The sequence below is a fragment of the Lithobates pipiens genome, unplaced genomic scaffold (assembly GCF_037356315.1).
Source record: "Lithobates pipiens isolate NorthernLeopardFrog02 unplaced genomic scaffold, aLitPip1_a1.2 Scaffold_1, whole genome shotgun sequence".
NCBI lineage: Eukaryota > Metazoa > Chordata > Amphibia > Anura > Ranidae > Lithobates > Lithobates pipiens.
In genome coordinates this window covers 188120589-188227787 of record NW_027507685.1, presented here as the reverse complement: position 1 = coordinate 188227787, position 107199 = coordinate 188120589, and the positions used below count along the sequence as shown (strand labels likewise).

At 43.8% G+C, this 107199-nt stretch overlaps 2 protein-coding genes across 3 annotated transcripts; both read left to right on the top strand.

The window, feature by feature from the left end:
* The first annotated feature begins 31288 nt into the window (after positions 1–31288).
* LOC143980756 (5'-nucleotidase domain-containing protein 2-like) lies at positions 31289–93301 on the top strand. Its single transcript, XM_077479027.1, has 14 exons — positions 31289–31568; positions 44625–44809; positions 45787–45861; positions 48981–49036; positions 49925–50018; positions 51753–51881; positions 68402–68462; positions 71396–71498; positions 72713–72814; positions 77491–77572; positions 82682–82768; positions 82859–82999; positions 86703–86767; positions 89608–93301. Exons 1-14 carry the CDS (start codon positions 31301–31303, stop codon positions 89867–89869), a joined length of 1710 nt encoding a protein of 569 aa, XP_077335153.1. The 5' UTR covers positions 31289–31300; the 3' UTR covers positions 89870–93301.
* Positions 62718–67605, top strand: LOC143980678 (uncharacterized). Of its 2 annotated transcripts, none has more exons than XM_077479020.1 (2): positions 62718–62976; positions 63083–67605. In XM_077479020.1, the coding sequence occupies exon 2, from the start codon at positions 65164–65166 to the stop codon at positions 67360–67362; it is 2199 nt and encodes a 732-aa protein (XP_077335146.1). In that variant the 5' UTR covers positions 62718–62976; positions 63083–65163; the 3' UTR covers positions 67363–67605. The 2 variants fall into 2 exon arrangements, with proteins under 2 accessions (XP_077335146.1, XP_077335147.1); XM_077479021.1 differs by having other exon boundaries at positions 63083–65309.
* Positions 93302–107199: the final 13898 nt, after the last annotated feature.

Below are 107199 nucleotides of genomic sequence, written 5' to 3'. Positions count from 1 at the left end.
ACTGTGAATGGTTGTGGTAAGTGATTGTGTTGGTTACTGTGAATGGTTGTGGTAAGTGCTTGCGTTGGTTACTGTGAATGGTTGTGGTAAGTGATTGTGTTGGTTACTGTGAATGGTTGTGGTAAGTGATTGCTTTGGTTACTGTGAATGGTTGTGGTAAGTGATTGTGTTGGTTACTGTGAATGGTTGTGGTAAGTGATTGTGTTGGTTACTGTGAATGGTTGTGGTAAGTGATTGCGTTGGTTACTGTGAATGGTTGTGGTAGGTGATTGTGTTGGTTACTGTGAATGGTTGTGGTAAGTGATTGTGTTGGTTACTGTGAATGGTTGTGGTAATTGATTGCGTTGGTTACTGTGAATGGTTGTGGTAAGTGATTGTGTTGGTTACTGTGAATGGTTGTGGTAATTGATTGCGTTGGTTACTGTGAATGGTTGTGGTAAGTGATTGCGTTGGTTACTGTGAATGGTTGAGTTAACTCATTTTTATGACAGTATAGGAAACTAAAGACATGCTGAAGGAGGAAAGTAAAGGCAGAGCACACAACTCTCAGTTCCAGTGTGCGGCTTCTTTCTTTCTTCTATACTAATACTAATTACTAGTAATAATGCTAGTTACTAATAATTGGTATCTAATGTCTGAAGGGATGCTGAAATTCTCAGTTGCATTCTTTTCCAGATACCTTCCAGGAGTGCACAGCCAAAATCTTGTCTCTGTGGACATTCAAACAAATCTTCATAGTTTAATAAGGACTGACACTTAAAGGGGTCTCTGTCCTACCCCCCCAACCCCCCCCCCCACCAAAAAAGTGCTGCTGCTGACTTTTAATATTGAGACACTTACCTGTCCAGGGATCCTGCGGGGTCGGTTCTCGGCTGCTGGCGCCACCACTGTTTGTAAGGGAAACCTTGCGGCTTCACAGACAGTTCCCTACTGCGCTGCACTTTGTGAATGGGCCAGCGGTGGGGAAAGGAGAAGGAGGGCCGGAAAAACAGGTACCCGCTCCCCCCCAAAAGATGCCACATGTGGCTGCTGGGGGGGGGGGATGGGAAGCAAACAAGCAGAGCTTCCCCTTTTCAGTGGAGGTTTGCTTTAATTTTAGAGAAGTAACTGGCTGCAGGTCCCAGTAGTGAAGCGTACCTAAACTTACTACCTACAAATGATCAGAGTTGGACACAGACTGTTTCCAAGGCTGATTATTCGCAGGTAATCGATCCATGCGTAAGTACATGCGGGCGGCTGTAGTTGGCTGCATTAGCTGTCAACCCAGCCCCCTCCCCCCAAGGCAAGAAAATGTTTAGGCTTTAGAACCACTTTAAATGGAAAACTTGGGGCAGCAGTCATGGCACCAGCCGCCTTCTTCTTTAACCACTTCAATACCGGGCACTTACACACCTTCCTGCCCAAGCCAATTTTCAGCATTCAGCGCTGTTGCAATTGAATGAAAATTGCGCGGTCATGCTACACTGTAACCAATTTTTTTTTATCATTTTGTTCCCACAAAAGAGCTTTCTTTTGGTGGTATTTGATCACCTCTGCGATTTTTATTTTTTGCGCAACAAATAAAAAAAAGACTGAAAATTTTGAAAAAAAAAGTTTTTCTTTGCTTCTGTAAAAAAAAAAAAAATCCTTCAATGATGGGTACTGATATGGCTGCACTGATGAGGTGGCTCTAATGGGCACTCATAGGCAGCACTGATGTGTACTGATGGGCATGGATGGGCGCTGAGAGGTGGCATTCCTGGACATCACTTGTCTGATCTGCATAATGTTGCCAGTCAGTGCCCTTTTGTTGACACTGGTATATATTTGGCATGTTTTTGTATATGTGGATGGCCATGGGATACGTATTTGGCTATCCACGTGTTGGGGGCTTCCCTGGTAGTCCAGTGTGGGAATCCAGGGGGGGGGGGGGGTAAACAATTAGCGCAGACCCCCCGTCCCTGTCAGGAGTGCCGCCGAACAAGTGAGGAAAAGCCGATCAACGTCTCTTCCTGTTTACATAGTTATCAGCTGCGACTGGACACAGCTGATCACATGGTAAAGAGCCTTTACCAAGATCGGTGTACCGGTGTGTCACTGTCACACCACACCACCGATCACTGCGATGCGTGCCCTCACGTTGGCTGTTATCCTGCCGGACGTCATATGACGCCCAGTCAGGATAACTGAACCACCGCCTATCTGTCATTCTGCTATAGGTCGTGCGGGAAGTGGTTAAAGCAGAATTCCACCCAAAAGCGGAACTTCCGCTTTAAGGTATCCTGACCCCCTGGCATGTCATTTTTATAGGGGGGGGGGGCGGGTACCTCGTTTTGACAGGTACCCAGCTCCCACTTCCGCTTGGGCCGCTTAAGCAGCCCCTCCCTTCCTGCAATCTTCTGGGACATGTCACAGGTTCCAGAAGATTGCCCGGCCATGCAGGACGCGCAGCGCGACTCGCGCATGCACAGTGCACACCTGGCTGTGAAGCTGCAAACTGTCACAGCCAGGTGCCCACACTAGTAAAGCTGGTGCCCCAGGGAGGAGAGAGAAACAAGGCTTTGGGCAGTCGCATTGCTGGACCGACAGGTGTGTGTGTGTGTGTGTGTGTGTATTAAGTCAGCAGCTACACTTTTTGTAGCTGCTGACTTTTAATAAACACAGAAATGTCTGGAACTCTGCTTTAACTGACTCCAGACCATCTACTGATAGAACAGAGCATCAGGGGTAAGGCTGCACATGCTCAGTTTGGTATGTATTGCTAGAGAGTTTTTTTTTTTTTTTTGATCAGCATAGGGCCAATCAGCTCTGTCCAGACAAAGGGTCAGGAGAAAATGAAAACTCCTCCTACAAGCTTTATTCAGACACTGATAGAAGTCACATAACTGATATATACTGTTGATAGGAAAAGGTATTTAGCAATTTATATTTTCTAAAATGGTTGCATGTCCGTGTTCTGTGTACTGTGGGAGACCAGATATAGTGAATGCAGGATCCTGGGTTTAGTAACACTTTAAGATCACTTAAAAAAAAAAAAAAAAAGAGAGAGAGAGAAACTGAGCTGACACCAGATGCCATTCGCACGCTGTGCACTGATCAGCAGGAGATCCGTGAGCTGATCCCCTGGTGATCAGAATGGAATCCGCCATATGTGAAAGGGGTCTTACTTGGAAACAAGTTGTTTGCCCGGCATTGGACTGAGTCGTTTTGTAATAATCACAGTTCTATATTTTCTCTACACAGAAAAAAACATTCCATCCACTGGATCTCGGCCCATCTGAACAGTTACAGTCACATTCCTTGCTGTGGAGATATTTTGAAGATAGAATTCATCCTGCCTTAACATACAACTGCATACTTTTCTAAAACATGCTAAATATATATATCACTGCCATGACATCAGAGGATCTGTCATAATTGCAAATGTTCTTCCTTTTGATCTTTTATTGGAGGGGCCCAAGTCTTACCACTGCTCTGCAAATAATAGTTTAACCTCTGATCTGTCATATGGATGCTCAGTATTTTCTTCCAACAATTCCAATGCAATGGGGGTTGTTTGCAAAAGGGAAATCCACTTTGCACTATAAGTGCACTATAAGTGCACTGCTAGTGCACTTGGAAGTGCAGTCGCTGTAAATCTAAGGGGTAGATCTGAAATGAGGGGAAGTTCTGATTTTATCATCCAATCATGTGCAGGCTAAAATGCTGTTTTTAACTTTCCTTGCATGTCCCCCTCGGATCTACAGCAACTGCACTTTCAAGTGCACTTTCAGTGCAAAGTGGGTTTGCTTTTAGTAAGTAACCCCCAATGACTCTCATGAGTAACCAATTGTATCTTATAGTTGTTGTTGTTTGTTTTATTTGTATGTTTTATTTCTAGACCTTACCAGATGCAGGCATTCATCGGTAATTGTAGCCCCTACCTGTAAATAAAAAAAAAAGTAGCTGTAGGACTAGTGGGTTTTTGATATTATTACTCAGAGAAGTCACAAGCCAGTAGGGGATTTTTATCGTTGCTAAAAATCCCCATAAAATCAAACCTGTGGCCAGCCAAAGGCTACCTCCATTATAGCGCAGGAACCACCCGGCTGGTTCAATAAAGCCCCGGGAATCGGGATTATTATTAAAGGGTGACTAAAGGTTTGTTGTGTTTTTTTGTTTTTTATAACACATCATACTTACCTCCAATGTGCAGTTGGTTAAGCACAGAGTGGCCCTGATCCTCCTCTTCTGGGGTTCCTCAGCTGCGCTGGTAGCTCCTCCTCTTCTTGAGTACCCCGTCGGAGAAGCGATCTCCTTCGGGACACTTGTGCGGGCACACTTCCAAGTCCTGCTTCTGCGCCTATTGACACAGAAAGCAGGACTCGGCCCTGCCCCCCTGGCACCCGCGTCATTGGATTTGATTGACAGCAGCGGTAGCCATTGGCTGCACTGCTATCAGTCCATCCAATTAGGACATGAGACGCCAGCTAGAGCTGGTGTGCTCGTTTCCGGGGAGAAAGACCAGGTTCGGGTAAGTAAAACGGGCACTGGGGGGCTGCAGCATGAGAGAAGGTTTTTCACCCTAATGCATAGAATCCATGAGGGTTTACAACCTCTTTAAAGAGGAAATAAACTGCTTGTGTTTTTTAAAACCTTTTTCTTACCTGCAAAGTTAGGCATCGCATACTAGCACGTTATGTGAAACATACCTTCAAACAAAGTCCATCTTCACCCTTTCGGTTCTGAAGACTCTGGCTGTGTGACTGGGCGGTGTCATATGACGTCACTCCTGCGCGCATGCACGTGGGAATCGCCAGTAATAGGTGCATATTCAGTCATATGACGTCATCGCCTGCATATACAGTAAATATCTCCTAAACAGCGCACGTTTAGGAGATCTTTACAGTACCTATAGGTAAGCCTTATTATAGGCTTACCTAAAGGTACAAACAATCCATGGAAGTTTACTTCCAATTTAAAACTAGATGCTGCATTACACCAAAAGCTACCAGATCTTCCGTTCTCCTCCTTTCTACCGGCTACAGTCTACTGCAGCCTCTCTCAACCTTTTAAACGCAGAACAAACTTGATATTACTTTCCAGTCTCCGAGAGCCCCTGCTAAAAATGACTATTTCTACAACTCATTATACATTAGTGTGATGGTCAGTGGGAAGAATTGCCCCCCTTACAGATAGCTAAAAAGATGAGTGGTGTCAGTAGGAACTTATCTGAGATATGGAAATTGCTCTTTGCTCAAGGAACCCCTAGCAGGGTTTATCAACCAGGGTTCCTCCAATGGTTGCTAGAGGTTCCTTTAGCTATGACTGATTTTTGCTTCTGAGATAAGTTCCCAGTGACACCAATGATCTTTTTAGCAATTTGAATTTATCATGAGTTCTAGATATATCCATTTTTAACAGGGGTTCCCTGAGACCAAAAAGTTATTTCAAGGGTTCCTCCATGTTGAAAAGGTTGAATCTGCTCTGTAGAACCCCGATTGGGAAATCCCTGGTCTACTGTGCCAAGTAGGGAGAAAAGGAGTGAAGGAGAATGTGCTTTACACAGCAACCAGGAAAAAAAACCTGTCCCTTTTCCATGTTCTGCAGCACCCAATTTCCAAAAATGATCTAGAACTGCATGCGTGGGGTAGCAGGGGGGTCCCTGCATTATTTCTGGATCAGCACTTTGCTGTAGCTGGAACAAACGTAATTGCAATTTATCCTTTGTCCCCTGTCATGTATTAAAGCCCAACATCGGAGAATAGAAAAAAAATCTGCTCTTGCACTTTAAATGCCCACAATGAAAGGGATTGGTGTTCATGATGTCTAGGGATACAGAAACGGGCAGGATTACTAACTATCCCTTTCTCTGGCTTACTCCAGCGCTGCCACCTTCACCCCAGCACTCTGCTCCGTAGGTGGTCCCTAGGCTTCATCACATATAATACAGGGCTATTACCTCTGTATTGGTCAGGGTGGGAGCGAGCATGCAACTGTATCTTGGAATGCCTTAGAGAGGAGGCTGCAGGGGACCAACACCCCTAGATTGGGGGGGCCCCACTGCACAGGTATATATATATATATATTTTTTTTAACCAATCCTGGGAGTTGAGCTTTACCATTTAATGTTCTACTGTACATTTGTATTACAAAAAGTTGTTTTTAACTTGAAACCCTTTTAGTTAAACTTGATGAAAAAGGAGTATAAATCTATATACTTCAAAAGTGCCTTAAATAGTTAACTAAATTATTTTAAATGATTGTCATCCATGTTATAGTCCTAATCATGTTTTGTCTCCAGGCTGAAGATGTTACTCTGTCACTTACCTTTTATGTGTTATGAAGATGTTGTATATATTCATAGACAAGTGTTTGTATGTTGATTGTTATGTGTTCTCCCTTGTAGTGTTCTATATGTACAATATGTTAAAGTGAAACTATGGGCAAAGTAAAAAGTGACATTTTATACAGTCTGTCAGTAGCATTAACACAGCAGTATTTTGTTTTCAAGCCCCACTCTGTAACATACAGTAGTTCCATTACCATTTGATTCTGTCAGTAAACTCATTTACAGTCCAGCAAAAGTGACCGTAATGACTTGTGATGAACAAACCAAATTGCATTGCAAGGGGTACTTACAATGGCCAACTTTTAGTCATATGGCTTAAACCTTTTTTCCAAAATAAAAATGGTTTCTGTAACTGCTTAAAGAGGAACTGCAGTCTGCAGTCATTCTGAAGCTTCCCTCCAACCACTTTGCATATTATTTCATATATACTATTATTCTGTACTTGCCAAATATGCTGCAGAAATCTCCCTCCACTGAGTCTGGGTGCAACCATTTTAACTATGGGCAGCTGAAGCTGCTACCTTTTCACTGCCTGGATTTACACAGAGGCACTCCTCCATCTCTACAGCTTTCATTGGCCCTCTTATGACTCATCCCCTCTCACTGGCAAAGTCTCATGAGAGTGAGAGCTGTGCATGATGTCATGTAGGCTAATGAGCAGGAAGTGGGCTGTATAAGGTATTTACTGGCAGACATTTTTTTTTATACTATCCAAAGGTAAAACAACAAGGCCAGAAGATTTACTAGATGGAAAGTTGAAAAAATCACTGAAGGGATATGCTTTCACTCATGGCGATATACGTCTGCAGAAGGGCTCGCACAGGCAGAATTGCGTGTTCTTTAAGAAGCCGCCAGCAAGCGCGCACACACAGCAAGCTCCACGAGTCGGGTCACGGGTCCCGTGGACTCAATGTCCACGGGGGTACCCACGATCACATCACAGGGAGGAAGAACAGGGAGATGCTGATGTAAACAAGCATCTCCCCGTTCTGACTGTGTCACTAATCTCTGTTGCCTGTGATCGAAAGCAGAAATCAGTGATGTGTCACACACAGCCACGCCCCCCCACAGTTAGAAACACGCCCCAGAGGCTATGACGGCACCATATTCATTGGCAGCAATTCTTCACTCCAAAATACAGGCTTTACCGTCTCATCTGAAATCTAACCTGCTGATTAGGGATACTGTTGTTGCCTGGAGGGAGATCCGCAAACTACTGGGATTGCCAACATCCGTGTCAAGTTATCTTCCTATTCAGGGGAATCCCATGTTTTTACCGTCCACGCTACATGTTATCTTTGAGCAGTGGAGAATAAAGGGTCTTACATCTACCAAAGCTGTCTTTAACACTGGTTCTCGCAAGTTTAAATCATTTGCAGTCCTATCTCGGGAATTTTCGCTTCCACCGACCCATCTTTTTTACTATTATCAGCTGATTGACTACTTGGGCTCCCTTTGCGGTCCGCAAACGGACCCCTTTCAGAAGTCTTTCATCGATACGGCGGTGGCCTCTGGAGACTACTCGATCACCAATCTTTACTCTCACCTCATTCAACATCAGGCTGACAAATATCATCTCACTCCATTCCGGCAGTGGGCGACCCTTCTGCAAGACGAAGATATTCCAGATAAATTATTGGAGGGATACAGACGGGTACGGAAACTTACCCTTTCTGAAACATGGCGTGAGACGCAATTTAAGCTGCTTCACAGAGCGTACTATCCTGTATACATAGATAAGGATAATGGCAATTTGAAAATTTGTCCTTGGTGTTCTGAGCCTCACCCAACGTTGTTGCATCGTCTTTGGGTCTGTCCTACCATTGATACCTACTGGACTGATGTTACTGACTATATTAGCTCTGTCTCTCACCAACGGATTCCGAGAGAGATTACACTATGCCTATTCGGTTATATTCCTCAAACTGCTCCGCCGGGGGATCAGAGTTGGACCCCAGTTTCAAAATGGGCCCAACTGAGCCTCCTTGTTGCCCGCAGAACCATAATGCAAACATGGATCTCCAAGACACCACCTTCACTATCAATGGTTCAAAAGGCCATTGAATCGCTTTTCTACATGGAGAGACTGGACACCATTACCAGAAATCCTAAACCCACCCGCCACTTTTTTGCGAGGTGGCGCAATTACATGGAAACCACGCTGTCCCACTCAGATCTTCAGGGGGCCATGCAACCGTTTCGCTACACGGAATGGTACCTCCGACACGACCTAACAGATTCTTTGGGTAGACTTAAATTACTTTCAAGCGGAGACCCGGCTATCTTCAAGCCTCCTTGAGGACTTCAACTTTCTACTGTGCTGATATTTGTTTTATTTTGACTATTTTCTATCATCTGTCTCACTTTCTATAACTGTATGTCTTCCAAGGGTTACTCTGTTAACATGCTGAACTGGTGTACGGGTATTGTCAGCTGCTTTATTGTGTAGATTTTTTTTTGTTTCTGTCAAACAATCTGGTTATTTAATGTGATCTTTGTTTGTTTGTAAAACCGAATAAACATTTTTCAAAAAAAAAAAAGAAACACGCCCCAAGACACACTTAACCTCTACACTGTCACCTAGTGGTTAACCCCTTCACTGTCCGTGTCATTTTCTCAGGAATTAGTCATTTGTATAGTACTGATTGCCGTATAAATGACTGATCCCAAAAATGTCCGATGCCTCCGCCATAATGTCAGTCACGATAAAAATCGCTGATCACCGCCATTTAAAAAAAAAGAAATTATTAATAAAAATGCCATAAAACTGTCCCAAACCAATCAATAATCGCTGATTGCGTTATATTTTTTTACTAAAAATATTCAGAAGAATACGTATCGGCCTAAACTGAGGGAAAAACAAATTTTTTTTGTATATTTTTGTGGGATATTTATTATAGCAAAAAGTAAAAAATGCGTTTTGTTTCAAAAAATTGACGCTCTTTTCTTTTTTTTTTTTTTTTTTGTTTATAGCGCAAAAAATAAAATCGCACAGGTGATCAAATACCACCTAAAGAAAGCTCTATTTGTGGGGGGTAAAAAGTATGTAAATTTTGTTTGGGAGCCACGTTGCACGACCGCACAATTGTCAGTGAAATCGACGCAGTGCTGAATTGCAAAAAGTGCTCTGGTCAGGAAGGGGGTAAATTCTTCCGGGGCTGAAGTGGTAAAGACGTGTTTGATGGAGTTAGGCCTGTTTGTCTCTTACTAAGGCAAGCCATGCGATATGCAATTTTTTTTTTTTCAACCACGGTTGTAAAAAGTGAAGGTTGAGCCTTAAGTTGCATATGCTGAGACTGGGAAGATCCCCATTCATTGCGTTCGGTGGGCTGAAGTGAATGGGACATTATCCCCTCCATAACAGCTCAAGTAAATGGGGCCATGCCACAACTGCTTCGCAAATACATGCAGTTCAGGCACAGCAGTGGGGCCTCTTAGGAGGTAAAACAGGCAATGAGGAGGTGATATACCATCTCCTCACCACCTGCCAAATGCCCTTTCTCTGTGCCACTCGACCGAATGTTGGCTACCATTGCATGAGAAATAAGGTATGTATTAATGCCTGTTCATCTACCTCTGGACTAAACAAGCATGTAATCCGTATAGGGCACCCATTGCACTACCGGAATAAAAGCTTGTTTGGTCTAGGGCAGGGGTCTCAAACTGGCGGCTCTCCAGCTGTTGCAAAACTAGAAGTCCCATGAGACATTGCAAGGCTGACAATTACAAGCAAGACTCCCACAAGCGAAGCCATGATGGGACATGTAGTTTTGCAACAGCTGGAAGGCTGCCAGTTTGAGACCCCTGGTCTAGGGGTTGCTGAACTGTCAGACCGGCTCCACCATAGATACTGTATGTGGCTGACTTCAACTCTCCATAGATTTGTGCTGAGCAAAAAATTTGCCCAGAGGTCCTAGGGCTGTTGGCCATGTGCTGGAGGATACCGGTGGTCTCTTCCCCAGCTTTGGCTGTTCATTGATTTTAGCATGCCTAATGTCTCACAAAGCTGTAGGGGATGATAGAGTAAGCTCCAATTATGCAGTATGAGACTTTGCAGCTCTGGAGCAAGGAATGAACATTTAATTTGGTTCAAACAATGGCACCAGCCACTCCATTATGTAATTCTGAGCAAGTGAATGTCAGCTTTTATATAGGTTTACAGCACCAATTTGTGTCTCTTTTTCCTGGAGCCCTGCGTTTATAACTACATATCTATCTATCCATCCATTCCACTTCCTTGTCCACAGCATGACAACACTACTGTGCAAGTGCACTGTAGAACGAACTGTGTTGTCATCCTATTACAGTTAAAGGGTAATAAAAACTTTTGTGGGGAAAAAAAATGGCAAATAAAGAAGAAAAAAATAATATAGCGCATATAATTGCGACACTAATCATAGTAGTTGAATGTTATTAAAAATGACCTTTCCTTTTCAATCTGCAGCTCTGTAATTTTCCGAGAATACATTGCAATATGGCTACCTGGGGTTGTTCTGTACACAGAATGTATACTGACCACTCCCTGGAAAAATCATTTCCTGCTTGTGTGATTGGCTCACCAGTTTTCCCAGAAGTCTACCTTAGATACCATTTAGATTTCGGGCATCCCCTGCAACAAAAATTTCACTTTTTGAGAGTTACTTTCTAAAGGAACACATCTAAAGGGATGCAGGCCCAGCTGGTTTCCTCATTGGTGCCCTGCAGCTGCACACCTTACAATTATGAAACCATTCCCATTAGACCCACTCAGTAAAGAGGCACAGACAAACACTTGGATTTCTTCAGAATAACAAAAGGTAGGAATCTGCAGCAAAGTTTGCCATGTACATAAATTACCCAGAGGAGAATGTTTCTTTCTCAACAAAAGTGGAGTCATGCTTTAATGATCATAAGGTAATAAAGCTTGGTTATAGGGAAGACAAAAAAAGTGCTGTATCAATGCTACCGACAGATGGTATCACGCCATTTTTTTTTATTTTGTCCTCTGTTTTTCTTAAGGATCAAAGTTATTGATGCTTGAGATAGGACAAGTGGCACCCCCTCTTTTCTACCTTGCATTACAGCATGTCAAAATGTTAGTAACATTCTCAGGCTCTTTGGATTATCAGAGTAGTGCTCTGCAGAATGTTAATGAGGATAAAGTGGTGGTGACTCCAGCACCATTCTCAGTTGGAGAAGATTCCTAAAGTGTTTTAAATAAAAGTATAATGTCTTAATGTGTATTACATATTATAAACGCAAATCACAAAGCTTTACATGAGCCTAAGGCACTCTGTTATCAACCACATGACTGTAAAATTCAAATCTAAGGCCTTATGCACACTCGTTTATTGTAAACAGAAGCAAATTGACATTAAAAATGCACCTAAGGCGTGTTTTTTCTAATGTGTTTAGATGCGTTTAGACATCTTTAGGCGTTTATTTCATTGGCCAGTATAATAAATTATTCTGGCCAGTGAAATAAAGGCACGTTTGGCGGTTTTTTTATGCCCAAGAGCTCCTCGTCTGAATGCAATTCCTCTGCTTTCAGGAAATGAGCTTTGACTGCTTCTGAACTCCCAAACTTCTCCAAAAGCCTATGTGTGAACAGACCAAGTGTGCATAAGGCCTTATTGGACTGAATAACTGTCATTTATCTGAAAATAAGTATACTTCTCAAAGGGTGTTTGCTTTGTGAATTCACCCTTTTGTATTATTCTTGCCAGAAGGTTCAAATGTATCATCAGAAATTATTATAACATTTGTTTCATATCAGGTCTTAGTCTTAAAAAAAAAAAAAAAAAAAAAAATCTAAGTTTTGTATTAAACATTTTTTAGGTTTTTTTTATTTCTTTTAATAGAGTTTGTTAAAAAATAATTCACGGTAATGGCACTTTACCAGTTGGTAAATGCTGTGATTAATTTTTTTGTTTTTTTTTGTAACCGCTTCATAATTTATAACGGTTTTATTCTAGCACAGTGTTCTCACCAATTGTACATAAACACCAATGGGTACTCCTGCTAATGGGAACCTTACATAATGTGGTTACGTTTTTGTAAAACTGTATATTCAGCTGTGCAAAATTTGTATTAAAAATGTGTCTGCTGTATTCGGGACCAGAGAGCCTGGTTCCCCCATATATACAGTGCCTTGCAAAAGTATTCACCCCCTTGGCTTTTTACCTATTTTGTTACATTACAGCCTTTAGGTCAATGTGTTTTTACACAATAGTCTAAGTTGGTGAAGTAAAATTATAAAAAATATATACATAAAAGTATTTTTCAGAAAAAAAAAAAAAAAAAAACTGATAATTGGCATGTACGTATGTATTCACCTCCTTTGTTATGAAGCCCATAAAAAGCTCTGGTGCAACTAATTACCTACAGAATTCACATGATTAATGAAATGATGTCCACCTGTGTACAATCTAATTGTCACATGATCTGCCATTACATATGCACACCTTTTTGAAAGTCCTCAGAGGCTGCAACACCTAAGCAATAGGCACCACTAACCAAACACTGCCATGAAGACCAAGGAACTCTCCAAACAAGTAAGGGACAATTTTGTTGAGAAGTACAAGTCAGAGTTGGGGATCAACAAACATATTTTTTTTTTTATAATCTAGGAGCACCATCAAATCTATCGTAACCAAATGTAAAGAACATGGCACAACAGCAAATCTGCCAAGAGGCGGCCACACGCCAAAACTCACGGAGCGGGCAAGGAGGGCATTAATCAGAGAGGCAGCACAGAGACCTAAGGTAACCCTGGAGGAGCTTCAGAGTTCCACACCAGAGACTGGAGTATCTGTATATAGGACGACAATAGGCCGTACGCTCCATAGAGTTGGGCTTTATGGCAGAGTGGCCAGAAGAAAGCCATCACTTTCAGCAAAAAACAAAATGGCATGTTTTGAGTTTGCGAAAAGGCATGTGGGAGAGATGTATGGAGGAAGGTGCTCTGGTCTGATGAAACAAAAATTTTACTTTTTGGCCATCAAACAAAACACCATGTCTGGTGCAAACCCAACACATCACATCACCCAAAGAACACCATCCCCACAGTGGAACATGGCGGTGGCAGCATCATGCTGTGGGAGTGCTTTTCAGCAGTCAGGACTGGTAAACTGTTCAGATTGGAAGGAAAGATGGATGGTGCTAAATACAGGGATATTCTTGCGCAAAATCTGTACCACTGTGTGTGATTTGAGGCTAGGACAGAGGTTCACCTTCCAGCAGGACAATGACTCCAAACACACTGCTAAAGCAACACTTGAGTTGTTTAAGGGGAAACGTGTAAATATGTTGGAATGGCCTAGTGAAAGCCCACACCTCAATCCAATAGAAAATCTGTGGTCAGACCTAAAGATTGGTGTTCACAAGTGCAAACCATTCAACTTGAAGGAGCTGGAGCAGTTTTGCAACGAGGAACAGGCAAATATCCCAGTGCTAATATGTGGCAAACTCATAGAGACTTATCCAAAGCGACTTGGAGCTGTGATAGCCACAAAAGGTGGCTCTACAAAGTATTGATTTTAGGGGGGTGAATAGTTATGCACATTGACTTTTTCTGTTATTTTGTCCTATTTGTTGTTTGCTGCACAATAAAAAATCTTCAAAGTTGTGGGCATGTTCTGTAAATTAAATGATGCAAATCCTCAAACAATCCATGTTAATTCCAGGTTGTGAGGCAACAAAACACGAAAAATGCCAAGGGGGGTGAATACTTTTGCAAGGCACTGTAGGTGGCAGAATTCAGCTTAGCATGGTCATCATATATTGGGAGTCTCTCTGTCTGTCTCTCCCCCCCAATGTTTGCTATGCATTGATCTCCACATGCCTAAACCCTTACAAGGGTCTAGCGTTTTTTTTTAATATATAGGCTTTTTTTTTTATAGACAAGTTACAAAATGGTTATTGTGTCAAATACAACATTGTCTTTGCCCTGATATATGCAAATGACAACAAATACTAGTAAACAGTATTAAAGCAGAATAGCAATATCACTTTGATAAGGAAACCCTTAAAGGTGTAGGTCTGCCTTCTTTAACAGCTGGGCCTTTAATGGAAAGAGGTGTATAATAACCCTATGAGAATGTAAATTCACACCAATAAAATCACCACTGGCAAAAAGGGCTTCCTTTGTTCCTTTAAAGGAGACTTTATTTTTTATTTTTTCATCCATTATACTTACCTAGGGGGATGCAGCATCGGTTCGATGTTGCATCTTTCTCCCGGCGCCTCTACACTGGGAACACAGCGATCAAACATTGCTAATGGCTCAGCTCTCACGGCTCCCCGAGCAGAGAGCTGCTGACTGTCAATCAGCAGTTCACCGCTCTGCTCCTCCTCACTCACGGGAGTGCTGAGCTGTGGAGCGGCTGTCTCAGGCTCTCAGCAGCTCACTGAGATGGGAGTCAGTCTAGGCACTTGGCGGATCCCGACTTCCATTATCGGGATGACGCGGTGCCTGGACTGATATCCGTGACGTCTGCAGAGAGCGAACGAATTGCACTCCTGTGACCCAGAGGAGAAGTCTAGACTTCTCCTTTAATGGTGGACATGAGATCCTCCATTCGTTTAAGAGCTTGGCTCTGGAAAACCATTGTGACAAGGTTGGGGAGTCTGCCTGTGTGATTAAATAAATAAGCATTGAGAGTTAAGTCTTCCCGAGGATCATGTTGTGATGGAGAAGGAAGAAAGTTGAGTCAGGAACTGGTAAGGCTGAAATTTCTGAAGAATGGATCCAAATAAGTACCAAAAATGTTGGCTTTGGGACATCCCCAGAAGATATGGTGGATGGTGCACTCAGCAACAGTTATTGGTCACTAAGGGAAACATGTGGTGCAAGCTGGAGGGGACCCTGCATCATCTTGTTTACAAATTGCTTCCTGGCTGAAATGCTTATTTAGGATTTGTGAGTAAAGTAAATCAGCTTTTCAACTTGGTCAGGAGAAAAACTGATCTCCAGGTTCCTCTCCCATTTCTGGAAGAAGCACTGGAAAAAAAAATCTGGTCCTGGGGTCATGAGTAACTGGTATAGTACAGAAAGCGAGTGTCTCATTGGGCCCAATTCTGGGTAGAGGGTTTTGAAGATCTTTAGGGGTCGAGCACATTAGGCGGGGGGAATGGTAGGAAATTAGAACAGTGCAGTTGAAGTCTCTTCTAGAGTTTATAGAATTTTTCCTACTGACCTCTGATGAACAGTTTTATTTTTTTTTTTTTATTTTTTTAAAGCAAGGGTTCCCTAAGCCCACGTACACACGGTCGGAGATTTCCACAACCAAATCCGTCGGATTTTGTCCGTCAGATTTAGTCTGACGGATTGTGTCCAAAACTGTTGCATACACACGGTCGGACTAAGTTGTCGAAAAATCAGATCTTTCAGAACGTGATGACGTAATTTCATTACGATGGGACTACATTCAGGCTAGTAGCCAATAGCTTTGATGTAGGAATTTGATCTGAGCATGCGTGGCACTTGGTCCGATAAAAATTCTCTACACATGATCGGATTACGTCCGACCGGCCCAGTTGGTCGGGAAATATTTCCAACATGTTGGAAAATTGGGTCCGATGGAGATTCGGACTGAATCAGTCCGATGCATACCACACACAGTCGGATTATCTGACGACACGGTTCGATAAGACGCATTCTGACGGATTCTCCGACCGTGTGTACGCGGCATAAGACCTGAAAATTATTGCAGGGGTTCCACAGTGAACAAAAGGTTGAGAAAAGCTTATTTAGACTCTATAAACTAGCGGTTCCTAAACTGTGGCTGGTCTTTGCACTCCATTGTCACTGGTCATTGCTCCAGCACCTGGCAGTTTGTCGCGCTCTATTGGGGCGAGTTATTTTTTTGCCTGATGGCACACCTGTATTGTCTTGTCTATGACATCATCATGAGGAGTGGTACGAGTCGTGGAGCCCGAACACAGGAAGGTCCCACTGAACACCAATAATGAAAAAAGGTTCCGTCCCACGTAACATCAGTGATGGAGCACCACAGTATTCAAAATTCAAGGATTACTTTATACTACTGTGTCCATCTACAGAACACAAGGGAGAGTTCAGTGTTTCACTTTAAATGGCTGGTGTCTTCATAAATGGAATTACCTGTGTATACTGTGTGTGATGCCACAACTAAAGTTTTAAAGCAATCTAAAAGAGCAAACAAATGTAAGGCTGGCCATAGAAAGACAATTTATTTTCTCCAGATCCTGCTTGCTGTTCCACTACTTTGATCCCTGACTTTTGGCTTGGCTGACTGTCCGTTCCAGTTACTTACCGTTGGCTGATTTGACTACGTTTGTTCTTTTTAATTTTATTATTAAACAAGTGTGATTTAACTGTACTTCTTATATGGTTTCTGACAGGTACATGCAGCCTGCCCCTATATGGTTCCAATCTTGGCCGGTTCCTGCTGAACTGACCGAGATTCGAACTGTCTATGGCTGGCATAAAAAAAAAAAAATATATATATATATATATATAACAGGGAAGAGTGGACAGTCCTAGATGCGAGCTGTCTACACACAGGGGCACATGCAACACCTGTCACTGCCTCCCGGTTGCATAATACTTCTTGCTGTAGGCTGACAATCCTAAACGGTCTCAAATTTGGCAGCAGCTTGCCATTGGGCAGCCTCTCTGATAGACAGTTTAACACTAAACTGAAGAAGCTTGCACAGAAATCTGACAATGTGGCTGCCAGCTGCTGCTACGTTCGGTGTGCAGTGCTGCTGCCAAGCATGTTTTATTCAACTAAATAGAACCTCACGGTGCAAACACTTAGCTCATGCAACACTTGCATAGAAAATCCTTGTTTGGCAGTAAAAAACAAAACAAAAAAATAGCATTCAGGAGGAGACAGTATACCTGGCAGCCCTTTCTCTACTGCCCTCTCAAAAGTGAACACCACGGAACAATTTTCAGAGGGGAGGTAGGGAATAGAATGCTGCAGATTTGAATGGGGGATAATGAGCTTAACTGGTGTATGCCTAACTTTTATTTTATCTATAGGGATGGGGGTGTGAGAGATATCATTTTAGGTGGTTTAGGTTTACACTCAGTGGAGGCTGGTGTTATATTTTTTAGGGGGGAGCCTATGGCTCTGGCTCTAATCGCGTGCTTCCAAAAAAAAAAAAACCCCCATTGGAATCCATGCGTCTGGCGCACCGCATGTAGATTAGGGGGCCGGATGCATGGATTGAGGGGGCAGCGCCCCCTGCGCCTTACATGGTGTTGGAATCCTCCTATCCCCTCAAAGCACTTTTCAGGTTCTTCATCCACCCCCCTCTCTGTCCCTCTCTTCATTTGAAGCTCACTGTATTCGCCTATTTTCTCCGGTTTCATTGAAAATTGCTGTGATCTATCGGCCCCCTGGACCGGTATCAAACTTCCTTGACGACTTCTCTGCCTGGCTACCCTACTTTCTCTCCTCTGAAACTCCAACACTCATTCTTGGTGACTTCAACATCCCTGTTAATCTTAACACTCTTCTGATCACCACCTTATTAGTTTCAATCTTTCCTTGTCTGCCTCCTCACCCTCCAACTACCAAACTATTACCCGTAGAAATCTTTGCCATCTTAACCCTTCTCTTCTTTTCTCTACGACAAAATCTCCTCCTTGTCCTGCCCCAACTTGGCTACTTCTGTCTACAACAGTTCGCTGTCATCCACCTTGGATACCTTGGCCCCCCTTACTACGCACATAATCAGGCCCCGGCCGCTGCAACCCTGGCAGACAGACAATACCAGAAGCCTCAAAAAACATAGCCGTGCTCTTGAGCGTCTGTGGCGTAAAACTAAGTCACAGCAAGACTTCAGCCAATATAAATCTGCCCTCCAAAAATACCATTCCTGCCTGCACGCTGCCAAACAGACCTACTTTATCACTCTCATTAACACCCTCTCACACAGTCCCCGTCAACTCTTTTCTACCTTTACCACTCTACTTCGTCCTCCATTACCCCCACCCACTAACTTACTCACTGCCCAGGAGATTGCTTATCACTTCAAAAATAAGATTGAGACGATTCGTCTCGAGATCTCCGCCCTACAGACATCTCCCTCACCTTACACTCCCTGTCCTCCTGCACAATCAATGCTTTCCTCTTTTGACCCAGCTACTATAGAAGAAGTCACTAAACTTTTTTCTAATGCCCACCTAACCTCCTGCCCCCTGGACCCTGTTCCTTCTCAAATACTACGGTCACCATCTGACTCAATCCTACACTCCTTAACTCATATCTTCAACCTCTCACTCTCTACTGGCATCTTCCCCAACCCTCTAAAACATGCACTAATCACTCCCATACCAAAAAAGGCCAATCTCTTTATTCCCTTTTGCCTCCAAACTCCTTGAACGTTTAGTCTACAACCGACTGAGCAACCACCTCATTGAAAATAACCTTCTCGATCCTTTTCAGTCTGGATTTCGCCCACAGCACTCCACAGAAACTGCCCTTCTAAAACTCACTAACGACTTACTAACAGCCAAAACCAACGGTCATTATTCCATAATCTTACTCTTGGACCTTTCTGCTGCCTTTGATACAGTTGACCACCCCCTCCTCCTCAAAAAACTCAATTTGCTTGGTCTCCATGACTGCACTCTCCGTTGGTTTGAATCTTACCTATCTCATCGCACCTTCAGTGTCACTTACAACTCCACTTCCTCTTCTCCAACTCCTCTTGCTGTTGGGGTCCCCCAAGGTTCTGTCCTTGGACCTCTACTATTCTCGATCTACACGTCCTCCTTGGGTCAGCTGATAGCCTCCCATGGCTTTCACTACCATTTATATGCTGATGACACCCAAATCTATCTCTCTACCCCTCAGCTCACCCCATCAATCTCCTCACGCATCACTGATCTACTAACAGACGTATCAGCCTGGATGTCACACCACTTCCTCAAACTTAATCTATCTAAAACCGAGCTCTTAATATTTCCTCCCCCACGTACCCCTTCGCCTGACTTCTCTGTCAAGATCAATGGCACATCTATCAGTCCATCCCCACATGCCAGGGTGCTAGGGGTAACCTTAGACTCCGAACTGTGCTTTCAGGCCCACATACAAGCCCTGTCCAAATCATGCCGCCTTAGCCTCCGCAACATTTCCAGAATACGCCCCCTTTTAACTAATGACACCACCAAGCTCCTAATTCACTCCCTGGTCATCTCTCGCCTCGACTACTGCAACTCCCTCCTCGTTGGATTACCTTTACACAGACTATGCCCCCTCCAGTCCATAATGAATGCCGCTGCCAGACTCATCCACCTTACCAGCCATTCAGTGTCCTCCACCCCTCTCTGCCAATCCCTGCACTGGCTTCCACTCACCCAACAAATAAAATTCAAAGTACTAACAATAATTTACAAAGCCATCCATAACTCTGCCCCCAGCTACATCACTGACCTAGTCCCAAAATACCAACCAAACCGCCCTCTACGGTCATCCCAAGACCTCCTGCTCTCTAGCTCCCTTGTCACCTCCTCCCATGCTTGCCTCCAGGATTTCTCCAGAGCTTCTCCCATCCTTTGGAACTCCCTACCCCAATCTGTCCGACTGTCCCCTAATCTATCCATCTTTAGACGATCCCTAAAAACCTTTCTCTTCAAAGAAGCCTATTCTGCTTCTAACTAACACTGTATTACTTCCTCCATCAGCTCATCCCCCACAGCTATTACCTCTTGTATCAATTGCCCCTTCCTTTTTAGATTGTAAGCTCTAACGAGCAGGGCCCTCTTATTCCTCTTGTGCCAAATTGTAATGTAAATGTAATGTCTGCCCTCATGTTGTAAAGCGCTGAGCGAACTGTTGGCGCTAGATAAAACCTGTATAATAATAATAATAATTACGGGCTGCCACTGTTCACACTGTTCTTGCACTTATTTTTTATTTTTCCTCCCAATGATGTAGCAACCAAAAGGCAGATCCAAAGACAGATGGTCAGTAACAAGTAAATGCTCCACTTTCCGTAGCTGAAACTTAGAACAGAAAGCCTTATCAACATAAAAAAGCAACAACAAAGAAATAGAAATAAACCCCCCAAAATTCTAACGCTAAAAAGAACATCTCCACTTTTTTTTTTTTTTTTAAATGGAAGCCTTGCATTAAAATCAAAAGCTGTTTTACATTGTTACATGGTTAAAAAAAAGACACAAGTCTATCTAGTTCAACCAACAAACCAGTTTAACCAGTTCAACCAGTTTAACCTAAAATAAAGGCCCTATCAATGTGAGTAGAAAAAGACAATATATCCCCAAAATGCAATCCCTTGGAAACAAAAGCCCAATTTTTTTTTTAAAGTGATGCTTTCCAACCATAAAAAGTTTACTATGAATGGGACAGCAGCCACTGCTGACCTCAAACTACAATCTGGTAATAGAATCTATCATCTGTTTAAATGCTACTGTACCTGGGCCAGGAGCTGCTGTGCTTGATTTATGATTGATCAGAGGTCATACAAACAGCTTGTACAGGCATGTCAAGTCCCTCAGGTGATTGCATTTGGAAGGGCTATCAAGCTAATGTAAAATAACTTGCAACTTTAGCTTTCATTGTGTTTTTAACCATCAAGCCAAGTCCAGCTTGGACAAAAAATTGCAACTCCAATTCCAAAAAAGTTGGGATGCTGTGTAAAATCTACATAAACATAGAATGCAATAATTTGCAAATCTCATCAAACCATATATATTTAAAAAATAAAAGCATCCCTAGCATCTGAAAAATATTAAACATAGCTCCAGCTGCAATACTCACTCTTTCTACAGAGCTGTCCCCTGCACATTTACCTGCTTGTTGAATGACACCCGGCATTACCCTACCCACTTCTTGTGTGCTCAGGAAGCCAAACTTCCACCACCATCTCCCACACTGGGCTCACAGGAAAATTCCTGCTAGAGCTGCACCAATTAATTACGTGGTCTCCACTCTCTGCAGCATTTAGAATCGGCCCACCACCAGAGTGAAGAAAACGTAAAGTCCCAGCTGGATCGAGGTAACTTCTGAATGTCACAAAAGTAAGTACACCCCTCACATTTTTATATATTTTATCATATCTTTTCATGCGACAACACTGAAGAAATTACACTTTGCTACAATGTAAAGTAGGGCAGTATTCCAAACAGACCTCCAAGATGACCACTGCCTTGCTAAAGAAGCTGAGGGTAAAGGTGATAGACCGAGCATGTCTCCAGACCTAAACCCTATTGAGCATCTGTGGAGCATCCTCAAACGGAAAGTGGAGGAACACAACATCCACCAGCTCTGTGATGTCGTCATTGAGGAGTGGAAGAGAACTCCAGTGACGCTCTGGTGAACTCCATGCCCAAGAGGGTTAAAGCGGAGGTCCACCCTAAAGTGGACCTCCGCTCATCGGAACCCTCCCCCCCTCTGGCACCACAATTGGCACCTTTCAGGGGGGAGGGGGGTGCAGATACCTGTACAGTACAGGTATTCTGCACCCACTTCCGGGATAGCTCTCTGCGGAAAGGGGCGTAGATTACGCCCCTTTCCGCAAGTGCCCCGCTGCCTGCTGGGAAACACACAGATCCCAGAGGCAGCGGGGACCGTCCTTATTGCGCAGCGCGATTCGCGCATGCGCAGTAGGGAACCGGGAAATGAAGCCGAAAGGCTCCATTTCATGATTCCCATACCCAAGATGGCGGCGGCAGCACCCGACATGTGATCTAGAGATCGGCTTCGGGTGCCGACATCGCGGGCGCGCTGGACAGGTAAGTGTCACTATTTTAAAAGTCAGCAGCTGCAGTATTTGTAGCTGCTGGCTTTTAAAAAAAAAAAAAAAACGCGGAGTCCCGGCGGACTCCCGCTTTAAGGCAGTGCTGGAAAATAATGGTGGCCACACAAAATATTGACACTTTGGCCCAATTTGGACATTTTCACTCAGCGGTTTAGACATTAATGGCTGTGTGTTGAGTTATTTTGAGGGGACGGCAAATTTACACTGTTATAAAAGCTGTACACTCACTACTTTATATTATAGCAAAGTGTAATTTCTTCAGTGTTGTCACATGAAAAAATATAAGATATAATAAAATATTTACAAAAATGTGAGGGGTGTACTTACTTTTGGGAGATACCGTATGTGTAACATGTCAATGCCTTGAATTATTCTTTAACAGTAGACCTCCACTGGTTACGGGTTGGGGGGAAAATCAATTTTTGGGTTATTCATTTATGAGGTATGGAAAGCAATCAAATAATGGATTTGTGAAGCTGATTCAACTCTACATTGTTGCATAAAATCCATATTATGGAGTGTATTGCTAAATTCAATGTGAAATTGTTGTCAATAAATTGAAATATTGATTCTCTGTATCTAAAAAGCTTTGGGCATATCCACGTCATGAATTCAATGATTTTTTATTTTTTTTTGGTTGAACTAGATGGACTTGTGTCTTTCTTCAACCTGACTAACTATATAACTATGTACAGTGCCTTGCAAAAGTATTCACCCCCCCCCCCCCTTTGGCATTTATTTTGTGTGTTGTTGCCCAGAGGTGTACCTAGGGTCTCCAGCACCCTTGGCGAGAATCTGTATTGGTGCCCCCCCTACAGTACAGACCCCCCTTCAATGCAAACCCCCTCTACAGTGCGACCCCCCCTACAGTTCAAACCCCTCCCCTACAATACAGACCCTACTCCTACAGTACAGACCCCCTACAGTGCAGACCTCCCTCCTACAGCACAGACCCCCCCTACAGTGCAGACCCCCCTTCAGACCCATAATGTACCTTGGCTCAGATGATCAGCGTGGGACATGTACAGTCAGCACATGTAGACATAACAGAGGAGGGGGAGGCAGCTTCACTCTGCTCGGCTGTGTAAGACAGTTGAGACTTATAATAGCCACGGTGCAGCCACGAGAGAAGGTGATCGTTGCGGCCGGGTCCCGGGTGTGTGGACGGGCAGCCCCCCCCCCCCCCTGCAAAACCAAGCTCTCCATGTGTGTGTTAGCTGCCGCTGCCTGTCACCGGTCCCGCGCTCCATGCCACTGCTCAAACCGGCCTGCTGTCTCCGCTTCAGTCGTGGAGGGGGGTGCCGGCCTGGCACACCCCTAGTGTGTGGCACCCGGGGCAGCCGGCCCTGCACTTAGTATGCCACTGGGCCAGCCCACTAGCCCAGCACCAAGCAGCAGTACTCGGTGCCGCCAGCCCATCGCTACTGTGCCTGTACTGAAGTGAAGAACACTGCCACTTGCCCCCCCCCCCCCCCCGCCTCAGCCTACTCCCCTGGTGGGTGCCGGTCTCTCCACCCACTTGGTACGGCCCTGTTGTTGCCTCACAACCTAGCATTAACATGGATTGTTTGAGGATTACCCTCCTAAAGTCAATACTTTGTAGAGCCACCTTTTGCGGCTATCACAGCTCCAAGTCACTTTGGATAAGTCGCTATGATCTTGCCACATCTTACCACTGGGATTTTTGGCCATTCCTCCTTGCAAAACTGCTCCAGCTTCCAGCTGCTTCAAGTTGGATGGTTTGCGCTTGTGAACAGCAATCTTTAAGTCTGACCACAGATTTTCTATTGGATTGAGGTCTGGGCTTTGACTAGGCCAGTGATGGGGAACCTTGGCACCCCAGATGTTTTGGAACTACATTTCCCATGATGCTAAGCTACACTGCAGTGCGAAGTCACGTGATTGACGTAACGCGTAGGGAGTGGCCGTGACGCGATACCGGAAGTAAAGTAAGACTGGCGGAAGACGGCGGTACACCATCTTACTTTATGCTCTGTCTTGTTTTTTTAATATCCCCTGGTGGCTAAGAACGGAATGGAAGCTGTCTAATATACCTGATGTGCCTGTTTTCAATATCTTTGAGGTGAGAGTTCTGGGAGCATAGAGTTTCCTGTGTTTAGATGAACATCTTTTTTTACATCATTCCTTGAACGCATCTGATGCTATCAAACCAAGAATTTGGGACTGATTTTTGGGACTTTTCTTTGTGCCTATTTTTTATGCATTTTTATGCATTTATATATTTCTCTATGCACGTATATTAATATTAATTTTGGTTTTAAGCACTTAGCACTTTTTTGTAACTTTTAGGTTGCGCAGGACAATTCCATATCTATAACTTAGACTATTGTGTTCTGATCCATCACATTCAGATAAAAAAAACAAAAACATTGAACTAAAGGCTGTAATGTAACAAAATAGGTAAAAAGCCAAGGGGGTGAATACTTTTGCAAGGCACTGTAACTATGCTGCAGACAGTAAAATGTCTCTGATTAGAAAAACTTGGATATTCCTTAGAGGTGCAGAAGCCAAAGCTAGGTCTGCTGATGCCTTGATTGGCAAGACGCCTTCTGGAAATATCTATTGTACCATTATATTCCAATGGGATAACAAATATGGTTTAAATGTTCAGTGTTTACCATGGACCACCCAGCAACATTGTCAGATGCTCCGTATCAGCCACCAAAGTAAAGAAAAAAAATGGCTTTGTCAAGCTCTACTCTCACCTCCTCACAGTGTTTATTAAAGGCCAACGCTTTCTATACTATACATAGGGCTATCTTCACACAGTCCAACCACTTTCAGACAGCTTTATATTGCAAAAATGGCCTAACACCTACCAGACACCCATGGATGTAATTATTTAATTGTTTGGAGTAAAACAGTTGGTTGCAGGTTGCATTGATCTGTTCAGCTGTCTTTGTGATCAAAATCTGGGTAAAATTGTTTGAAAACCTAATCTGGGTCATAAGTGACATTTCCAGGCCTGTCCTTTGTTTAGCTCTCTGTCGGTACAGAATTAGCAGTTCTTGGTGAGCATGCAGAGCACGTCTTTATGCTGAACAGACAGGCTGAGCAAGTGTCATTATAATGACAGAGAGCAGCCGCTGTTATAAAAATAAATAAAGGAAAGGAAAGAAGCAACGCCTGCTATTGTTGTCCAATACAATAATGAGTACAGATTGCAATGTTGGATTAGTATGTATTTTAAATGTACTCAGATACAGACCCAATGACCCAAGAATTAAAAAAAAAGAAATCTGAGTGTCCTTCCGAGCCTGCGTTGTTTTGTTTTTTTTTCGTTTTTTTTGTCACTCACACAGCTTTTCTCAGTAGCCTGAGCTTTACGAAATGGTAGACTGCATCCCCTAACCTCCCTCTCATCAATCCTGGATCATTGGCTTTAATACTTTAACTACCAGGAATTAATCAATGCCTCCAAACTCATGAAGCCATCACTCAAGACAAAACCTTGCTTGAGTATCTTTGCACACAGGAAAAAGGACCTGCCTTATATCACAGCCCTGTACCATTCAATTTCATTACACATGGTTTACTATACCTTACTATATAACAGTTTGGGAAGGGGAAACAAACTTTACCAAAAAAAAAAAAAAAAAAACGGGGAACACTAACTAAGGCCCAAGAAAGAAACTTCAAGATTTTGGTGCAATGGTATAGCTGCCCATATGAGCTACATTAAATATTCCACTCAGATTTTAAACAATGTTGGAGATATAGGAACAACCTCTTATCTAATGGGCCTGTCCCCAGATTTTAGAGATATAGAAACAACTGCATATCCGGCGGACCTGTCTCCTTATTTTGCAGATGTGGAAACAACTTCATATCTGGTGGGCCTGTCCCCAAAATTTAACACTCTGGAACAGAGTCTACAATTAAATTAACTGCTTGCCGACCAGCCACCGCACCAAATCGCCATTATGTAATAATGTCGCTCCCTTTGGTGGTCACCTATAGGCGTACGCCCGCAGTTTGACCCTGGAGCCGATGCGAGTGCCCAGCGGTCTCGATGACCGGCGGTCTCCTGCAATCATTCCTAACACGCCGAGAACCGGGATCTCGGTGTGTAAACACAGAGATCCTGGTTCTCTGAGGGGAGAAGTGACAGATCGTCTGTTCATACAGAGTATGAACAGCAATCTGTCATCTCCCCTAGTCAGTCCCCTCCCCCATTCAGTTAGAACACACACTAGGAAACACAATTAACCCCTTGATCGCCCCCTAGTGTTAACCCCCTTCACTGCCAGTGACATTTTTTACAGTAATCAATGCATTTTTATAGCACTGATTGCTGTATTAATGCCAATGATCCCAAAATTGTCAGATGTGTCCGCCATAATGTCGCAGTCACAATAAAATTTCCAGATCGCCGCCATTAATAGTAAAAAAAAAAAAAAATGCTATAAATCTATCACCTATTTTGTAGACGCTATAAATTTTGTGCAAACCAATAGAAGAATATATATTGGCCTAAACTGAGGAGAAAAAAAAAATTTTGATATATTTTTGGGGATATTTATTATAGCAAAAAGAAAAAATAATGCACTTTTTTCAAAATGATTGCTCTTGTTTTGTTTATAGCGCAAAAAAAAAAAGGACGTCAATTTTGTTTGGGTGCAATGTCGCACGACCACGCAATTGTCAGTTAAAGCGATGTAGTGCCGTATCACAAAAAGTGCTCTGGTCAGGAAGGGGGTTAATTCTTCCAGAGCTGAAGTGATTAAACAGACGAGATGCTCACATAAATCCACGACTCCTGAAATTGCACTTCTCTCATTGATGCAAGGAAATATTTTCAGGGCTGAGAAAGGAATAATATGATTTTTTTTTTTTTTTATTAGGAGCTCAAACAGTGATTCCAAGACATTGCAAATCTACTCATACTCCGACCATATTGGAATGGGTTTATGAACTTGTATGTGTTTGGTGCATGGAGGAATTGTCAGAAACCATGAAATCAGACCGAGACAGAAGTACAGTTAAATCACACATGTTTTAAAATAAAAGTAAAAAGAACAAACATAGTCAAAGGGAGTTTGTATGTTCTCCCTGTGTCTGTGTGGGTTTCTTCCAGTTACTACGGTTTCCTTCCACACTCCAAAGGCTGGTCGGTTAATTGGCTCCCATCTAAATTTGCCCTGGTTAGGGACCTTAGATTGCAAGCTCCTTAAGGGAGGGACTTATTTTAATGTACAAAATATATGTAAAATGTTCCGTGCATTGTCGACACTATATAAGCACATGTAATAAATAAATTCCTACAGAAATTGCAGCTATGTTGCATTCTGGAAAATGAGCACTAGATGGCAGCAGTTAACATTTATAAACCTGACAACTAAAGGATAATCTAATGGTAAAGCAAGATATTGTTGAACTTACTAAATACAATTTAAGCAGTATTAAACCCAAACCTAGTGATCCAGCCAGTAAATCTGTTGTGTTTAAAAAAACAACAAGCTATCCAGCAGATGTAACAGTTAGAGGGTTGAGACAAACCATTTACCACTCACAGGGGTGCCTACATTGATCAGTTTTTATGTTTTCTGTAACTGATTATAAAGTATTAGCTGGAGTTTGGCTTTAGATTGTATCTAAATCTGTTAGAGCAGAGGTCTCCAAACATTCTAAACAAAGGATGGAAAAGAGGAAAGATCCCTTGTGCCGCACATCCACGGAGTTCTATGGTGGTATGAGGGAGAAAACTTTAGCCTGGGCTCCCACCAGGCCACAGCAACAATGCATTTTGCTACACCCCCCGGAGCTTAGTCATGGGGAGCTCTAAACACAGGGCTGGTTTACTGTCCTTCAGACATTAGGGGGGCCAGCGTGGCCAGTGGAAGTAGGAAACGCCCCAGTGTCAGTGGGAGTAAACAAATTACATAGTGCCTGTAGTCAGTAGGGGGGGGGGGGGGGGGTAATGCCCCATCATTGGTGTCAGTGGGAGCAATAGTGTCCCATCCCTGGTGTCAGTGGGACAAAAAATGCCCCATTGTTGGTGTCAGTGTAAAGCATGGTTCCCCACTGTTGGTGTCAGTGGAAGGAATGGTTCCCCACTGTTGGTGTCGGTGGAAGGAATGGTTACCCACTGTTGGTGTCAGTGTAAGAAATGGTTTCCCACTGTTGGTGTCAGTGTAAGAAATGGTTTCCCACTGTTGGTGTCAGTGCAAGGAATGGTTCCCCACTGTTGGTGTCAGTGGAAGGATTGGTTCCTCACTGTTGGTGTCAGTGGGAAGAATGGTTCCTCACTGTTGGTGTTGGTGGAAGAAATGGTTCCCCAATGTTGGTGTCAGTGGGAAGAATGGTTCCCCACTGTTGGCGTCAGTGGGAAGAATGGTTCCCCACTAATGGTGTCAGTGGGAAGAATGGTTCCCCACTGTTGGTGTTGGTGGAAAGAATGGTTCCCCACTGTTGGTGTCAGTGGAAGGAATGGTTCCCCACTGCTGGTGTCAGTGGAAAGAATGGTTCCCCATGTTTATTGTTATTTTATTTTTATTATTATTATTATTATTATTATTATTATTAATAATAAAAATAAAATAAAAATAAACACACAGACTCGAACAAAAAAATACATTATTATTAATAATAATAATAATAATAATAATAATAATAATAATAATAATAATTTATGTTGTGTTAGGGTTAGGAAGTTTGCTTATTTATTATTATTTTAATAATAATAAAATAACAATAAACACCCAGACTTGAACAAAAAAATACACGAGAGTGCGCAATTTTGAAGCATGACATGCTGGGTATCAATTTACTCGGCATAACCTTATCTTTCACAATATAGAAAAAAAATTGGGCTAATTTTACTGTGTATTTTTTCCCAAAAATTGCATTTGTAAGACCAGTCCACTGCACAAATACACTTTTTTAAAATTATTATTACTTATATGACATAGAGCATTGCAACGTCATGGTGTGGTGAACCGCGCTCCCTATGTGTTAATACCTTGTTATCAAGTGCAAATAAAACTGTATGACTGACAGAAACCATGAAATCAGACCGAGACAGAAGTGCAGTTAAATCACACTTGTTTAATCACTTCAATACAGAGCACTTTCGCCCTTCCTGCCCAGGGCAATTTTTAGCTTTCAGTGTGGTTACACTTTGAATGATAATTGTGCGGTCATGTAACACTGTACCCAAACAACATTTTTATAATTTTCTTCCCACAAATAGAGCTTTCTTTTGGTGGTATTTGATCGCCTCTGGGGTTTTTATTTTTTGATAAACAAACTAAAAAATACCCAAATTTTTAGGAAAAAAACATATTTCTCAGTTTTTGTCATAAAATTTTGTTTTCCCCTTCACTGATGGGCACTGATGCGTTGCCACTGATATGTAGAATTGATGGACACTGAGAGTAGGCACTGATATGCAGCACTGATGGGCACAGACTGGCGGCTGTGATGGGCACTGACAGGCAGCACTGATTGGCACTGATAGGTGGTACTGATTGGCACTGACAGGTGGCACTGATGAGCAGCACTGATGATGAGGTACTGATGTGTTACTGCTGGGCACTGATTGGCACTGTGGTGGGTACTGATTGGCACAGTGGTGGGAACTTGAAGACTTTTTTTTATTGGGGGAATGTTGGGCACTGATTGATAGCTTATGTGCATATCTGAGGGGGCTGTGCTGATAATCAATGTTCTGATTATCAGCACAGAACCCCCCCCCCCCCCCCCCGACAGGGAGAGCCGCAGATAGGCTCTCCCCTTTAGCGTGAACTGAGGAATGCCGTTTACCGGCACTTCCCGGTTCATGCTGTGATTGGTCACATCTGATTACGTGGTAAGAAGCCTCTGACAGAGGCTTCTGGGGTGTCAGACACAGGCGAGCAGCGGTATGTTATCCTGCTGGACATCATATGCAGCACCGTCAACTTGTGATGTTGCTGTCACAACAGGCAGGGGTCATCGGAAGTGCCCGCACCTGTTGTGATGGCAACTGACGTCCTTGCGTCAATTTCGGTTTCGGAAAATCGCGATCACATGCGGCTGCTATCCACACTGACTCCTGGGAATTACGACACAAAAATCCCAGGAGACAGCGTGCCGCCAGATATGACGGGCATATCCTACGGGTGGCAGAAGCCGGAAACCAGATGGAAAACAGCAGTATCTGGGTAAGGAGACAAAAAAAAATAATTAAAAAAATGTTCAATGCTTTATCTATATGATATAATAATTATTTAGAGAAAAAGTTCTAAAAGTAGGTGGAAGTCTGCTTTAAGTGGGTAAAACATGACATGTTGGGTATCTATTTACTCGGTGTAACATCATCTTTCACATCATACAAACAAATCGGACTAACCTTGGTGTCTTGTTTTCTTTTTAATTCATGAAACTGTTTTTTTCCCCAAAGAAAAACGTGTTTGAAAAATGACAGCGCAAATAAAGTGTGACATAAAAACTTGCAGCGACCACCATTTTATTCCCTAGGGTCTCTGCTAAAAAAAAAATAATAATAAAAAAATATATGTATATATATATATATATAGATTTTTACATGTGGGAGAGAAGTGAATTGAATTGAAGAGGTTCACGTGCATTTCTAGCCATCCTATTGGTCAGCTGGAGGATTGGCACTCTGGTTGGTAGAATTGCACCATCTCTGTAGAGGGGATGATGATCTGGGTGACCCCCATACTGGGAGATGACACACATGGGACTCACCACTTTACGTAGCTCATGCCACTGGGCGTACCAACCAGACAACAAAGCATAGTCCTGAACACGCCCCCCTGGCGTTCTGCTTTTTATTTTTATTGGTCCATTCTCTGAAGTCTAGGTCTGGACACGCCTCCCTTTGCTTTGTGCTTTTTTCTTATTGGACCTTAGTCTCGCGCTCCGCTCATTTTCGGAACTCTGGGCGTGACAAGCAGTCAAGCAATAAACAAAACACCGTCTGGACACGCCTTTCCTTGGCTTTCTACTTTCTTTTATTTCACCCTCCGCCCAAGTCACCGTCTAGTGACGCCCCCTTTAATTTTCTTTTTTTCTATTGGACCCTCAGGCCAAGTCACCGTCTAGAGACACCCCCTTTAATTTTTCTTTTATTTTTCCTATTGGACCCTCCCACCTGTTCCTCCGCCCATTGCCAGAACTCCGAACCAGCCGCTGTGCGGTGTAGGCGTGGCCTCGGTGGGCTTGTTGTGGCGCTGAGCTCAGCGTGTGTCAGTGTGCGGTTCGGACATGTCGGTGATGGTGTGCCGTGTACTGCGCTCCTCCGTCTGGAGAGGGGCCGCTTCTGCTGCTTATAGTACGGCCGGGGAGAGCGGATCTCCTCCGCCTGGTGTCCAGGTACCCCCTGTGCCGGCATCTCCATCCACCTCCTCCGCTCCCCCTTCCCCACCTCATCCCCCCAACCTGGGCCGCCGCTTCTCCTCCTCCATCGCCCCCAAAATCGACAACAAGACTTTCCTGTGGTCCCGCTATGGGGAGATGAAGAAGCTGGTTCAAGGTGAGAGATCTTGGGGGTCCACGTATATACACCTCTATATATATATATATATATATACACACACCCCTCTGTCCATGGGCGGGGGGTCATGTATACTTCTCTATACTCTGTCCATTGGGGGGGTCCATGTATAAGCCTCTGTCCATTTGGGGGGGGGGGCTAATATTTGCATAATGTTACCTCATACATGCAACAAGTTAGAATTGATCAGCCCTGTGACCATACACCATACAATCTGATCGTACAGCTCTCTCTTGTAATAGAGTAATACAAATAATTACAGTAGTATAGTTTTTATAATTTGTTTTGCATCAGTAGTATTTATGAAATTTAGTGGTGGGGATTTTTTTTTTTTTTTTCTACAAATGACAGTATCTCTCAAAAGTACACCCATCCACATTTTTGTAAATATTTTATCTTTTTCCCATGACACTTTGCTACAATGTAAAGTAGTGAGTGTACAGCTTGTATAACAGTGTAAATTTGCTTTCCCCTCAAAATAACTCAACACACAGCCATTAATGTCTAAACTGCTGGCAACAAAAATGAGTACACCCCTAAGTGAAATGTTCAAATTGGCCCAATTAGCCATTTTCCCTCCCTGGTGTCATGTGACTCGTTAGTGTTGCAAGGTCTCAGGTGTGAATGGGTAGCAGGTGTGTTAAATTTGGTGTTATCGCTCTCACTCTCTCATACTGTCACTAGAAGTTCAATCTGGCACCTCCATGGCAAAGAACTCTGAGGAGCTATAAAAAGAATTTTTGCTCTACGTAAAGATGGCCTAGGCTATGAGAAGATTGCCAGGACAGGTTCCACTTAGAACAGGCCTAGCCATGGTTGAGCACTTGGTGTCATATCCAGAGGTTGTCTATGGCAAACAGATGTATGAGTGCTGCCAGCATTGCTGCAGAGGTTGAAGGGGTGGGGGGTCAGCCTGTCAGTGCTCAGACCATACGCCGCGCACTGCATCAAATTGGTTTGCGTTGCTGTTGTCGCAGAAGGAAGCCTCTTCCAAAGATGATGCACAAGAGAGCCTGCAAACAGTTTGCTGAAGACAAGCAGACTAAGGGCATGGATTACTGGAACCATGTCCTGTGGTCTGATGAGATCAAGATAAACATATTTGGTTCAGATGGTGTCAAGCATGTGTGGTGAGGAGTACAAAGACAAGTGTGTCTTGACTACAGTCAAGCATGATGATGATGGGGGGGGGGGGGGGGAGAGAGGGAGAGAATGTCATGGTCTGGGACTGCATTATTGCTGTCGGCACTGGGGAGCTACAGTTCATTGAGGGAACCATGAATGCCAACATGTACTGTGACATACTGAAGCAGAGCATGATCCCCCTCTTTTCAGAGACTGGGCAGCAGGGCAATATTCCAGCATAACAACCCTAAATGCCCCTCCAAGACTACCACTGCCTTGCTAAAGAAAGAAGCTGAGGTTCAAGTTGATGGAATGGCCAAGCATGGCTCCAGACCTAAACCCTATTCAGGATCTGTGGGGCATCTTCAAACAGAAGGTGGAGGAGCGCAAGGTCTCTAACATCCACCAGCTCCGTGATGTCCTCATGGAAGAGGACTCCAGTGGCAACCTGTGAAGCTCTGGTGAACTCCATGCCCAAGAGGGTTAAGGCAGTGCGGCAAAATATTGACACTTTGGGCCCAATTTGGACTTTCACTTAGGGGTGTACTCACTTTTGTTGCCAATTGTTTAGAAATGATTGTCTGTGTTATTTTAAGGGGGCAGCAAATTTACTGTTATGCAAGCTGTACACTTACTACTTTGTAGCAAAGTGTCACTTCTTCAGTGTTGTCACTTAGGAGCTGGTGGGGAGACCACCTGTTGCGCCCCCCCCCCCCCCCCCCCCATCACATCCTGGTGTATTTTAATGCACCCAGGAGGCACAGGTGCTTACCTGTTGTCACTCTATGGCTGGCTGAGATGTGCTGGGCCTAGAAGCTGTACTGAGGGTTGTCCTTACTTGCCGCTTGGGACAGATTGACCCTGGTTGTAATGATGCTCTGGCTATAATTGCGCTATTGGTGCCACTTTTTATTTTTACACTGATGGGTTCTAACACCCCCCCCCCCCCCCCTTCTCCACTCTATCCAAGATTGAAAAGGGACAGAGGAAGCAATAAGACAAATCCATCAAGTTCAGCCGATAGGAAAAAGTGTGATCCAATTTGCTCTAAATATGATAATTATATTTAGACAAATGTAAATATTAAATTTTTCTCCTGCTTTTTAAAAAAAAAAAAATGTTGCCTCGCAATCTCTCCCACAATGTGTTGCCTGACACACGGCACATGAAGTCATCTCTTCTGGAGTTTTATTGAATGAGAATATTTGTCATTTCTGGTGTTGATTTGGTTTACGATGCGCTAGTGTCCTGTAGTCTGCTTTGTGAACTGCTGCTCATTGGATGGTTTTTATTGGCAAACAAATTAACTAGAGGCTGGTGAAAACAAATGACTTCATTGCCTTATTTGCTGTGTAAATATTCTGATCTGTGAGTTGTACTTTAGGTCATCATTGCATAAAACCTGTAGACGGTAATGTGTTGGGTGTTTTTATTTAAAAAATAAATAAATAAATGAAGGACTTTTTTTTTTATTCTTGTGACATGGCGGGTTTCCTTTGCTTCTTGCACAGTCAGCAGAATGTCATTTTATTGGACAGGTTGGATTTATTTGGGGCTTGCTGTTCTGCAGTCAGGACTATCTAGTAACTTTAGTTTTTCAGACATTGCAGGATATTAGTCATTTTTCTATTGCCTCTTACTCAGACTAGTGCAGACATCGCCTTTTATGTTCTATGGTAGCCACATGTACTATCATTTCCTAGCACTTCATGGATCACTGGGTGGCAATGTAGCCCTTTACCACTCTGAAAAAAAATGATATATATATATTTTAATGCTGGTCAAACATGCAGATCTTCCATCAACTGGCAGTGTAATCAATCTTGAAAGAACTGATGCCATTACATTGTCAATACTTATATAATTTTTTTTTTTTTTTTTTTTTAAATGTAGGCAGGGAATCTATGTAAATGGCAATGCAATAATACAACACTTTGCACTAAAGTGACACTAATACTTATTCAAAATAAAAGTAGTAATATCTATTTAAAGCGGTTCTTCACCCTAAAGGGGAAGTTCCGCTAGTATTATCCCTCCCCCCTCCGGTGCCACAATCGGCACCTTTCGGGGGGGAGGGGGGTGCAGTTACCTGGATAATCCAGGTAACTGCACCCACTTCCGGCCAGACTGCCGCATGGCTCCGCCCACCGCCGCATGGCTCCGCCCACCGCCGCATGGCTCCGCCCCCCGTTGTGTTCTGGGAAACACACAGTTCCCAGAGACACAGCGGGGAACCAGCGCAGCGCGACTCGCGCATGCGCAGTAGGGAACCGGGCAGTGAAGCCCTCTTGCTTCACTTCCCGATTCCCTGACAGAGGATGGCGGCGGTGGCTGCAGCGAGACGAGCGATCGTTCGTCATCTGCCGCCGACATCGCTGGAACCTGGGACAGGCAAGTGTGATATTATTAAAAGTCAGCAGCTGCAATATTAGTAGCTGCTGGCTTTTAATATTTTTTTTTTTTTTTTGTGCAGCTCCTCTTTAAGTAATATATTCATAACCCAAATCTCTTCTAGTGCTCTTAGCCATTATTTAAAAAAAAAAGGCAGTCCTATTTTCCTGACGCTCTGTGGTTGATCTACAAATACTAGAGAGTGCAAAATCTGGTGCAGCTCTGCATAGAAACCAATCCAAGCTGAAGTTAGCAGCTGATTGGCTACCACGCACAGCTCCACCAGATTTAGCATTCTCCAGTTTCAGTAAGTCAAGGCGGCTCCTCCCCTCTAGGCGATCTCCTGGGACATGTGACTGGTCCCAGGAGATCGCTTGTCCACTCCGGGAGCGCAGCGCGACTTGTGCGTGCCCGGCCGTGAAGCCGAAAGCTGTCCGGAGTAGCAGTGGAGGTGCCAGCGGAGAGGAGCGACGCTTCGTTCGGCCACATTGCTGGACCGTGGAACAGGTAAGTGTCTGTTTATTAAAAGTCAGCAACTACACTTTTTTTATTTTATTTTTTATTTATTTTTTTGGTATCTGACTTTATTAATAAACATAAGCCTGGAACTCTTTAATCACCTGGCAGTAGGAAAGCCTCTGTTAGCAATGTACAAAATAACTAACAATGAGGGGGAATGCTGCACTGGCCAGTAAGTTAAAAGTACACAATGTATCAGTGTGACAATGTTCTGTCCTGAACTCAAATGAAAATTAAATTGTAACATTTCACCAGAAGGAGGATGTTCTGATAATGTGAGCATGCTAGAAAGTTTCCAGTTTCACAAGATTTCTGTGTGCATCTATTTACAGAACTGTTGTCCTCCGGTGCTGTGTTGGCATGTTAAAAAAAGTGAAACTGACAATAATAACACTGAATTTCATTGGCAAATATCGCAAAACGTACAGTAAAACCTTGGATTGCAAGCATTATTTGTTCCAGAAACATGCTTGTAGTCCAAAGCACTTGTATATCATAGTGAACTTCCCCATAAGAAATAACAGAGCCTCAGATAATTTACTTGACAACCATTTATTCATAAATCCTTCAGTTTATAGTCCCTATAAAAAGATTATAGCAATGTGGCCAGGTTGTTTAACCATAAAACATCCCATCCAGGGATTAGCTGCAGGAGCTACGTATAAAAGAGGAGAGCGGCACCTAAGTCTTGGTTTACACAGGGGCAATCCGACTTACAGCGTGCCTTTTGAAATACGATTTGGAGGCAACTTCAGCACGACCTTGAGCAACTTGCATTGCGACTTGGTCCCTCCCAGGACAGGCAACTTTAGCTGTGGTCAGTCACAGAATAATCAGCTCTGTAGGAGGGAGGTGGTTGCCTGGGTAAATTTATATATAATTATTAAATTTCAAATTTCACTATAGATGGAGGTGACTTCCATTGAAAAATCTATGGGTACGATTCGCTTAGAAGTAGTACAGGAACCTGTTCTGAAGTCGGAGCACTTCAGTAGTGTATGTTAAGACGGCTCTCATTCACGTCTATGGCATTTCTTATGTCCAGTGACTTGAGCACTTACAAGTCAGATCCTAAGTTGCTGTTGTGTGAAACGGCATGAAGTTTAGCAATTTGGTTACATTTTAAAGAAGGTACAACATTTAGCAACTCGCATAGTTGATGATTAAGAGGCACATCTAAGTATGCAGGCATCAGGGGTGAAAAAAGTGTCCACATGGACCATCTTCGACACTGCCTTCGAAGTCATCCCTTCCACAATGCGTTCCACAAGTGCTTCAAGCCTTGCCTTCAGATCATGACCAGGAAGACTACCCTGCAGTAAAGGGATCTGAAGGCCAGGCTTAAAGCACTTGTGGAACACATCGTGGAAGGAATGACTTTCAATGGTGGTGTGGAGGATGGTCTAAGTCTCAAGCCTGGCCTTCAGATCTCTCTAATGCAGGGTAGTCTTCCTGGTCATGATCTGAAGGCAAGACTTGGAGTGCATCGTGGAAGGGATGACTTTGAAGGCGGTGTGGAGGATGGTCTATGTGGACTTATTTTTTTTACCCGGGATGCCTGCATACTTGGATGTGCCTCTTTTAATCATCAACCATGTGAGTTTCTAAATGTTTTACCTTCACTTAAATGTAACCATATTACTACACTTGGAGGCGCCTCTGTTCTGTTTTATACTCGGTAGTTACGTGATGCTACTGGTATATCAAGACATGGCTTGTATGTCAAAATTTAAAAATTTTACTGGTCTTGCAAAACACTCACAAACCCAAGGTTCTACTGTGTTTTACACATTTGGTAAACACTGTTTCACACTTCTGAGGTTTCCCTTAGACTTTCTATAAGATCCCATGGCTTTTGGTGAATTTTCCAAATGCTAATAAAGTTCTGCATGCGCTTTCCGAAAATGCACCAAAAACATGTAACCTAATAGTCTACGGGAAACTGTATGAACACCACGGGTACACCCATTGTAAAACGGCTACATTGGGCCCATTCATACCCAAGGGTTGTCACATCCTAGTCTAAAGTTTGAAAAAGTCCATGGGCTGTTTTTATGGGGCAAAATCGCACTTTATTACGCCCCATATTTGGAGTGCCTGGAAAAATGCAGGTTTATGCATGGTTTTTCAGGCACTGCATATTTTAAGTCAAAGGGGCCAAAAACATTGCAAAAATAAGCTGCACCTAAAGTACAACAAAGTATGTTCCAAAAAAAAACCTCCTGGCTATGCTTGCCTAAATTGCTGGGCTGTCTCACATTAACTTTTATATATATTTTCTGCTGACGTCAGCTAGTCTTGTCTTTTCCTGTTTTTCCAGTCAATGGGAAGAGGAAGACTCCGGTCTATAGCACATAGAAGCCGGTCTGATCAGCAGGAGAGATGTAGTCATACGCTGCTCATTCATTAGACGCCTCTTACAATTGGGAGGAAATCCAATTAGTTTAATTAGGAGGCTGACTTGTCTCGTGTTCTGCCAGTGAGCTCTGGTGTCCACCGATCCTGGCACTCGGCTCACATTGGCCTTCTCTGTCTGGGCTCAGTGCTGGCAGAGAATGCTCTGCCATGTTCCAGGGAATATGTACAGGGAGGGCACAGCTGCATTCTGGGGAGCGCAACCTGCACCCACTCCCAATGTATGTCCGGCTCAGGAATTTGTCTATCGAGTCTAAAATGAGAATCATTGAATGTTGTGCTGGGACTTCTGTGTGTAATTCATCTTCTGAAAAATTTAACAATTGTGTGTGTTTGTTTTTTTTTTTTTTTTTCCTGGATTACAGGGGGAAATGTAAATTGAGAACAAAGTACCACTTTGTCATGGCAGAAAATAAACTGCACCGTAACATCCTGTTGGGCGAAGGTCTCTGACATGAGCATTATAGGGGGCTCCATTTTAGAGATTGTAGAGATCCTGTTTTCAGACTGGGGTGGCTGCAGTGAGCTATGAACAGCAAAGTGTGACCGTAATGCTAACCTTTGTCTACACAAATTGGGTACAAAGCGTCCCAAGGAATGAATAAAAAAATTGATATGCCCTAAGTTGTGGAAATGGTTCCTCTTGTGGAAATGGTGTTTCTAAAAACATTCTGTCATTGTGATTTAATATGTATTGTGGGTTGGTGTGTATCATATGACTTTTATAGGTAAGGGGGGTGGACTGGATGTGTGTTTTTATTTTTATTTTTTTTCCAGATGCATTTCTCTTCAAACAATCATACAGTTTGTACTGTACATAAATTTGCAAAATCATGGGCTAAAGGAATGTTCATGAACTTTGTTTTATCTCATGGTTGCTGTGACATTGTGACTGCATCAATGCAGTACATATTATCCCAGCTTACTGAGCTTGGCTTCATTGAGTGAGTTTACTGAAATTTAAATATTGCAGTATTTACTGCCTCAGGCTACATAACTAAGATTCTTTTTTTTAATGCTGAATAAACATTGCATATTAACGCTTAAATTCTCCCCCCCCCCCCCCCCCCCATTTTATTTTTCATCCTGTTGTGGATATTTTTATAGTGCTGACCCATGTGTGTTGGTTTTTTCCCCGCCGCACTAGCCGATACTGAATTTTACATCCCTCCAGAAGCTTACAAACTAAGTTCCCTACCATGCATGCATACACACTATACTAGGGCCAAATAACCCACCAGAAGTCTTGAGTGAAAGGAAACCAATGCAGGCACAGGGAGAACGTGGACTCCATGCGGGTGTGTGTGGTTGGGACTCAAATGGATGACCCTAGTACTGCAAGGCAAAAGTTCTCTGGAAACTGTCAATTATAGGTGTGTGAGAGAACATGAAGGTACACTTGCCCTGTGATATCTAGAATGTCCCTAAACAATCCATAGTCTTCACACAGGTGATCAACATGTGGCCCTCCAGCTGTTGTAGATCTGCAAGTCCCAACATGCCTCTGCCTTTCAGAGTCCTGCTTGTAACTGTTAACCTTGAAATTCATCATGGGACTTGTAGTTTTGCAACAACTGGAGGGCCACAGGTTGAGCACCCCTGGTCTGCATGCTGTTGGTCTGCAGGTTCTCCAGTTGGTTTGTAATGCCCTTGGTTTTTGAGTTGTTAACTTGTGATTGGCATGGGGGTGGCATCTGTCGGTGTGATGTACATAACAGTCTTGTTTGGGTCCTCTGTGTTTTTTCTTATCGGACATGGACATGCATACGGGTGTCGTATATGCTGTAAACTATTCAGTCTAGGTTACGTGTTAAGTAATCATTGTCTGCTGCCCTATCCAGGCGTACTCTACCCGAGAACAGCTTAAGCTTTCTTTCATTGAAGGACTATAAATATGGTGTGGTATACGTTGGTGGACTTTTTTTTTTTTTTTTTTTTTTTCCTTTTGCTGCTTCATCCTACGTCACTTTTAAAGGTCCTGACTTGTTTTCTACTGCATGTGCTCATGATGTAAAGGCTAACGCCATCTGTTTACACCATGTTGCGCTTGTATTTGGGGTGTATTTTAAACCTGTTGCCAGCGGCATGCAGATGGTGGTTCTAATGCTGCCTTTGCATTTGTACAATTTTCTTGTGCAATTTTCCTTTTAGATTTACCAAAATTATGAGTTCAAACCTAAACACTTCAAAATTATGTATGCAGTTGGGTAGGCGCTTGCACTACATAGATGAGGGCACAGCTAAAGGAAGTTGAATAAGAAAATTGTATATTATATGGCCAGCTTTAATGGATTAAAAGTGCTGCGGTCACCATAGTCCTAGTCCTTCAACACTTCTTCCATATAGAGCTGGTGGAAAACTCGTCTGGAGCCTGGCACTGCACCCACCATCTACTAATCGAGGTTGCAATTTTATTTTTTTGTAAAAGTGGACTAACGCCAGGTCCTTCCGTCCTTTCCGTCCTTTCCGTCCTTTCCGTCCTTTCCGTCCTTTCCGTCCTTCCGTCCTTCCGTCCTTCCGTCCTGCACCTCTTAAGGACTGCAGCAGGATGGCTATCCTACGCAAAATTGTGTACCTGTGCAGTGTGTGCACTACAGCGGCGGTGACGTCTCCTCAGCTGAGTCCGCTCCTTTTTCTAAGGGCTAGGCATCTAATAGGGTGGCCTGGCGCTTTGGCCAATCAGGAAACAGGTTTGACGCCCTGCCTCCTTATTGGCAGGGTGGAAGGTTAGTGTGAAAATGGCAAAAATTAATTTGTTATCCCAGAATTGGGTGGGATCAGGGCACACTCTCTGCACCCCAAGCCCACCCTCTTTTTGAAGCCTATTGGAGCCTCTGGCTCTAATCGGGTGCTTCAAAAAGTAACACCCTGCCATAGGAATACATGTGTTCTTAAAGGGGCTGGGTGCAAGGGCTGCCACAGGGTCCAGGACACAGGCTGCCAGCGACCGATCCCATTGTGATTGAAGACAGCGGGAGCAAATTGACACGCTGATCATTCTGAGAGTCAGAATAGCGGTCTGCCTATGTAAACGAGGCAGATTCCCCTTCTGTCAGAGGGGAAGATGGGGATCTTTTGTTTTCTGCTTAACAGAAATGGGAATCTGCCCGGTCAAAGTACCTCGCCCACAGTTAGAAAGCACTCTCTAGCGACACGCTTAACCCTTTGATCGCCCCTGATTTTAGCACTGGTCCCTAAAGTGTCACTTGGTGTCTGTTTTTTTTTTTTTTTTTTTTTTTTTTGTTTGCTGCAATGTCGCAGTCCTGCTGAAAAATGCCACACGTCCGCCAGCTGGCCGAAGTCTCTGATCCAGTAACCTGGAAGTGATGTCATGACATTACTGACATCTTAAAGGCATCAGTTTAAAAAGAAGAAAAGTATTCAAAAACGTTGATCTTGACGTTTTTGAATACTTTCAAGTGCAGAGGAAGGGTTTGGGTCTTGTAGACCCCCGATCCCTCCATTAAAAAGTACCTGCCACTGCCTATTTACTGTCACAAGGGATACTTTACATTCCTTGTTACCACAATAAGTGGTAAATTGAAAAGAACAGTGATAAAAAAAAGTCAGCACCCACTATCGGTCTGAAAGGCAGCCAACAAAATCTGTATTGTATTGGCCCTGGAAAACGTTATGTTGATCCCTAATTAACATATGCTTATTGGTGACTAGGGTTGTGCCGATGCTGTCAGTGGGTCTCCCCAGTGTTAAAGAAGTCCGGTAATTGGCGCTGTCAAAAAAACAGCCAATGTTTGTTACCAACATTGCTCAGCCCTGAAATACTAAGGGCCGGTTCACACTGCGACGCGACACGGCTCGCCTCGCCTCGCTCCCGCAAGTCGCCCCCATTCAGTGCTATGGAACCGTTCTGAGAGGAGCGACTCGAGTCGCTCCAACTCAGAAAAAAGGTTCCTGTACTACTTCGGGGCGACTTGCATTGACTTCTATGCAGAAGTCCTCTGCAAGTCGCCGCTGAGCTCCCCGCAAGTCGCGGCGAGGTAAGTCGGAGACGCCTCGCCGCGGCTCGCTGTGTGAACCGGCCCTAATACAAAAAGAAACAATGTTTGTTTATTTCTGTTTATCTGCAGATCAAATGGCTGCACAAATGTTCTTCTGTTTATCCCCTTAACCCTTAAATTACTCTAATCTGCATTAACTCCCTATTCTCCATTAAATTTTTTTCCCTCTTATTTTAATCAACTTTTCAATGCTTTGTACCATTGCTGACAGCTGAAGTTGCAAGTATGTATTGCTGAGTACTAAAAAAAAGTATCGGTGCATCCCTATTGGTGACTCTTAAATATGTAGCTGAATACATATTGCCCTAAATGAGAATTTTATTATTTTTTTGTGCAAAAAAAAAAATACTGCAGGGGTGATCAAAATGGCCTATGTAAGGCATGACTAGCCTTAAGCTTAAATAGCTGCTTCTACTGGAGTTTGTTTTATGCCTGTGGAAGCAGCTCAATGTTGTCCTATAAATCTTATGCATGGCAAGCCTTAGGAAATGGTGGTAGTTATTGGAGGGATTCATTTGTCAAATCTCAATGGAGCAATGTAAAAAATACAGCAAAAAGCACCGTTTGTTTTTTCTGTCTGTGCTGAGGATCATCACTCTTGTGTGAACAAGCCCCTTAATTTATTTACATTGAATCCTTTCTACCTCCAGGTTGTTGTATTGCATGAAGAGTGACTGATGGGTTTTCTACACTTCTGTTGCATTGACAGATGAATGTCCTTTAAAGATAAAACCTGGAGCAATAACCTTTTTCGAGTTTCCATGTTGCAGGACTTAAGGAGGTTCATTTCTTAGCACATGGTATGGATTTGGGCTCCCATCCCCCATCAGCAAATCTTGTTTAGAAAGGATTTTAGATGGAGGGGGTCGTTGTAATGAATGGGAGCAGCAGAAGTTGAAAGAAAATTCCTGCAGTCAAAATGCTTGTCCTGTTTGGGGTGTGTTTTTTATTTATTTTTTTATTTTTGCCTTCCTGCTTTTTAGCAGAATCTCGTTGCATTAATCAAAACATTAGATGGTTTTCTTATGGTAACAAAACCCAATTATGAGGCTATTGTTTAAGCTCTTATTTTACTATTCAATTATATTTTTATATTGTAAACAATTTGTATAGTGCTAACAGTTTGCACAGCACTTTCTAAAATGGGTAATGTGTTCTTGTAGCTCAGGGGTGTCGAACTCAACTTTTGAGGGTCTCATCAGCATTATGATTTCCCTCAAATGGCCAGTTGTATCTCTAATACTAGATGTTTAGAGTATCCTATCCCTCTTACACCAGATGTCAAGAGCATCAAAGTGCCTGTGGAAGCCTTACCCTTGCCTTGTGTTGCTGGTGGTGGAGTTGGACAGCAGAAAGTGAAGGGTCTGGAGGAGGGCTTGAGCTCTACTGCAGTGCTAGGAGAGGTGAAATGGCCCGGAGGGCCAGATTTGGCCTGCAGGCCTTGTGTTTGACACATGTTGTAGATGAACACGGTGCTATGTTCAAGTAACTCTTTAAAATCCTTGGAAATCAGGCCACCGTCTTCATGTTGAATTGCTGCTCCATAAAAAAAGCACCAGGGGCTACAGGGCACCAAAATATGCCAGTATGGAGGAATGCACCTGAGTGCATGAGCCCTAAGGTGAATATAGACATTGGACTTAAAGGATCACTAAAGGCAACATTGTTTTATATTTATAATCTATACCTCCACTGCATCTAGTTTTGCACAGTGGCCCCTTACCTGCTCCTTTGGTATCCATTTGGAACTTGCACAAGGCCATTTTCACACTTGGGTTAAATGGAAATGCATATTTAGAACAGATTGAAGCCACTGATTGCGTGTGCCCTTTATACTTGTTAAACTGGCCATACACTAGTGTGGGGGTTTTTTTTTTTTTTTTTTTTTATGAAACAGTCAATGTTCTAAGTTTGTAACATTCAAAATTTTTGAAGTGGTTTTTGGATGACCTTTGTCAAGTCTGTTGGCATTGTCTAATGTACTGACGACTCTTCCCTGCGGACGTTTTGTAGGAAAATCTTCCAGTGTATCACCAACTTTAGAAGCATAATCATTGTGTATTCTATATGTTGAGCGCTCAATGGTTGCGTATATAAATTTGCTGCAGCAGTTTTATTTATTTTCACTCAAAGAGGTAAATGGTCACGGTATTTTCTTCCCTTCCATCTTGGCTCAGTCTTTTGGGATCGCAGCCAAAGGCCGTCTTGATTCACCACCCCCTTCCATCTTTGTTCAGTTTTCTTTTGGGTAGCGTCTATGGCTAACTTGATTAGACATACCTTCCATCTTGGTTCAGTATCTGTGGCCATCTTGATGGATTATAACCCAACTCTCGTGAATTCAACCTGGCGCCAAGGCATATCAGTTTACAGTATGGAAAAATGCTACCTAGAATTGTTAGGGCTATATAAATAAGCTGGAGTGCCTGCAATAAAAACCTTCCTCCCAGCTTTATTCTATTAGCTAAAGTACTGGTGTATTAAATAAAAACAATGGAACTATTTCATAATTGGATAAAATCGAATCCATTCTCTAATTTTTTTTTTTTTTTTTTTTTTTTTTAAGATCTCTTACCTCCAGGAGTATGTAACCTTCTGAATTCATCCACCATCTATGCCAACAATGAGGTCTGTTTTGGTGACATAGAAGTCTATGGCTTTGACTATGATTACACGCTAGCACTCTACTCCAATGCTCTGCACTCCATGATCTTCAACACTGCCCGAGACATCTTGGTGGAGCAGTACAAAGTAAGTCACGGATTCATGGTACAGCCATAACAGTGGGGATCTGACATATGTGACCCTGCTGATGACCACTTCTAAAGATGGGGAAAGTTATTTGCTGCTCTGTGAGAGAGCCTTGAAATGTAATTATGAGGCTCTGTAGGCAATATGCATTAACAGATTCTTTGTCTACATAGTCGGGCACTGACCCATTAAATTTGCCTCTTGTGTGTTTTATTTTTTATTTTTTTGGCAGTCTGTGTCCCCACAAGGGAGATTTACCCTCATTGTCCTTGTGAACATTGTTTCCAGGACCAAAAGTTTGAATTTCTCCATAAATGTTTGAGTTGTCACATGAACAGGAGGTGAGGCAAATTCATCTAATGGGCAAAAGTGTTGACCACTCTCTAAAACAGGATCTGCCCTTATGTTGGAAAAAGCTGCTAGCTCTTCCTGCTGTGCTTCTGGAATCAGATTGGGTAAACCTCCAGAGAGAATATGGTGTCCAATGCAGTTGGCACTGGCATGTAGGCACCATCAAATGGAAGGTCTGTCAGCCACCCCTCAAATAATCTCTAGCAACCTCCTGAAGGAACTCTTTAGATGCTACAGAACCCTGGCTGTGAATGTCTGTGATGAGACTTGCACAATTAATCTGGTCATGCACTAGTACATTTTTGAAGAAACCATTTTTATTTTAAAATTCTCAGTTCATTTGATGACAAATTTCCTTGAAAGGGCTTCAAAATTTTTGCTTGCTTTTACCATTGGAATTGGGACTCTAAAAAACATTCTACTAGTGCATGGCCAGCTTTAGGCCCAGGTTTCATACTCTATATTGGCCGGTCCCCTTGTTGGTTCTAATGAAGAACCACTACAAGGCAAATATAGAGCTGCAATGCTTTTACTCTGCATTCCCATTACCTGTTCACACTAACATGTATTGTAGATGGGTTCTCATTGATATCCAAAGCTAACCTTTTTTGTTCTTTACGTCCTAGTACCCAGCAGCAATCCTGAAGTACGACTATTTGCCCAACTTTGCTGTACGAGGCCTGCACTATGACATGAATAAGGTAATTGCTGCACGTTAGCTTTTTGTTTGTAAAGGGAAGATCTGCTTATCTTGACTGGTGGTCTGGATTTGGAGGATTCTTTTAAAACAAGGTTTATACTTCCTTACATGTGAAACAAAGTTTGTGCACAACAACCCCTCATGGACTATGGAGGCAGAACCTACTCTGCATGAGCGGGCTGATTGTGGTCACTTGTAACAATCCTACCACAAACATGCTGCTGTGAGGCCACAGGGGCTTCTTTACCCCATTGGGGTCCTTGTGAGTGCATATCTGGCCTCTTTACTGTGCTTTCCTGTCCCTTGAGTGTTACCATGCAGTTATCCTAGCAAGCAAAAGTTAATGTTGATTCCTAAGTACAAATATCCACCATCTTCCCTGAGGAAGGACTACAGATTTATAACCTGTTGGCTATCGTCAAATCAATCCAGTTAATTTGGGTTGACCTTGCCTTCTACATTAGCAACACTTTCGATATATCTGTCTGTAGGTTATGATATATCAATGCATGAACTGTTTCTCGTAGTGTGTGTGTGTGTGTGTGTGTGTGTGTGTGTGTGTGTTTCTGCCTCCATGGTCCATGAGGGGTTGTGATGCAGACTGTTTCATTGAGAGATATATAGATATTATGTTGGTGTAATGATTGATTCTACATTGCCTTGCATATGTCCTCATCACTGCCTTTTAATTCAGGCTTCTGATGGTCATTCACACTCTTGCCGAGATAAGATGGCAAAGCTCATTCTAGCAGATTCTTTCCTGAGTTGTAACCAAATGCTGGCTATACCAAGTTGAATCTTATTTTTGGTTCAGCTTGCAGGCTGAATGAAAAAGATCTCTATCCATGCTGTACAGTAGAGATGGACTATTCTCCCATTGTGGTTATTTTATTCTGGCAGCAGGCATCAGTGGCTAAAAAAACACTTCATCTGCTTGGCTGCAGCCACTGTCAATGTTTTGCCCCGCTCCTTGGGATTTTTTTTTTTTTCCTACAGGGCCACTCAAAGAGCAAATCTTGTCTGGTTGATCAAGAATTGGGCCAGAATTTGCAAAATATTTGGCCAGCTTAGGTGTATTTTTAAGCTTGCCATACACTTTTTAGTAGTCAGGGCAAACCAGAAGGTGGCAGATAAGTCTTACTGACTCCATAGACTGCCAGTGCCCCTTGCAGATCTAGGTGAAAAACAAATTTCAATAAACAAAGAACTTATTCCCTTCAGTGGCTAGGTTGGCAGTAGGTTACTTGAGTAGCGAGTACTGCATTTTGGGAGGGATTATATCTTCTCCCAATACTGTCAGAATTTTTCAGTCAAGATTAGGGTGGGGCGAGGCATTAAAACAGGGAGGACATTTGGAGGCTTCTGTTTGGCAGCAGCTTTAGTTGACCAACATGTTTACTTTTAAAATGGTCATGTGTAGCTGTTTTGAGCTTGCTGTTAAAGGGATCCAATCTGATGTGTTCATCCAGAATTGAGGTGAAATCTTTGAGACTTTGATAAATGCTGAACACATGTATTATGCAGGAACCATAAAATGGTGACTGTCATACTCGTGTTGGATTTTTATTTTTTAATAATCACAACAAACTACCCAAATGACCCTGATCAAAATTTTACATCCCCTGGTGATTTTGGCCTGATAACATTCACACAAGTCAACACAAGGGGGTTTGAATGGCTATTAAAGGGAACCATCCTCGCCTGTGATCTGTTTGTAATTTAGTGTGTATAAAAGGTCAAGTTTCTGTACTCCTGACAGACCCTTGCATCTTTCATCCAGTGCTGCACTGATGTTTCTGAGTTAGGGGGGAAGCAAAAGAATTGCCAAAGGATCTGTGGGAAAGGGTGGCTGAACTATATAGAACAGGAAAGGGATTTAAAAAGATATCCAAAAGAATGGAGAATGCCAATCAGCAGTGTTCAAACTCTAATCAAGAAGTGGAAAATTCAGGGTTCTGCTGAAACCAAACCAGGGTCAGGTAGACCAAGTAAAGTTTCAGCCACAACTGCCAGGAAAATTGTTCGCAATGCGAAGAAAAACCCACAAATAACTGTCTGAAAACCTGTGGTGTGGTTGTTCTAAGATGCACAATAAGTAGGAAATTGAAAGATGGGCTGCATGGTCGAGTTGCCAGAAAGACATTATGCAAATGCCACAAAGTATCCGACATGCAATATGCCAAAAAGCATAGACGAGCCTTCTAGCACAGTCATTTGGAGTAATGAGACTAAAATTGAGCATTTTGGCCACACACAGTGCATATGGAGAGGAGTCAGCAAGGCATATGATGAAATATACACCATTCCTACTGTGCAACACGGAGGTGGATCGCTGATGTTTTGGGGATTTGTGAGCTACAAAGGCACTGGAAATTTGGTCAAAATTGATGGCAAGATGAATGCAGTATGTTATCAAATACTGGAGGAACATTTGCATTAATCAGCCAGGAAGCTGCGCATGGGACGCACTTGGACATTCCAACATAACAATGATCCAAAACGCAAGGCCAAGTCAACCGTCATTGGCTACAGCAGAATAAAGTGAAGGTTCTGGAGTGGTCATCTCAGTCTCCTGACCTCAAAATAATTGAGCCACTCTGGGGAGATCTCAAATGTGCAGTTCATGCAAGACAGCCCAAGAATTTACAGTAACTGGAGGGTTTTTGCCAAGAGGAATGGGCAGCTTTACCATCTGAGAAGGTAAAGGGCTTCATCCACAAATGCCACAAAAGACTTCACGCTGTCTTTAATAAAGGGGGGGGGGGGGGCAATACACAGTATTAAGAACTGGGATATGTAAACTTTTGATCAGGGTCATTTGGGTAGATTTTGTTGTGATTATGATTTTTAAAGGGTAAACTGTTGATAAATGGCTTCAGTCAAACGCTAACCATGAGTGAGGTTTTTATCATTCATATCTGAAAAATGGCTAAGAAATCATAAATTCTGCCAGGGTATGTTAACTTATGAGCACAACTGTATACGGATTTTTAGAGTCTCGGGGAACTGCCTTCTTATGCCTCATCTTGGAATAAAACTTCCTCTTTTCCTGTAGTTTTGTGATAGATTTGGGTTCCTCTGGATTTATTTTAAGCAATATGACATCTGTTTTCTTTGTAGGGCCTCCTGATGAAGATAGATGCATATCATTACATTGAGTTGGGCACAGTGTACAGGTACGTGGAAGAACAGATTACTTCTATGACCTAACCTTTCCTAAGATGTCAGCCCTGTAGGGTCTAAGTCTTTGTAACTGCTTGAATCCCCATGTGGTTATGTTCATTTTTATAAAGGTAAACGCTGAGTACAGGCTTCTAAAATGCCACCTAGTGTGCTGCTGGAGTTCCCCCCAAGTCCCAAACGGTTTTTTTTTTTTTTTTTCTTTTTTAGGCATGACCCTATTCCTCTGGTCACTGTACATGACTCTGGCATTGGGTCTCAGCCACTACAATATGGGACAGTGTGCATACTTGACCTATGCATTTTCCCTTGGGTCAGATATATTGCCTGATTATAAAAAACTGGAAAACCATCATCCTTGGGTACCCTAACCTGTTCGCATAACCCTGGATTTGATATCATGGGAAAATGGATTGGCTGAGGTGAATTTTTCAGTCTATTGCTAATTATTGGTCAGTGATGTCAGGAGTTTCCCCATCCTTTGTGTACATGGGGCAGGGGATGCACTGGCCTCAACGGGTTAGGTCAGCTGACGGCTTCCTTTCTGGTTTGGGCAAATATGGGTTTGTAACAAACCCAAACTCATTAAACAACGCTTGCTAGCCAGTAAGTAAGACTTTGACCAAACCAGGATAGGCTGACTTGGTACAGTACTACTTGCCTTGTTTTAAATATGACCATGGTATGTCTTGCTATGCTTCAGGCTGACTAATTGAGTGAGATGTTTTTCCATGCTCCTTAACTGAAAATTTACACTGCTGCAGTTTTTGTTCTGGTTTATAACTTGTGTGTATTTGGGAAATGGTCTTCCTGCAGTGTGGTGTGTTCACCTAACCTTTCCTACTGTAACCTTAATGTGCTGTGCCTCCCTCCCCAATCACTAGGGGCCTGAAGCCGGTCCCAGATGAGGAGGTGATGGAACTCTACCAGGGAACACACCACATCCCACTTCACCAGGTCAGCGGGTTCTACGGCAAGGTAAGCCTCTTCTGTGCTGTGTGCTTTTCTGAGATGGGTATAATCAGTTTGACAGAGGAGTGGTGTGATTCCCCCTATCCACCAGATCCTTTTGACCAAGCTGTGTATTCCATTCCTTTCTTAGAAAAAAGCCTGGCTGCTAAAATGTAGGTTGCCAATTTCTTCCTTGGGCTCTAGAACCCCTACCAACACCTGCTGACACCTTCGCCATGCTCTTCCGCTACTGTGATGGAGCCTTCAGTAAATATCTGGTCTTCCAGTTATGGAGGAGTATCTGACACCCTCCTAGGCTGCAGTACTCTAACTTCCGAGGCCAATTCCAAAGTAGGCTACCTGACCAGGAGAAGGGAACCTAACCCTGAATACGTTTTGACACAGGGCTAGGACGCTGCATTATAAGAGAACCTGAAAAGCCTGGGGAAGGTGAGGATCAGTGAGTGGGGGGGGGGGGTTGTCTTGATATGAGAATTTTCGCTGTCCTAAATTCTTAATCCTGAACTCCAGACAAATATTTAATCCAGTTATATCTTACAAAATTATATTTAACCTAGTGTAAGCACTCAGCCTATCTTATATCTGCCTCCTGCACATCAGTTCTTGGAATCCTGAGCTCTTGTGCTTTTCAATGTGTTAATGTGACACAGGGAACATGCTGGCAGGATGTGAGAGATGACCTCTTTGCTGGTGCTTCAGGTATTCAACTTTACATTGTTTCTTTGATGCAATCATGGGTGCCCTACCCGCTATACTTGTCTCCAAGGTTACTGAGCTGTCTGCATCGCTCCAGCATTTTTGAAACCTAAGTCTCAGTCAGTGCTTTCAGACCAGATGGTTTCTGATTGGTCAGGGTCATCCATCCTGGAAGCACATTTATTTTCTTTCTTTCTTGAAAAAAAAGAAGAATTTTGTCTAAAAAAAAAAAAGTAGGGAAGTCATTTTGAGGTTGCTTAGCATAAAAAGGAACATGGCCAAAACTGGCCTGTGGCATGATTTACTTGCCTGAGAACAAACATGAATTGCTGTGCCCATACTTCATATGATGTTTACCGGTTTTGATAACCCGTTTTTTCTCCAATTCTCTATTGGCATGTGAAGTAGAACTCCAGACAAACTTTTTTTTACTTTCTGCATGGTGGGGAACAGTTAGAATCCCTGCTTTTATTGCTGTCTTTGCCCCATTGAGTTCAGAGGTGCTGATTAGGAGTATTAAAGGGGGGGAAAGATCACTGGTTGTGGTCGGCGGCTTCACATGCAACCAAGGATACCCTCCAAGGGGTTTCCAGAAATGTTACTCGGAGCATAAACCAAGAGTGCCAAAGCTGCTATTCATTCACAAAATGGCTAACTTGTTTCAGGGGGTTTACAAGACAAAAATATACATCTTGTAAGTAAATTTGGGGGGAAAATATCCACTTAGGGGACGGTGGTCACAGATGGGTAAGAGGGGAGTGAGTGGCGCTTAGGCTGTTTGGGTTGAGTCACAATGGGGGGGGGGGAGAAATGTTTCCTAATCTCACTGCCTCTCCTAGAAACGGTGGTCACCAGGACAGGCATGGATGCGAAATCTCAGTTGGACACCCAGCAATAAAATGCTGATAGACCCACTTCAAAACTCTAACAACTGTAAATAAATTTGTCTGCAGTTCCTCTTGAAATTTCTGTTGTAGAATGTGAACCCTGAGAAGCAGTTCAGCGCTTGTCAATTCTGATTGTGCCAATCTTTCCTGTTTTTAGGGTCCTGCTGTCAAGCAGTACATGGACATTTTCTCTCTGCCTGAAATGACACTTCTGGCTGTGGCCAATGACTTCTTCATTTCCAATGACATTGACTATGATCCAGTCCATCTGTACAAAGATGTCACTGTAAGTATCTGAAACAAGCTTTAGTATCTGTATGCTTATGGAGAAATGTACTTGTTCTAAACGCATAACACTTGGTGTGGGTGTTGCCCCTTGATCTGCCCCAAGTTGCACAGGAAGCATTTGCAGGCAAATCTGTTCAGCCTGCGCATCTCCATTTCCTTGAAAGCTGTGTGCAGGCAGTCTACAATGCTGTGGGCTTCAGTGCCCATGGGGATGAACCAGTAATGGTTTTGTTCGGGTTTTACTGGAATTGTCCCTGTGTGATACTAGGGGCTTATCCTTCTGCTGTCCATGTAATGCCTGTGGGCAACACTGGCTAAGTAGTTGGCACTACCTGGGTTTTCTCCTGCTACGGGTAAGAGGGGACGACTCCAGTTTCCTCCCACGCTCAAGACAATGCTGGTAGATTAATTGGTCCTAGTATATGAATTTGAGTTGGTACCCTTGTGTGATGCTGCAGCGGTGAGCTTTAATGTCCCACATGATGCAAATATGCATGAATGGGCAGCTGAGGTTTTTCTGTACTGAGTTCCCAGCAAAGTGACATACAGCTTCTGGCCTCTACGGATGATTAGGAGCCACCTGAACCGACTCTTGATCTTATGAACACCAATTAATGGTTACATGATCGTGCAGTCCTTCCTGCTCCTGGGTGTTAACACCCAGCCAAGGCTGAATGGGAGGGGTTTCAAGGAAAACTGTGGACACACGAGGTGGTCATTGCAGGAATTGGGATTGAGACCTCAAAGTGGTATAACTGCAATGAAGAATCAAATGCCTTTCTGTAGAGGTTTGACATTTGCCCATTTGGGAATAAAAACCAGATTCCCTCATCCATACAAACGAAGTGGATAAAGGAAACCTACCTGCTGTGCTACTTTAGTCTAACAGTCCTCTGCTATCAGAATACACTTTGCAGCTGCTGCAAGCTATTGGTTGCATAAAAGTTTTCCAAGGTTCGACAGGTTGATCATTGGCCATAGATGGCTCAATTTGTCTGGTTCCTGCTGAACCGGCTGAATTTCAATCCATCTATGGGCAGCTTTAGTCTGTAGTAGTCATAAATGTCTGTGCGCTGCTTCTGCTAGCAGACAAATGACTGTAGACTTTAGCAGCGTGGTTCCTGACCGCAGGACCACGGATAAAGAATTGCTCTGCATGAGTAGCTGTCACGGTCTCACACATGGTGGTTTTGTTTGATCTGACCACATACAGCATTTGTAGGATTGTGTACAAATGGATTTGTTATCTTGAGTAAACAGCTGGAGGTTCTTGCAGACGTTTAAAGAGATTTAGTTTTAATTGACAAGCATGCATATTTTTCAGTTTCTCTCAGGCCTTGTTTACCTTAGTAGTGATCTCTTCAGGGGTGATGTATTGCCTGCTTGAACCCTACACTAGCTTGACCTAATTGCATGCAGCTGCGGGGTGCCCCATTCAGCATAATGAGTCACAACAGCTAGGATAACCTATGCTTTGCATCAAAAATTATCCATCACATCCTTTTCCACCTTGTAATCCTCATCTGATCGATTTGAAATAGAATTGTAAACAAAGTGTCTGTGTGCCACTGACCATGCCAAATCATGATTTTCCTCCATAGCCAGTTGACTGGGTTTGATCAAACCTAATCTAAAGCTCCATACACACTATTAGATTTTCTACAGAATTTGTCTTCAGATTTTCCAAAACCATGTAATGCATATGTTTTGGTAAATCAGAAAAAAGTGTGTATGGGGCTTGTATTGATTGCAAGGGGGAGTTATGGATATTTAAATGACTGTGTGTGTGTTGTTTTGCATTTCCTATCGACCTGATAATTTAAAATCAAAGCATGTGTGGACACTATAAACTCTCTTATGTTTGGTTTGTAAGCTATTCTATTTAAAAGGGTTAGTTCACATTTACAAAAATTGACTATGCAGGTAAGTGTGGTGTGTGTGGGTTTTTTTTTTTTTTTTTTTCTAAAAAAACTGCTTCTTTGACCAATGTGTTTGCTATAAGTGTAAACAATTTACATACTTCCAGAAGCATGACTGGAATACTCCCAGGATATTAAGTGAGGCCTAGTCATTACTGTGCACTTCCACCATCAGATGCAAGCTCTTCCTCCTCCTCCTTTTTTTTTTTTTTTTTTTTTCTCTCCCCCCCCCTGCTGCACCAGGATTGTATTGCTAGGGTGTTCACGCCCGTGCAATCCGATGTCATGTCAGTGCCCAATGCAATCTGGGGGTGTCATTTAACTTTCTATTGACACCCACAGCATTTCGCATAGGGCAGTGTGAACCATCTGTAAATTCTATGAAATGTAGGAACCAGCACTAGAATTGCACTGGTTCCTGCATCACGCTAGTGGGAACTGAGCCTGATGTCTATGAAGTTGCAACTTTAAGTCGCACATATATGAATAGTTATTGGAAAACAACTTGTCATGCAACTTTGGAAATCGGTTGCATGACAAGTCGTACTAGTGTATATGGAGCTTAAGTGCTGCAGACCGATTGAATGTAAAATAGTTTCCATAATAAAGTGATTATTGTGATCTGCAGACTTGTGAGTTTTGTCATGCATGGTTTCTATAGACTGAGTTAAAAAAAGTCAGGGTTTTTTTTTTTTTAATTTTATTTTTTTTTATTTTACAGTGTACAGGGACACAAATCAAATCTTTTTTTTATTTAGTAGTTTATTGTACCATATCATAAGGTTTTGCATGAAGGGAACGAAGGCAGCCTATTCTCCCCAAAACAAGGCTGACTGAAACCAGTGCAGACTGGATAATAGGAGGGGGGGCCATGGTCGTCTTGTTTTGGTCTGCAGCAGGTCCTCCCCCCCTTTCTTATATTGTACGTTTTTTGACTCTCCCTCAAGCTTGACGGGAACATTTTGTGCCAGAAATTGAGTTGTGTGACGTCACCCTCCCACATATGTTTATTATCTGACCAGCAATGGTAGCTGCGCTCTGTCATAGCAAGGAGGGGGGCTGGGGAACTGGGTGTGGCGTCCAGCAGATGGCTGAGTGATAGGAGGAAAAGTCTGAGGCAAGCAGTTTGCTGGGTCTTTCCTCTCAGGAGAAACTCCACTAATTGTGGTTTAGTTTATTTATAATTTTTTTTGTTCCTTCACAGGCCTATGTCTAGTTTTCAAACTGCTGAATAATAATTTGACTAAAATGTCTTTCTGACAACAGTTAATGTTCAGAGATTCGATCTTCTTCTTTTTTTTTTTTTTTTTATCCTGAATGTTTGCAGCCTTTGTAAACTTTACATAATGGGGTTCTGTGTCTTTCAAATGAAGGAAAATTGACTCCACGCTGTCCTTGGTATCCCTGGCAGAGCTCGAACTCTGGGCATTGTAGGGGGGAGGAAGAGAAACTGTTTTTGTTATGGTGATACCTCACATGTGTTTACCCCAAGGAAACATTTGGCCTTATTTACACTGGCATGCCTGCATTTAGAAAAGCTAATCTGAGAAATATGAACCTTTTTAGGCCTCAGTCCCCTTTGTACACGGTTGTCAGTTCAGTCACGTATTTTAAGAAAATGAGGAATTCTGATTCCGGTTTAAATTTCACATCTAAGTTTTTTTTGTTTACATTTTTGCATCACTCTTCCCTTCTCCCCCCCCCCCCCTTTTTTTTTTTTTTTTTTTTTTTTCTTTCTTGAAGCTAGTCATGGGTGACAACTAGAAACTTTGTCAAAAGGTATATACAGTATGTCACAAGTGAGTACACCCCTCACATCTATCTAAATATTTTCTTTTCAGGGGATTATGTTCTGTTTCAGTATGTCACAGTACATGTTGGCATTCATGGTTCCCTCAATGAAGTATAGCTCCCTGGTGTTGTGTCGCAGTGCCTGGGATGAACAGCACAACCGCTGATTGTTCGCTCAGCTGTTATGGCGCCAACTGACTTTTTTTTTTTTTTTTTTTTTTTTTCTGTCAGGTTGTGCCCTGCGATCCAGTGGCGAGTTAATGTCAGTGATGGGCAGTCGAGGGCGGAATTTTTAAAGATGGCCAGTGCTGAAAAACGAAACTTTGTATGCTATTCTTCAAAGAATAGTGTAAATTTTTTTTTTTTCCAGCACTGGGCATCTTAACGCATTCCACCAACTGCCCATCGTTTAGAAATCCGCCCCTCAGACGTAAACTCTCCATGGGAGCAGGGGGCACAATCTGACAGAAAAATGTATTCTGTTGGCTGTGTGCAGGTAAAATCGGCTCTTTTGCTGTTCCATACGCGCATGCCCCGTTTGTCCCAGGCACTTCTCGATGGCGGGCACTTGACAGAAAAATACTGACCGCACTCATGCAGCCTCAGACCATGACACTCCCACCACCATGCTTGACTGTAGGCAAGATGCCCTTTTCTTTTTTCTCCTCCTCTGGTTGTCACATGAAAAGATGATGGATTACAAAAGTGAGGTTTGATCTCAGTTTTGTGAGATACTGTGTGAACAGAGGTAAACACGGCATCCATTTAAGCCCCATTTTACGCTGGGCTTTTGGCATTGGTGCATGGGACTTTGATTTTTACTTGCAGGTGGAGGGTGTAGATGTGCATCCGACTCCACTGACAGCAACCTATTCATGGTTTAGTTTGCCTTTGGTGCCGGTTCACACTGAGGCAGCACGACTTGCAGCGCAACTGCCTCAGGTGACCTGGACACTATCACTGCAGCGACTTGCAAAACGACTTCTCTATAGAAGTCAATGCAAGACGCCTAAAGTCGTACAGGAACCTTTTTCTAAGTCGGAGCGACTTGTGCCACTCCAATTTTAGAATGGTTCCATTGTACAGAATGGGAAGCAACTTGTCAGGTGGCTAAGTCGTCCCAGTGTGAACCGACCCTTAGGCTGGGTTCACACTGCTGCGGTGATGAGATCGGATGTGATTCGCACCGCAGTGCAAATCACATCTGATCTCTGTGCGATGCGAGTTCAGCCATACAGATAGTATGGCTGAATTTGCATCGCATCCGGCCCAAACTCGCACAGGACCCTTTTTTGGTCCGCAGCAGAATCGGCTTGCATGGGTGTTCACACCATGCGATGCGATTCCTGTCCAAGTTTGCAGATCGCACTGCGATATGCAAACTGATCTGGGGGTGTCATTAACGTTTCACTGACACTCCCAGCAGTTCGCATAGGGCAGTGTGAACTGCTGCCGGGAGGCATGCGATGCGGGAACCCGCAGCGTTCCCGCATCGCTGCAGTGTGAACCCAGCCTTAAGCCTAATGTACACTGCTGCAAAACCTTTTTTAGGAGCAGTTGGGCATCTTTTTCAACTACCCTGGAACTCTCCTCCTATCTGTCTGTACACAGGGTTGTTTACAGTAATTTCTAGGCAGTTTTGTTTAGAGGCGTCTTTTTTTGGAAAGCAAAAAGTGTTCAGGAGCTGACTTTACAGGCATTTCAAACATTAAACGCAGTAACTTCTAAACTTAAACACAGCAACATGGGAAATTGACTTGGATATAAACAGGTGTTCACATAATTATGCCAGCCATAGGCGTACATTTTGGTTCAATCTAATTCCATCTGAAAAATACAGACTGAACACCTGTGTGAAAGTGCCCAGATGGTGCCATTCACACAGTACACTTTTATATATATATTTTTTTTAACCTGCATTTAGGTGGTCCGTTTCTAGTTGTGTTTAGAGAAAATGGAGTTCTGTGCAACCAGGACCTGACTAGGAATGTAACTACATGAGTTTATCAAACTCAAAAAAAAAAAAAATCTAAAATGATGTGATGAATGTTCCTCATTTGGAAAGGCATCTGATCCATGCAGTAATGCGTTTTCTTGTATAGTACAGGTGCATCTTGTAAAATTCAACGTCCAAGTCTTATTTCAGTGTAGCAAGGTCCAAGGCCTCCTTCAGGCTGATAAGAGCCTCCCAAGGCCAGAGATGGCTGACATCCTTCTGTATGTGGTGGATTGTGAAGCATAGTGGGTGCAAATATGTTGAGTCATTTAGCGCCAGACACTTCTTGGATGTAAAAGAGGTTTTATTTCTAATAGTCCCTTTTTTGTATTTTTGGGTGGGGAAAGAGGGTTAGGGCCAGGACATCCTTTGGTTGCAAACTTAATTGGCAGACAGACTTCAATAGGACAGCCATGCAGGGAAAGGCCTCCAGCAATGAGCCGCAACTGCAGGAATGCAGTCTCCTATGACAAGTCTTTAACAGTTCCTAACACACAGCGCAATTCTTTCACCTTCACTACAACTTCTCTTCTCTTGTTTGTCAATACACTGAGCTCCCGGTCTCACTAGATACTCTTAACTGCTACTGGATCCCTTGAACTCCTCCAATTTTCTTTGTGGTATCTTCCTCAAGTGTCACCCCTGTAGCTTGGCACTCTAGAAGCCTCTCAAGCTTCACCTGCGCTTGCCTGCTCAGTCCCTAGCTTGACACACAAGACTGCTCTGCAAGCATCACCTCCCACTGGCTGGGTCCCTGGCTTGATTCCCACTGAAGTTTCCTGATTTGTCCCCCCACCTGAGAATACTGCTTTGGTACTTCAAGTCCTCACTGTGGTCCCTTACAGGCGATGGCTTCCTCTGACCACAACCGGTTCTCTGGCCGACAGAACAATCACTTTTAGTTGGACAGCAAGCTGCAATCCCAACCCTGTGCTGCTCTTGCTTATGGATGGGCCGTTTGAGGGCCTATCCAGCAGCCAGATATCTCCGGGATAGGCTGGAGATTGTGCCTAACAGCCCAGGCAAAAACACTCGTCCCCCAGACATCCGTCCAGGTGGCACAGAACCTAGATAACCTGACTCCGCCCAAATAGATTCTTCCAGCAGGCCAAGGGATTGGGGGGGCCCCTGCCCATTGGCTGAGATACCCCCACATAACCTGACCTTGGGTTGCCCTTTGCATATCAAGTACCTGGCCACCTAGTGGTAGAAGAGAAGTGCAACAAGGACAAACTTAGGGCGAAATCAATGAATCTCTAGCAATCGACCAGGAAACTCTAGGCAAGTAAATTTGAGTAGCTCCCTACCTAAACTGAAAGGTGCTACATCAGTAATTCAATTCAAAAAGTGAAACTCCTATTTTTCACACGTCTCTTTAATTTTGATTATGGCTTGCAGCTAGTCAAAACACAAAATGCAGTATCTCAGAAAATTTGAATATTAAGACCATTAAAAAGTTGGCTCACTGAAAAGTGTTTCCGTGTATAGTATACACTATGCACTCGGTACTTGGTCAGAGCTCCTTTTGCATGAATTGCTGCATCAATGCAGCGTGGCATGGAGGCGATCAGCCTAGAACACTGCTGAGGTGTTATGGAAGCCCAGGATTCTTTGACAGTGGCTTTGAGCTCATCTGGCTTGTTGGGTTTGGGGTCATCTTCCTCTTGACAATACCTCAGATTCTCTATGAGGTTGGCTCAGGTGAGTTTGCTGGCCAATTGAGCACAGTTGTCTGTCTTGTGGGTGACTGGGAGAAACCCTTCACCTGTGAGTTGGGATCCTGAACTGTACTGTTTAATGCCTGGATGGCAAAGATTTTTTTTTTTTCAAGCAACCTTTTTAAAAAATTAAAACTGATTTTAAGAGAACCATGCCGATTGGACTACCACTTTTCCCAGGGAAGGTGGTCCCCCCCCCCATAAAAAGATGAATATCTTAACTGTCTTTATTACTGTTTTTTTTGTTTTTTTTTTTTTTTTGTTATTTTTTTGGTTCTTTGTTCCCATTTGTGAGACCTCTGCGTTCACTTTATTTTGCTGCTCTGTAACCTCCTTGGAATACTTTGCAGAAGCCTATGTGAGGGTAGATGTGTAGCTTACGGATTTGTTCAGTCAACATGGTCTTATTTCTGTGCAGGATTACCCTGGGGGGGGGAAAAGGTGTAGAGATGATCCCTGACCTGCTCTCACCTCCCCAGATGATGCTGAAAAGATTGGATTTCATTCTTTTCACACCTGTGAGGGCTTCTCGTATATTTGCCCTGAAAGCACACGATTGTTGTGCTCTCACCTGGAGCCAGGCCTCAATGGCATGCTGTACAATGGATTGTGGTTAATGAGCCCTGAGCTGTTCTGTGGTGGAAAGTGATTTAGGAGAATGGTGTTTGCTCGTTACACAGCTCTGTTCTTGGCCACACCAAGGTTATGGTGACATTGCATAGCATCTCTGTGGTCCTTCTCATTGGGGTTTTTCCTAGAACACTTCAGGTTTAGATTTTCTCTTGCAGGATGTTTTAGTTTTTCTATCCAGTTCATATATAGTACTTGTGAAATGGCCATGAGCGGGTCATAGGTTTTAAAAGGTTAGTCTATATCCTTATTTTATTCCTATAAAAAAAAAAAAAAAAGACGCACAATTTGTAGGGGGACTATTTTATTATTTTTTTTTGAACCTGTAAAGTATTGCACCTACAATTGGTGCAATGTCATGTTCCGGAAGACTGTTCCTCCAGTTTTGTCCATATAGAGGTGCAGAGAGCTGCAGGAAGTGTGTATGGACTACGAATGCGGTGAATACTACACTTGTGTTCCATTGAGAACTACAAGTCCATTTGAAGCAATGGCAGCACCTTTTTTACCATGTTGCACCCGCAATAATTATATGGGAGTAAGGTTTTAAATCTGTGGGGGGGGGGGGGGGGGGGGTTGTCACCTTAATGGCGTTTTCCCATCTGCTGGAGATAAAAAAGACGGACCTGCTACAGATGTTGAAGACTTGACATTTGCTGCAGGAGACTGCTGGAATCGTAAACTGGGAGGGTGCTTCTCTTAAAATATATATAAATGCATTTTTATTTTTATTTTTTTCCCCCCCCTAGCACTTTACGAGCTGAAAACGCTTGGGTGTGAATGCAGCCTTAGTGTTCTGGCTCTGGAAAATTTACATGGGGACATCTGATCTATCTTTATGGACAACACACAATTGATGGCCATATTAATGTTTTTCCGTCGCTTCTCTTCTGAGGTTTAGTAGTTATTTGGTGAAGGATCAAGTAAACTGTTCTGTGAATCCAGTATATTATGCAAACGGGAAGCATCTTGGATGTAACCTAAAAGTGATCTTGGTGTTTAGTCGCTGGGGAAAGGGCAGAGCTTGCGTAAGCAAAAAATTGTTTCATAATTCCAGTGCAGACCAAGTGAAAGTTTATATTCACACTTCATTTAATAAACCAAGAGGGACCATCTGATTGCTGGGCTAGAGAAACTTTATCTCCAGGAAATGGCTGAGATCATGGTTTTGTTCTGTGACGGTATTGGTATTTTGATATTGCCCCTTTTTATTAGACTGCATGTAAGGCCATAGCAGAACCCTTCCTTCCATTTCCCACCCCCCTGTTTTTTTTTTTTTTTTTTTTGTTTTTTTTTTTGGCTAGTCGTCAGGCTCGGTGACTCCTGTCAATTGTTACACACTGTGTCCCCATTGCCTCATTTCAGTTTCTCAATTTGTTCTGAGTCCCAATTTCACTGGTAAAGTGGGTGTTGTATTTGCCCAAAAAAATTAAGTTGCCAACAGACGAGGAATATTTATGCTAACATAATTGGGCTGGAAAAATATACATAGGACTATCTAGTTAAACCAATATTTAAAAAAAAAAGTAAAAATATATCGCAAACCTCTATACACAATCCCATAGGTCAGGGATCTGCAATTGGCAGACCTCCAGCTGTTGCAGAACTACAAATCCCATGAGGCATGGCAAGACTTTGACGGCCACAAGCATGACACCCAGAGGCAGAGGCATCATGGGACTTGTAGTTTTGCAACAGCTCTAGGTCTGCTAATTGCATATCCCTGCCATAGGTGATCCGGGGAAGGCAAAAATCCCAATAAAGCATGATCCACTTTTCACCAGTGGAGGGAATAAATTCCTTCCTGATCCTTCAGGAGGCAGTTTGATATTTCCTGGCTCAATTACTTCTAGACAGGGAATCTTCTAATGGGGTCACTTGTTCTGGTGACAACTAAAGCTGGCAATACTTGGACTGAAATGTGGCCAGTCCAGCAGGTGACGTTTAAGCTGTGAGGCCCCACCCAGCTGAACAAGTTGATTCAAGGGATCCAGGTGGAAAATTGTTGTTGCCTGACTGCACCAATTGGATGTTCTGGGATATTCAGACAGCTGCAGGAGCAACAGTTAGAGCGCAATGTCCAGTAGGGGAAATTCCTCCACGCATGCTCTGTTGGTTTCTCTTGTTTACCTCACGTGGTTGAGAGAGATCATGGGTGGCACATTGGTGTAGTGGCTAAGCTTTTTGTTTTTTTTTCTCAAGTCGTCTTCCAGGACGGCACCCTGAGAGATGACTGGTCCACCTGACAGGAAACACAATCAAAGAGGTTAAAAGCCCCCGCCCCTCCCCGTGCTCCTCAGTTTTTTGATTGTTTCCCCACAGCGAAACCGTTTGTTATTTTTTCCTAGACCCGAAGCCTGGGGCTGGTGGTCTCCCCCTGGGAGCCAGACCTAATGCCTGGGAAGCCTCTAGGTCTGGCAGGATGTTCTCATCCTTCCTGGGGGGTTCCCCTATATTTTCCTCAGGGGGGGCAGCAGAAACTGGAAGAGCCCCCCTGAGCGCTGAAGGACCCTGGGTACAGTGGTGTACCCAGAACTTCAGGGGCCAATTTTCCTCTCCTCTCCTCTCCTTACCTGTGCGGTGGCCGTGCAGAAAAGGAGCCTGGTGTCCCTTTTTGGCTCAGGGTATCTCTCTGAAGACTCCAGGTCCAGCAATCCAGAGGGTTCTTGGTGCAGCTGGAGGCAGTATCTCCCCTTTGCAGCAGAGGTGCTCAGCTTTCTGGGGAGGTTTGGCACCATCTTCCTGGAGCTTGGTGGAGGAATGACATCACTTCCTCCACAGGAAGTGAGCTCAGAGTTCGGGTCATTTCCTGTCTACAGCAAAATGGTGGCCGTATCAGCATGGAGGTAACCACAGCCTCAGCCTCACAGCTGATTTGCCAAATCGGGGACATAAATCCAGGAGGAGCAGGCGCCCACTTCTCCCACAGACCGGCTGCCTTCGCCTGTGTTAGCTGTCCGAAGAAGCTCACTGGTGCCAGCAGCATGGAACGTGAGGAGAGACCCGCAGGGTCCATGGCCATGGAGGAGACCACAGGGGGTGAGTCCGACCGGCCGCCGGAGGTTTAGATGGGGGAGGGTACCCCAACTCTTCTCCTCTGGGTGGTACAGTGCTGTATTGTAATGCCTGTATGTTTTTGTTTCAGGGGACGATGCCACTGCCCTTGGGGTTGCCAGCCGTCCCGTGAAATCTTCCACCCGCTCTAAGCGTTGTGGAAACTGTAATGCTAGATTACCCCCAGATCATCCTAAACCCTTCTGCTTTAAATGTATACAGAAGCTGACAGGGAAGGAAACCTCTCAGATAATGGAGAAGTTTCTCACAGTACAAACTGAGATGCTGTCCACTCTGAAAGCCTTTCAGTCCTCCCTTAAGTCTAGGGATTCAGAGGCTCACACCAGCAAGGACGCCTCCTCCCAGGAGGGCTCCGCTTCCTCTAGGGGGTCTAGACGGCGGGCAGACAACCCAAGGTATCTCCAGTCTCAGGATTCAGAGGAGGAGGATGAGTCCGAATCCCATGGGCAGGGATTCTCGGACGAGGGTGTGTTGGACAGCCAGGAGGAGGATGAGGGGGAGGACTCCAGGTCTAGCAGGCATATCTTTTCAGCCGATGACATGGAGGGACTACTGAGGGCGGTTTACGCTTCTGAAGGGATTCAGGAGCCCACGGCACAGGTCTCTGCCCAAGACAAAATGTATAGGGGCTTAATTAAACCACAGACCAGGGTTCTTCCGGTACATCCTGCACTCAAAGATATTATCTTAAGGGAGTGGAAGGATCCGGAGAAGAGGCTCCTAAAGTACAAAACATGGAAGCGTAGATGCCCCTTTACTGAGGAGGATGAGGAGAAGTTTTTCAAGACTCCTAGGCTAGACGCCTCCCTGGCACAAGTTTCTAAACAATCCGATCTTTCCTTTGAAGACACTGGGAACATCAAGGATCAGATGGATCGGAGGGCAGAAACTATTTTGCGCAGGGCCTGGGAGGCCAACGCGTCGGCTATGAGCCCCGCGTTGGCCTCAGCCTGCATCGCTAGAAATGCGGACATGTGGATCTCTAAGCTGATAGACCACATCTCCCAGACTTCCAAGTCTAAGGAGGTCTTAGATTCATTGGAGGTCGTAGGCAGCGCTGTTGCATACCTAGCGGATGCGGCCGTGGAGACGGTGCGCACAACCGCCAAGTCTGCTGCCTTACTAAACTCGGCTCGGCGAGCCCTATGGGTTAAAACTTGGGACGGGGATGGCTCATCTAAGACCCGTCTATGTGGCCTCCCTTTTGAGGGTTCCCTCCTTTTTGGTGCTGGCCTAGACCAAGCCCTTGCTAGGTCGACCGAAAAGGGGAAGAAATTCCCTACTAAACCGAGGAGGGATAGGAAGAGGTTTTTTCGTGGCCCCCAGGCAAAGAACCGCTTCTCGGAGAAAAAGGTCTCCCCTAATAGACGTTGGGGGGCTGGGAAGGATAAGCAGAAGTCAGGCATTCTCTTTTCCAGCCAGAAGTCAAGCGACAAGACCTCCAAATGACATTCCAGTGGGGGGAAGGCTTTCCCACTTTGTCCCTCAGTGGGAAAGGGTCACTCAGAGCCCCCATATTCTACAGATCATAAAAGAGGGTTACAGGTTAGAATTTCTTTCCCCTCCTCCCTCCAAATTTCTCTTGACCCACCTTCCCAGGGATCCTGGCAAGGCAGCAGGAGTCCTACAGAATATAGAAGAACTGGCCAGGCAGGAGGTCATAGTGCCTGTTCCAGAGGGCCAGCAGGGTCAGGGGTTCTACTCCCATATATTTGTGGTACCAAAGCCCTCAGGAAGATATCGCCTCATCATAAATCTAAGGCATCTCAACGTCTTCCTGCGGTACAAGAAGTTCCGCATGGAGAGTGTTTATTCTCTCAGGAGACACCTTCTCAGGGACGTGTTCATGGTAACCTTGGATTTAAAGGACGCCTACCTTCACGTCCCTATATTTCAGAACCATCAGGTCTTCCTAAGATTTGCAATTGCCTCTCCAGAGGGAGTTCAGCATTGGCAGTTTGCGGCCCTCCCCTTCGGGCTGGCATCCAGTCCAAGGGTTTTTACAAAGATCCTGGCAGAAGTAGTGGCCTTCCTGCATCTCCAGGAAGTAGCGCTGATTCCCTATTTGGACGACATTCTGATTTACAATCAGAATCGGGATCAGCTCCTTTTGGATCTAGCCAGGGTAGTGGAGACCTTAGAATCCCTGGGATGGATCATCAGCAAGGAAAAATCCTCACTGATTCCGGCCCAGACGAAAATGTATCTGGGATTCCTGGTGGATTCCGCGCAACAGAAGTTAGTTCTACCCCAGAGCAAGGTAGAGGGTATAATTTCAGCGGTCCTTTCTCTGTTAGAGGCAAAGACATCTCCATACAGAGGGATTATGAGGGTGCTGGGCCTGATGACGGCAGCTATCCCAGCAGTTCCTTGGGCACAGCTGCACTCCAGGACCCTCCAGCACTTCCTCCTTTCCTCTTGGGACAGGAAAGGGGTTTCTCTAGAAGTAGAAGTGGCCATTCCGATCGAGGTAAAGGATTCTCTTCACTGGTGGCTTCACCCTCAGAGGCTTCAGGGGGGCCTCCTTTGGAGTCCGCTTCAGCCGCTCAGGATAACAACAGACGCAAGTTCCTGGGGGTGGGGGGCCCACCTGGAGGATCTAACAGCCCAGGGTTCCTGGGACGTGAGTCAGAGAAAGACATCCTCAAATTTTCGAGAACTTTTGGCCATCGGGGAGGCATTAAAGGCTTTCGAAAGGAGGATCAAGGACCAGGAAGTTCAGGTCCTATCAGACAACGCCACGGCAGTGGCATTTGTCAATCATCAGGGGGGCACCAGATCTCCAACTCTACTGGCTCTATCTTTAGAGATCATGGGTTGGGCGGAGCATCGGATTATCTCCATTTCCGCAGTCCACATAAAGGGGTCCCTGAATGTAGAGGCAGACTATCTCAGTCGTCAGCCGATTCTTCAGGGAGAATGGGAGTTGAATCCAGAGGTATTCTCCCTGGTATGTCGGCAGTTCGGCGATCCAGAGATAGATCTGTTCGCCCGCAGAAAGAACAGAAGGGTAAAGAGATTCTTTTCCCTTGCCCGAGAGGGGGGCTCAGAGGGGATAGACGCCTTGGCCCAGGTTTGGGACTTCCGGTTGGCCTATGCCTTCCCCCCCATGGGGCTTATTCCGAGGGTTCTTCAAAAGCTGTTTCTCTCGGAAGGCGCCCTGATTCTGATAGCTCCTTGGTGGCCCAAGAGAGCTTGGTTTCCAGCCCTGCAGGGTTGGTCCATAGCCCCGCCTCTACACCTTCCTGTTCGGCGCGACCTTCTCCTTCAGGGTCCAGTTTGCCATCCAGACCCCAGCTTCTTCAGGCTGACGGCCTGGCTCTTGAAAGGCAGAACCTGCGGGAGAAGGGCCTGTCGGACAGAGTAGTGGATACTCTCCTCCTTAGTAGGAAGCCGGTCACAAGGCGTATTTACGCTAAGACCTGGGGGATTTTTTCTCGCTGGTGTCAGGTGAGAGGGACTTCACAGCAAGAGATCCCGGCCATTCTGGAGTTTCTCCAGGATGGAGCAGAGCAGGGGTTGGCAACCAAGACACTTAAGGCACAGGTCGCAGCCTTATCCTGTTTTTTGGAGAGACGCTTGGCACTAGATCCTCTGATCAAGAGGTTCCTTTTGGTCAGAGAGAGGTTGTCCCCTGTCCAGGTGTCTAGGTTCCCACCATGGGATCTTACCTTGGTGTTAGAGGGCTTAACAAGGCCCCCCTTTGAACCAATAGACCAGATCCCCCTCAGGATCCTCACCTTTAAGTTGGCCTTTCTGCTTGCTATTACATCAGCCAGGAGAGTAGGCGATATTCAGGCTTTTTCAGTCAAGGAACCATACTTTCGTTTATTTGAGGACAGGGTTATACTTAGGCAGGACCCCCTGTACCTCCCTAAGGTAGCATCCAGGTTCCATAGGTCTCAAGAAGTAGTGCTACCTTCCTTTTGTAATAATCCCCAAAATGAGAGGGAAATTTCTTTTCACTGTCTGGACGTCAGACGTTGTTTATTATCCTACTTAGAAAAAGTTAAGGAGTTTAGAAGGTCCAGCCATCTTTTAGTTAATTTTTCTGGCCAAAAGAAGGGCCAACAAGCCTCCAAAGCATCCATAGCTAGATGGATTAAGCATGCCATTGCTTTAGCCTATGAGCAGTCAGGTAATGCAGTTCCTAGGGACCTGAAAGCTCATTCCACGCGATCTCTGGCAACCTCTTGGGCAGAAAGGGCCGGAGCTTCAGTGGAGCAGATATGTAGAGCCGCTACATGGACAAGCCAGAACACCTTCCTGAGGCATTACAGGGTGGAGTTACTGTCCCCTCAGGATCTGGCATTTGGCAGGAAGGTCCTGCAAGCGGTTGTCCCGCCCTAAGGTAGGCCTGAGCTACTTGCTCCTCTCTCAGGGTGCCGTCCTGGAAGACGACTTGAGAAAATGACCAGTTACACTTACCGGTAACTGTGTTTCTGGGAAGTCTTCCAGGACGGCAGGCCTACTTCCCACCCGTTCTCTTTAGGTTTAAATTAAGGTATAGAGTGTGGTGGTGTGGTGTGGTGTGGTTTTCTTCACTCTCGTGCACTGGTGTGGGTCAATACTTTGTCACAACTGAGGAGCACGGGGAGGGGCGGGGGCTTTTAACCTTTGATTGTGTTTCCTGTCAGGTGGACCAGTCATCTCTCAGGGTGCCGTCCTGGAAGACTTCCCAGAAACACAGTTACCGGTAAGTGTAACTGGTCATTTTTTTTTTTTTTTTTTTTTTTTTTCTTTCCTTGAAATGTTTCCTTTCTTTGAACCAGTGCAAGACTTTAGTCTTGGTTAGGATTTCTGTGGTTCTACAATTTCCTATTTTCTTTGTTATAAAGCTATTCTTTGATTTTTAAACTGGCTGCACATGGCTTGAATTTGTCCTGCTAAATCTTCCAAACTTGAGGCCGTGGGTTGCTGTGTTGGCAACATTCAGCTTGACCAATTTTATTTGAAAATTGGCCAAACAAGTAACTGCATTTTATCAGTGGTTTGGGTATTCATAGTGTCTCAATTGTTGGATACTACAGCCACCGGCAGAGTTTCCTCCATGCTTAATTGTGTAGATCAGGGGTCTCAAATGGGTGGCCCTCCCGCTGTTGCAATTCCCATGAGGCATTGCAAGGCTGACAGTTACAAGCATGACTCCCTTAAGCAGAGGCATGATGGGATTTGTAGTTCTGCAACAGCAGGAGGAATACCAGTTTGAGACCACTGGTGTGGATGATGGCATCTCCTCTGCCGGCTTTAGTATTCAAGTAGTTGAAACACAGTGGATATCCAAACATCGGATAGAATGCAGAAATCTGTTCATGTGACTGGTTTGGCAAATGTTCTCTTGGCTTCTTCAGGGAAAAACCCAGTAATCGTGCTTCATTTTCTCTTGCAGGATGCAATCCGAGATGTCCACGTTAAAGGTTTTATGTACAAATGGATCATGGCAGATCTTGGTGAGTTTCTGTGTCTGTAAAGTGAGGTAATATCAGATGTCTGTCTTTCATCCTGGAAAGAAGTCCCGCCCCTCTTTAAGATCTAATCTCTAAGCTGCTACTGGCTTTTGGAGTTCTCTGTGCATGGTCAAGCTTGTTTAGGGGGATGGGATGTGTACTCCAAATGCCTCAAACAATGGACCTTTTTCAGAAGCATGTGAACAGAACTTCTTATAATCCCCTGGAAGGAAGGTCTACACACCAACCCTGGGGGCGTGACTTGTCATCGTCTGGGAAGGTCACACCAACGAACGAAAAGTTGCGTTTCTCTGCATTCTTGATGAGATGAATGCACACACCCAGCCCTGGTCACATCAATGTCAGCTTTGAGTGATGGGCTTATTGTATGTTATTACTGCAGGAAGAGTAAACAGTCTGGTACTCTTGGATCCTCGCAATCTCGTTTTCTACAATTTCTTTACGAAGGCATTGGCAAAACAGCATTTCTATTTTGGTAGCTGAAGGTTATTAATTTCAGTTTTTCTGCTTTTGCATGTCTGAATGCTGCTTTTTGACAAGTGAACTGTGTGCTGATTTGGGGCAAGGACGCTGCATCTATTCACCTCCAACTGCAGTCGCTGCAAATAGAGCAGCAAATCGGGGCAGAAGATTGAGCATGACACATTCTTTCGAATGTACTCAAAAAAGCTCCTCAAAGAAGCTGCTTGCAGGACTTCTATATATCCTATTTTTTTTTTTCCTCTAACATCCTGCCAGCACAGCAATCGCGTGTGAAAGCACTTGGGCTCTCACACTGTGATTGCAGATGAGGCATTATTCAGGCACTATTTTTTATCACTAAAGCGCCTGAAAAACGCATTCAGTTTGACAGGGGTCTAAAAGAAAAACAGGTGGTGTTTAAAAAAAAAAAAAAAAAAAAAAAAACTATACTTATCTGCACTTACCTTTTTTGCAGGGCACTCGCGGCACCTCCTCCCACTCTGTGCCCCCAGAGCAAGCCGCTTGCTCTGGCTGTACTCGTGCATGCTCCCTTCTGAGCCAGCCCTATGTTTCCCCTGAGTGTCTTGGCTCTGCCCCTGCTCCCTCCATACTGACTGAGTGGCAGGAGCCATTGATGATGACCATGGCTGGCAAAGGATGTAACTGATGGAAGGTGGAGGGGAGTGTTTGGTTTAGTTCTGCAAAAAAAAAAATCATGACTGATCTATTGAAAGGATGGTCCCAAAACATGACTCGCTGACCAATTGGGAACTGCTGTTGTATATTTTTTGGGGGGGGGGGGGGAGAGAGAGTCATCCCCCTCCTTTCTACACCTTAACTTCTGGCAACACTTATCTCTGTATATCCCTTAAATATCTCCCCCACCATCCTCGGCTCTTGAAACTCTACAGGCCTCAGCTTGAAAAACCTATTTCTTCAACCATAACTTATTGGAGGTGATTTACTTAAAGTTGAGTGCAAAATCTGGTGCGGCTTTGCATAGAATCCAATTGGCTTCCATGTTTTATTGCTTAACGTTTGGCCCGCCATCGTTGTACATCAGCACTTTAATGTAGAATACCAGGGTTAGGGCAGCAGATGACACCCCCAGCAGACAGTCCTCGTTCAGATGAAAGTGGTCTTTGTGGCACAGTCTCTGCAAGATCACTTTTATCAAGGGCAGAAGGGGGGGGGGGGGGGGCTCCTGCTGTGCTTCGGGAAGCGGCGGAGACAACCGGAGCAGTCACTAGCGGTAGATTGTGTCCGTTCCTTTGTGAGGCTGGACCAACATCACTTCCGCCCAATGTTCTTACAGAGAATTTTTTTTTTTTTTGTGTAAATGGGAGATCTAGAGTCTTTTTGACTCCAGATCTCACATTTTAAAGTGGTTATAAACCCTTACAAACCACTTTGACCTACAGGTAAGGCTCATCTGTAGGTCCAAGAAATATCTCCTAAACCTACACGGTTTAGGAGATTTACTAAAAGGCAGTCACAGCTGTGACTGAAGACCGCACTATCGCCGTTGGCAGCATGCCACTGCTAGCGGCGATATTCAGTTAGTGGTGGCTCCCGTGCGCATGTGCGGGAGTGATGTCATTGCTGCTCTGGCGCTGTGAGTGACCGGAGCAGCGATACCTGGAAGATGATGGATGCTCCAGACTACAGGGGACAGCGGTGACATCGCTGGCTCCTGTGTCCAGGTAAGTGACACATAATGGGCTACTATGCGATGCATAGTAGCCAATTATGCTTTACCTTTGCCGGGAGACAAAGTAAGTAAACCCATTAGGGTTTACTTTTTAAGAGGTATGTAGTTTGTGTACCAGGAAGCAGCAGAGACGGCGTGCGTTCCAGCTGTGCTTCACCCAGTCTGCCAACCAGAAGTGATGGTGTGTGTGTGTATACACTACGTCACTTCCGGTTTCTGCTACCAACACCCATATTTTCTTCTCGCATTCCTTCAAAGCTAAACTGCACGCACATACCTCTTATTTCCCTCTACATGAGCCAATGCATCCACCAGTGTTTACAGCCCGTCCTAACAAAATTCCCTTCAGCACTGCCTGCTCTGATGCACCAAGACCCTATTGACCTGAATGGGGCCACGGCAGGCCCTTGGTAAATGACTCCATTAATGTCCATTAAAGCTGTAACTACAGAGTTGCAGCCCTGCAGTAGAGGCCAGTAAGTGGTTGGATATGGGGTGAGTTGGTAGTGCAGGTTAGATTGGAATGGCTGGAAATGAGCAATTTAAGCTGATGGCAAAAAGCTTGGTGTGGGGGGGCAAAACTTGTAATATCCCTTTTCTCATTTCGTAGCCTATGTTGCAGCTATTTAAACTCATTGATGGAATAAAGGGTGTTTTTAGGCTTTTTCTAAATTTTTAGCTACTTTAAAAATCCATATTGATCTGTGCAAACTATTCTCTAACGTGACGCTGTCTCCCTCAGAAAAATACATCTTGCGCGGGGAGGAGACCTATGCCGTTTTGCACCGTCTTGCCAGTCAGGGGAAGAAGCTTTTCCTCATCACCAACAGTCCCTTTAGTTTTGTGTAAGTTCTCCTGTGGAGAGTCTTCTTCTTTGCACCATAACACTCTGAAATAAGGTAGGTGCATTATTCATTTTCAGTGAAGGGCAATATAGGTCTTGGCACTTTTTATAAAATATATTACATTGGTGGTATGCACGTTCTCCTTTATCACGAGCGTTGACATTGGAGGAATGCGTCTCCTCCATCGGGTTTGTTGACATTTAGAGATTGCATTGCACACTTTGTACTCTCGGCAGTTTTCACATGGGGCATGTCCTCTACTATAGGTAATATTTACGTTGGCTAGTGCATGTTCTTGGCTTTCGGGAATGTTGTGGGGTATGCATTCCTACACTATTGGGAATGTTCATTCACAGGGAGTGCGTTTTTCTCTGCTATAGTGAGTGCCATGTTGGGGCAGGCAGTATACATGTTTTGCACTAAACGCTTAATAAAGTCCTAGATTGATCCAATGCTTTGCCTGTCTGCTGCTGGTCTCTTCCTGTTCTTGCAGATGGCAGGGGAGCCATTGACTCCTGGTGCTGTCATTCAAATTCTGTGTGGGCTGGGCTGAACCACACTGTCTGGCACACAGGCTGGCTCTGGAGCGCTCCTGCACATGTGCCCCCATAGCAAGCAGCTTGCTTTGAGGACACATTGGGGTGGGGGGGAAAGCAGACAGCACGGATGGGGAACAAGAGAAAAGGAGGTTAAGGACTGCTCTGTGCAATATCATAGCACAGAGCATATCTAAATTTCTCCCACCAAGAGGTTCTGCAAGTTAGGTCTATAATGAGACCAACACCAAAAAGGATACTGCACTTCCAGGGCTACCAAAATGTATTGGCTGATAATTGCAGCCATACAGTGACTGGCCCCTGCATTTCCTCTCCAAAGTGTAAACCTCCCTCCCCTTTTTTTTTTTTTTTTTTTTTTTTAAATTGAAGTGTCAATATTACTGGCTATAAAGGCACACACTTTCTGGCATCCCTGTCCATTTTTACTTGTCTATAGTTCAGTATATGTTCAAGCTGGCCAACTGCATCAGTGATCCCTCGCTGGGCAGTCCCTACACCATCTTGCAAATTTGCAAAAATAGCTACTCTTGAGAGTCTGGGTCAATGCCAGTGCAACAGATGCAGGTCGTTTTTTTTTTTTTTTTTTTTTTCTGTGATATATCACCAGAATGTAGAAATGTTTGTTTGGTTATTGATCTTTTTAATTCTTTCTTGTAGTGACAAGGGGATGAAATACATGGTGGGAAAGGACTGGAGGGACTTTTTCGATGTGGTAATCGTTCAAGCAGACAAACCTAATTTCTTCAATGATTGCATCAAGTGAGTGGTTGGAAGACAATGTCATTTTAATAGAAAAAAAGAACTGGGTTTTCCAAATAACTTCTGTCCAGAACCACATGTTACACTATATTTTTTTTTTTTTTTTTTTTCTTCCCTCCTGTACATAATCAAGCTAGGATGGCTGCTATGTAACTGTGGACTTAAAGTGGTTGTAAACCCTTACAAACCACTTTGACCTACAGGTAAGTCTAGATTAAGGCTTACCTGTAAGTCCAAGAAATATCTCCTAAACCTATACGGTTTAGGAGATATTTACCGGAAGACAGTGGCGCGTAGGCGCACTGGGTAAGCCAGATCGCGGCGATATGCCGCGAGTGTCTACTCCCATGCGCGGGAGTGACGTCATCACTCCCACAGCACCGGAGCAGTGAGACCCACCAAGAAGATGGAAGCTCGGAACTACAGGGGACAGCAGTGACTTCGCTGGCTCCTGTCGGGTAAGTGACACATAATGGAGTACTATGCGATGCATAGTACTCCATTATGCTTTACCTTTGCAGGGAATCAAAGAGGAAGTAAACCTATTAGGGCAGGGGTGGCCAGACGAAGACCAAGAGCCACATTTTTTACCGAGTTACCGCAAAGAGCCACATCATACGCATGGGCACACATGAACATCACCCCATCCCTTCCTCATACACACATACTTTCACTCACACACTGCACACACTGTTTTAACACTACAAAGACCACAGGCCAGTCATTTTCATCAAGTCAGTAATCTTCCTTTGAAAGTACATCCATGTGACAGAAGACAGCAGCTCATCTAATTTCCAAAATACAAATTGTCTTACAAACAGTGAACTGGTCAGGATAACAATAAACAGTTAATGGGTCTTCTAGCCTGAACTAGCAGTAAATTCTTCCAAAAAACATCACAGAAAGCATGCAGCACACAGAGCTCTGGATAAATAAGTGAAAAGAAGCTGAAATGGTTAACAGCCAGCAGTGTGTCACACTATCAACAGACAGAGAATGTGCTGAGCAGATCTTATCAGTGTTCAGGTGAAACAGTTATTAAAAAAAAAGTACAGAGCAAGACAGAGGGAGGACAGATCAGTAACCTGCACACTTGTGGTCATACCTTTTTGTATCTCGGCTTCAGATACAGCGTGTTTCTCCTTCCTCTGCCCCCCTTCAGCCTCACTCCAGTGCCTATGTATTCAAATGTGGCGGGCTGGGGACACTACATGCTGATGTATGGGAGGAGCGGAGGACTGCAGAGACTCGGGCTGCCTGTCACTAAACCAGCCCACTGAACCATCAGCCCAGTCCGAACGCAAAAGCCGAATAAACCAGCCCGAGCGCAAGAGCCGCAGGAAACCGATCAAAGAGCCGCATGCGGCTCGAGAGCCGCGGGTTGGCCACCCCTGTATTAGGGTTTACTTTTTTTTTTTTTTTTTTTTTTTTTTTTTAGCAGCATGCCACCCCTAAAAAAAAAAAATTTGGCTTTATTACCTACATCAAGCAACCTCCAAACACAACTTTGTTTTAGCAGGTAGCCGCTTCCACCCTGCAAAAAGACCTGGACAAGCAAGATCATCTTTGTAAAATAGAAAAAGCCAGCGTTCAGTGTGCATTTGTTGAAGGCTTGGCTAAATGGGTGACCGTGGTGTATGTATATTTTCACCAGTCACTTTATTGGGTACATGCACACAAGGTGTTGGAAACGTTCCCTGATTTTGGTCCATAGTGACATAACATCTCGCAGTGCAGACAACAAATCTGCAGCAACACCTGACGTAAATCTCCCATTCCTCCACATCCTAAAGGTGCTCTATTGGATGAGATCTGGTGACCGTGGAGGCCATTGGCATACCTCATTGTCATGTTCAAGGAGTTAGTGGTGAGATTTGAGCTTTGTGACGTGGTGCATTATCCTTCTGAAAGGAGCCATCAGAAGATGGCTACACTGTAGTCATAAAGGGATGGACGTAATCGGCAACAATACTCAAGGAGGCTGTGACATTTGAACGATGCTAAACTGGTACTAAGGGGCCCAAAGTGCACCAAGAAAATATCACCCCCCTCAGTTTTACGCCAAATTCTGACCCTATCTGAATGGTGCAGCAGAAATCTAGACTCTCTTCAGACCAGGCAATGTTTTTTCCAAACTTCTATTGTCCAATTTTGGTGAGCCTGTGCAAATTGTAGCCTGTTTCCAGTTGGCTGATTTGAGTAACACCTGGTGTGGTCTTGTGCTGCTGTAGCCCATCGGCTTCAAGGTTCAATGTGTTGTGCACTCAGAGATGTTGTTCTGTATAGCTTGGTTGTAACGAGTGGTAATTTTGAGTTTACTGTTGCCTTTCTATAATCTCAAACCAGTCTGCCCATTCTCTTCTGACAATAAGGCATTTTTCCTCCACACAACTGCCGCTTACTGGATACTTTTCTTTTTCTGAACATTCTCTGTAAACCTTAGATGCTTGTGCTTGAAAATCCCAGTAGATCAGGGTGTGTTTATTTTTTATAATTTTTTTTAATGCTCAGACCAGCCTGACTGGCACAAACAACCATGCCACGTTCAAAGTCGCTTAAAGGGGGGTTGTGTGTGTTATGCTGCACCCCAGCTTCTGATGCTTGGTTTGAACTTCAAGTTGTCTTCACCATGGCTAGATTCCTTAATGCAATGAGTTGCTACCATGTGATTGGCTGAGCAATTTGTGTTACCAAGCAATTGAACAGGTGTACCTAATAAAGTGTATATTTAATACATTTCTGGCTGAAGTCCCACTAACTTTTCCTAATACACTAGAGATATAAATCTTGTGTTAACTTCCTGGGTTTGCCTTGATCCCTGGTTACTCTCATGTAACTTGTCACCTGCCATGTTGCAAGGGACAGTCTAGCTCGCTGTAATATATTTATTTTTTCACTAATGTATTTACATCAGCCTGTTCTGAGAAGTCACATCAACAGCCGGTCAGATTGCTTAAGCAGTGTGAGGCATGTAGAAGTGAACAGACCAGCGTCAGTGTAAATATTATACGCAATGATTACTACACGTTGTTATGAGTAAGATTTATGAAAACGTACCGTGGATTGTCTGCATGGAGGTTGTGCAATTTCCGTATTGGCAATCGCCAAGACAAGTGCTTAGTAATCATTCAAACAGGTAATGCCTGGCAGAGGGTTGTTCCGTAGATGTGAAGACTTTTCTGTAGTCGCTTAGCTGCTGCTTCGTAAGTCCATGGACCTTCATAGCTAAACAATTGTTTTATCACTGCTCTGGCCGATCGTTCTTGATTAGAGTTGGTTTCCTGCGTGGCTTGCGTCTCTAAAAAGGCTGCAATGCTACAACAAATTAATTTTATTTTTCAGCCGCCTAATCCGGGTTGGAATTGGTATTTGATTTTCCTTTTTAAAAGAAGTCCTCCAAGCTAAATGGACATGATTAAAGTGGCACCCCGCTTAGGTATCCATGGTGGAAAATAAGCACACTTTTTACTACCTTGGCCCTCATTCACTACAGAGCGTAGGCCCAAGAAAGATCTGCGATTACCCACATAGGGATGCACTGGTGTTAAGGTCATTCTCTTGCAGGCTGTCCCATTCAGGTAGGGTTGAGTTGATGCACGACCGTGAGCACTGTAATGCTGCTTAGGCAGGCTTGTTTCACACCTCAACGTGACTGTATAGTCAGGCAGGTGACCCCACTTTTTTCTGTTGCACTTTTTTTGCAGCTTCATGCACTGTCTGCCTTCTCTTGGACAATCTACTATTATCGTGCTGCTTATTTCATGTCCCAATCGACGAGGAGCTGACACCAGAAACTGTAAAACTAAAATTGTGGCGTCCCTTTCCTGGCTGTGCAGCCATGTATGAACACTGGCTGAAAAGATTGCTATCTTTGCCAGACAAAACGGTCTATGTACCCTATATTGCCAAAAGTATTGGGGCTCCTGCCTTTACACACATGAACTTTGATGGCATCCCAGTCTTGGTCCATAGGGTTCTATCTCCTCCTTAATCATGTTAAGTGTGTTTACTGGTGCTTAAGCTGTTGGCAGCTGTTGGCAGCCCTGTAGAATCTGAATCTTAAATGCCGGCAATTCAGTAGAATCCACAGATGGCCTTTATTAAATAAAAACCAAGCACAAAATCCACTCAGAGCAACACGTTTCGGCCTTAATCATGATTAAGGCCTGATTGTTAATGTGGTGACCCTCTGTCTGGATTTTGATTGTTTACATTTTATTGAAGGCTGTGTTTTTTTTTTTTTTTTTTTTTTTTTTTACTGAAGTACCGGTGATTCTTGATGAATGGAATGAAGCTCTGCTGACTTTCATCATCCAATTACATGCATGCCAAAATGCAGTCTTTTCTCCCCCCCTCATGTCATTGAGTATCTTCAAAAGATAAACTTCATAAGTCGCTAAGCTCTGGGGCAAATTCCCTTGCAATGTGATCAGCCCATTTTTGCTTCTAGTAAATCAACCCCTTTGGTCTTCAAGATGGGAAGTGAGAATAATACTGACAGATGTTCTAGCCTAACCTTTTTTTATCCAAGCATTTTGGCTGCAATTGGTCTACAGGTATTGGATGAGATTTTTAACACTTGACAAATTTTTGGTTTGTAAAATTGGAAGCGGTCATAAAACATTTGTTTGAAAATGTAAAACCAGATTTAACCAACTGGTGTTTATGTTGTGCAGGCCCTTTCGTCGGGTGGATGGAAATGGAGATCTAAAGTGGGATAGGATTACCGAGTTGGAGAAAGGACAAGTCTACAAACAGGTATGGATACGATAAGCTGACATCTGTCCTGGGGGAATGGGTGAGGTACAGTGCTGTCCTGCCATAGATCAGGTCACACCAGTGTTATAGGTTTATCCAGAATGAGGATTTCAGCGCAGTGAGATTAGCTGCTAATGGTACTTTGCCTCAAGTCATCACTTTTACAATTCCTGTTTTAACAACAAATGGCTGTCTGGCAGGGCCAGGCCTGGAGGGCCACTTTGACACCGCTGTTAATTACAGGCATTCAATTAACAAACCAGTCATTCCACTAAAAGTAATCTTGTTTACTGCTGGAAAAACACATTGCCTACCAATTCTACATAATATATTCAACATATTTGGGTTAAATAGAACACATTGAATATAAATGTGTACATTTTTTGTATTTTCAGCCAGCAGGCGGAGCTAATGGCTCCCTTTTTTCAGATATTTACTGGTCTTTTCATAGCTGCTTTGCTGAAAAGTACAGCCAAAGCTCGTTTGGCTGTACTTCTGCATTGCATCACAGGATGGCAGTTCTTTCTGGACTCCTGTGACCCACTAAAGCCTGCTGCTGGCTGATGTCTAACCCCACCCTCCTACTTCACACAACCCATACTGTTTCAGCCAGACAGATGGTCTGAAAGCAAGCAGGTTCTGCTGTACTCTAAATGTTCTACATGCTTTTTCACTGAATATTTACTAGTTTTCTTTCTTTATGGGGTTTTTATTTATTTATTTATTTTTTTTCCCTTCTGTTTTAAAGCGAACTCGACTTTGTCTATTAAGCAGGTTTAATGATTGGAGGCATTCGCTGGCACATAAGTGCTAATGGTCACATCAGCAGTGCTTGTGTAGCAGTTGAGTACATTGTCAGCTCTTTTGGCAGCTGCATGTGGGCACAGGCTTATAGGGAGCCATGCTTCCTGGCTTCTGACAGCTCCTCTTCACATCGTCCTCCCCTCTATGAAAGGCTCGTCTGTGCATACGTGGCTCTGCTGCTGTACGTCCTGGAACTCTGCACTATATTACAGGATGTCTTCTGGGGAGGTTTGGCAACTGGCCAACCCAACAAAACAAATCTCTGGTGTTTTGTACGGCATTAAAGGTCTATAGGAAACTGACTATTCTGTGAGGGAGATGCCATTGTTGGGTTAAATTAAGCATTTCTGTTTTTAAAGAGAGCTTTCTAAGGTGTTTCTCTGGAGGAAATGCATTTCATCTAGATTTGGCACTTTGTCAAACTAGCTGCGGTTACTGGAGTTTTAGAAGATTGGGTTGAGGATAAACTTTTTTTTTTTTATTTTTTTTTTTTTTCCCCTTTCAATATTTGAGCTAAGATGCCATATACAAATTTCTATAAAAGTATTAGAATGCCTTTTGTGTGGGAAAGGTGCTGACGAAGATTTCTGTAATCCTGTCCTCCCTTCCCAGCATTTGTGCTTTGGACGTGATCCCAAGTCCACAGACTCTGGAAGTTGTCCATAGAAGTTGTTACTCCAAATATCCAACAATTCTCCTCTGGCTCAGCTTGGAAGGATATTGAGTGCTTTAAAGTGTCTGTGAAGCTCTAAAAATTTTTTTTTTGTTTGTGGCAAACGTGTTATAGACCCGCTTTGGTGGTTTTCCACAGATCAGCTCTGATCCGCCTCTTCCCAGCGTCCTGGCATATAACACGTTCAAACAGGTGATCCTTTAAAAATACTGCACTGTTTATCTTGCCAGTGTGTTCCTAAACGTCCTGTTCAAGCTGCCAGCGCTGCCTCTGCTACAATGAAATCCCAAAGCTGTGTTGTCAGCCCTGCCTGAGTTCTTCTCCTGTTGGACAACATAACTCTATCCCCTCATGTCTGCACCAAAAGGTGGAAATGGTTGTTGTCTAATCAAGCAAAGAACTCCAGCAGGGCTGACGACAATGCTTGGATTTTTAGTGGAATCTCAGAGTTGCTGTATTTCCGGCAGGATCAACTAGTTCTGTACAGTTTAGTGAAAACAAAACATGGATGTTTTGGAGTAGAGATGTACTTTATTTTATGCAGTACACTTAACGGCGCTGCCTCCTCTCCTGCCACCCCCTATATCACCAATAGATTCATGCAATGCATGAATCTATGGCTGCCTGCCCCTTTTCGGGCACAGGTGTGTGTGTGTGTGTGTGTGTGTGTGTGTGTGTGTTGTGGGTTTTTTTTTTTTTTTTCTCTTCAAAAAAGTTGCCATGCTGGGCGTTCGCAGGTCACTGAGCTGTGTTAGGAAAGTGAGTAGTTATTCGCTTTCCTATCCCTAAACCACCTCTCTGCCAATCAGGTGCTCGGCTCCTCTGAGCCTATGGACTGACTCATTTTGCCTGTGAACAGGCCTTAGACCTCACACGGCTGATTGCATGGCATCTCCTCTCAGTATCATTTATTGTGCTAGGATGAGCTCTTTAAATTCCGGCTTCCACTTCAGTAAATCGCCAGAGCATTAGCTGTGGCACTCCAAGCCAATTTCATGGGGTCATTGTGATTGGCTGAGCTGTCAATGACAACCAAGAGTTGCCATTAATCTCACTGCTTTGAGCATACTGACACATAGCTCTGCCACCTATTGACGCTTATGTGCAGCATCTGTACCACCGCACATGTGTAAGCAGCAAGGGGTTAAGGAGTTTGACAGTGCTGAGCTGCCGTTATATATTTGGGTGTGTATAGAGCCCTGTTAGGCCCTCTTGTGTTTGCTGACATGCTTGATGTCATTGGTATTTTTCATGCAGCTCAGGAACCTTCCCCACTCTATCTGTAAACAGAGCCATGTCTAGAATTCTTTAGAAGGGCCAAGTTTACTTTCAATCTGAAGAGTGACCGTGATTTGTATAACAATTCTATACGTAATGAGGATGCCTTGACGGACACAGAAGACAAGTGGGGGATCATGCTGGCTTTTTTGTTTCCTCATTTTTTTTTCCCATCGCTGAACATGCAGGCTACGTGATTCCTATAGAAGCCAGAGGAACAAAAGGCTTGTTCAAACTGCCCTCTGCCTGCGTGTCAAATGATGTCCCGCTGCCCAGTTTTCCATTTCATTGCTTTGCTGAGGTTTGCAGTGAATCTAATCGCTGTATAATAAAAACCCAGGGTGCAAAGGGTTAACGGCGCGTCCATGCATGTCTGTGAACACGTATGTCCTGTTTGCTGTTTTGGAGACCCGTCTTGTACAAACAGTGGGTGTAGGAGACTTTACAGTAATTAAACTATGAATAATGGTCTTTGAGTCCAGGTTCTGGCATGGTCTACTGTCTAAGGACTTTGTTTTGGCAGGCTAGCTGATAACATTAAAGGCTTGTATGAAGTATGGGAAGGAAGTCCTAAATTAGTAGTTAAGAGGTTATCTATTTGCAGGAAATGTACCTATTACAAGACAATACGGCTAATGTTTCTGAAGAGGCAATGTCAGATCCAATAATAAAACCTCTTTCACACTGAGGTGTGTGGTGGGGTTTTATATATTTATTTTTTTTTTTTAAATGGTGCCTGGAAAACCGCCTCCCATTCATTTCGGTGTGATTTTTACTGTGGTGGTGTGCTTGCAGAATGTTAGGAAAAGTCCTGCAAGCAGCAACCTTTGGGGTGGTCTGGGAGCGCTGTATTTAGCGCTCCCAAAATGCCGTGCCTATTGAAATGAACGGGGGACACTTCAAAAGCTATTTGGAAGTGCCGCAACACGGGTACTTAACTCTTTTGCGTTAACATCACCCCGCTAGTGGGCAAAAAGTGCCGCGGTTTAAGGGCTCTGTAGGTATCATACCATAGGTGTCTGGTCCAAAGTGGAAATAAAAAAAACCTGAGGTGTGTGCAAAAATATATATATTTATAATGTGTATGACACTGGCCTTAAAATATGTTGGGGCACAATAAAATGTGCAATACATAATCCCCCCCCCCCCCCCCCCCCCCCACCCCCTTCATGAATTGGGTTGCTTGAGAATCTGGCAGAATGCACAACACTATATGTATTAGATTATATTATTCACAGGGAGCAAATGGAAGTGTTGAGATTTACATAGACTGTACAAATCCCAGGTAGCCAATGCTTTTAAGTACAGCTGGCACCTAACTTTTGAGGTTGTCAGTGGAGCAGAATCCTATAAAAATTCTGCTGGCTCCTGTATTGGATTGACCGGCTCCTAAATTCAATGTGTACACCCTTGCAGTAAAGCAAATCTTAACAAAATTCTGATTATCAGACATAACAGTGAAAAGATGGTCCTTAGAGATGCCTACACATAATTTCACGAGCTTCCAAAAAAAAAAAAAATAACTGAACAAATGTTTAATATGCACGTGCCAGTCCTCATCTAGTCCTCATCTAGGAGGTTATTTGGGCTTTTCAATTTTCTTTCCTTCAACTAGGTCAGCTTTTTGACCTTACCTTCCTGTACTCTGTTTTTTAATGTGCTAAACCGTCGGTTTTTCCATAATGGAGTGTCCATCTTGGTGGGGCTCTTAAATAACAAAGGTGTGTGGCGATGCCTCTCGGTTCCTGTCTTGACAATGTGCTAGCAGTCTATTATTGGAGTTCAACTTTTAAGTCTGTTAGAAGCAGGAGCCATGGTCTTGTGAGTTACAAGGCATAGCTTTGGCCCAAGTCATTGTTTGTCTTGTTCATTTAGTGTCCAGTGGTCTGTGGAGGTGGGGTAGACATGCAAATTTTAATGCATACATACATACATACATACATACATACATACATACATACATACATACATACATACATACATACATACATACATACATCTGTTAATGCATAACCTACTATGTGTTGACTAAAGTATTGTCAAAACTATAAATGAATATGCTCTCTATTCCAGCATAGGGAGAAAAAAAGGAATGCAACTCCTTCGCTTTGTGCTTTCCGATATTCTGCTGCTTTGGTCTACTTGCAGCCAAAGCTGTTGGTGTTGTAGTAAATCAGTCCTCCCAAGAGCTCAACTCCTTGCATTTACCACAATTTTTGCCTTTTATGTAGAAAGTCTAAAAAAAATTGCATATACTAAACTTTCCTGCCCAAAAAAAACCTCAACATGATATAAGAACCATAATCCACTTAACGAAGTGTAATGTATACTTTTTTTTTTTTCTCTCTCCCCAGGGAAACCTATTTGATTTCCTTCGTTTGACTGGCTGGAGAGGTTCTAGAGTGTTATATTTTGGGGACCACCTATATAGTGACCTTGCAGTAAGTGTCACCTCTTCCGTTTTTTTTCGAAACATGTAATACCTGCTTCCTGTATATCTCCTGGTAACCCTTCTGCTGTTTTTCCCCAAGGATCTGATGTTGCGTCATGGCTGGAGGACAGGAGCCATTGTACCGGAGTTGGAGAGTGAAACAAAAATTGTTAACACTGAGCAATACTCTCAGTCCCTGACTTGGATGCAGGCACTGACTGGTCTGCTGGAGCGTATGCAGGTAGGAGTGTACTCTACTATAAAATGTGTGGAATTTCATGCTGGCACAGCTTGTTTTTTCCTGTGATGAAATAGAGATTGGATAAGCTATGTGGTCGCCCTGTCCCAGAGATGCAGCAAAGTAAGGGGGCAATCTCCTTATAAGCGATGGACATCAAAAATTGGTTTCCCCTTCCTTTGGTGTACCTGTGACTATTATCTTTTTGGATTTCCCATCACTCTGCAATAGACAATGATTATCAAATATTGAGCAATCAGTTTGTTTGCTTTTTTTTTTTTTTTTTTTTTTTTAACACGTAGGCTGAAATACAAGTACAAAACTTTTTTATTAAATCCCTTTTTTTTGAAGACTCCACCCCCCCCCCAAAAAATTGCCTTTTAAAGGCTCCCCCCCTGCATCTTACACCCATACTTTGCACCAATTGTGTGAAGGGGACCTCATCAGGTCAGTCTGTCTTTCAGGCATACCTGAGCAGACCCTCCGTTCTTCTTTATGGGTAGTGGCATTTGTGTCTATTTGCACCCAGCTACATCTAATCAGGCAAAAAAAATAACTAGGGGCTCTGTTACCCTCCACGTGAATGGCTTGTGGGGCAGTTGGATGTAAACCAGCTTTCCATTTTACACCCAAATGCCCATAGAGGTCTGCGTTAGCTGAGCAGACATGGACCTGTCTGGCCATTCTGCTTGGCCAAGGGATCAGCGGATAGATTCCCTGCTGAGAAACCAGACCCGGCCTGTGTGAAGGGGTACCTGGGGTGTAACATGGTGCAAATGAGATGTGATCAGCTGGATTGTAATCCTGTGTGGTGGGGGTTTGTTTTGTTTAAAAAAAAAAAGAAAAATTTCCCTCTAGGACTTTAATACCCCTTGTGAAATGACAGTGCCTGCCATTTGCACTAAAGCGCCGCTCGTTTTGAGTGTTTTGCGCTGCTTTTTGGCTGCTAGTGGGGCTCTTTTAACCCCAAAAAGGGTTAACTTCCATTTTGCCGTGCTTCGGAATGTATGGGTGCTTTCGTTTTTGGGAGCGCTAAATGCATCACTCCCAACCAGCCCCAAAGATGCTGCTTGCATGACTTTTTGGAACGTCCCGCAAGCGCACCACTCCAGTGTGGAAAAACACCGCAATGAATGGGAGGCGGGCACGTTGCAGAGTCCATTTCTAGCACTAAAGCACCAAAAAAAAAAAACGCCCAAGTGTGTGAAAGGTCAAACTGAAAGCCCATACCTTGCATGAATACAGCTGGAGGAAGAATCTGCAGGAGCCTGGCACTGTACCTGCAACAAACTGATTGCGTTTGCAAAGCTTTTGCGGGCTAACTTGCAAAAAACCTTTGTCTCAAAAATTAATATTTTTTTTTTTAAAGGGAAGACCATTACCAATCCTTGTACATTTTCACAGAATCTGTATTTGCCAAAAAAATGCATATATGTATAGCCATATTTAACCTCTTCCTGCCAACGCTATAGGTGGAAGACTGCTACAGCGCGGGTTGGCATTTATGGATGTCCTTCTGTGTTTGCGCTGCCTGCGCATCAGGCATCTGATCAGTGTGCTTAGGACACAGCTGATCAGATTGGGGTAAAGGACCAATCACAGTGTCTTGTTGCCATGTGACCAGCTGATCAGTGAAAACAGGATTTGCCGGTTACTGGCAATCCTCTGCTCTGTCAGCGTGAGGAGAGCCGATAACCAGCAAATCCACACAGGACATCTACACTGAACATTGGAGTGCTAATCTTCAGTGTCATGGTTGGTCCTGCCTGTCAGTGCCTACCAGCGTTGCCACCTATCGGGGCAGCCAGATCGGTGAATGAGAAATTGCTTCCTTTTTATTTTTTTTGTTAAATGGGAGAAAAATAAACTGGTAATTAAATGCCAACAAAAAAAGCACCCTCTAACTAAGCATTTATTCATTCTTGTACAGTGTTGCATGACCATGCAATTGTCATTCAACAGCACTAAAAGCTGAAAATTTTCCTGGGCAGAAAGGTGTAATTGCCCAGTAGGCAAGTGGTTAAAGCAGAGTTCCACCCAAAAGTGGAAGTTCTGCTTTAAGCACTCCTTGCCTCCTTGCATGCAATATTTGCCATGCCATTTTTTTTTTTTTTTTTTGTTTTTTTGTTTTTTTTGGGGGGGTAGTGGGTACCCAGTTCTCACTTCTGCTCTGGCAGCCTCGGCAACTCAAGTGGAAGTTCTCCTCTTCCCCCCTACCCTCCAGTGATTTTTCTGGGACACGTCACTGGTCCCAGAAGATTGCCCAGCCATTGTGTTGGCGCAGTGCAGTCACAGCTGGGTGCCCACACTTGTGGTGCTGGGGAGAGGAAGAACGGGGGGTTCGGTGGCTGGATCCTGGGACAGGTGTGGGGTGTGTGGGTTTTTTTTTTTTTCTGTTGGCTTTTTAATAAACAGAAAAATGACTTTAACCACTTCAATACCGGGCACTTAAACGCCTTCCTTCCCAGCCCAATTTTCAGCTTTCAGCGCTTTCGCACTTTCAATGACAATTGCGCGGTCATGCTACACTGTACCCAAATGAAATTTTTATCATTTTGTTCGCACAAATAGAGCTTTATTTTGGTAGTATTTATTCACGACTCGGCTTTTTTTTTTATTTTTTGCGATATAAGCACAAAAAAGCGGAAATTTAGAAAAAACTATTTTCTTTCTATTTTAAAAGAAATCCAATAAAACCAAATTGTCATAAATTTAAGCCAAAATGTATTCTGCTACATGGTTTTTGGTAGAAAAAATTCTGTTAAGTGTATAATAGGTTTGTATGATCACGTACATGTGTGCAGATAATCATTGGAACATGTGATTTTAGTGGGAGACGTGTGTGTGTTTTTTTTTTTTTTTTTTTGACATGTGTGGTGACATGTGTGTTTACACTGTAGGTTTATACTAGACCGGTGATCAGTTAGTAAAAAGCTGTAAAACGCTCGTACTCTCTGATCACCATCCGGCTGCAGCGATCTGCTCTCCTCTCCTCAGCAACGACTTCCGTGTGAGGAGAGCCGATTGCCTAGCAACCAGCTGTTTACATCACATGACTGCCGTGATTGGACATGGCCGTCATGTGATCAGGAGGGCCAATCAGAGCCCTCCTGCCCATCCGATATGCACCGTGTCCGGGTGACACGAGCACATCGGGATCGCGCTGCTGCGCATGTGCGTGATCCCCCCCCTCCTTCTGAAGGACGTTCCTGAACTTCCTCAGAAGTAGAGCTCCCACCCGGCCATATATGTACATTGACCGGGTGGGAAGTAGTTAAGCAAGTTCTGTTTTTCTAATAAACATAATGGGGAGGACTACAGGAGTTGGTTATCCGGTTACCCATGACCCCTTTTTTTTTTTTTTTTTTTTTTTTTTTTTAAGGCGTGAAATTGCACATCTGTTTCTCAACTTCTGTTCTCTTCCGGATTCAGTTGAGCGGTGTGATGACATCTGTAGCTCTTCTATTCCTCTTCTGATGTCCTGTAGAGTTGCTGTCTTGTTCAGCTAAAATATGTGTTCTGTGTATCTCAAGGCCATAAATCTGTCTTGTCCATCAGAGTTTACTTGTGTGATTTTTACCAGTAGTAGAGTGTATGTTGGCAGGCTTCTTTCCTCAATAGAAGATGCGGGTGGTTGCATCTGTTTATGGGCTGTCAGAAATCTGATCTGCAGAGGCCGTTCTCAGTAAGTGTTGTTCCCTTACAGAACTTCCGTGATCCGGAGTCGCAGCAGATTCTACAAGACTGGATGAGGGAAAGACAAGAGCTCAGGTACTTGCCTATAATTCTGTATGGCTGATCCCTGTTTGTGTGCTCCTCTACACTCGCATATGACTGCCTTTTTATGTACTTCTTCCTTCCTTCTGGTCATCGGCACTCCTGAATTTAGCAAGTAGGTGCTGCTTTGACTGTCATACTGACCCTCTGGCTACAGTTCTTGCAGTCCATGCCTTGACAAGTCTGCCGATTTTTAAAGACTTGTGACGTTACTCAGGTGTTCCAATCTTCATTATTTCCGGTTGGACTCAAAAGTACTGAAGCTATTAACAGAGCCAAGGAGGTGGCTTTTCTTCTTATTCTTCTTCTTGTATGGCCATCCCTCAGAAAAGCAACTTAAAAACGCAGATAAAAATTTCAGAGGCATTTTACAGGTGGCTTTCTCGATGCCAGTTTTAACCATTGAATTCCTACTGTGCTGCAGCCACATGCATTACACACTGTTCCAAGGCAGCCCTATTCGCTGGAATGGGTTATGTTTTGGTGATGGTACTGAGTACTGCTGCTGAACACAACCAGTGGTATACATTTTGCCACAATGTGAGTGTAGAGAAGGAGGGTTTCGGACTTTAAATGAGGCATGTGGCTACAGTAATAAAGTAGAAAAGCAGTAATAAGTTTTGATTTTGACATATTACATGCAGAGTAAACATGAACTCAAAGGCATCTATACATTATGTCTGATACTGCTTAAACTTTTTTAGTTCATGTCTGTTCTGCGTGTTTTTATGCTAACTTGATACTGCTTTTCTACTTGATTACTGTAGCCATATGCCTCATTTAAAGTGTTATTGTGTTGGGAAAAATAAATTGGCCAAGGGCTAGCACATGATTTTATCAAATCATGGCCTCATTTAAAGTCCCACCCATTTTCCACAATGTGGGAGTGTGCACTAACCTGGTGGCTGGACATGTTCACTTGCTATCAGGAGGCAGTAAAAATGTATTCAGGATTCTTATATTGCCAACAGTTTGCGCAGTGCTTTACATTATAAAGGTAGAAAGTAGTTACAAGGGGATCAGGAGGGCTTAGCTCCTGAGAGCTTACACTCTAATAAGGACAGCCAAGGGGTAGAAAGGTTAACAGGGGATGATGGGAGAGTTGACGTTCAGTTGGGTGAAGGTGGGATATGCTTCCCTGAAGAGCTGCGTTTTCGGGGATCGCTTAAAGGTGGACAGACTAGGGAAGGTATTTCTAGAGCGTAGATATGCAATTAGCTGGCCTCCAGCTGTTGGAAAACTACCCCATCGTACCTCTGGGTGTCATTCTTGTGGCTGTCAGTCATACTATGCCCCATGGGACTTGTAGTTCTGCAACATCTGGAGGTCTAATTGCATGTCCCTGCTCTAGAGCAGGAATATGCGATTAGTGGTGCTCCAGCTGTTGCAAAACTACAAGTCCCATCATGCCTCTACCTCTGAGTGTCATTCTTGTGGCTGTCAGCAACAGCTGGAGGTCCGCTAATTGCATATCCCTGCTCTAGAGGATGGGAGAAGCTCTGGAGAAGTCCTGGTGAGGCGTATGGGAGGAGGAGACTAGGAACCTTTTTAGAGAGCAGCAGCCTCAACCGTGTGTGTGTTTTTTTTTTTTTTTTTTTTTTTTTTCCTCTCTCTCCAGTGTAAGGGTCCTTTCACACGGGGTGGATCAGTTCTGATCCACCCCGTGGATATCCGTTTGCTCAGCAGGGATCACTATGTCGATCCCTGTTGAGCAGGGAGATGACAGGTCCATCACTGCGCAGGGACAGACCTGTCACAGCGCCGCTCTCCCCTATGGGAGATCGGATCAAGACGGCCGCAGTGCCCGTCACCCGTTCCGATACGCAGACAGATGGAAAAATAGCTTTTTCCTCCATTACACTTTTTCGGAGCGGGTCGGATGTCAGCTGACATCCGACGCTCCATAGAGCTCTATGGAGCACCCGTTCAGGTCAGTGTGAAAGGGGCCTAAACTAGGCCTCAAGTGAACTAAAGTCACCATTTAAAAAAATTAGCAGGCTGGCTCTTCATTTGTAAATTGACATGCAATTTCTCTTCTGCAGTAGAATAAAGCTACTGTATAGTGAGCTGTGCATGCAGTTAAGTTTACATTCTAGCAAAACTTGTGTGCGCAGCAGTGATGTCATTCCACGCTGGCCAATTAACACTGCCACAACCTGGCACCTGCAGAAAGCCTGGGAGATGCTGGTGAGTGACCTTAAACCATTGAAGGAGAGGGTTAACTTTTAACTTTAGTTCCCTTTCTAAAAACTCCTAAATAGAGTAATTGTTATATGGTCATGGATTTCTCAAACTAAGTTTAGTGTGGAAGTTAAGTCCCACTGTTAAAAACTGCATACAGGCAGGCCCTTCAGCTGTGGAGACATGCAATTTCTCTTCTACAATATAAAAAAAACCTGCCTGCTTGCTGTCTCCTGTGGCATGTAAACTGAGCTGTCATGCACAGGTTGGCTTCCATCGCTGGCATGGTCCCTGTGTGCCAAGATGACTGACTGCATGCATAAGAGTTATGTCCTCCTGAAACTGCTGAATGACATTCTCCAGTATATGCTGAAGAATGGGGGACTGTTGAAGGAACAAATTTCAGCTCCACTTTGAAGTGTACAATAATAAGCTATAGCTGAAAGCTCCAGGTAGAAGCTGAATGGTCACCCCTTCAAATGGGCAGTTCTGTTGCAGCCTGTATTCTAAACTACCCAATCATGGAATTGTAACATTTTCCACTATGTAGGACTGGAAACTGTCCTGTGTGTTCTAATAGTATTCTTTATTTTCCTGTTAATACAAAAAAAGTAGAATCCATTTGAGACTTTATTTTATTTTTTCTTTTACAGGGCAGTGACAAAGAACCTCTTCAACCCTCAGTTTGGTAGTATTTTCCGAACCTGCCACAACCCCACCTACTTCTCCCGCCGCCTCTGCCGCTTCTCTGATCTCTACATGGCCTCTGTCAGCTGCCTCCTGAACTACGACTTAAACTATATCTTCTTCCCCCGCCGCACCCCGCTGCAGCACGAAGCACCTTTGTGGATGGATCAGCTCTGCACTGGATGCATGAAAACTCCATTCTTGGAAGAAATGGCCCACATCCGCTAAATGAGTGCCGGGCCTTTGTATTTTGACTTGGGACTTAAACATAACCTTGATTTTAAAATTTAAAATTTTTTTTCTTTTTTTTTTTTTTCTTTTTTTTTTTTGTTACTTTTAAACCAGTGTTTGCACATTGGGGAGCGCAGTGTTTTTCCAGGCCAGGTGTGGGACAGTTAAAACATCTGTGCTTGTATAAATAAGCTGGGTAACAGGGTGTACTAAAAACTAAGATGCTTTGAAGATCTTCCCTTGTCCATTAGGGCCCTTGACTTGTTAAAGCTGGCCCTTACAGTGGACAGATTCAAGACTGGAACAATTGTTCAAAATGACTTTCATACTATAGCAGTGTTTGGCCCTCCTTGTTCTGGGGCTGAGGAACCGTGTGGACTGGTAGTTACTACTCAAGTGACACTTTTGGCTTCGCACCCACTGGGTAATAAGCGGCTGGACTTGTCAGAATGTGTGAAATATTTGAGACTTAACCATCTGTTGGCAAACATCTGCTTTTGCTTTTTACACCAACGTAGGCTTCTCTCAAAGAGTTCATATAACCGAGCTTTAGAACTAGAGAAGTCTTAAGCTGTTACATGATGGCAGTGTTGAAGATTGTCTGCAATATACTTTACAGTATGAGCCAGGATGCCAAAATTCTGATGTCCTTCTTTTTTTTTTTTTTTTTTTTTTTTTTTTATGACCGTGTTGTCAGTTGAAGCACATGTTACTTGGCCCTACTGGTTAAACAAACATGGTGGCTGCTATTGCGGATTTATCATTCTGTAGATGCTAGTTGCAGTTCGTATTCTTTAGCATAGAACTTCCTGTCACCTGCCAGCATGCTGTAGAAAAGAGCCCTAGTTACCTGTGTGGAAGCAGTGGTATCTCTGCAGAGGCAACCTTACAGTTCATATGAAGAAAGCAGCTAAATGCTGACTAGAGCATCTTCTCCTCTGCAGAGAACACTGCTTCCATGCAGGGAGCAAGGGGTGTCCCCCCCCCCCCCCCCATACCTCCTGCAGAGGTCCCTGTAAATTGAGCTTTGCAACAAGTAGCATGAGCTTTGATTGCAGGGGTGTCATCTGTAGAGAAACCACTGTTCCCACAAAGGCCAAGGGTCCTTCTCTACATCATGCTGGCAGGCGGTCAGAAATTTCTATTTGAGCTCTTCTGCTTTTTTTTTTTTTTTTTTTTTAAGGCTTGATTCAAACTTGCATATGCACCTGAACAAACATGTTTCCATGGGGGCTGCACTGCACACAAATATGGTTCAGCGCATATTTGCACACTCACACTCATCTGCTAAAGTGTAACATGTTGCGGTGTATCAAGTGCAGGATTTTGCTCTTGTCCCTGACTCGTAGAAATAAACTGAGTGAACTGTGTTCAACTTTGCACACTGTTTTGGTGCACCTGGCGTGTATTTGGCTAAATTTTACTGAATATTTTATGATGCAAAAAAGCAGCTAGGATTTTTCAGAAGGGCTAGCAATGACTCCCCCAATTTTTTTATTTTTTTTTTAACTGGTCGCTTTTAAAAAAAATATTAAATGCATTTCTTGTAAAGATGCAGCCTCTGAATATTTGCCTCTCCAGCAGGTGGCAGAGTTGAACCTTGTGATCTTCAAGATACATCCTTCTGTAATTCTATAGTAGCTGACCCTTCCAGGAGTGTCAAACCCCTGCTTCCAACACCACATGGTTATGGTTCAATCTGCTAGTCCTACGTCACTACCGGATATAGTAATGATGTAGAGCAGGGATCTGCAAATGGCAGACCTCCCAGATGTTACAAAACTAAAAGTCCCATCATGCCTCTGGGTGTCATGCAGTCTTACTATGCCTCATGGGATCTGAAGTTCTGCAACAGCTGGAGGTCCACTAATTGCATATCCCTGATATAGAGGCTGGCTAAAGGAACCATTGAGGATGGCGGGCCACTAAGCATCTGACACTCCTGGAAGGTTGTACCATGTGAAGGTTCTGCTAGAACTCCTAAAAGCAACAAAGTTTTGACGAGCCAACCACTATAAACGCATGTTTTTGGAGGCTTTTTTTGGCTTGCAAATGTGTGCAAAAAACTGTTTTTAGCATGAATTGTTGGCATCAGATTTTTATCTTTTTTCCCCCAAAATTTGTAGCTTCTTTATCTGTCCGTTTTTTGGTGTAAGCTATGAAAATCTCTGAAATGTTGTGCCAAAACTGTTCCAGAGACAGTTGGCGCAACTCTTGGCTGATGCATGCCTCGCCTTCAACCAATGCAGTGAATACAATTCCTGAAATCTGAGGCGAGGTGTACAAGCAAAGGGATTGCTTGGGATAGTTGAGGAAAATTGCAAGACACTACTGTGGTAAAAAGGATGTAAAAGGGGCACTACATTGTAGTCTTAACTTTTGTATAGAAAAAAAAAATGGCTTGGACCATCCATGATTTAGCATTTTGGCTTCTAGATACTCCTTGACTGTGACACAAGCTGTTCCTTATGACAAAAACCTGTTGCATTTGTTTCATGTATATGCATAAATTGTCCATATTCATCAGTGCATGGTGCAGTCTACTAATCCAAACCTGCTTTTGTATGATATATTGTTATAAAGAACAAGAATTTCTATCCTATGTTGGATTGAAGGGGGATTTTTTTTTTTTTTTAAAGGTAAGAATTTACGCACAATTTTTTTTATTTTGTCCTCAGGTGAGGCAGGGAGACGGCATAAAGACTAGTTGAAGCTTTTGCGATTTTTAAAAGGGTTAACGCAAGTGAATTTAAAGGGGAGGTCTATTCAAGATTTTATTTTTTTTGGGTGAGTTATCTGGCATATATGTGCAGTTGATTCTAAAACTTTTCTGTGCCGGTCTATCATTGAAGGTATCCATCTGTTCCCTTCTGATTTTGCTGCGTCTAAGTGTTAAATTCATCTGCCATAAGCTGCCTTTCCTGAATCCTTACTAGAACAGAGCGTGGGACAACAATGGAAGCTCACAGAAGGTCAGAGTGGTTGGGTGTATCTTCACGCGGCACTTCTTTGCACCCAAAACAAAAGTTTTTGAATGGACTTTCTTGGATTATGAATTATTTTTTTTTTTTTTAATGTTTCAGTTAAGTGCAACAAATGCCTTTCCCCAGTAACTGATCTTGCATTCTTGCTGATGTTCGGAGATCTAGTTCTGGGTAAAAGGAGAAGGTTTGGGCAATGTGAAGTTGAATACCCCGCAAAGCAAGACTGCAGGGTATGGATCTGATGTTGGGTACCTGCCATATTTTACTGTCCATTTTTAGGTTTTTATATAACATACTGCCTTCTGATGCCTTATGTACATAAAATGGCAAAGGTAATGCATTAAAAGCTTTTACTGCTGTTCACTTTTTTTTTTTTTTTTTCAAAAGGAGGGGGAGAAGAGTCTGTACAGAGGAAATGTCAATAAACCTTCGTCAAATTTTGTGACTTTCTGTGTATCGTTTGGAAAATCTTGTATGTTCAGAAACCTCACAGGTCATAACTGAGCCAAAACCACAATAATTGGCTTGAGAATTGTAATGGGAAGGAGCTCAGCAGGAACAAAATGTTTTTTGGCTGGTGATGGTGTTGCTGGGTTAAAGGTGCCTTTCTTCCCAGGATCTGGAGCATAGGAGTGTTTGATTATATATTCCGTTTAACATTTTTATATTAAAATTTAAAAAGCTTCTTGCCACATTGGGCAGACCCCCATCCATAGGTGGGCAAATGTCCTTGATATGGGGGGCATCAAGTGCAGCCCCCTGACATCACCAAACAGCTGTAAATATTCATGATCAGAGACTGGAGACACGCCACTTACAAAGATCTCCCAGCACTTGCCCATTAGCCTGCAAAAAAAATTGTATTTAAACTTTTTTTTTTTTCTGCACACGTTTGCAAAAATGTGCATAAGCTGCAATGGCACACTTGCAAATGTGTGCAACAAACGGTTTTTAGCATGAATTCTTGGTGTCAACTTTTTTTTTTGCCATGTGCACCTTACTGCAAATGGCAGTTATAGGTTGGGGTTGTTGCCAGTCTTTTGTGCAGAAGACATATGATCTAGTCAGACTATTGGCTTGGTAAAAGATGGTTGGAGGTTGTGGACATGTTGCAACAAATGGCCAGAGAATCAGACCTGATATAACGCTGGAGACACTGAACATGGTATAGGAGTTGCTTGGTTCATGCTTCAGGAGACTTATTGAGGCTCCTTGAAATCCCTACTATAACAAGAAAACACCGGTTTTGTCTGCTGGGGCCTCAAGGACTGCAGGATGCACACCAGAGACTTTTACAGTATTAGTAAAAATCTCACGGCGCTATGTATCTATAGCAATCTTTTCTCAACCCAAGTTCTTCCTGAGGTTTCTTGGGGTTCCTTGAGCAATTTCTGCCTCTCGCATGAGTAGTCACTCCCTTTTTTTTTTTTTTTTTTTTAAGGAGGGTATTCTTCCGAATGACCGCAAGTTTAAGGTGCATACCTCCCAGTGACATCACACTAATGTCCCATGAGCTGTAAATATTGGTGGGGCTTCCCTGAGACTGTAGTTGGTTAGTTATTTCAAGTGCACCGCCATGTTAAAAAGGTTGATCTATAGTAAAGTAGAACTGTCAAGAATATGAAAAATTTAGTGCACAAGTGACATGTGGATAACCTTTTTCTCTTCTTGCTCTTATGCACTTCACAATTAAAAGTACTTTTTCAAGAGTTCATGGCTACAGCTGTAGCTATGATTAAGCACAGTACTTTTCCAAGAGTAGTTGAACTGATCCATGGCCTGTAAAGCATACGTCTGCATCAGCACCTAGATTTAGATGTGAAGAAGGAAAATATGGACAGCTGCATATCATCCTGATGTGTGTGTGTGTGTGTGTGTGTATATATACCTTTATATTGTATAAAATAAGTTCATACAGCAGCAGAGTACAGGGTAAAATAGGTGATGTGTTTCACACTTATTTGTGCTTCACCATAGAATGATGAAGCACTAGCAAGTGTGAAACTTGTCCGTATATTATCCTGTACGATTTTTTTTTCTTTATTACACTAAGGTGTCTATTGGAGTGCAGCTGCCTAGATTTTCATTCTTCATTACTACATGCCTAGCCTGTACCTGCTTCCACCCTGAGGAGCTACCTACAACACACTTGCCTAGAGCTGTAGTCATTTTTCTTTTCTCTGGACCTATATTTGGATATATAACCAAAACCATAACGTAACCTTAGTTTGCCACTCAAACTTTAACACTACTCACTTGAACATGCTGCTGTCTGAGCATAGGGGCCAGTAGTAAAGTGCAGAACAGGATGTGCCAAATCTATACTCATTGCTTGACTTGATGAGGCTGCAATGATCATCTGTCAGAAAATGGTGAATGTGTTAACTCCAAGACCAGGTGGCAGCTGAGTCCAGGAAACCCTCCGTGCTCTAGTGTGTATAATAGCAATGGGTGGAACCTACTCCTTGAGACCATAAGCCTGGATGATGGTCTGGTTGAGCCGCCTAGTTTATGGAATGAATTGGGTACACTTTGGGTCAGTGCTCCACTGAGGAAGGAAAAAAAAGCAAGAACAAATTAAAATGCTAACAAAAATAGGTTAGTCTTTCCCCACACCAGTGTTGAAGAAAAGTCAAGACAAGCTTATAGTGAGAGGATTAAGGCTAGGAACCCTTTTTTTTTTTTATATATATATATATATATATAAATGGCATAACTATTTGTTACTTTTCTGTATGATGTAACCTGTCATTGCCAAGATTTTTTTTTTTTAAACTTCTTTTTTATTAGTAATAATTGGTACAGACAGGTATGGTAAAACAGATATTATACATCTTTGTGTAGTAGAAACAAGACATCGTAAATAGTATCAAGTCTTACAGTAATAACTTCCCTGTGCTTCAGTTATACAGAAAGTGTGTACTGGTTTTGCTTTTATTCCCCCCCCCCCCCCAAGCAACAATAAACAAACCCTTAAATAAACAGTTGCACGCATAAGTAAGACAGTCGGGTGGCTATGAGGTCAAAGCATCAACCCAATCCTCTGAGATCACAATAATCCCATGGCAACATTCTCATTTTATGGTAGGTCACGATTCAGCAGATCCACACGTTTCTATCTTATCTACCCAGTCTCCCCATATTTTGAGAAATTTTCCTGGCCTGCCCCTTGTCTCGTATGTTATTTTATATATTGGTATGTCCTGATTAATCAAAGCTTTCCATCTGTTCAAGGAGATCATTGTGGTTTGCGTCCAATGTAATAGTACAGTCTTCCTAGCATAATATAGTAGAAAGCGCAAAAATTGTTTCCGATAGTTACTAAGATCTACCTCCTCAAACACCGAGAGGAGACACCATTTAGGACTACATATATTGGGCAGGTCAAAAGTGATCGCAACAAAGTGGGTCACCTGAGACCAAAATGGTCTTATCTGTTCACAGTCCCATAGCATATGTAACAAGTCACCCTCTTCTTTACCACACTTATGACACATTGGGGTAGGTATTTTCCGCATACGAAACAGACGTAGAGGGGTGTAGTATATCCTATGAAATATGCGTATCTGGATCATTTTATCTCTAGCGGAGATAGCAGTGCTAAAATAAGTATCCAATAGTTCCTCCCAATTATCTTCCGACAGCCCAGGTATATCCCTCGTCCATTGTCGTTTCAGGATTTGTAATCTAGTGGTTTTAGGTTCATTCAGTATCTTGTAATAAGTGGAAACAAGTTTAACATGTTCTGGTTGGGCAAGCGCCCCTTCCAAAGTAGAATTCTGAAAGAAAACATCCCTGAGTCCCAATTGAGACTCGGATGCATGTTTCAATTGTAATTACCTAAACCTCCAGGACTCAGGTATACCCAGCTCCTGTCGTAACGTTAGGAATGTTTTAAATCCCCCCTCCTCGTACAGTTGGTGGACATATTTCAAGCCCCTTTCAGCCCAGCTGCCAGCGGCAGGGAAATCTCTAAAGTGTGAAAATAAAGGATTATTCCATATGGGCTGATTGAGCGATATCGTGGGGTGGGCTTCAGGTACCAGTGTCTGACAAACTTTAAAGATTTTGAGAGAAACTTTGATCATATCTGTACCCCTCTTCTCAAAAACTGCTCCCCGAAATACCACATTCGACAGTGCTTCATAGGAGGAGAGCAATGCTGCCTCCGCCGCAGTAGCAGCATTATTCAATTGTGGAAATAGCCACCAATGTACATATACTAAGTGTGAGGCGTAGTAGTACAGTCTCAGATTTGGTAGTGCCAATCCCCCTTTATTTACGGGTAATTGTAAAGTAGTCAGTGCAATCCGTGGGTTTTTAGGAGACCATAAAAATGTAGACACCAGAGAGTCAATCTCTTGAAAAATCGCCTTGGGCACATATACCGGGCAGTTTGCCAAGACGTATAATAATTTGGGGAAAAACACCATTTTGAATAAATTAGCCCTCCCCATCAACGTAAGGGGCAAGTTAACCCAGTTATTAAGTTTAACCTTAAGGGAAGCTATGCAAGGAAGAAGATTATCTGGGATGTATTTTGAAATTGGTAGCTGAACAACCACCCCTAAGTATTTAAACGTTGTGGCAATCTGCAGAGGACAGTTCTGTGGCAATTGAGCAGGGGAATCAGAGTCTAAAGGAAATATAGTGGATTTAGTCCAATTAATCTTCAGCCCCGAATATGCGCCAAAAGCAGTAATCAACTGCAACAGTTTGGGAATCGTACATTTGGGGTTTGACAAATAAAGCAGCATATAGTGATATACGCTCCTCCAATGGCCCTATCCACATGCCCTGTAGCTCCGTGGAACTCCTCAACAACCTTGCCAGAGGCTCCACTGCCAGTGCATACAGAAGAGGTGATAGAGGGCAACCCTGTCGGGTTCCCCTATGAATTTTAAAGGGTTTAGAAATGATACCATTAAGCCTAAGGCGTGCTACGGGCTGGTCATACAATATCTTAAGCCAGGTGATGACATTATGTCCAAAGCCAAATTTTTCCATAACATATGAGATAAGGCCATTCCACTGAATCAAACGCTTTATGGGCGTCTACAGATACAATCGCTCTGGGGACTGTCAGTGGATTGGGGGTTTGTAGATTGGTATATAATCTGCGAATGTTACTATAGGTGGATCTTCCGGGGATAAAGCCGGTCTGATCTGGGCTAATGAGGGTGCTAATGATAGCATTTAATCGAGTTGCTAGAATTTTAGATAACATTTTCAAGTCCGTATTAATTAAGGAGATGGGCCTGTATGATTCGCAGTACTGCGGGTCTTTATTGGGTTTGGGTATTAATACAATAAGTGCTTCTTTCATGGAAGGAGGTAGGCAGCCTTGTGCAAAAATGGTTGAGAAAAGTTTTCTCAGTCTAGGGACTAGGATATCCTGATATTCTAAGTACCATTCAATGGGGAATCCATCGGGGCCCGGGGTCTTGTGCTTGGCAAATCTTTTAATGGCGATCGTTATCTCCTCGGTGGAAATGGGTGATTCCAGGGACATCTTCTGTTCTAGGGGCAACATCGGGAAGTCAATCGTATCAACATATTCATATAGTTCGGGAATGGTATAGTGGGCCTGGGAACGATATAAGTTTGTGTAAAAGCTGTGAAAAATCTCCATAATCTCATCCTGAGTATCTCTAAGTGTATTCGAAGTATCATAGACAAAAGGGATGAAAATAGGGTCAGAGAGCGGTGCGGCTAAAAACGCCAGCAATTTCCCGCTCCTATCGCCCATCTCAAAGATCCGCTGACGTTGGTATAGGGTTTTCTTTTGGGTCTTTGAAAGAAGTGCAAGTTCATATTCTCTACTAATACTCTGCAAGTTCTGATAATAGGGGGGAGAGGGATCCCTGACATAAGAATCCTCCGCCTCCTGTAGCTGAGAGGCCAGCTTTCGCAGGCAATCCCCATTCGCCCTCCTGAGATCCAGTACCCCCTTCATATAGGCCCCCCTGGAAACCGCTTTAAAAGCATCCCAAGTTATCAGTTCGGGGACCTCCTCCCTGTTTTCCTGCCAAAAGTGTGTCACTGCGTCCCTACAGGTAGATGTTACCATGGGCTCCTGCAACCAGTACGAGCTCATCCGCCACACTCGGCCACCCAGGGCATTACCCGCTCTCATAATCAATTGCAGAGGTGAGTGATCCGATATTGCCCTGGGTAAATAGGAAATCTCCTCTACTCCGGGCAGCGCAGCCCCAGAGAGGAAAAACATGTCTAGTCTAGAAAGCGATCTATAGGATGCCGATGCACAAGAGAACTCCCGCGACTCAGGGTGCTTCCAACGCCATACCTCCTTGAGGTCATAGGACGCGGCCCAGTCACTCAGCACTGTGGTCGATGGTCTAGTGCAACGTAGCCTATCCCGATCTGCGTTCATAACCTGGTTAAAATCTCCTCCTATAAGAAGGTGACCTTGTAACATGGGAAGCACCACCGCCATACAGGCCCTCAATCTTTGCAAATCAAACGGTGGCGGTATATACATATTCACTAAAGTATATAGCACTCCCAGGTATTGTAATATTACCACGACATAGCAACCCTTTGGGTCAGCTTTGACTTCCAGTATCTGGACAGGTAAGGATCTTAGTATAAGTATGGATACCCCCCTAGAATAGGTCGAGTAAGTAGCATGAAAAGCATGTGCAATATATCTCTTTTTCAGGGCCATGACCCTCGATCCCACCAGGTGAGTTTCCTGGAGCATAAGTATTTGCGCCTTAGTGCGTTTTAAATAATCAAAGACGAGTGATCTCTTAATCTTTGAGTTTAGACCTCTGACATTCCAAGTGATACAGTTAAAACTCATCGGTGGGATGCAGGCCCCATACAACAGAAGAGGGGAGAGAGGACAGACCAGAAAAGTCTAGTTCCCAGCTCCCCTCCCCTACCAACATACTACATACATTATGTATAGAATACAAAAATCGAACATCCCATCAGTATTTTCGTTGCCAGTTTATGCGTGCTTTACCTATGCAAGAAAAAAAGAACAAACAACCCAATCTCAACCATCTAGGTTCCCCCCTCCCTGCTCATTATCCCCAACTATAATGAGCTTCATCCCAAAAAACCACAACGGGAAAAACAGTTCAGTCTAGGGAGTGACCAGACGTAGCTCCCAGCTTCAGTCAGTAAAAAAAAAAAAACCTTGTCAGGTCAATAAAGGGAAATCTTGTGCATCCCCCGGCTAAACGTGGCACATATAAGGCACTTGATGAAGTAACCAAATGAAAAGGTGCGCATTCTATGTTGGGTGTAGGCACCAAGTCCAGGTCCACCAGCTAAGCGTAAGGGGAGCTCAGCAATAAACATGGCTCCAGGGTAGTATAACGTAGAAATAACACAAAAATACCTCATATAATGTTCGCCCTCCTCCATAAGCAGGGATTTCAGCCATAATAGTTGGTAAGGGCAATCTCCGCAACGTTTATGCAATGCCATAGAAAAATGGGACTATTACAGTCCATCCAACCATTCCGAAGCCTCGGTGGGTGAAAGAAAAAATTGCACTCTGCCTTCATTAACCACTCGCAGCTTGGCAGGATACATCATGCTGTAGGGAAGATGTTTCTCCCGAAGGCGCTTCTTAACATGGAGGAAAGCTGCTCTTTGCCTTTGGGTGGTAGCAGAAAAGTCAGGGAAAATGGAGATCTTCTTTCCGTTATATTGCATATCTTGTAGGTTCCGGGCAGTACGCATGATACATTCTTTATCTCTAAAGTGGAGCAGCTTGGCTAAAATGGGGCGTGGAGGCGCTCCAGGGGGCATAGGGCGCATGGGCACCCTATGGGTCCGTTCAATCGCAAACAAGGATGATAGGGCTTCTCGTCCCAGTAAGGTACTCAGCCATTGTTCCAGGAACTGTTCTGTGTCCTTGCCTTCCGCGCCTTCTGGGAATCCCACGAAACGCAGATTGTTCCTGCGCATCCGGTCCTCAAGGTCCCCTAATTTAGTGGCATGCTCTTTAAGCTCCTGTTGATGCGTACGGATAGCAGCAGACATAGGTTGCATATTGTCCTCCATATCACTGATTCGTTGCTCTGCAGTAGAAATCCTAGAGCGAATCTTCTGCATGTCATGTTTAACAATGGATAAATCCAATCTGACTGTTTCGATCTGTGTGGTCAGTGTAGTCTGGCATTGATGGATAGCCTCCATGACATGTTTCAAAGTAAGCTCTTCCTCACCCTCCACCGTCCCCTCTGCCTCCGTCCCCCTGTCCGCCCATGGCGTGGGATCACCAGGGTCACTGTCCTTCTCCCATGCCCCTTCCTCCTCCAATGGCTCCATGTCCTCCTCCGCATGCGGCGACACCGGCGGAGGGGCATGCTGACTGGGTGGGGAGTCCGCAAAATGCTCCCTAATGGTCGTCGGGGGCTTAGGCTTACCGGGATTACCGGAGGATGGCTGTGTACCCGCCGAGGGTCCGGAATCATGTTTCGATTGCGGCTTGCTTTTGGACGGCTTGCCCATAGAGGACGATGCGCCGGCGCCATCTTTGGCCTTGCTCCCCGCCTGCATGGCCGCCCGCTCCGCGGCGGATTTCTGACTCGCCGGGCCGTTCCGACCCATTTTAACGGCTCCCCGGGAAGGCAGCGGGTGTTCTGGCGGCGTCTGCGGGGTCGGGACAGTGTCAGCGTAGTCGGATGCTGTAAAGGATTATTCGGTGCCGGAGGAGCTCTCAAGACGTGCTGTCTACATGTCCGCCGCTGGCCACGCCCCCCATTGCCAAGATTTGAGGAAAATTTGAAGGCACTACCATGAAGGGTTTTGAGTACATGTGGGCATTGTCCATATTTGTCACTTCATGGAATTGGGGTTTAGACAAAATAGGGACTGGGGGTAGCCTGAAAACACCCTGCAATGGTTTCAGTGGATGCAAACAAATAACATTCAGCATTAGTGACAATAGAAATGACACCCCCCCCCAACCCACCCACACGTTCATTGGTGGGCAGTGGTAGTTAAATGTCCCTCCTCTTGACTGGTGAAATCTCTGCCGCTATGATCGTTATTAACGTGCACAGAATCACCGGCTGGAGAGAATATCTTAATGCCTGTAGCTGCAGGTATCATTCAGATATCCCCTCACAAAGGCAAGGACGTCATATGGTAGGGACATGGTTATAGTAGACATAAACCCTCCTATTGTTTTTAGCCAAGGAAGCTGCTATCCTGGCCTCTGTTTAATCAGCATCTGCCATGATGCTGCACATGTGATCAGTTATGACACCAGCCATTAGATAGTTTGGTTGAGAACACAACCAATGTGACAGTTACAGTCCTGACACAAATGTAATGTGTGTTTTTATTTATTTTTTTAAATTGTTAAAGTAAACCCATCTAAGTAGCATCAACTCAAATTTGAGTCCTACTGACTTTATAAATGAGAGCTATAAAAAGTCAGCTTTGTGCTAGTCTGGCAAGATCCTCCAGTGTCTTCCCCACTGCGGTAGCCAATGTGTCCAGCATATGATCAACATGTATAAATGGTCCATATAATGAACTTTGTGTACAGTTCTTCAATTTTAGGCCTTTACAGAGGACAAGGGCGCCACTGTTTGTCTGGAAAATGTGGTGGTACATTGGTAGCCCCTTCAAAACTAAAGGGTTACTCGAATGGAAGACATCTGCCAGAGGCCTAAATAGCCCATGTTCCCAAAGCACCAATAACTTCAGCTGTCATTCCAAATTAGTAAAAGAATGCAGATTTTAATATAATGGCCAGTGCACCCACTGCGTGAAAAATTTATTTTTGGTCAGCGGACACCCATAATTAGGTCAGCTGACTGCAACCCACTGAGAGCTGACCATCTTGTGACCTGACCTCCCCTCATAAATTTTTGACCTACCCTATTTTGTCTGGAAAGTGTGAAAGAGAAGGATTCAACGTGATGAGTTCAAAGCAAATTATTGTCTTTTACCACAAGCTTTTATTGATAATAGAGCATGAATTTACATTACAAGCCTAAGGGCCAGTTCACACTACATGTAGTCCTGTGCGTTTTAGGAGGCTATGTGGTTTGCAATGGCTTAGTTCATACCAGTGCACTCAGTTCCAGGGTGTTCCAGTTCGAAAAAAAAAAAAAAAATGCTGTCTTTTTCCTGCACATCCTGCTCGCATCAAAAATGCAACGGAATACATTCTATAGAATACAGCAAAAATGCACACAATGAACTAAACGCAAAACCTTTTAGTATGGCTAATAAAGTGTTTATAAACATGTTATTTTAAAGCAGCTCTTCTCAAACTTTTTTGAATTGCCTCTTCAGGGCAATGTATGTGACCAAAACTAAAAATATTGCTCTGTATAACTAAAGATAAGGAAATCTAAAAATAGCCACCCCTCTGCCTATCCCTCACTCTGATCACTGTCAGTGCCCCCGGCTCAGCTCAATGCCAAAATCATCGTTGTATACAGAGCCTTTAAATCAAGATTAAGTACCAATCCCTCCTGGCACTTAGGCACTGCCCCACAACCCTCCATATATCACTTTAAAAAAAATGTTTTGGCTGGAGGTGGTATTTATAAAAAAAAAAAAAATAATAATTTTATTATTAAATATATATTTTTTTTTATTAAAAAAGATATATATAATTTTGTTAGTAAAAGGTGAAAAATGTATTTGACCCTACGACAAAACAGATTTTATATATAATTTTTTTTTTTTTTTCACTGGAAATCTCCCATGACTGGCCAATGGAGGAAGATGGTACAGTGCATTCAGAAAGTATTCACAGTGCTTCACTTTTTCCACATTTTGTCTTATTCCAAAATGGATTCATTATTTTTCTCAAAAAAAAAACTCTACTCTTTCTGGGAAGAAAGCACTATGATTTTCTGAAGCTCCAAAAGTCTGAATCTTGAACATCCTTCTGGCTAAGGATATTGTTAAAGATCAGGGATATGCAATTAGCGGACCTCCAGCTGTTGCAAAACTAGTCCCATCAGGCTTCTGCCTCTGGGTGTCTTGCTTGTGGCTGTCAGTCTTGCTATGCCTCATGGCACTTGTAGTTCTGCAACAGCTGGAGGTCCGCTAATTGCATATCCCTGCTATAGATATCTCTCTGCATTCAATGTCCCAAGCCGAGTGCTGCCCTGTTGAAGCAACTGGTTGACCTGAAAGTAAATCCTGCCACAACGACCGATCTTACTTGGGAAAGACTCCCCCTCTTGGATGAATCATCCTGACTGCCTCCAAAAATTGTGCAGATATAACTGACACTCAAACTTGAGTAAAGGTTAAGGCCCATGTCCAATCTAGCCTAGAGCAGTCACCACTGGAGGCACTGCTGGATCAAATCTAAAAAAACAAAAAAAATGCAAATTGTTTCAGACTTTGGCCCGACACTGCCATCATAGTGTCCTCTAGCATTCAACAAGGTAGAGATCACTCTGGAGCAACCCAGGTTTTGCAGCCTCTCCCCTCAGCCACCATGCCTGCAGCTCCAGCCTCCACATGTGCAGAGGGTAATTGGCCTCCACATCCTGGAGTGTTCAGGAAAAACCAAGGCCCTCGCGGGCAGCATGGAGGAATAGCCATGGCTACCCTGCTCTCTCCTAACAGCCTCCAGGGAATCCCATTATGAGAGATGTCAGGGGAGATATATAGGGTAGATTTCAGTTCCAGGAGAGACCAGAGCATCTGGGGATGTGAACACGAGTCAGACTTCTATTAAGTTTGTGATTGCTGTGGGAAGCGAAGAGGACTGTCTGTTGTTTTTACCCAGAAATCTTTTCTGCCCAGATGCTCGCAAAGTGCACCATCCTGGTTCCTACGTTTTGAGGATGGTTGCCTCTATCCCTCTCAACCACTGCCTGATGCCTGGGTTTGATGGGGGAATCTGGAATCTCTGGATCTGGAAAGATGGAACCTACTCGGGAAAGGCTTTGATGTTCTCTGTTTCTTGTTCTGCGGGAGCAGACCAGATTCGGCCCCTATCACTCTTGATAAAGCCGCCACCATCTTGCTACAGAAGAGGATTTTGCCATTGGAAGGTATTTTGCAGCAACTCCATTTTGAAGATGTCTCTGGGAAGCTTGCATGATAGGCGGTCTGCTTTTGGAATTTGTAGGTGATTTTCCGCTACAGACATTATGGGCTTCACGTCTCTCAATAGCATATTGCTGCAAGTACCTCCCTGCTGAATATAGGCAACATCTGCCCTTTTGTCCAAATGTAGAGAGACTGATCTTCTCTAGATTCTTTGTAGCAAGGCAAAAAATTACTGCTTGAACTTCCAGCACATTTGAGACCATCCCCCTATGGTTGGGAATCCCCACTTGCCGTGAACCAACAGTCACTCGCAGTGTGCCCTCCTGATTGTCTTGCCGACATGATTCGTAATAGCAACCCAGTCTAACAGAACGTGACTTGTTCAAAGTCTCTCTGTTTGTCCCCAACCGCAGACTCCTATAACACTATTAACTATGTTAGATTCTGTTTCCTCTATTGAGTTAACAATCCCAACTGACAACTGGTGCAGGATGCCAAGGAATCATTGGTATGCATGATGACATTGTATCCAAAAGGATTGAGGCACTAAGAAGCACCAAACAAGCAGAGGTTTCTGTCCTCAGAATTACCCTCTTGACTGACACGACTTTCTCTAGCAAAACAGAGGAATCAATAAAGCATCCCCCTGGGTTGGAGAGAGCTGGCTTTCTCTTTTTTTTTAAGTTGATAATATAGCCATATCTCTGCAGGGTGTAAATGTAGATCTTTTCGTGTGACAGCAATTGTTCCAGGCCTCTGGCTAGAGGTAGACAAAAAAAAAATTAGGATGTGAGCGTAGGCATTCTGGAGATTCAATAATCACATCTAGCCATCTGACGATGCCGCCTGAATGGACTCTGAAGTAACTGATCAATTCACTCTATTCTTATTATTATCAGTTATGTATTCCTTTGTCTAGTCCCTATAGTTCAGCTAATCTATCAATTACGCCAAGCACATGTTATTGTTAATATCACAATACTACCACCCTTGTCTATGAAATCAATACACGGTCTAAGATCAATCAAATCTCATTTATTTCCCAAGGAAATAATACAGCGTGCATAAGGTATCAATAGAAGTTACAATAATACATAGCATACAATCAAAGTATAATATAAGCCATACTTATCCGACCTTCGCAGCTACGCCTCATGATGGAATAAAAAGAGACAGAGAGAGACCTCATGGTTGCAAACCTTTTTGTTAAACATACCTCAGCCATACCACACCCCGTAGCCCATCCTACTCTTTCCCGTAGACCAATCAGCGTCTCTGGGGCGTTTCCTCCCCCAGGCTAACAGTCCTGCCATACTTGGCCTCTGGGGGGCAGTGTTTGCCCATGAATTGCAACTGCTCCGACTGGATTGCCATCTTGTGGCTTGATCTCGGACGCCCCACCAGCTGTCCTTTGTTCTTGCAGACAAGCCGGCGCCATATTATCTTTGAAGTTCAGTACATTCCAGGTGGGCTGAATAGAACTCATTCTGCTATTCAAATTGTGTCACATTCCTTGCTTTTAAACATGTGAGACTGCCTGGCATCAATATGGCTGAGTTCGGCTGTACAAACAGCTGTGTAGATGTATAATAATAATTCCTGTCTGATTCCAACAGACTCTGAGATTCCCCTTTTTGTGAATGGAACTAGGACGATGACCCCCTGGACAGGGCTTACGCAGGGCAAACGGGGCACTTGCCCAGGGCCCAATCTTTGTTGGGGGGGGGGGGCCAAAGCATTGAGCCCACGTTACCCGTGAATTGGGGCCCTGAAGAGGGCTTTGCAGAGGACACGGGAGGCTGTATTCCCGAGCTAGCCAGCAGAGAGGGGGTGGGGGCCACGAGATCTGCTGATGCTCTGACCCCGCCCCATGCAGCCTCTATGCTTGGAACAGAGCAGCTGTAGTGAGAGCAGTGATCAGAGTGGGAGCATCAGTGGAGCCCCCGGCTTCGCCCCTCTATACTGGCTGAGGAATACAGAGGTCCGGGGGTGGGGCCAGGAGCTTTACTGATGCTCTAACCCTGCCCCATGCCTGGATGCTCAAGGGGGAGCAGTTGTACTGAGAGCAGAGTGCAAGCCCGCCCCCGGACCTCTGGCTATATGCAGTTTGCCCGGACGGCCAGGTATGTCCTTACGCCCATAAAATGCCTGACTGCTAAAACCCTGAGCTGTGTTATTCAACTGTAAAGCTGTGCATCGCTGAAAGTTATTTGACCATCTCCTGTATAATGTCTGCAGTCTCAGATTGTCTCCTGTATAATGTCCGCAGTCTATGATTATCACCTGCAGTATGTCCGCAGTCTCTGATTGTCTCCTGTAGTATGT

What these genes read in the sequence shown, in the direction of transcription:
- LOC143980756 (XM_077479027.1), top strand. Translation starts at nt 31,301, where the DNA reads ATGTCGGTGATGGTGTGCCGTGTACTGCGCTCCTCCGTCTGGAGAGGG. An exon ending in TCAGCGGGTTCTACGGCAAG is followed by an intron (nt 50,019 to 51,752) that starts GTAAGCCTCTTC and finishes TCCTGTTTTTAG; the next exon opens with GGTCCTGCTGTCAAGCAGTA. An exon ending in GTCTGCTGGAGCGTATGCAG is followed by an intron (nt 83,000 to 86,702) that starts GTAGGAGTGTAC and finishes GTTCCCTTACAG; the next exon opens with AACTTCCGTGATCCGGAGTC.
- LOC143980678 (XM_077479020.1), top strand. Translation starts at nt 65,164, where the DNA reads ATGGATCATCAGCAAGGAAAAATCCTCACTGATTCCGGCCCAGACGAA.